Here is a 102,162-nt window from a genome sequence, read left to right as displayed (position 1 = left end):
ACATAAATGGTGGAACACAAAACGTTCTCTGGTCTAAAGATCAGCTGGCATGGTTTACAAGTTTACATGAGTATTCAAGTGACATTTAAGCTTAATATATGATAATGAATAGATATCTTCATCTGGAATATTTTTATGACGGAATATTTTACCGTTTCCACAACCTTGGGTATTCTGCTATAAGGTATAGTCTGTTTCATAAAACTTCAGAATAACTAATCTTAATAAGGGCGCCCCCACTGTCAATTACCCGCGCCCTGTGCCCTTATTAGGTAAAATACGGTATTTCAAACTTTCAAACTGTTATTTTCCGGGTTGATCCAAATTCCAATATGGCCACCATGGCCAACATTGCAACTATACCTGCTACAGAGAATGCATACTACAATAGTATAAGGGTGTTTAATTTTGAGTCAGATGACCGTTAAGGCCCTTGGGCCTCTTGTTCTAAGTGTATCTAGGTAAACAATGCAATTGATGAAATGAAAATTATTCAAAATAACAATTTTAACAGATTTATTTCAACAGTTGGAAAATTAAAAACTTTCATTAGAGATATTGTCATTTAAAATGGATTCATTATCCTACTGATATTTCTGCTATGGGTTTGGCAAATTAAAGTTTTACAATAATTATTTTTCCTTCAATATTTGCAGTGCACACCATTCAGAATTTGTTTTAGGATATCGTTAAACATTAGCTAGATCACTGAAATTCCTTGATTCTGCGGAAAAGGTTTCTAAAGGTCTGTTGCAGTCAATAAAGGAAGTTTTAAAAAAACCTTTTGTCCTTAATTTATAATGATTATTTGAATTACAATATTTTTCTGAGAATGGAACATTTGAAGTTCTCCATTGGATCTTAGGTTTTGTATGTATGGACTAATTAAGGGCTCTTACAACAGTGACGTACACACATCTACCCAATAGGAGGTTTCTCATACAGGACTAACTCAGAGAGGCCATTTTAGTAAAATTAGTACTTAACCACAATAGAATAAATGTATATACCTAATAAGGTACATTTTCTCCAGAACCCACAATGCATTGATTTCTTTATTCCTGGATTCCTCCCGGTTGATGTATATTTTACTGGAAGAGTCTGGATTATAAGTTGGATAGATATAGAGTACATGAAATATGTTTTGTCTTCTTACATTGTGGAGCATTAAGACAATTTATTGTTGTAGGGTTGTTGTAAACCTTCAATTTGCTCCTCATATTGTAGTGGGCAGATTATAGATCTAACGAACCTGTCTCGCACAATTATATGGCCTGACTAATAAAGCTGAATGTCGACTTGTAAGCTGTAAGTGTGCCAACTTGATATAAGCTGAAAGTGTGAAGACTTGATGTTGGCTGAAAGTATATCTCCATTTAATTTGTTGTAATCTGAAAGTATGACGACTTGAAAATATGCAGACTTGTTGTAAGCTGAAAGTATATGATCACTTGTTGTAACCGGGAAGTGTGTTGACTTGTAAATTAAAATCTGCAGAGTTGTAATCATATAGACTTTTGGTAAGCTGAACATGGGAGGACTTGTATACTGAATGTGTGTAGCTTGCAAGATGTTGTATGTGGATAATTCATACAAACTGATTTGAACCACAGTTGTACAAGCAGATCAATATGTAGATTTTTATTTAGAGTGACTTCTGCATTTTATTGATTTAGGTAGGATTGCTTCAGTAACTATATTGTACACCAAGTGCTAAACGGTCAGATCATTAAATTACTGGGTTCTCTTTTAAAATGTGTATGTGTTATCTCAGCACAAGTGATTGATTATACCACATACAATTGTACAAGTATGTTAAATACAAAGTTCAACACTATAACAGGTTATATAGAGGATGTTATACCATTAAGATATATTTATTTCCCAGTTTGATACCATCATCTTATAAGTAATGGTTAATTTAATGTACAAGACAAACTCTTGCATTTTTTTTTTTTTTTTTACATAACAAGTGTTATACCCGGTAATTTTACATATTATGTAGTAAATCATGTCACGAATATTGCTCCCATTCTGGTTTTATTGAATTGATCTGAATCTCATGTTCTAGAACCATTTTGTAAATTAAATCTAATTCATGTAATCTGTTTTGTGGTAGAATAAGTATAATTTAATAAGAATGATATTAATTGTTTTGAACATGCACCAATAGCCTTTTCCTGTAGTTTACTGTTCCTTCGTCACATCAGTGTTTAAAATTTTACATTATTGATCGATATGCTAAATCTTAAAACCTGTTGCCTTCCCAAGTATTAATTGTGAGACATATACTACATTTTCTAGAAGTGGTCAAATAATACTCAGACCTCAGTAGTTCTTTGCCTTTTGTATTTGTTACTCGATTCTCTTCCATTGTGAATCTCAATCACCAATGAGTAGAATTATATTAACATATGTATTTACTTGGACCAAGCTGTGTTCATGCTATTATAAATTGAGGTGTTGTGAAAACTTTTGTGCAATATGTGATATTTTCAACAATTTACATGTAGATACATGTACTAGACTAGAAAGAAAATTGTTTTACATTTTATTAATTTAACATGTGTTGCTTATGTCAGCAATATGCAGTTTTAAAGTGTTATTTTGAAACATATTTAGTTTTAGTATACATTTCATTGTAATGCAATATTATGTATATTGAATTCAAATTGTCAAATAAACTACACTTATGCATTTTAGTTTTGTATTTGATTGTTTGATATCAAATATTATGTATACCGGATGAAAAAGACAATAGATTGTCTTTTGTGGGGCATTTGATATCAATATGTGATGCTCTGCCCCATCCTAAGGTCAAGCAGTACATTTTTAAATCTTAGCAAAAGAGTATCATTAACACTTGACAGCGATGTTAACTTGAAGAAAAGTCATTATTTTATATAGTATATATATTAGGACAACTTCTTATACACTTCATGCAATATTTGGCAGTTGGAGGTATATTTCATATTAGACTTAATTACCCCCCAAAAAAGCTGATGTCAGTGATAGAAACCTTTTGGTTTGCTAAAATAAAGTGATTTACAGATCAAAATGAAAAACCAAATAAAAATGTGATGAAAGTTTTTTATTCTAAAAACAGTTTTAATGTAGAGATGTAACAATATCAATCCATCTCAACTCTAGTATTTACCTATACATCAAAGATCTCAACTATAGTTTTTACTGTATATCAAAGATCTCCTCTCTAGTATTTACTGGTATATCGAGAATCTCAACTCTAGTATTTACTGGTATATCAAGATTCTCAACTCTAGTATTTACTGGTTCATCAAAGATCTCAACTCTAGTATTCACTTGTACATAAAAGATCTCAACTCTAGTATTTACTGGTACATAAAAGATATCAACTCTAGTTTTTACTGGTATATCGAGAATCTCAACTCAGTATTTACTGGTACAACAAACATCTCAACTCTAGTATTTATTGGTTCATCAAGAATCTCAACTCTAGTGTTTACTGGTACAACAAAGTTCCAACACTATCGCAATTATTTACTGGTACATCAGAGATCTCAACTCTAGTATTTACTAGTATATCAAACATCTCAACTGTAGTATTTACTGTATATCAAAGATCTCAACTCTAGTATTTACTGGTGAATCAAAGATCTCAACTCTAGTATTTACTGTACATCAAAGAACTCAACTCAAGATTTTACTGGTTCATCAAAGATCTCAACTCTAGTATTTACTGGTGCATCAAAGATCTCAACTGTGGTATTTACTGGTATATTAAAGTTCTGATAGTACTGCAATTATTGACTGGTACATAAAAGATCTGACAGCAGTATTTGCTGGTACATCAAAGATCTGGCATAAGTATTTGCTGGTACAACAAAGTTCCAACACTACCGCAATTATTTACTGGTACATCAAAGATCTCAACTCTAGTATTTAACGGTATATCAAAGATCTTCTCCTGTTCTCACTCTGATATTACTGGTGTATCTAAGATATTTAGCCATGCAGATAAATTAGTCACCTATGTCAGTACCCTTCCAAAATTCTGTGATAGAACCATACTGAGTATGACATTCAACACAACAGATGTCACATACCACACACAATATATCAATTCATACTATCTACAATGTCGCACATCATGCGGTCCAGTTGGTCACACGGCTCCACCTCCATGTTGTACTCGCCCAGAGAGTGACCTGCCTGGAGCAGTTCGGTCTTCACCAGAGACTTGGAATCAAAGCTGTAATCATCAGACAGGTGAGCAATGCTGGTTTGAATCAGTTCCTTTACTTTGTCCAAATGCTTTTTGAAACGTTCCCCGATTTCTTGACGCTGATTTTTTTGATGCTCCATCATTACTCGTAGGGTTTCTCTAGCTTGATGGGGACGATATTCATTAATGAGATGATGCATATGAATGAACAGGAGATTCAAATCTTCTAACTTTTCTGTTCTTTTTGGAGAGTTTGGAGCCTTTATTAATATATCAATGAGATCGAGAAAGTTCACCACAATCGAATGATTGAGCTTTTTGAGTTCTCGTTTATGGTCATAGTTTTGTGGATGTAGTCGTCGGAATCCTAAGGACTCCAGTGGTCTGATGATGGCATCCTCTGATGTGTATTGGGCACCAAACATGCTGTAAGAATCCTGTGGACAACCAAAACATAACTTTAATACTGATGATACTTTAATGCCAATAAGAATTCAGAGCAGTTGCCTTGGGTTTCACAATATGCGTAATTATTATTGACCACTATGCACAAACATAATCAGACCAATAGAAGTTTTAGATTGATTATTTGATAGGTCTTGGCCAATTAGAAGCTAACATTCATTTTAGATTACAGGATAGTACAGATATTCCTTTTTTATCTGAGGGCTGGAGATTCACAGAAACTGGTACAGGTATGTCTCGTCCATAGAAACAAAAGTTGGTAGGGCCATGTACTTCTCTGATGTATGACTGAAAGTGGGAATTTCCTTTCTGAGTCATGGGTTATTTTTACCTGGATAACTGGATCCGGAGCTGGTAGGAGTTTACCTGTAGAGTTGGAGGTTAGTAAAAATGGAGACATGCATATATGTAGGTACAATTAATGTATTGGACTTTCTTCGATATATATAGCTAGGTGTTGGTAAGAGTTAACATTTATAGCTAGAGGTAGATAGGTTACCAGGTATGTTTTACCTGAATAGCAGCTGGAAGTGGATAGGTACTGTAATTTACTTGTAGAGCTTGAGTGAAATTAGCATTTTAAAACATATGGAAAGCAGGAGGTACCTGTATTTTTGTGCAGAGCTGGAGGTGGATACAGGTATTTACCTGTAGATCAGCTGGAGGTGGGTATGTATGTATTAACCTGTAGATCCAGAGCTGAAGGTGGGTAGGTGGGTATGTATTTTACCTGTAGAGCTAAAGGTGGTTGGCTAGGTGGGTATGTATTTACCTGTAGAGCTAAAGGTGGGTAGGTGGGTATGTATTTACCTGTAGAGCTAAAAGTGGGTAGGTTGGTATGTATTTACCTGTAGAGCTAAAGGTGGGTAGGTGGGTATGTATTTACCTGTAGAGCTAAAGGTGGGTATACGTAGGTGGGTATGTATTTACCTGTAGAGCTGAAGGTGGGTACATAGGTAAGTTTCACCTAGATACCTAGAGGTGAACAGTACTTATATAATTTACCTGTAGAGCTGGAGGCGGGGGTGGTGCCAGGCCTCGACGTATATTTTCATCGGTGTATTGTTTGTAGTAGTTGGGAGGATTTGGGAAGGCACTAGTACTGACGCCCTGGTTACCAGTATCCCCCATGGTGATGACTCGTCTCTGTAACTGAAGCACAAAAAAATTAATATATATTATTGTACATCTTATTCAATGCATTAAAGGGGCATTCCTTCGTTCAAATGCTAGATGTATGTTGTACAGTATTTATAAGATTTATGAATGAAATTTAAAGTACAGTGTAGCTTGCACATGCACTCATATTTATGATTAGTGGTTTGGTTTATTTTGTTTAACGTCCTATTAACAGCTAAGGTAATTTAAGGACGGCCTCCCGTGCGTGCGACATGCATGCGTGAGGTGAGTGCGTATGAGTGTTTTGGGAGGCTGTGGTATGTTCGTGTTAAGTCTCATTGCGATAGGCCAGAACTTTTGCCGATTTATAGTGCTACATCACTGAAGCATACTGCCGAAGACACCCAGCAGGACACCCTAACCGGTCACATTATACTGACAACGGGCCAACCAGTCGTGCCACTTCCTAATATGGTGAGCGCTAAGCAGGAGCAGCAACTACCATTTTTTAAGTCTCTGGTATGTCTCTGCCAAGGGACAGAACCCAAAGCCTTCCTCACAGGGGCGAACGCTCAACCAAAGGCCAAAAGTGAGGCATTCATCCAGGGAGACCTTAGGAAGAAGAAAGTTACTAAGAAAGAAGAGAAAAGATAAGATCCCAAATTTAGTCGCATATTACGATCATGCAATGGGGGCAGCAGGTACAATTCTTACGCCCTACCTGCAGGGCAGATTTAGGATTAACTGCAGTGATGGAATAAATATATTTGTACAGAAAATCTCAGCTTCTCTATGTTTTGTTGATAGATATAAAACTTCATCAAGTTAATTCATTATACCCTATATATATGGGTTTATATTTGATTTTATTTAATTTCTGTCAAATCTACTCAATCTAACAAGAGGCCCATGGGCCTTAACAGTCATCCGACTCTAAAGGCCCTTGTACATGTATGTACTATTGTGTAATAGGAAGTAGTAATAAACAAGAGATCCCAGAGGGATCTTAGAGCCCACCATTGAATGATCTTTATAGGTTCCATGTCAGATTGATCTTCTCTCTATTTTTCCCTTCCTCTTACTAATCTGTGTACATTGAGAAACATCCCTCCAGTACTTTTCAAACAAGGGGAACCTATATGAAATTTGAGATTTAGCGATAATGGCTGTCTGTCGGCCATGTTGCTTTCCGATTGGTTCCAAGATGCAATATGCATAACAAGGGACCAAGGGGAACCTACATATGAAATTTGAGATTTATCCCTTCAGTACCTTCTGAGAAATAGCGATAACAAAGTTCAATTGTCAAAATCCAAGATGGCTGTCTGTTGGCCATGTTGTTTTCCGACTGGTGCAAAAATGAAATATGCATAATAAGGGACCAAGGGGAACCTACATATTAAATTTCAGAAAGATCCCTTCAGTACCTTCTGAGAAATAGCAATAACAAACTTCAATGGTCAAAATACAAGATGGCTGCCTGTCTGCCATGTTGCTTTCTGATCAATCCCAAAATGCAATATATATGCACAACTTGGGATCAAGTGGAACATAAAAATGAAATTTGAGAAAGACTCCATCAGTACTTTCTGTCAGAGAAATAGCGATAACAAACTTCAAATGTCAAAATCCAAGATGGCTGCCAGTCTGCCATGTTGTTTTCCCAATAGTTCAAAAATGCAATATGCATAATAAGGGACCAAGGGGAACCTACATATGAAATTTCAGAAAGATCCCTTCAGTACCTTCTGAGAAATAGTGATAACAAACTTCAATTGTCAAAATCCAAGATGGCTGCCTGTCGGCCATGTTGTTTTCCGACTGGTCCCAAAATGCAATATGCGTGACTCAGTCTGCGACGTTAGCCACTAGTCCTATGCCCATGATTAGTACTTTTTGGTTCGAACTAGTGGAAAATCCTTGAATCTCAATATATTTGTTGTAATAAACACTGCATTTTGCTTGTCCGGACTAGCTAGTGCTTGAAAATGTTAATGTCACAGACTGATAACTAGGGACCAAGGGGAACCTACATATAAGATCCCTTCAGTACTTTCTGAGAAATAGCAATAACAATCTTCAATTGTTAAAATCCAAGATGGCTGCCTGTCGGCCATTTTGTTTTCCGACTGGTACCAAAATGCAATATGCATAACTAGGGACCAAGGGGAACATACACATAAAATTTAAGAAAGATCCCTCCAGTACTTTCTGAGAAATAGCGATAACAAGAATTGTTTACGGCCAGACGGAAGGACGGACCACGGACGCAAGGCGATTTGAAGAGCCCACCATAACCTGATCACATAGGCAAAATCACATGACAGATTACTAGCGTGTGATGCGAGTAACTGTACACAGTCGCGAAGGAGATGACTGTACACTTACAAAACCCATTAACATTCCAGAATATATAGTTTTACTAGACCTTTCAAAAGAGGCTATCATTGCGACTGTCGAATATCTACACAATTTTGTTTTTTCCTGATTAAACCGGTTTTATAAGCCAAGGTGTGGCATGTATATGTAAAAGTTTAAGGAGTAGTAGTGTGCAGCCCGCCGGGATCGAACCCGCGACCCTCGGCTTACTGGTCCGCCGCTCTATCGACTGAGCTAAAGGGAAATTCCCCCTAGCGGGAAGCTAGAAGACGACCATACAACTATGTACAGTATTTACAATTAAAACCCGGCCTGCTACACTACTCCCTCCTTCAAACGTGTTCGCCCCCGAACACACCAACCCAGGTTCTCTCTCCAAGGAAGCCTCTTGCTTTCACTTGGAGTGGTCTGCGGCACCACTGTTAAAGTTCAAAGAGTAGTAGTATAGTGTGCAGCCCGCCGGGATCGAACCCTCAACCCTCGGCTTACTGGTCCGCCGCTCTACCGACTGAGCTAAAGGGAAATTCCCCCTAGCCGGAAGCTAGAAGGCGACCATACAACTATGTACAGTGTTAACAATTAAAACCCGGCCTGCTACATATATATAATGGTGCTCGTGTAGTCTAGTCGATTCATGATTGGAGACTAATTGCAACAGAATTTCTTTTTGATTTTTCCTGTAGATTTGCATACACTGTATTTATGTGGTAGAAAAAATTCCCCGAAAATCTAAATTGGGGGAAATGGTTTTATTCACTAAAAAAGAATTGAGGAAATAAGAGAAATTGCTTAATTGACTAAATTTGAAGCCCAATATAATACTCTTGAGTGACATTGGACAAGAGATTTTGTATGCAACACAAATAATCAAAGATAGGTTTTAAAGATAGGTTTTAATTTGCTATGTTGATGTGAAACACGTGTTAACCCTGGAATGTTAATTGGTTTTGCATGTGTATTGTCATCTACTTCAATGCATGTTGCGACAATTACCGAACATACGAGAGTAACCCGTCATGTGATTTTTACTATGTCAGGTTAACGTTACTCGCATCACATAAATGCGATTCTACCACGTTTGCTATGCAACGCCAGTTTTGATTGGTTGAAAACCATGTATTATTTTCCAATAATACACGCTCGTGAGTCACGGCTGTTACAATGTTATGTATCTAATATTCACTGCTTCATAATACGGTTACTGCAGCCGAGTGGGCTAATGGGTTAGTCTCTCCGTAACTTTTTATCACGACGCAAGTTCAAATCCTAAGTATGCTGCTTTTATATTTTTTTTCAATTTATTTGTCAAAATCAATGCCATATGATACATGTTCTTGATTATAGTACTGTGGTGCCTGTAAAGAAATGTATATTTTATCTACAAAATAATGCAATACTCAAGAAATGAATTACAAGGTTTTCCCGGGGTTTCTTTGCCGTTTTTCTATTAGAAAGAGGTAGATCTCAGAACTAAACAGTACATGGTAGAATAGAAATAATCAACTTTGACTCGTGTATTGTTGCAGGATATAAAACTCGGACTCAGATATTTTGCAATTTTAATTACAAAATATCCTCGTCCTCGTTGTATATCCTGCAACAATACACGAATCATCGTTAATTATTTCTTAAGTAATTTGACGGCTGTTATCAGCCATCGTATTAACTTACTTAGGTTTGTCGGTTTGTCGAAGACATTTTGCTTATAGGTCTACAAGATATCGGTAGATCTAGACAAACCTTTTGTTTTCAAAACATCATATCATGCCAATCGTTCTACCGGAAGTTGAACCATCAAGGTTACATGCATATTACAAATCATTCGCTTTGACTGAATGGTTAAGCAAACTTTTAAATGAAATTATTCACCAAATTTTATTCAGATTAACAAATCTTTCATATTATAATATTTGTTGCAATGTGAACAATTATGACAAAATTAACTGTACTTATCGCCAAAGACGGTAAAATCTAATTTCGTTTGTTTTTGTTATTCTGAAAATTCGATTTCGTTGTGTTTCTTTGGCATGGGGAAATAACTCTGTATGTTTCACAAGGCAAGTAGGAAGTTACTTCAAGACCATGGTAAAGTTTTTTGACTTCTTTTATTCTGCATATTTTTTTTATTAAGGATGCATAGCTTTGTAGATCTATACCCTTCATCGTGATTTCAAAATCGTTTTTTTTTTTGTATTTTACTTCCAAGCAATGTTTACAAGACTAGAATCTAATGTCAAAAGGTAACTTTGCACCAGAGTTTAACTTCCTGGTAAAGTCAATATTCAAAAGTAATGTAATAATTGATTTTGTGCTGAGAATATAGATATTGTCACATTGTATCCAAGTTAAAGACATTTAGCTTTCAATCATTTGAATTATCTGATTACACGAATATGACAAGAAGTAATGATTTTAATTGAATCAAACATTAATTTACCTCTGGTTCTGGTAAAAATAATGTCAAAGAATAACATTTATTTCACAATATCATTTATGAAAATAACCTGTTCGTATTTATATATTGTTTGCTATAATATTTCTTACGAAGAAGTCCTATTCAGAGTACAAGTGAACCTAATATTTACTAGCTCAGGTAACTTGTGGACACCATACTTTTGACATAATCTGAGAGATAGATTTAGTTGATGTACCCAACGCCTGACATCAAGTACTAGTTATAATGCAGGTGTCTGATGGCAAGAAAAAACTACTAATGTAATATAATACTAGCTCATGATCAGAATATTAGGAATTTTCATTTTTCATTACTGCTTTGTATTACACGAACGACATGTTCACAAATAGATTCAATTCTTTGACCATTAATTATCACATGTCATGAATACAAACAAAATTTAAAAAGTAATGTTATTCTGGGAAACATATTTAAATAATTTAAAACATATGTTCACATTTAGAATTTATTGGTATACTTTTGGTGCATGTATATTGTTTATATCTATGGCATTTATGTACCTCACTTCTATATGCAACATGTAGTTGATCATGAGGAATCCTAGATTTTGTAATTATTCAGGGCCAATTAAGACATATCTTCTTTGTATCTGCTGTACACATCTCCATGTCGTTGATAATTTTTTAAGCAACCCTAGAAATCATCCCAATAGATTATTATAGAATTAATTATAAGCTCCATTGGTATAGTTTTTGAGACATATTTCATCTCTTTTGTCTTGACATCTTTAAAATCTCTCTAGAATGGGTTGTCACTTTTAACATTAATATTTTCACCATAGTGTTGAAGGTGTAGCAACACATATCTCCATTTTCCATATATGTCTGTTAACTCTAGAAACCATCCCTATGAAGTTGATCATTATGGGATATCTCCACATGGGTGGTACGATACAACCGTGCACATTATTCCTTGAAATTTTGTAGCGTAACATTAGAATCTATTAACACCAGACTAAATTTCTATAGTAACAATGATTTATTAACCACAGACATTCTGTCCATGATATAAGGTTGTTAACACATCACACTGTAAATAATATAGCTTATTATGCTGTTATCCTAAAGATTTAGGGAGATTTCTACAATTAATACAACCCTATTGTTTTTAGGATGACATTAAAATGTACTGGTATTTTCAACCATACAATATGTATCGTTTGATGTCAACATTTAGTATAAATATTCAATATTTAATTTGATGATGCAGCTTCCAGCTGTTACTCACATGATAATATAACCTAGGCAGAGATGCAGCTCGGAGCACATGTACATGATGTGATTGTTATGCTGTTGAAGATTTTGATTGAAAACAATATTCATACTATAAGGTCATTTTGGCACTAAGTTGATAATCATCATGGCAAGGCTTTGTACTGTGGCACCTTAATGGGTGCCTCTCTCTTCATCTGTTACCCTTATTGCATTGATATTTACAATAAATATAATCTAATGAGCAATTAATTGGCAGCCATCATCCATCTATCAACATTTAACTTCTTCTAGAAAACTATAAATAACCAAAAAACTGATATTTGGCCAGTAGGTGCGTAGGGAAGAGTACATTAATGTATCCTTATATAAATGACCTTGACATATTTTGAAGGTCACCTAGGGTCAAATATGTTAAAAACTTCAAGAATCATCTTCTCTAGTTCATGAAGGCCCACAATCCTGATAATTTGCCAGTAAGTACCTAGCTAAGGCAGAGTGATATAAGGTTTCCTTATATTTAAATGATCTTGACCTATTTTCAAGGTCACATGTGCCAACTTCAAAAAGACTGAAAGGTATCTTAGGCCAGTGAAAACCGGCTATAGAATGCTTTAAAATTTCTCATGCTAATGACCTTGACATATTTTCAAAGTCATATGGATCAAATATGTCAAAAACTTAAAGAATCTTTTTCTCAAGTTCCAAACAACCCAGATGCCTAATATGTTGCCAGCAGGTACCTAGGGCAGAGTGCTATAAAGTTTTCTCATATAAATGACCTTGACCTATTTTCAAGGTCACATGAGTCTAATATGTTAAAACACTAAAGAATTTTCCTCCCAAGTTTCAGATGGCCCAGAAAGCTGATATTTTAATTTGCCTGCAAGTACTTATAATTACATAACATAATGGTATAGAGTTTCCTCATATAAATGATCTTGACCTATTTTCAAGGACACATGGGCCAAGTAGTTCAAATTCAATTTGCAAATCTTATTCCCAAATTCTAACAGACCTAAGGTATGCGTCTTAATACCTGTATTATCTTTGAAGATATATCCAACATTGGCCTAAATACTTGTGTGATGATCACAAATAATTTGATCTTTATATTTATGTTTATGAAATTTTTTTTTTAATGCATTCAATAACACATCCACACTTAAGATAAGATCTTCTTTAGATAACACAAAAACTGGACCTTTGTATACATATGGATGACAGGGATATACTTGAACCTGTTGTTTATGTGTATATGCAGTGTTCGAGATAAAGATATTAATGCGATACACGTCCTGTACTTATCAAATCATTATCCTTGACTTATCCTGTTAGTGCTGCAGGGTAGATTGGATTTAAGGAAGTAAAACCGGGTCCCTTGTTTAGTGTATGGTGCTGATATAGGATTTATACACTACCTGACTATGGTTATATATGATTAAAACAATCCAAGATAATGACAGGCTTAATAAAAATATCTATTTTTAAATTTCTTCAGCCCTGGGGGATGGGCATTTAGAGATATATATAAAGGTGTGCTAGAGTGATCAGGGCTTTCACATGACACATGAGAGTGTTTCTGACTCTCAATAAATAGTTTGACTGACATGTTTACAAAGGCAAGTCTGCTGTAATCATCTGACATTTCAGATTTTTGATTCAACTTCTGATTTTCCTATTGTTATATCATGCATGTAGCTCAAGGATCAGCAGAAAGCCATGACAATCATATTGTTAGGGTTGCTGGTAACACATCAGAGATAATTGTGCCACGTACAGTACCTTACTTATAATCATGGTGTCTTTTTGTTAATTAACATAAAAGTGCCATTCAACACTTTTTGTCTGAAATATTTTTGTGATTTCTTTATATTCTAATGCTGATGGTATTTTCTAAATGCATATACTGGTAATTTATTCATATCAGGTAAAATTGTATTGTTATTTTTTTCCCACTATCACTATATGCTGTAATTTCATTGCTTTACCACTCAATTAATCAAGTTAGAATTTCAAAAAGACATGCAAGGTGGTATGAAATATGTGTTTCATTTGAGTTAAATCATTATGAAATAGTGCATGTATATATATATTCCTGTATTTTTCAGAACCTTAAAAGTTTACAGAAGATGGAAGACCGGTACTCTGTGAAGATATTCAACCAATGCAGTGCATGGTACCATAGTCTCAACAGCCTGGAATAGAATCACTTCACAAAAATAGACTTAAGGAGTAGTCTCCCCTCGTAAAGCAGACTAGAGGAGTAGTCTCCCCTCATAAAGCAGACTAGAGGAGTAGTCTCCCCTCACGAAAACAGACACGGATAAGTCTCTCTTCACCAAGTATAGACTGGAGGAGTAGTCTCCCTTCAGAAGAAAACAGATTTGAGGAGTGGTCTCTCATCACAAAACTGAAGGGGTATTGTCCCCTCATCAAACAGACTGTAGGAGAAGCCTTCCCTCATAAAACAGATTAGACTTGCCATATCTCCTCATCAAACAGACTGGAGGAGTAGTTTCCCCTCTTAAAACAGTCTGGAGGAGTAGTCTCCCCTCATAAAACAGACTGGAGGAGTAGTCTTCCTTCGTAAAAAACAGACTGAGGAATATACATAGTTTCCCCTCAAAGAAACAAGCTGCGACATAGGTCCCCTCACAGGAACTAGCCAGAGACGCCTCACTTGATTTAATCAAACAAGAGTATTACCCCTTGATTTCGAATATTTTTTATATTTTCGTGGAGTGTCAATTGAATAAATTATAATCATGGCAAAGGCAGGCTATAAGAAGGACTACATGATGAAAAGGTCACAGAACAAGAGCACCTTCATGACTAAGGAGAACTATAAGGCTCGATGGTTCATCCTGGATAATGAATTTATAAAATACCATGAGGGCACACTGGAGGTAGGTGTATCTACAAAGATGTAATACTGCCATGGCTACATGTATAGTAGTGTCTGTCATTTACATTATTTACGCAATAGGGGAAATGGATTTGTTCCATTTTGTTTTTGTTTTGTTTTTGTTTCTCAAATAATACAGGTGGGAGGTATATAGTGTCAAACTTTCCTATTTCACGGTTACCAAGACCTAGTTTTCTGTCCCCAGAGTAGCTAGATATCCTAGTCTCCTTACACAAGTATTAAATGGGATTTGCTGGTGATAAAGTTGTTGTATTTTTCTTTCAGAAAATGGGTAAAGTGAAAGGTTCCATTGAACTACGATTAGTCAAGGCTGTGGAGAATGTTGACAATCAGGTCTTAGATCACAAAGATAATGTCTTCCAGGTAAGCTTAAAATGTGGACAGGGCAAATCGAAACAAGATGTGGCTGGGAAAGGGAGAGACAGGGTTGGGATGAGATGATTCAGGTTAAAGTAAGGGCAGTGTAAGGTGTAGCAGGGTGGGGAATGGTACTGAGCTTGTGAGTGTGAGGATGGGGAGATTTGAGTAATTTAGGTGAGATTTAGTAGGTTAAGTTGGGATAGAGCTTGGTGAGATGGGATGGTGTGTATGTTGTGGTGCAGCTGGTGTAAACGTGGTGCACAGTGTGTTAGAGTCATTTAGGGCAATTAGCAATCTGGGGAGGATGTTTTCATGCATGAATGGATTTACACCAATTGTACCTAGAAGGGGTTTACCCATAGTTCATATGAATTAGATGTACCGTTTTAAGTGGTTTGACAAAAAATGTCTTTTTGAAGAAGTTTGGTATTTTAGTCCAAAACGTTTTGTTCCTACACACATACTTTGCACATCAGTTTTATTAAATCAACTACAGAATGAATACACTTTGCTTCATTGTACACAGATCCAGTACTCAGAGGGAAACGAGTTCTACACACTTTATGTTGTGGCCATGTCAGAGGAAAAGAGGAAAGAATGGGTGGAGGAAATCAGAGAGGGTAAGGACACACACTGATAGATCAACATGTTTCCTAAAAGATTTTTAGGTCACTGGAAGGGTCAGGATGACCTATAGTCACTGTGCTTTGTCTGTTGTTGTCCGCTGTGCACCGTTTGTAAACCTTTCAAACTTCTCAATTCCATTGGGATTCAGCTCTAGCTTACCTGAACTAATACTGAGGTTGTCATGACTAAATGTTGTAATTTTTCGGGTCGTTTTAAATCCAAGATGGCTGCTATGACAGTCATCTTGAAAAACAAATTTTAAACTTCAAAAAGCCATTCAGCTGAAAATTGGTAGGAACATTAAGGTAGCAGTATACAGTAAAAATGTCCAATTCTGAAAAATATGGCACATGTTTTAGATATGTGAACATTGCCAGTTAACCCTACATATTACCTCTAATAATGTATAGATATTTGTAATCTTTACAACATTTGCAATTTTAATACTGCTCTGAAGGATAAGTAAACTTGTTTTTTTCTGTGATTATTAGAGCTGTGAATACCATGATAACAGCTTAAAAATAGCTCAAAAATTGCAAAACATTATGATATTTGACCCAAAATGACACAATTTTCTACACAATTTTTTTTCTGAAACCTATTTAAAATTAAATTTCTCTATCCCAAAGACAGAATTAATATTGTTTCGAGATATGTTGTAGTTTTCCTGCTATCTTACCTTTTCTGTGGGCTTCCATTTTTTGCTGTAGGCAAAACTAAATTTCCTGTGTAAACACACTTTCGGAAAATCCTTTTTTCAAGGAGGTAAATCTTTGACTGATTGTCAAAATGGTGTTCAAAAGTAATAATTCATGTGAAATGTTTTGCTACTTTATGTGTTCAATTTTCTTCAGCAAATTAAGTAACTGGAACGCAAGTTTTCGCCACATTTTGTCTATTCCTACAGATGACATGTCAGTGCAAAGAGCACCCGAGACTAAACACACATACAAATAATAACTTACCATTTTTATTTGAAGATAAAGTAAAAGACTTTATTCTTGTTGATAAATAACTTTTGTTCAGAACAGAAAGCTAGTTAAAGACATTGTTAATCAATTATTAGGTCAAAGAAAACGATGTTAATCAATTATTAGGTCAAAGAAAACGATGTCTGATATGATCTGGGAAATCACCTGTGTCTATAAATAGAACACAAAAGAGTTCCATTTGAACATAAATGGTGGAACACACGTTCTCTGGTCTAAAGATCAACTGGCATGGTTAACAAGTTTACAGGAATATTCAAGTGATGTTTAAGCTTAATATATGATAATGAATAGATATCTTCATCTGGAATATTTCTATGACTGAATATTTTACCGTTTTCACAGCCTTGGGTATTCTGCTATAAGGTATATTCTGTTTCATAAAACTTCAGGATAACAAATTTTAATAAGGGCGCCCCCACTGTCAATTATCCGCGCCCTGCGCCCTTATTAGGTCAAATACTGTATTTTAAGCTTCTTCTTAAGTTCTATTACTTGGTTTCAGCATTAACTTACGTGAAATTATCCTGATGTGGTCCTGACGAAGTGCTGTTATTTTTTTATACCCCAGCAACGAAGTTAGGGGGGTATCAGGTTGTCTGTCCGTCCGTCCGTCTGTAGACACATTTTGTCCGGACAACTCCTCCTAAACCGATGGGCCAATTCCGATGAAACTTCACGCAAATATTAATGATCATGTGTAGATGTGCATGCTACTTTCTTTTCCTCAACATTATTGTTGCAATGGTAACTGGTCACTATAAACAGGTTTTCCGATAAGAACCATAACTTTAAGTTCGTCCGGACAACTCCTCCTAAACTGAAGGGCCAATTCTAATGAAACTTCACACAAATATTAATGACCATGTGTAGATGTGCATGCCACTTTCTTTTTCTCAAAATTATGGTTGCTATGGTAACTGGTCACTATAAACAGGTTTTCCGATAAGAACCATAACTTTTGAGTTTGTCCAGACAACTCCTCCTAAATTTATGGGTCGATTCCAATGAAACTTCACACAAATGTTTAAATTCCGAAAATTTGGTTGCCATGATAACTGGTCACTAGTAACATGTTTTTCTTGTCCGAATAACTTCTCCTAAACCTGTGGACCGATTTTCACTAAACTCCACATGAATGTTTGGGAACATGTATAGATGTGCATACAGCTGTTTATATTCCAAAATTCAGTTGCCATGGTAACTGGTCCTAATCAGGTTTTCCTTGTTTACATTAAAAATTTTGTTATCGCTATGAGGGATTGCGGGGGTATTAGTCAGCCATCCTGGCGACAGTTCTAGTCTGGTCTGTCCAAAATCAAAGATGGCTGCAATGGCCAACAATACAACCATACTTGCTACAGAGTATGTGGATGGGTGGATGTACAATGGCAGGAAATACATGTTGTGTCATAAATAGTTAATTTATTCTCAGCAAAATATTCTACTCAAAGTTCAGGATAAAACAGACTGGTTTTGTTAGAAACCTGGATTTAACAAAAACACCAAAGGTATTTCAAAAGAAGACTGTTTTTGGTAGTGTTTATATTCTGACTTGAAAATTCCTACCTGATGCCTACTTCAGTAACTGTATTTTTTTTACAATAAGTAAATGTTTTCAATGAATTAGAAATTTGTGGAAAAGCAAGTACGTGTATATAGATTGATTACAATTACAATTGATTAATACATTCACTTACATTTGAAACTCTGGAACTGTTTTGCTTGTAATTAGATTCCATCTTGCAATAGATCAGTCGGGGGAGCATCAGAATATTTGAGGGGAGTGTTCAATCTTACCATGAGTGGTTTATGTTTCTCATGAGAGCTGATGTGGATGACATGCTTAGTACCTCTTGTATGTTATTCAGTGAGGTAGCCATCCTCTAATATGTGGAGACTTGGCCTCAAGATGACTGGCTGTTTGTGTTGAAACTCAGAGAACAAACAAATCTTGTAATTTAGAGTACTTTTTTTTTTTTTTTTTTTTTTTACTAATGTTGAAAAATCTAGCATACATAGATGTAATCAGTGATAACTCTCATTTAATTTATTCATGAGATCACTATTTTCATTTCTTTATAAAGCTGCAACAAAAAAAGGAGCGGATTTCTTCCCAAAATACCACAATGGTGTGTGGACGAAGAGTAAAGGAAAATACAGCTGCTGTGATCAGATAGACAGGAACGCCCCGGGCTGTATGGTCACAACGAACGAAAAACGTATTTAACTCCACATCACAATATTATATAAAGTTAAATTGATGAAATAATTTGGTAACTTTATAAAGTGTTCAAATATACATTGTATATATTTTTAATGAAGTATCCTTTCATCCTTACTGAGTCTGGTCTTGGTGTCTGTGAAATCACACTCAACCAAAATATATTCAGACATAGGAAAGGATGTACAAAATTCTGTTAACCAGCATACAATTCAATTAGTAAAGTGAAATTCTTCCTTTTTTATTTGTCAATTTAAGACAAAATAAATGTATATATAAATAGCAAAATAGCAAACAATGTATACATTATGTTATTTAGAAAAAGATATTTAATATTCATCATATATGTATAAAAACAATTTTTACTAATTTAAAAGTTACTTCCTTAATAAAAAGGTGTTACAAAAAGCTGATTTTGATAAATGTTACAGAGGTTACTAAGAATCACAAGCCCAATATACCGCTGCCAGCTGTACCCGGCTCAACTGCTTCACCAGGTCAAGAGGCGAAAGAGAAAAAAATCTTTGTAGCTATTTTTAACTTCACTCCAGCAGAGGATGGTGACTTGGAATTGATGGTGGTGAGTGTTATGCTCGTTTTCTGAAATTTTTGTGATTATGGATGTAGTAAACAATTATATAACAATTTATTTCTCTGTATTATACATGTATATAAATTAGATGAAAATTATCTCCCTTGAATCATTTCTCATTGTCTCCTGACACTTTGGCATTTGAGACTAATGTGTCATTTTTAGTAGCTGTATCATAAATAGTCATATATAAACCTGTCTATAAAAACACTTAAAGAGGAACTGCCGTCATCAATTACTGTAAAAACTTGCCATTAAGACCACCTATGTATGAAGACTTTTGTCTTGTGGTATCATATTTAAAAATGATTAAAACTTATAAGTATAATTTAAAAGTAAATAATTTCTGTATAGATTATTTGAGCCTTTCATGAAGTTGTATACTTATTGACAGGGTGAAGAATATGAGGTGGTTGATGATTCTAAAGAACACTGGTGGCTCTCTCGGAATAAAAGAGGGTAAGCTTACAATTGTGTACAGTCTGGTAATTAGTGAGGGAAACTATCCCAGAGTCTTGTATCTAGAGAGGGAAAGTTCCCTCAGGGTCATGTAACGAGTGAGAGATATCTTTCCTCAGGGTCATATACAAGTGAGGGTAAGCTCCCTTCTACCATGTTACTGGTGAGGGCAGGCTTCACTGAGGGCCATGTTACCAGTGATCAGGGCAAGTTTCCCTCAAGGTCATGTAACTAGTGAGGGTAAGCTACCTTCTACCATGTTACTGGTGAGAGCAGGCTTCACTGAGGGCCATGTAACTAATGAGGGTAATTATAAGCTCCCTTCCACCATGTTACTGGTGAGGGCATGCTTCCCTCAGGGTCATGTAACTATTGAGGGCAAACTTCACTCAGGGCTATATAACTAGTGAGGGAAAGCTTCCTTTCCTCGAGGTAATATATTTAAGCATTGATGTCAATTTTTAGCTCACCTGCCTGAAGGGCAAGTGAGCTTATGCCGTGGTGCGGCGTCCGTCCGGCTGTCTGGTTTTTAGTTTCATCGTGGTATGAAAAAAATTTTGTTTGCAAACTGTATGACTTCACGTAGCGGATTCTGACAGGAAGTTTGCAAACAAAATTTTTTTCATACCCCTATGAAACTAAAAAATAATTGACATCACCGCTTATGATTAATTTTTGAAACTAACTTTATAATTTAAAACTTGTTTTATGTACAATTTACTGGCTTTGTATGGGATTCTTTTTCTCAACTCAATACGCAACATCAAATGTCGTATTGTGACGTCACATTTTTCGCGCCATTCTCGGAATTTTTTTCATAGTGGTATGAAAAGAAAATCCCAACCAATCAGAAAGCCGCATTCTGCGTACAAACAATGGAAAATTAATTATATAACTAATGAAGAAAAGCTTCCTCTTCATCATATGTTATAGGCTTAGGGTCTCGTTAGAGGGTACTTGGGTTCACCATTACATGAAGCAAACTTATTTTCATATTTAATATTATTATGATTATAATTTGCTACTAATATAATGCATTTGAATGCTTTGTGGAGTTTAATACCATAGTATACATTTTATATTAATTTAATGGGAATATGATACTTCAACACAAAGTCAATTATTGTACTTATGTTTGCCTTCTTCATCTCTTTTCAGCCAAAGTGGTTATATTCCATCTAACTATGTCAAAAGAAAATTTGATTTAGAGATTTTCGAGTAAGTATACTTCTATACTCATCAATTATAAAAAAATACTCAGTCTTGATTTAAATGATATATTTCTTTATAGAAATACAGTACATTGTATATGGGTAATTAGTTACACATCAATAAGCAGTTCTGTTTCCTTCAGTCTTCTCTTGTCTTCTACACCAATTATCTGTTAATGATCAGAGGCCCAAGATTATAGCTCAGTGGGTAAGTCATTAATCAATAGACTGCAAATAAAGATCTTAAGTGTGTTGTTATCCCTGCATTGGACTGTGTTTCTCAGGAAGCTCATATCACAGACCATCCTGTGTTATGGTGGTTCTGTCCTTGGTAAGAGACTTTACACCATTCGCTCATGATAGCATGCCATGGGCCTTGTGTATGTTATTCAGCAAGGTAGCCACCAGCTACAACAGGAAGACACTGAATAAAAATGGCAGTGACTGTTTAACAGGAAATAATACTAGCAAATATTAAACAAACGATCAAGGATCAAAAACAATTATCCACAGTAATTGTTATGTGCATTGTAATTTATTTAGGTAATATTTTAAATTAGCAGTTGTGACTGATACCTTGTGTCCTCTGTCTGTTGTTATGGTTACTGGTTAGAAATCAAATCTTCTGTCAGAACCACATTATTTAGTTGTTTTCAAAAATAACACATCTTTGTTTCAGTTGGTATTATAAGAATTACTCGAGAGAAAGGAGCGAGTCTGTATTAAAGGAAGAAGCACGTGAGGGATGTTTCCTTGTACGGGAATCCAGCACACCAGGGATGTTTACTCTGTCTCTATATACACTAGAACAGTAAGTGTTTATTGGAATCCAGCCCCCAGGGATGTTTACTCTGTCTCTATATACACTAGAACAGTAAGTGTTTATTGGAATCCAGCCCCCAGGGATGTTTACTCTGTCTCTATATATATACACTAGAACAGTAAGTGTTTATTAGAATCCAGCCCCCAGGGATGTTTACTCTGTCTCTATATACACTAGAACAGTAAGTGTTTATTGGAATCCAGCCCCCAGGGATGTTTACTCTGTCTCTATATACACTAGAATAGTAAGTGTTTATTGGAATCCAGCCCCCAGGGATGTTTACTCTGTCTCTATATACACTAGAACAGTAAGTGTTTATTGGAATCCAGCCCCAAGCATGTTTACTCTGTCTCTATATACACTAGAACAGTAAGTGTTTATTGGAATCCAGCCCCCAGGCATGTTTACTCTGTCTCTATATACACTAGAACAGTAAGTGTTTATTGGAATCCAGCCCCCAGGGATGTTTACTCTGTCTCTATATATATACACTAGAACAGTAAGTGTTTATTGGAATCCAGCCCCCAGGGATGTTTACTCTGTCTCTATATACACTAGAACAGTAAGTGTTTATTGGAATCCAGCCCCCAGGGATGTTTACTCTGTCTCTATATACACTAGAACAGTAATTGTTTATTGGAATCCAGCCCCACAAGGATGATTTATGTGTACTGTGTTGGAGTACATGATGTATTTCACGACCAAATCTGTTTTATTTTCAGTGAAGGAATGGTGAGGCATTATCACATCAAAAAAAATGATGCTGGGAAAAATTTTATATCAGAAAAGTATTCATTTGCATCAATATCAGAGCTTATCCACTACCACAAACACAATGCGGCCGGTAGGTATTCATATAAGTAAAAGTAATAAACCATGTTATATAAGAGAAATAACAACAAAAGATATTTGGGGATATGACATTCAAATGTTTCAAAGTTAAGATATATAGGTAATCAGAACAATTAACCAGGTAATACTCCTCGTTACCTAAATTTAGTATCTTATCTTTCTTATTGATTCCCCACAACGGTGGACAGTGATACAGATAAATATGGTGAACTGATGGGAAAACTGAAAAAAATATTATTGGATATAATATTTCACTTTTTTATTTGGTCTGAACCAGCTTATGATTAAAAAAACCACATTGAAATGAAGAAAATACTGTATTGCTATACAACAAAATGTTGACAGGTATTGCTAGACTTGTAATGTTTATTTGTAGGTCTGGCTACCAGATTAAAATGTCCACCTAACCGTGATGGGCGGTCAGTTCCAGCTACTGCTGGAATGGGCCATAGTAAGTATACTCTACAGACATACCACTGACTATATGTTATGTAGCAGAAGATAGAACTACAGACATACCACTAACTATATGTTATGTAAACTACAGACATACCACTAACTATATGTTATGTAAACTACAGACATACCACTAACTATATGTTATGTAAACTACAGACATACCACTAACTATATGTTATGTAAACTACAGACATACCACTAACTATATGTTATGTAAACTACAGACATACCACTAACTATATGTTATGTAAACTACAGACATACCACTAACTATATGTTATGTAGCAGAAGATGAAACTATACAGACATACCACTTACTATATGTTATGTAAACTACAGACATACCACTGACTATATGTTATGTAAACTACAGACATACCACTGACTATATGTCATGTAAACTACAGACATACCACTTACTATATGTTATGTAAACTACAGACATACCACTGACTATATGTTATGTAAACTACAGACATACCACTGACTATATGTCATGTAAACTACAGACATACCACTTACTATATGTTATGTAAACTACAGACATACCACTTACTATATGTTATGTACATGTAGCGGAAGATAAAACTACAGACATACCACTAACTATATGTTATGTAGCAGAAGATGAAACTATACAGACATACCACTGACTATATGTTATGTAAACTACAGACATACCACTGACTATATGTTATGTACCAGAAGATGAAACTATACAGACATACCACTGTCTATATGTTATGTAAACTACAGACATACCACTGACTATATGTTATGTAAACTACAGACATACCACTGACTATATGTTATGTACCAGAAGATAAAATTACAGACATACCACTTACTATATGTTATGTAAACTACAGACATACCACTGACTATATGATATGTAAACTACGGACATACCACTGACTATATGTTATGTAAGATAAAACTACAGACATACCACTAACTATATGTTATGTAGCAGAAGATGAAACCCCCAGAAATAACAAGATCTCCTCATTTAATTTTGAGTCTTGGACCTTATAAACTCCTCTCATGGTATAAAGGGGCCGCGGTGGCCGAGTGATGTAGGTGTCATTATCACTAGCCCTCCACCTCTTGGTTGTGAGTTTGAAACCCATTTGGGACAGTTGCCTGGTACTGACAATAGGCCGGTAGGTTTTTTCCGCGGACTCCGGCTTTCCTCCACCTCCAAACCCTTTCTCGATCCTAGATGACCCTGGCTGTTAATATGATATTAAACAAAATGACCAAACATGGTATACATTGCTTATATAACATGTTTATATCCCTGGATCTTCTTGTTTCTGCGACTTTTCATCCCCTAAAATCACACAAATATACCTATGTTTTGACAGAATGTGATTTTGTTTGCACTTAAAAGTCATGTAATGGTTAGTAGTATGTTTCACAATATAAACTGTTTTTACTTTCAGGTAAATTTGAAATTGACGCTCGTGATGTAGTAATATTAGAGGAGCTGGGATCTGGCTGTTTTGGGGTATGTATTTTAGTAAATGTGGACAGTTTGATTGATATCAGTTAAAGTCTACTTGATTCATTCTCAGCAGGTTTGTAGCTCAGCATAAGGCTTGGCGATTGCAGGATTGGATGAAACTTACACTGGTAGGTTACCTGGGTATTTATGTGGCCTATATCAATTCACCATTCAAGTGTCTCCAGACCAGGCATTACAGCATAAGCCAATTACTGTGACTGACGTAAGTTTTATACAATCACAATGAGACCACCTAGCTGGTTGTCTAATGGTTGACTGGGGCAAATCTGCTAAGAATGAATTGATCATTATCTTCGATATCCCCGCAGTTACAGATCTCACACAACTAATTATTTTACTATTGTTATTACTAATGACACCATCCCCACAATAGCTCTCTTAAAGGTCAAATGATGTGATATCAGATTAAAGTTTCTACTACCTGAGAAATGGTGCTATTGCATAGGTTTAATGGCATATAAGAGCACACCAGTACTCAAAATGGTGTAACGTTTAACCCAGATATTAAAGTACAGTGGACAATGGAACCCTAACCTGGGAAATTAATGCCTTTTTACACCTGTAATACTGTGCTATTTTATTTCCAGTAGCAAGACTGTACTTTTGTCTTCATTTAGAAATCTTTTTGTTTTCATTCCAAAAAAATCAATACATATATAAAACACAAATATGCATGAAGACGGAAAAGTATCGTTTACGTATTGTAACATTTAGTCTACAGAGGTTTAAAATAGTAAATTGTCTCACTGTTGTCAAGTAAACATTTCTAATCTGTAAGATATAGTATATGATATAATTGCTTACAGAGATAATTTCTTTGAGATTGTATAGAGTCTATTGTTATCATAAATCATCTTTATTGTAACTTAAATTACCTTTTCAACATTGAGCAACATTGAACAACACATAGTTTCTTGAAGTGAAAACAATTCCCAAGTTCAGATATTTAAAAGACCTTACTCTTTGTTCTCTTATATAAAAAGCCAAACAGCAACTGATTGACTGAACTAGTTATGTGACTCTTACAAAGCTAAATACTAACAGACTTTTCTATTGGTTTACACATAACAATTTAACATTTCAGATTATTTTGCAGACATATACAGTTTGTTTGTTTGTTTGCTTTTTCATCGCCCTGTGAACAATCAGGGTCATTTTGAGGCGGGGTCTCCTTGTAGTAGTTGGTGACTACCTCACTGAATAACATACAGGAGATTCATCACATGTCATCAAGAGTAATTAGGGTAATTTGTATTGTCCTAGGACACAGTTTATAAACAACATATACAGTAACTGTTATGAACTGTTAACATAAGCATTGTGATAACTTTGAGAACCTAATGTGTTTGTGTTTTTTCACAGGCCGTCCACAAAGGAAAGTTACGTGGAATAACAGTTGCTGTAAAACTACTGAAAGAAGGAACAATGTCGGAAGACAGCTTCATAGACGAGGCAAAGACTATGACGTAAGTTACGGACCAACATCTCCCAGGTCTATTGTATATTTGGAAGAGATTAAAGCCTTTAATTTGTGTTGACAGCTGACCAATATTAAAAAAATGTAGTAACTAAATATAAACATTATATTACAGCATTGAAAGGTACTTAATATAATTTTTGATGGGAAATAGCGTGGAACGGATATGGAAATTTCTATGAGCTGGGAGTTGTCTTTTTCATTGACATTTTTTGATCTGTTTGATTGATATTTTACTGATAAAAATTTACTGTCTGAATGTATAACATTTACTTTTATAAGGATAACATCAATTTATATTTTTTATATTACTGAGACATAACACAAGGAAAAATGAGTGTACTCTTCAAAAAAAATGTAAACCTTCAAAAGCAACGTTACAAACAGCACTGTCATCTTTTACAGAATGGGCGATTACATAAATTATAAGTCAATGAAAATGCTTGTTAAGCAAGATTAAATTATACATGTATATTGATAACATTTACTCCTGGAAGATAATTATATTTAATAATATCTTCTGAGATTGATTTTATCTTATACTTAAGGATTCCTCTTTGATATATGTTGACCTTGACATTGTTTTCTGTTGTTTTTTTTCAGACAATTAAATCACCCCAACTTAGTACAATTATATGGTATTGTAATTAAATCAAAGCCACTCCTTATTATCACAGAATTGATGAGTTCAGGTGAGTTCAGCATCATGTTTGATTTTTAATTCTAAATTAGTTTATATGATATGAATATTTAATCAAAGATAAGGTTTTTTGCAAAAACTGAATACCAGTATTATTTACTTCTCTTGTAAATTTCTTAAATGTCTTATGTTATTACAAAATTAAATCTAAAATATAGTTAATTAAAATGAAAGTGAATTAGAATTGGAACAAAATTTTTGCTTCATGATAATGTTTTGTTTTCCTATGATTTTGGTTTTAGATATAACAAAGTGAACCCATATCGATCAAGACATTAAATATTGGCCCAGAAAACTGAAAAATCTTAATAGAAATGTATGAGAATGGATTTCCATAAAAATATTTATATGAAGTTGTCTGGAAAAGTGTACACTTTGTATCTCCAACCATTATATCAAGGGAATAGATATTCAGATTAGGTTTTACTAATAGGTGTGTGTGTGTACGTGTGTGTGGAAAACTTTCTTAACACAAACAGGCTTGAAACAAATTTCAAGTCCTGATTTTGGCTCAATCTTATAACTATGTTATGGATTTTGGATATACTGTTACTGTAACGGAATAAATTCTCTGGTCTAGAATTCATAATCATCAAGTTTTACTGCATCTATGGTATAATCCCTTTTCTCCATGGGAAGTCGTTCACAGCACACACACTGGGTACACTTGACCTGGCATCTATTTCAGCCAACTTATGTACAATATTCCTGACATTAAATTCTGTATTCTTCTACATTTTAGGCTCCTTGCTCACCTACCTTCGGCGACATAAGCCTCGTCTGCTAACTAAGACGGCAGCCCTATTAGACATGTGTATTCAGGTGTGCAATGGAATGTCTTACCTGGAAAATCGACACTTTATTCACCGAGATCTCGCTGCACGTAACTGTCTTGTGGGCGACAATACAGTTGTTAAGGTTGCAGACTTTGGTTTAGCAAGGTAAAAAATGTCAGCATTTAATCTTGGAATACCATTCAACTCACTATAGTAATTTTGACACATGTATTTATTTAAAACATTTGATCTGAAATGGCAAAGAAGTTTGCAACATTGTACAGCTGCACTTGTCAAGTTTCCATAATTTTTGAATGTCTCAAATGTTGCTGAAAGAATGTGATCAAACCTTGTCAATATTAAAAACAACATGGTCACAGGCATACATCTGATAAGTCCAAATTATTCTGACATTTCATTGACTTTTTTGGCATTGGTTATCCGATACCAGACAGATATAAAAATAGTTGATAAAACATCAGAATGATTGCGACCTGATTTGTGACTCTAGGACACTATATAAATCCGATTGGACCTTGGTGTCTAACATATCTAGGTAGGTTTTGTGTTTATTACCAGGTATGTGATAGATGATGAATACCAGAGCTCACAGGGCACAAAGTTTCCAGTCAAATGGGCGTCGCCTGAGGTTCTCAGCTACACACGCTTCAGTAGCAAATCAGATGTGTGGTCAATGGGTGAGTTGTCCTTAATGCTATGTTTCTATGTAAGGCTATTGGTTATTGTAATGAACAGTGTTAGTGATGTCTGGTATTTTATAGACCACAAGGCTTGAGTGTTTGAAATTATCAGGGTTTTTTTCAGAGAAAATATATTTTCCTTTTGCAAAACATCCACTCCGCATATCAGTGTTACACTGTATTAAGTAGTCCTTCATGTCTTGTTCTATATTTGCAGGAATTCTGATGTGGGAGGTCTTTACGGGAGGAGTGATGCCATACGACAAAATGAAAAATGTTGATGTTGTAGACTTTGTTTGTAATTATGGCAAACGCCTAGAAAAACCAGCTGCATGTCCAGAGAAAATTTATAAAGTCATGATGCAGTGTTGGCATAAGGTGAGTATTCTCCTTGATTCATTGATACATGAATAATATTCAGATGAATACCAGGTATTGTGATCCTAGATTCATTGATACATGAATGACATTCAATGACACATTTCTGGTACACTATATACATCCTCTTCGTAGGAATCAGACATTTGTAAACACATGCCATATCAGCTATGCCCATGCTTCCTTCACTTCTTCCTACTGTAGATTAATATGTGTTTTTTTTGCTTTGTACATAATTCAGTGTTGATTTATTATACATTGTATATAGAATCTAGGTAATTGTACAGAATCAAGGTAAATATACAGAATCCAGGTAAATTTACAGAATTGAGATAAACTTTCCAGTGATGTGTTGATTAACTATGTTCAGACTCCTGATAAATGTCCCATCATTCTGTTGATTTACCATATACAGAGTCCAGATAAACGTCCCGATTTTGAGGAACTAAAGAAGATCTTTATTGACTTGGACAGTCAGGGTATTTAAATAGCATTTTATACATATAGCTTTCAATCCTCTAGTTCTGTAGTCTGCACACATTTGACCTGTTTGTATTACTGAACTACATACAATTTACCTGTTGATGTAGGTGTATATGTGACTACCCTACATACCTGTATAATTATAAATAAATGTTGATTTGTAATTGTATATGACTACCCTACATACCTGTATAATTATAATGTTTATTTGTAATTGTATATGACTACCCTACATACCTGTATAATTATAATGTTGATTTGTAATTGTATACATGTATATATATGACTACCCTACATACCTGTATAATTATAATGTTGATTTGATTTTATGAATCTCATAGGGTTAAGATACTTGGTGTATTTGCCATCATCATACTTGCCAACTTTCCCGATTTAGTCAGGAATTTCCCGATTCCAGACTCCCTGCCCCGTCTCCCGATCGTATAGATAAAACATAGTGTATTCTCCCGATTTTGGAGAATATGTCTTGATAACCCCGTATGGAGCCCCTATTCATCTTGTTAGATTCACTTAGGCCTATGACAGGTAACGCTTGCTGGCTGGTGAAAGACATATGTGTGGGGCATTGGTCAGTTAACTGACCTGCTCACAGACCGTAACGAAATTCTGACACTTCACTGACCGCAAGGGTGACAATACCCCGATAAATAAACAATTAATTAAAACCAATTAAGCTGAGGACGCGTGGTGATGGTTTTGTAGCAGATCAGTCATGGTTGATTAAACGCTTGTAAATGGCTTCGTATACTGCCTTTGATGTCAAGCGCATAAACAACCTCTACTTGACAGTATATATCGGACAGAAAAAATGAAAACAACACTGGCAATGTTATCAACGGAGTATCAAATTTGACAGATTACTTATTGAAATGTTAACTACATTTAAAGGGACATCACGGTAAACCAATTTTTATTTTGTATTTTTTCATATTATTGGGTATATCTTTAAAAAAAATATCCTTATGAACAATAACCATTCGAATTTGATGATATATGTATATAAAAAACATCAATTATTGATTATAAAAAGGTTATCACAATTCGTTGATCAATAGTCTGAATATGCAAATTTTGTGACATATACGATAACACGCATGCGCTCAACACACTAAAACACCTGAAAACAAAAATGGCTTCCAATGTGAATCGACTGCGATTGAAAACGATAAAAGCTTCCACAATGAAGAGAATAATTGGAAAATGGGTCAAACACAATCCTAGAATTAAACTGGGGAAGCAGTACAATACAGTTCAAACATGAAAACAGCAGTAATACAGACGCTGCTCGTATTCTGCTTGATTTCTGGATAGTAGGTCATGACAATCTCGGTAATATTTACACAAACTCGGTAATATTTATACAGTCTGTACCAGTACATCGCTACTGTCACTATACTATATGTACGGTGTTTACACTTATTTACACATAAATATATGTGCCGGAATATATACAGAACGTGTTATTTAACATTTAAACCACTGTATAATATCGTTGTCCAACTAATCCAATTCGCCTTGTAAACTATCGTGTGTTTGTGTTGCCTCGATTTCAAAACAGTTACGTGATGATTTAAAAATAATTTCCGTGCTAAATTTAGAGGGGGATTCCCAACTAAATCAAGTGGTCAAGCTGGACATGAGGATCGACTGTGAACATTGGGACAGCACAGAAACATAACTGGAAAGAAACAAAACACGTACATTCATTGAAAATTACAACGTTTTTACCGTGATGTCCCTTTAAACATTGGCTGATCTTAGATAATTAGCACAAGGAAATAAATTCACAATAACGACCATATAGACCGAAGGCCTGATTGCCGGTAGGTAACATCGTTTCAATCACCGTATCATCAGCATACTTAGTGTCAATAAGCAGAGACTTATTTTGGCAGAAACTTTCCCAATTCACATTTTGAAAGCCAAAACATGTCCACAAATACTCACTTTCTTAAACTAAATACTGTCATGTTAAAACTTTGAATTTAAGTATTAGTCACCACAGGTCTACAAAGCACGCAGTTGTAAGCCTATAGTGATTACAACTGCTAGTACAACCCTTTTTAAACGAACATTAATGTTCGGTTATTGCCATCAAGAACTGGACTGAGAAATATGACCATATTTGGTAGCCACATTCACCAATACGCCATCTACTGTCTGTTTCAATGAAATATGGCTGCCCCCATTGCCTTACGCTTCAAATAATTTACTTGCAAAAACATCTTCGTTTTATGTAGTAGTTTTACCGAAAATGTTGAAATGTATTCAGTAGATGTTTTCAAGATGCATACGATTTGAGAAATGCATAACGCTAGCGAAATGTGAAGACTAAATTAACCTGAACTTTACGAATAACTCCAGGTCAATATATTTATGTAAACAAATATTGCGCAGGCGCATTCGTCTCCGGATGTTTAGAAAGTTTTGCTCTTCCGTGTTCATTCCAAAACGGCTGACATTATAGCATCGGTCTGCAAATATGTCCGCGATTTACTTAAATGTGTATTATATATATTCTAGAATGTTACATCATTATCAACTAGATGAATATTTCTATAAATTAGAGAAAGAAATATATCAATAATGGCATACGAGACGATACATTGTATCATACTATAGGTTACTGTACTGCGTACAGTACATGTTTGCGAGAAAGGTAGATACTAGGTGGCATTTGTGGTCGGGGTGACTGGTCATAGCGTTAACATTGTCATCGATTTCCATATTCCATTTTCCTTTGACGAAAACGACCAATAAATCAAATGCAAATGATAATATCTTGTTTGCCATGTGCACGGGATTGGTTGTTGTAGGCAATACTTGGAACGTATTTACTGTTGTAAGGGAGGTAACTGCAAGATTACGGAAATCAAACGTTAAACCAATTTGATTGGTCGATTCTTCCATGCCTTTGGCAGGGGGTTTACAATCGAAGTGACAGATAACTACGGCAATATATTAAGATGATATCAACAATAACACTTTTAGATACGTCGGGTCGGCAGTTGTCATGTTTAAAATGAACAATCATATAGCTTGTTTTTATTTCGGCAAAGTCGAGAATATTTACTGAAACGGACCACAGGTGAAGCAGACTTGGAAATACCGAAACGAAGAAAAATGGGGCTCAATTATAATCACAGGCGTCTGAAGTTCTGACAGTAAACTGAGATATAATACCATAGAAAAAATAAGAGTAGATACTCTTATTTTTTCTATGGTATTATATCTCAGTTTACTGTCAGAACTCCAGACGCCTGTGATTATAATATAAATTGGCATTATTTTCAGAGAATTGACCCACATATATGTTTTTCAATGCCTAATTGTATCATATGTAAAATATTAGAGGTTTACGAATTTTAAATTAATTTTTCATTTGCGAATCGCGGCCCGATTGTCGTTAGAGTTGAATTACCGAAATGGCCGATAGTGGACCCGAATCAATATTTTTACGAGAGAATGGACCCAATATAGGATCTATTAATCTTTGGTGTGTGTATATCTAGAGACCATATGCATTTTTTTCCTTTACCTGGAAGTATTTTGAAAGAATTTGCAAATACCGAATTCACGATCAAATTTTCGATTGTGACGAACTACTGAGACGGTGTTAAGTTCATGTTAAGTCAATCTGATTGAAATCAGCTGTTACATATGTACACATGGCTACGTTTACTATGCAATACGCCTACGTATTTTTTTTTCAAAGACGGAAAACGGAAATCCGGATTATCTAAAAACAAATGCAAAAAGACTTGTGATATTCACTTAATTTAACATTCAGCCATTAATTGTTATTTGTAGTTTTATAACTTCTGAAATAGTGTGATCGATTCTCTATATAATATTGCTGTGGAACTTGTGTTATTTTTCAAACAAATTCATTTTGATAATTTTTTAATTTAGAACGTTCATCAAGTCATGTTCAAGACTTGAAATTCTCACTACACCATACTTCAAACACAGTAATCAATGAATTGATAAATTGAAAATTGAAGTCAAGCAAATGAGTTAATATTTACCTAAATAATTTTTCAATATACAACACATGTTCAGATGACTATTTGTGCCATGCTGTTACAAGATTTCAGTTATAATTCTAAAATTGAATTAGTATGTAAATATATGTTATACTGTCAATATCCACAAAGCGAGTGTAGTCTACTGTACTCGGTCATGCCGTAGATAGCGGTACATATACGTACTGCTTACATCTCGTGCTTACTTGTGTGAACTATAAATCAATAACAAAAATGGTTCATATATTTCTATATATGACTTCACAAATTATGCGGTGTCTGAAGATCTGAATGAAGTGAATAAACGATGTATTAAATTATTTTTATGAAATATTCAAGTCATAGATCATTCTTTTTTTAAAAGTACTGATTTCAGGTCCATTTTGGTAATTCAACTATAACGGCAATTAAAATACTTCTCGTTTTTTTGTTAAAGCTGGAAAACGGAAATCCGGATTATCTAAAAACAAATGCAAAAAGACTTGTGATATTCACTTAATTTGATATTCAGCCGTTAATTATTATTTGTAGTTTTATAACTTTTGATATATTGTGATGGATTCTCTATATAATATTGCTGTGGAACTTGTGTTATTTTTCAAACAAATTCATTTTAATAAGTTGTTAATTTAAAATTTTCATCAAGTCATGATCAGGACTTGAAATTCTCACTATACCATACTTCAAACACGGAGTAATCAATGAATTGATAAACTGAAAATTTACCTTAAATAATTTTTCAATATACAACACATGTTCAGATGACTATTTGTGCCATGCTGTTACAAGATTTCAGTTACAATTCTAAAATTGAATTAGTATGTAAATATATGTTATCCTGTCAATATCCACAAAGCGAGTGTAGTTTACTGTACTCAAAGTCATGCCAGTAGATAGCGGTACATATACTTACTGCTTACATCTAGTGCTTACTTGTGTGAATAAATCAATAACAAAATGGTTCATATATTTCTATATATGACTTCACAAATTATGTGGTGTCTGAAGATCTGAATGAAGTGAATAAACGATGTATTACATTATTTTTATGAAATATTCAAGTCATAGATCATTCTCTTAAAAAATATTGATTTCAAGTCCATTTTGGTAATTTTACTATGACGGCAATCAGGCCTAGAATGGCGAATAAGCCCCTAATATTTTACATATGATTAATTTTGACATTGGAGAACATAAAATTGTGTCCATTCTCTAAGCACTTGTAGAATGTACAGAATAGAGCTTCATAAATATATTCTCAAAATTACTAATTACCCCGGTAAATATAACATTTTACATAAACCTCCCATGACTGATGGTGGACTTAAACTAGCAAATCTCCTGTGTCATTCCAATTTTGATATGTGTAAATATATACACGTACTGTATATATATATATATATATATAGTTATAGATATGGAATGCTTCACAATTTGCATACAGTTATGGAATCTTATAACACCCCCAAAAATGTTCTCACCACATAAAGGTGTGATCTGTGCAATTACATTGCTGAATTGTGTGGTTCAGTATGATTGGATGATCAACATTGGAAAAGGACAATAAATAGGGAATGTGTCGTCCCATCGAATGGACTGTAATCTTTGTGATCAGGTTTGAAGTTGGAAATGAATCTTGAAGTTTTCTTTTCCTTTTTTCTGAATTATTCAATGAAGATGGTCTTTATCTGGTTGTTATTCTTTATCACATTGTTTACCATCCTGTAATTATACCAGAAGTTTATCTTCTCATATACAGATTTATTAACATCAAATGATTCCTGAACAAAAGGAGTAAAGTTTTTTGTTTTGAAGTACCATCAATGCTTGAGTACAGTTTCAATAGGATACATTCCTAATTCGGGCCTTGATTAGCAGCTCTGGTTTTGGTTTTCAGTAATTCTTTATGTGTGTTTCATCATATTAAGTTGAAATACAACTATGTATGCCAAACTAACGATGGAACAAGCCTAAATTTAGTTCATATTAGAAGTTGGCATCAATAAGGTCACAGAGTCCTGGCTGTATTATAACTGATGATGCCTTCCCGAAAGAAAGAAGACATATTTTATTTTCATCGATCCAAGATAGATCAACAAACTTCCAATTTCAATTAGGACCTTACAGAAACATGCATGTGTACAATCAAATCAGAACAGCTGCAAACATTTCAAATTATTTGCAATTAATTCCTAAACCGATATCAGTAAATTTATCAACTTAAAACTAAGAAGATTACTGATTTTGCATTAAACAATAATGTTCGTTTACAGTACTTTCAGTACTTTGATTATTTTTATTTTTGTATTATTGCCTTTGTTGTTGATCATACTTTAATTTGTCTGTTGCTACACTCGAGATCTGCAAGTTGATCGTCTGTAGGAGAAAACTTTTCACTTTTTGTCAAAAAAAAATGTACTCCTCCAAAACTCTAGAAGGAATTTCAATCAAATTTGGGCGGGGCAGACCCAAAACAGGAAATTAACCTTTTTCTAATCATATTGACATTGTATAAACAGTAAATTGTCAAGCAATATAGGTATGTAAAAGTAATTCATTATCATAATACAGTAAATAATATGTATGGTCGACCATTTTAAGTCTGTTACTTAAGAAATAATTAACGATGATTCGTGTATTATTGCAGGATATACAACGAGGACGAGGATATTTTGCAATTAAATTAATAACGAAGGCCGCAGGCCTGAGTTATTAATTAAAATTGCAAAATATCTGAGTCCGAGTTGTATATCCTGCAACAATACACGAGTCAAAGTTGATTATTTCTATTCTACCATGTACTGTTTAGTTCTGAGATCGACCTCTTTCTCATAGAAAAACAGCAAAGAAACCCCGGGAAAACCTTGTAATTTATTTCTTGAGTATTGCATTATTTGTTGATGAAATATACAGGCTATACAGTACTACTATCAAGAGCATCTATCATATGGCATTGATTTTGAAAATAAAAAAAAAGGATAAAAAAAAAAGAAAAAAAAGTGGAGGCCTCCGTAGGATTCGAACTCGCGTCGTGATAAAATATACTGAAAGACTAACCCATTAGCCCACTCGACTAAAGTAACCTTTCATGAAAAGGGTGAATATTAGATATTTAAAATTGTAACAGCCGTGACTCACGAGCGTGTATTATTGGCACGAGCGTGGGTTATTGGAAAATAATACATGGTTTTTAACCAATCAAAACTGGCGTTACATAGCAAACATGGTAGAATAGACTATAATGCATTGTCACCAGTTGTATGTTTTGTAGACATTTGTATGCTGTCGTTGCCATGCTTGTGTGTTCTGCAGTTATCAGATTTCAGTTCATTATCTTTTTTTAAATGTACCATATACTGTACTGATATCCTCCTCTTTTGGTTGGGATGTTACAGGTTTCTAAATACTAAGTAATTGTCATCAATAGGAACAAAATTATAATCATCATGGTTGAAATTGATAATAATAAAAGCCATTAATGACTTAAGTATACCACTTACTGTACCTGAAACACTTAACCAGACATCTAACTCCTGTTTTTTTCTGATGCTTTTTAGGAAACTGATCTCCGGCCAAACTTTGTAGACCTGCTCAAAATGCTTAGTGGACTTCTAGAGAGTGGAAATTATCCCTTCATTGCTCCAAATTAATGTGACAAAGTAACCAAAGACAAGCCAGCTTTAATGTGATGGTATATCTGTGATTTATATATATAGTCAGCACTGCTCCAAATATAGTCCGCACTACTTCATGAATGCAGCAAGATATCCATCATACATCATTGACATTATCTGATGAAGGCAGATACCCATAATGCTACTGCCGTGACATTCTCTGATGAAGAAAGAAACCCATAATGCTATACTGCAGTGACATTCTCTGATGAAGAAAGAAACCCATAATGCTACTGCAGTGACATTCTCTGATGAAGACAAATACCCATAATGCTACTGCAGTGACATTCTCTGATGAAGACAGATACCCATAATGCTACTGCAGTGACATTCTCTGATGAAGACAAATACCCATAATGCTATACTGCAGTGACATTCTCTGATGAAGACAAATACCCATAATGCTACTGCCGTGACATTTTCTGATGGAGGCAGATACCCATAATGCTACTGCAGTGACATTCTCAGATGAAGACAGATACCCATAATGCTATACTGCAGTGACATTCTCTGATGAAGACAAATACCCATAATGCTACTGAAGTGACATTCTCTGATGAAGACAAATACCCATAATGCTACTGCAGTGACATTCTCAGATGAAGACAGATACCCATAATGCTATACTGCAGTGACATTCTCTGATGAAGACAAATACCCATAATGCTACTGCAGTGACATTCTCTGATGAAGACAAATACCCATAATGCTACTGCAGTGACATTCTCTGATTAAGACAAATACCCATAATGCTACTGCAGTGACATTCTCTGATGAAGACAAATACCCATAATGCTATACTGCAGTGACATTCTCTGATGAAGACAAATACCCATAATGCTATACTGCAGTGACATTCTCTGATGAAGAAAAATACCCATAATGCTACTGCAGTGACATTCTCTGATGAAGGCAGATACCCATAATGCTATACTGCAGTGACATTCTCTGATGAAGGCAAATACCCATAATGCTATACTGCAGTGACATTCTCTGATGAAGACAAATACCCATAATGCTATACTGCAGTGACATTCTCTGATGGAGGCAGATACCCTAAATGCATAATTTCATTTTACTGTGATGACATTTTGTGGCCTTCCTCTACTTCAAAGAAGGACAGTTATGTGTGGAGCAAATGTTTAGATTGGACAATATATTTTGCATTCTAATGATAATATTCAGTCAGGATTTCCACATCTGCCTCAGTGAAATATTTGTAACCATATAAACCATCAGACAATTATGTGTCTGAGAGATTGTGTCATTATTATACACAGTCACATTCCAGTGGTACTAGAACTAATCTGACTCACTAAGAGTCTTGATCAACAGCTTTGTCATATAAATTGTATTATTTTATTTATGTATAACTTAATATTCATAGCAATACAATATCCATTGTGTATATATCACTAACAGATTTTAATGACTAATACCTACTCTGACTAGATGTTTACCTGTAGAAGTCTGAACAATATACAATGGACTTAGGAAGGAAATGGCAGGAAATGACAATGCCACGGACGACTTCCCGATACTTTGAATCATATTATCAATAAGCTATGAGTTTCCTAAATAGATTTTGAAAAGTAATGATAGTGCTGTTTTGTCCATGTATCAGAATAAATGAAAATGTTATCAATGATGATCCCATACTTTAAAAGTAATTAATAATTATAAAAGTATTATGATTTCCCATGATTTCCCTTGCTTTAAAAGTATCAAAATCAAAATAATATGATGTTCCCATACTTCAAAAGTAATCAAAATACTATAATGATTTTCCCATACTTTGAAAGAACTGATTAATAGAATCTTTTTCTTCCCCTTCAATGACATCACTTTATAAATAGAAACCAATCAGCATAACCCTTTCAGAGTAAGAACTCTTCATGATCAGTTTACAGGGGAACATATCAAAAGTACATGTAACACTATGGCTGCTCCCATGAAGATCGAGGTGAATATTCTGTAATAAACATATAGTGGACAAGAAGTCCTACAGTCATTAGTGTTTTAGAAGAGATAGAGGATATCTAACAGTGTCTTCAGTAATACCAAATATATTTCACGAGTGGGGCTAATATTTTGATATTTTTCACGAGTGCGCAGCACGAGTGAAAAATATCAAAATATTAGCCACACGAGTTAGATATTCTGTTTATTACATTTTTTATCAACGAAAACCCTACCCCGTTTGCTAACTAGGCCTACAGCGATAATTTGTAAACAAAAAAAGTAGTTTCCCCTGTCCAGGTGCTGACATATATGTCGGGCTTTCTGATTGGTCAATTATTTTGGTATTTTCTAATCACTAATTTGATTGGTCAAATCAGCAAAAGTGATATTTTTCACTAGTGAAAAATATGATATTTTATCACTTTTATAGAATGAATAATTTTGATATTTCACTGGTAAAAATGTAATGATATAACCTACTACTGCATTGGGAACATTCCAGATGTGCGTATCATGTAATTAAGCTGAACTGAGTATCAAAATTAAACATTGACTTGGCGGTGTTCACATAGACTAAAATGCCTGATAATAGGCTTTTCCACCACCTAAATATCTCAGTCAGTCAAAAGGGCACTGAAATTCTGAGTGCAATCAACTGTGGTTATCTGATGATGGGGTTGAACAGGTCAAATAGGGACAAATATGTGCATGATGGGAGAAAAATCTGGAAATGATGGGAGAAAATGCCATCTCATACAATGTACATGCAATTTATTCTATCATCGCCTGGGCTGGTGGACATGAGCCTATGCTGTGCTGCGGCATCTTGTCACCATTCGTCGTCAACTTTTCATTCAAACAACTTCGTCTCAATAACCAAGAGGCCCAGAGATCTGTCATTGGACTTGTTGTTGCCAGTATATAAATAAATGTTTCTAGATGATGTCTACCATAATAATGCTCACTTTTAATGATATGGTCACACCTTGTGAGCTTCGATCCTAAACCAAGCACATTTTCTTACTTAATACAGATATTTCTTGGCTGTATTAATATTGTGAACATTGTTTTTTTTAACATACACACATTCCTGATTTTTTTTTCTGTTCCTTTGCCATGTTGAGACCTAACACTTTGTCATTAGATAGATATCACTTCATTTTGGGCTGTGATCATTAAAAGTTACTGATGCTATAGAAAATGTTGAATCACCAAAATTATATACCTTTGATTTTAAAAAAGAAAATATGCTATGATTGTTGATCATTAGTTATTTATTTATACCTAGACATTATTATTGTTACAAGGCCAGAGTAATGATGTAGATATTTTTTCCCTAACCAGTAAAAAAAACATTTTTGTATTAGTACTTCAGATAGGGTAATAATTTATGCTGAGGCTCCAGTGAGCGTCGGAGAATAGTATCAAGTGACATTGTAGTTTGGTTTGTAAATTGTCTATATACCATTAATCATTTTATATTTTTCTGTGCTCAATATCACAGCATTTTTTTAAAAATTTGTAGCGTTTTGTATATTGTGCTGATGTATATTTTGTATGCATAAAACAGTAGGCGTAATGATTGTCTATTTGAAAATACTTACAGACACATGTAACTTGTACAGGATTTAATGTGTTATACAATCACTTTGATAAGAAGTATACATTCCAATAGTGCTGTTTTTATACAATTTTATAAAGAGCTGCTGATTTGTCTTCCTGCCTAGAGATATAGTATATATCCAGCTGCCTTTATGAAATAATAGTAACATTCACTTTATCAATGGATTGTTTTTGTCAATTTTGTAAATCACCTTTCAACAATAATTTGTCCAATTGCTGACTCAATCAAAAAGATAGCTTAAGAAATATATTTATATTTCTAATAGTTAAAACCAGACAGTCAAGGAATGGATCAAAGCGTTTATGCCAAAGGAATGTCATGTCTCAGAATCTTTAGTGCCATTTTAGTTGATGGTTGGTATAGTGACTTTCAATAAATCCATACTTATATCATTTACAATGTATACAATCACAATTCTACTACCTGGCCTGCCATGTCATACAATTACTGTATATCTGATACATATGGTATACATCATCTATTATTACATGTGTTACAATCTTCTATTTCTATTATCAGAACGTAGGTCAACAATCTTCTGCAACAGATATTTCTATTATTAGAATGTAGGTCAACAATCTTCAGCAAGTTATTTCTGTTATTAGAATGTAGGTCAACAATCTTCTGCAACAGTTATTTCTATTATTAGAATGTAGGTCAACAATCTTCAGCAAGTTATTTCTGTTATTAGAATATAGGTCAACAATCTTCTGCAACAGTTATTTCAATTTTTAGAATGTGGGTCAGCAATCTTATTATTAGAATGTGGGTCAACAATCTTCTGCAGGTTATTTCTATTATGAGAATGTAGGTCAACAATCTTCAGCAAGTTATTTCTGTTATTAGAATGTAGGTCAATAATCTTCTGCAAGTTATTTCTATTATTAGAATGTAGGCCAACAATCTTCTGCATGCTATTTCTATTATTAGAATGTAGGTCAACAATCTTCTCAAAGTTATTTCTATTATTAGAATATTGAAGGTTAACACTCTTCTACAACAGTTATTTCTATTATTAGAATGTAGGTCACATGGTTATTTATCCGTCACTGATTTTGCATTAATATTGTCAATGAATAGAAATTCCTAAAACAGTTTCCTAGTTATAGTATTATTTTTGAGATTGTTTTTACTGGAAGAGTTTTCCGAAAATCATATCTAAAATGTTGACTTAATAGGATAGCCAACTTCATCATCATATGATCTCTAATCTGAAATCTGAGATAGATCAGTTGGTAAGAGCATCTGCCTACATCATCTCGGATGAAGATTTGAGGTGTGTGGTACGATGCTCCCTGCCCAAAGTGGTTGTACCGTGTTCTCGGAAAGCTGAGAATTAGACTGATCTGTGCTGTTGTGGTTGTGTCCTCCGACATTAAACACATAAAGCCTTATCTGTAATTAGTTCCTATTGTTCTCTTTTGTTCCCTTCCTCAATGTTTAAAAAGGATATGTTATTCAGTGAGGTAGCCGCCATCTACTACAAGGAAACCTCACTATTAGAGAATAACCATGGCTGTTCATGAGGTGCTTAACCCAACAAGCAATACAACTAATTGATTCCATATATAGTCCAGTGAATACATTACATATCAACAGTTTAGCTGGAGGACACATGTAAAATCAAATGATGCATGCTATAATTATGTATCAGGTATATAGTAAATATCACCTGTCATGCTTCTCATTCAAGCAATCAATAATTTCCATATGTATAATATGCATTGTCAAAAAACTGCAGTGATGAAAGATCTTGTCATTACCATATCTCAAAATCAAGAATGTTTCAATTTGTCACCTATAGTTAAAACCTCTCTCAATCGATTTTATTATATTAACAATCGTACAGTCTGTTAATCTAAACAATATTAAGTTCCTTAAACTGATTTTTTTATTTTGTTCAGAAGTAATGGAATTTCTGGAGATTACTGCATTAATCACAATTTGAGCAGGCCATTATATAGCCAGTGTAGATATTTAGCCAGTGTGATCACCTTGAACATTTTCCAGCATCTAATGATATTTGGAGTTCTGCTTTATATAGCAAATTAAGTACCTAAGGAATGTTTTTTCTTCTAGATGCCTTTCTGGTATGTAAACAAATGTATACCTGGTAATCATCTGTTCAGTTTTCTACAAATAGATTGTCGTCTATGAATGATGAATCTGGCGTAAATTATACACTTGTAAAAGATCTATTTGTGTGTCTGCAAGATATCTTGAAAATGAAATGGATTGAGTGTACATGCTATGACCACATATATACTATATATAGCACACTTGGTGATTACCGTAATTTACTATATGAGCTTCCATGTCCAACATGACCGACATCCCAGCTAACACGTCCACATTGCACTTCATAGTGCTGCTTATTTTTATACAATTTAAAATGTATTTCTTATAAAAGTGTATGTTGTGCTGTCATTTGTAGAGTTGTACCATAATATACATGTATATAGTGTAATATATACGTATAAACGGTGTTATATACATGTACATGTATACCGTGTATGTTTTACATCCCGATTCACCTGCAATAATACTTTTAGTTATAGGTTCATTACATCATTGTAAAAAATATTATGATCCATGTGATGCCAAAATGCACAGTTACTTGATAGGTGCTTCCACATTTGTGAACAAAATGATGAAGACAAATTTTTTTGTTTATCTTAAGTCAAAATGGCCAGGAACAAATGAGTTATGTTTAGAAAATGTAAATTTTTTTTTTATTATTATTATTTTGTAAATTGTACTGGAAGGTGAGAATTTATGGAAAGAGGCAAGCAGAAACAAAGATCAAACTGATAGTGTTATATATTATTATATTACAACTTAATTATTTGATATGACACGATTGATTTAGATTTGTTTTTTATTAATGATGCAAACACTTTTGTAATGATTGTGAAATCGTTTTATAAATGACAATTTTCCGAGGTTTTCAGAGATTTTATCTGCTGATTTTTGGGAGGTCAGGTTTTATTTACTGAACATGATGTTCTGGTATTTTCATTATGAGAATATGTGAGTTAAAAACAGTGTCCAAGAGGAGGTAAAAACCTTCAAAATGTGTTATACTAGAGATGTGTAATGAGTGCATGCAGGTGTTACATTATTGTATCACACAGACCTAACTTGTAGGTATAACATGTGATCGGTCATCTGTCCTCATTACTTGTAGGTATAACATGTGATCGGTCATCTGTCCTCATTAACTTGTAGGTATAACATGTGATCGGTCATCTGTCCTCATTAACTTGTAGGTATAACATGTGAACGGTCATCTGTCCTCATTAACTTGTAGGTATAACATGTGATCGGTCATCTGTCCTCATTAACTTGTAGGTGTAACATGTGATCGGTCATCTGTCCTCAGTAACTTGTAGGTATAACATGTGATCGGTCATCTGTCCTCAGTAACCTGTAGGTAAAACATGTGATCGGTCATCTGTCCTCAGTAACTTGTAGGTACATACATGTATAACATGTGATCGGTCATCTGTCCTGTAGGTATAACATGTGATCGGTCATCTGTTCTCAGTAACTTGTAGGTATAACATGTGATCGGTCATCTGTCCTCATTAACTTGTAGGTATAACATGTGATCGGTCATCTGTCCTCATTACTTGTAGGTATAACATGTGATCGGTCATCTGTCCTGTAGGTATAACTTGTGATCGGTCATCTGTCCTCAGTAACTTGTAGGTATAACATGTGATCGGTCATCTGTCCTCATTAATACTTGTAGGTATAACATGTGATCGGTCATCTGTCCTCAGTAACCTGTAGGTATAACATGTGATCGGTCATCTGTCCTCAGTAACTTGTAGGTACATACATGTATAACATGTGATCGGTCATCTGTCCTCAGTAACTTGTAGGTATAACATGTGATCGGTCATCTGTCCTCAATAACTTGTAGGTATAACATGTGATCGGTCATCTGTCCTCATTAACTTGTAGGTATAACATGTGATCGGTCATCTGTCCTCATTAACTTGTAGGTATAACATGTGATCGGTCATCTGTCCTCATTACTTGTAGGTATAACATGTGATCGGTCATCTGTCCTCAGTAACCTGTAGGTATAACATGTGATCGGTCATCTGTCCTCATTAACTTGTAGGTATAACATGTGATCGGTCATCTGTCCTGTAGGTATAACATGTGATCGGTCATCTGTTCTGTAGGTATAACATGTGATCGGTCATCTGTCCTGTAGGTATAACATGTGATCGGTCATCTGTCCTCAGTAACTTGTAGGTATAACATGTGATCGGTCATCTGTCCTGTAGGTATAACATGTGATCGGTCATCTGTCCTCAGTAACTTGTAGGTATAACATGTGATCGGTCATCTGTCCTCAGTAACTTGTAGGTATAACATGTGATCGGCCATCTGTCTTAAGTAACTTGTAGTGTCTTGTGTACTTAGACTTTCCATTTTCCATTCCTGTATTAGATCTATTTTTGATGAATTATAACGTTATACCCTTAGTGTAGTAACTTACTGTCCATTCCTAAGTTTGTCAGTTCTGTTGATGTGAGATAGGATACAAGATTTTATTTACAGAACAATGTTCATATGAATGGTGTTTTATGAATGTGTGTGATTTTATCTGCTTCACAAACTCTTATTTCATAATTAAAGCTTAAATTTGTAAGAATGCATGGTCAATAATAGAAAATGCTGAATTGTCCTTATATACTGTATATACATAAAAAACATGTATATAGATAGATATATTTATGAGGCGATATATACTTACATGACACTGATTTCTATATATATGTATTACTAACATGAAGAGATTTTACAGCTGTGTGCATCACCTTGTATGGTCCTAGTGCTCTGTAGTAAGCACAGCCTGTACATGTCAGTGATTTGATATGGTGTATCCATAGTAACAAGGCCTTGTAGGATACATATTTTAGACCCATATAAATTGTTTCTGTTTACCTATGTTAAGTTTCTAATTAAACCATGATAAAACAATATGTAAATTCAATACAGTAAAATAATTATTATACAAAATATTGGCTTGTCGTAATTTGTTGTCGATTATTTTCAGCATAACTTGTCAGAATTTGTTTACCAGGAACTAAGTATATTGGAATGCATGCATGGTCAACATAACAAGAGTACAGCAGGTGGAACAATATATATCTGTTGAATGCCATATATTGTTTTATGATATCTTGCATTAAAATGAGATCATTAAACAGTTGCTGTAGTTGGCTTCAGTTTGAGAAAAGCAATATTAGGGTCTCCAACTCATTCAACATATCATGATTATACAGCCAACCAAGTATAAAAGACATTGATAGAAAACTGTAGAAAATGCTAGAAGTAGATCTCTGGACAAGATTCAAGTACTAGAAATAAATAATGGGCAATAACTTCTCCAAAAATAGTTGAATCAAACTTTTTTTTTTTTTGGGGGGGGGGGGGGGGGGGGGGGGGGGCGGAGGAATATAACGTGATACCATTGCTATAATACATTCAAAGCTGTTTGAAAAAATATAGATCTCCGGACAAAAATTAAAAACTGAAATGAACAAAGGTCAATAACCTTTGCAAAAATAATTGAGTTAAAACTCTTTTAATGCAAGCACAACTTCATATCATGATTAGTAATCCTACCAAGTTTCAAAGAAATTGGTAAAAAAAATGTAAGAGTAGATCTCTGGACTAAAAAATAAAACACAGAAATAAAGTTGAACAAGCATGCTGGGTATTGGTGAAGTAATGCATGTCCCCTACTGGGCCCCTCTTAGTTAGAATAGTTAGTGATCAACCTTGACCTTGACCCAAAAACCCTGAAACTCAAACTTGATTTGAAGCTACTCATACTGAAGTTACACACTTTGAAGCATCGATGAGATAAGTGTGAAAAAATGAGTGACAGACGGACAGACAGGGAGGAAACCTATAGTCCGGCTTCACTGGTAGGGGACTAATAACTTTTGTGAAAATATCTGAATCAATATTTCTTCAGGGAAGCACAACATATCATGAATACATTAGCTTATCAAGTTTCAAAGTGGTAAAAAAAGTAAGCAATCTCCGGACAAAAAAACCATGTACGGAAATAAACAAAGGAGAATAACTTCTGCAAAAATAGTCCAATCAAAATTCTTTTTAAGGAAACGCAACTTCATATTACAATTAAAATGTATACAAAGTTTTAAAGAGATCAGTAAAAATAATGGAGATCTCCAGTCAAACCAAAGTTTACACCGTCCAGACAGATGACACCATACCATAATACTCCAGTCATACATAACAGGCATGTAAACATGAGTACAGTACATATTCCACGGAAATAAAGGTTCTTCAGTGGGACCAAGTGTAGACAGAAATAAATTCATACTTTTAGTGACATTGACCAACCTGTATAAAGCTTGAGTATTGATTGGCCTGCAGGAACTTCAGGTTAAAATAATATTTCAATTTGGAACCAATTTTCTATTTATAGTAATTAAGGGTAACCTTGACCTTTGACCTTCCGCCCTGTAATGTTGTTTGTTTGCTGGGTTTATTGCCCTGTGAACAGCCAAGGTCATTTTGAGGCGGGGTCTCCTTGTAGTAGTTGGTGACTACCTAACTGAACAACATAGGTGAGGCTCCTCCCATGCAATCCAGAGCGACTAGCGGTAAGTGTTTTGCTAGAGGACTGTCAAAATCACAACAGCACAGACCGGCCCATTTCCAAGCTGATCTGGAGAAACACAAACCGTCATTGGTGGGGAGCATCGAACCACGCACTTTGGATCTTCAACCGAGGTTAGTACTTGGCTGGCACTCTAAACAACTGAGCTATCGAGGCCCCCAAAAGCACAAAGCAAGATATTACAGCAAGGAAGTTTCAAGTATCATTGGCCTATGGAAACTATATTATAAATCATAAAGTTCAACCTGCCAGACCAATTTGTTTTTATAATACAAGAGGCCAGTCACATGCCATCCACAGCAATTACAGTAACATGTCTTACCCAACTATTACAGCACAGACGGTCCATTTCTAAGCTTCCTTGGATCTTCAACTGAGGTTACATAGGCCAACACTAACCGACTGAGCTATCCCGGCCACCTTCACTAAGGAAGCACTAAATGGTGCCAAGTATCATTAGCCTACAGTCAGATCCTAAGCCAGGTTTAATTCTTTCATAGAAACTTTTGGGTTGACGACCTTTAAAGCAACTGACATGTAAAACCATTAAAATCTCTATCCCAACACCAGGTGATGTGTTTCAGCAATAAAATCTGGAGAACACTGCAACTTCAAACACTGAAAGAAAAACTTTGTCAGAAATATAGTGTCAATTAATAGAAAAATATAGTGCAACACACGATTCTAACTTTTTCATCTTTATTAGTTTGTATCAGTACTAAAAGCATACATTATAAATATTTCTTAAAAATCACATAATAATATTGGACATAAATGTAGAAAAGTGCTCCATGCATGTACTCTAAAATATATAACAAATGTACATCCATAGTGTGTGGACGGAAATATCTGGTAAGTAGATCTATCACAGCAATAATATAAAATATAGGTAAACTACACCAATAAGTTATTCTGTTGTATTCGTTAAAAAAATCTGAAGTAAGTATGGAGTAAATAAGTTGTATTACAATCTATAATAAGGTCAGTTGTGGCCTCGAACAGACTCAACAGGTAACAATACTCATTACACTTATACAAGTAGTTTGTTATTTTACCGACGACAAAAAGCCTATGTTTGGAGTTCTATATAGATGATCTCCTGCCTGGATTCCATATTGTTACATACATTCATTGTAAGTAAAAAATATATTGATCCATGAAGTAACAGTAATGAGTAAAATTAACTTTTATGACACAGTAAATGCCTTAGAAAAATTTTTCAAGATGGCCCAGCAGTTTTCACCAAATAAAGCTTCACACATTAGTTAGGATAAGAAACTACCCTGGTACAAGTACTGTAAGTTTACAATGTGACAATTTTATTTTATTTAAGAATAAATCACTGCAACCAGTACAAATCATCCGTACACCAGGATAGATATTCATCTAATATATATACGCTCAAAATATATTAAGTTTAGTTTCATCCCTGTCATCAATAGCACCAAAAAGCCAGAGTTTCTGTCACCTTACTTCAAAGGTAGTTGAGGTACATAGGAGATATTACATATTTCCAGTCAATATCATATACAATGTATATTTCATGAGTATGACAGATAAAGAAAGCTCACATGTACGAGTGACGCAATGGAAAAATCTGTTGTATCATGAACTATAGAGTTAGCATTAATCTATAATCCTTTCTGAAGCTGTGTCCATCTGACCCTGACTGATATATAGTTACTTTTTTTTTTTTTTTTAAATAACAACCCCTGTTTAAATTCATAGCATCCTTTTCAGAACATTTCATTCATTCTTGTAAAACATTTCACTTCATGTGAAAATTACTTTTGGCTTTAAGGCTCTTCCAGATAATATAAGCCAGAACAATTTGCTTTGACATCAAATTCCAAAGGCCATGAATACACTAAAGTAATGTCAGCTTATCAAAAGTTTAGGCCCAGTAATTAGAAGCAAGGAAAACTATCTCAGAGCTATTAAGGCTTAAGACGGATAAAATCTGTAGAATCTTGCAGTTAATTGATACATGAGACACCAAGAATACAGAACTACCGAAATGGAACAAAATGTTCACAAGTTAATGTCCCAGGGTACTACTGATAACTAATGTTGCTGCTGTATTGCAGGAAATATCTGTTTTAAAGGTACTTTAAACCAAAGTCAGACTTTTATGGCAGACGTTTAAGTTGATCTGGAGAGATGGGACAAGCTGTTACAATCCTTGCTTGTACCTCTATAATCCTAGGTTGTTCACTTCTATAACCCCAGCAGGACCCTTTATATCCCTTATAATCCTAGTTGTTAGTATATAACCCACGCTGGAACCTCGATAACCTAAGCTGGTACCTCACTGAGTCTATAACCCTGGCTGGTAACCTCTATAACCCAAGCTGGTACCTCTATAACCCTGGATGGTAGCTCTATAACCCTGGATGGTACCTCTATGACCCTGGAGATTACCTCTATACACGTAACCCTGGATGGTACCTCTATAACCCTGGATGGTACCTCTATAACCCTGGATGGTACCTCTATAACCCTGGATGGTACCTCTATAACCCTGGATGGTAACCTCTATAACCCTAGCTAGGTGGTACCTCTATAGCCCTGGATGGTAACCTCTATAGCCCTGGATGGTACCTCCATGACCCTAGCTGGTACCTCTATAACCCTAGATGGTACATCTATAACCCTGGATGGTACCTCTATAACCCAAGCTGGTACCTCCATGACCCTGGATGGTACCTCTATAACCCTGTATGGTACCTCTATAACCCTGGATGGTACCTCTATAACCCTGGAAAGTACCTCTATAACCCTGGATGTTAACCTCTATAACCCTACCTAGCTGGTACCTCTATAACCCTGGATGGTACCTCTATAACCCTGTATGGTACCTCTATAACCCTGGATGGTACCTCTATAACCCTGGATGGTACCTCTATAACCCTGGATGGTACCTCTATAACCCTGGATGGTACCTCTATAACCCTGTATGGTACCTCTATAACCCTGGATGGTACCTCTATAACCCTGGATGGTAACCTCTATAACCCAAGCTGGTACCTCTATAACCCTGGATGGTACCTCTATAACCCTGGATGGTACCTCTATAACCCTGTATGGTACCTCTATAACCCTGGATGGTACCTCTATAACCCTGGATGGTAACCTCTATAACCCAAGCTGGTACCTCTATAACCCTGGATGGTACATCTATAACCCTTGATGGTACCTCTATAACCCAAGCTGGTACCTCTATAACCCTAGATGGTACCTCTATAACCCAAGCTGGTACCTCTATAACCCAAGCTGGTACATCTATAACCCAAGCTGGTACCTCTATAACCCAAGCTGGTACATCTATAACCCAAGCTGGTACCTCTATAACCCTAGATGGTACCTCTATAACCCTAGATGGTACCTCTATAACCCAAGCTGGTACCTCTATAACCCAAGCTGGTACCTCTATAGCCCTGGCTGGTACCTTTATGACCCTTGCTGGTACCTCTATAAACCAAGCTGGTACCTCTATAACCCTAGCTTGTACCTCTATAACCCAAGCTTGTACCTCTATAACCCTAGCTTGTACCTCTATAACCCTAGCTGGTATCTCTATAACCCTAAATGGTACCTCTATAACCCAAGCTGGTACCTCTATAACCCTAGCTTGTACCTCTATAACCCTAAATGGTACCTCTATAACCCTAAATGGTACCTCTATAACCCAAGCTGGTACCTCTATAACCCAAGCTGGTACCTCTATAACCCTAGCTTGTACCTCTATAACCCTAAATGGTACCTCTATAACCCTAAATGGTACCTCTATAACCCAAGCTGGTACCTCTATAACCCTAAATGGTACCTCTATAACCCAAGCTGGTACCTCTATAACCCAAGCTGGTACCTCTATAACCCTAGCTTGTACCTCTATAACCCTAAATGGTACCTCTATAACCCTAAATGGTACCTCTATAACCCTAGCTGGTACCTCTATAACCCTAGCTGGTATCTCTATAACCCTGGATGGTACCTCTATAACCCTAAATGGTACCTCTATAACCCAAGCTGGTACCTCTATAACCCTAGCTGTTACCTCTATAACCCTAGCTTGTACCTCTATAACCCTAGCTTGTACCTCTATAACCCAAGCTGGTACCTCTATAACCCTAAATGGTACCTCTATAACCCAAGCTGGTACCTCTATAACCCTAGCTGGTACCTCTATAACCCTAGCTGGTACCTCTATAACCTTAAATGGTACCTCTATAACCCTAAATGGTACCTCTATAACCCTAGCTTGTACCTCTATAACCCTAGCTGGTATCTCTATAACCTTGGATGGTACCTCTATAACCTTGGATGGTACCTCAACTGTACAACATGAAATGTTTCTGTGTACTTAATTGTTTTTTGGTTTGGAGTTTTCAAATTATTTTGTGGATACAATATTTTTTAGTAATTAAGCCAATGCAACAAATATATAACAATACATACAACAATATTTGCTGTATTTATATTTGTGGTTCCATTAGTATCATCAAAAACAATGACAGTTTATACACAACAAACGTTTTATGCTATACGGTATATACCTGGTAATTATAACCCTGTAATCCTCATTATGACTGATTGTTTTCAGTATGTGTAGTTCAGTGACAGGCTGACAGCAATGACTGTTTTAAAACAGCGTTAGACATCCTTAAAGAGTATGAACATTATGCTCTGTAAAAATAGCATCAATATCATTTCGGCACATTATTGCAAATTGTAACATTACAAAGTAAGAAATAAATTGATAACAAATATGTATATACAGGCGAGCTCAGTCTCGTTCCAATGCTCGAGTTGTCTCTCTAGTCAACAATGCTGGAACATATATTTTCCAAAGGGTAATTTGACCTATCTGTCCTTGTTATGGCAGCCCTGGCTAGTTTGGAAATGTATAGGTATTTCAGATTATTAACCTAATGAAATGGATACATCATTCTAATTTGACCACCATACAAATACAGACTGAAACAATAATATAAATTGTTTGATATTATGTTTAAAAGATCATCAGGAACTAGAAAAAATGACATTACAGACATTAAAGGATGAAAAATATTTTGAACTAAAAAAGAAAAGACATATAGCCTTATAAGACACATGTATATTCTGGTTACTGACTTGATACATACCGCCACCTACAGAACAACTACAGATCAGAAAGAGGAAAACTATATTTTACATACATGTTCTTCCAGACTTCATAATTCTCTTTTGCTGTATATAAATGCTCACCTGCTTCTAAAGCAACTTTGAAGTTGATTTTTGAATGGTAAAGGCCGAATATCAGGGCTCTGCATGAGCCTCTTGGTTATTGGAAATAAGTTTTTAGCATATTTGACCTCTGTGACTTTGAATGGGGGTCAAGGTCATTCAATTGAACAAACTCATTAGCCCTTTACCCCAGTATGCTACATGCTTGATGTCGGGTTGCTGGGCTTCTAGGTTACTGAGAGGCTGTTTAAAGGAAAAGTTGATGCTGGACGGATGAATAATAGATGCTGCACCACATCATAAGCTCACGTGCCCTTCGGGCAGGTGAGCTAAAAATAGAATACAATAATGATAAAAAATAAAGGTAATGAATAAAGAAAAGACCTTAATTAATACACATAAAGTTAGAGTTTCCATGATATGTCATTTCCGATTTTCAGTTTGTTCCCATAATAAATCACAATTTGAGCAAATGATGCTTTCAAAATACAGGAATGTAAAATGAGTTTGGCTAAAAAAAGTAAAAAAAATCAATACACATATATGGAACAGGGTTTCTGGAAGAATTATAATTATGTAATATGATTAAAAGTTTCACAGTAATGGACTAGAGCTATGCAATATGAAGGTCATGGCACTATTCTAATATCTATCTTACATTTAATTTATCTATAAACTATTTACACTTAATACATTAAATATACAGGTAACATCATCTCATAGTCATCATCCCCTTGTGATAAAAGTTAGTCCCTAGTTTTATTAATAAAAGTAAGAATATAAACTGATTGACTTCTGAAAATTATTTTAAATCATTCTTTATTTGAAATGCACACTCCATTAGTGCAAAACATACAAAAAATGCAATTATTTTGAAAAACAAAATTTTGGTTTGAAGGATTATTTTTCTCAAAATTTAGGACATTTATAGTATAAAGTACAGGTATACAATAACATCAAACCCTTCTACTTATACTCCATTGAATCTGTATTGGTTGATAGTATACCAGGGACTTCCATGAGTTTGACTTAAAACACTGCATTCAGAACTACAAAAATCTATATCTATGTTGGATATAATACTCAATCTAAGGGAACATGTCATTAAATACAATATCATCATCATATATATATATATAAATATATATTAGCATATGTCTCTCAATGGATGACTTTCAATACAGCACTATAAAATATTACTCATTGACTATAAATTATAAAGCTCATTATTTATAACTAACAAATAACATACATGTACATATAAATAGGTTTACTAACTCTTGGCTCCCATACCTGATAAGGTAACACATACAAACAACTTGGGAATATTTTTAAACAGAACAACTATTGTTTACTATGTCATGGTTTTTGTAAATTTAAGATTTAAAATTCATCTTTATTTGCAGGAGGATACATGTACATCTCAGCGACACAGTTATAACTTGACAGAAATTGAGACAGTAAAGCTGCCTCAATAAAACAGGTACAGCATTCAGCTGCAAATCTCTGCTATCAACTGTAACAGTGCTGTAGTTTCTAGCTTAAATATGCTTAAAGCCAATTGTTTGAAGTCAATCAATAAAAGTCAGTGGTTTGAAGTCAGTAGTAACTGCTGATTCACCTATATAATACTCATGTGATATTAGCTTTGATGGAAACATTGAGGACTTCTGCCATTTGTAGTTTTTAAGATATATATGTATATCTATGCAACACGAGTCATCATCGGAGATCCATTTAAATGTGAGGATACTAAAGAGATCTGCCATTTGTACAAAGTAGTCTAAGCGAAAGAGTCATCGTGATATCTGTATCGCTGTTCCGATGTTCGGACATACTCCCCGAGGTCCTCTCCCACGGGACCCTTTACACGAAATGACAGCTGGCTGCAAAAACAATGTAATGGCGGTATTAGGTAATGGTTTCTCTAATCAGCAACTGGGGAAGAATGGTTTTAATATTTTTAGATATTTCATTACTGTTTTCCTGTTTTTGTTACATGTTTATTATCTACTTTCACTATATCTTTAATCTGACTTCAATTTTATACCAATATTTTTCTATATTCCATAACACAATACACAAAACAGTGCACATTTTAATATAGTTTAATTAACATTGTCAAACTATTAAAAATGTGTGGTTTAATATTTCAACCTTAACAATTAATAATGAAATGTAGAGTGAGGATAATAATCAAATAGCTACTTAAAAAGATTAGGCACTTGTTTTACTCCAGGGCAGAAATAGGTCGCGACAGAAGCTTGGAGAAAATGTTTTTGGTGGATCGAATTAAACAGATCAAACTTATGCAAGAATTTACCTACAGAACAAACTGTCGTCAATAAATGGTACATTGATCTACATAATGACATTAAAATATTTACCCCAAAACATCCATCTCCTTTTTAGGAGGGTGAGTAAACAATCAATACTCACAAACAATATTATTAACACATTTAACTACCTTTAATTAACAAGTAAAACATTCATAACAAAATCTTCCAAATTAATGAGAAAAAAACCCACGAAAAATACAGAGCAAACTATTAAATAATGTAAATGTAAAATGTAAATAAACACAATAATTAGATAAGCAAAAATCTTGTTCAGCATTCAACACACCACTCTTATCTATGACAATGTTGACGTATACTAGTTAAAGATAACGAAAACATGATTCTTTATTTGTTATAAATGTTGAATACACAATTTTTGTCTGTAATGGTGTTGAATACATGACTCTTGTCTGTAATGATGTTGAATACATGACTTTTGACTGTAATGATATGGTGTGTTGAAATACATGACTCTTGTTTGTAATAGTGTTGAATATATGTCTCTTCTCTGCAATGATGTTGAATACACGACTTTTGACTGTAATGGTGTTAAATACATGACTCTTGTCTGTAATAGTGTTGAATATATGTCTCTTGTCTGCAATGATGTTGAATACATGACTTTTGACTGTAGTGATGTTGATTTTATGACTTTTGTCTGTAATTATATTGAATATTGACTTTTGTCTGTAATGATGTTGAATGTATGGCTCTTGTCTGGTGTTGATCGTATATAAACAAGTATCTAGAATATACATTAAGTGTTGTATTGTATGTAAATTTATTAAGTGTATTGAAAGGAAAAAAATGAAATCAAGGATGAAAAGGTTAGTCAAAGAACACAGCAGAGACCTACATTTGCACATTGAGTCTTTCTAACACCGATCAGTTAAAGCTGAGGTACACAAAGATCATGCTTGACCCCAGTCTGAGGTAGACTGAGAGTCAGTGTCACACTACATCTTATCAGATGTAGATAAAATCAGATATTGGACTCAATTTGTATACAAAGCTTAAGTTTATCAAAGTGTGAAATAGAAGTGTTGTGAAGAGTTTGCTCAGAGTAAATTGCGCTTTATGTAGAAAATCTGTAAAGTTCACATGGTAATTCAAACAGGTTAAAAGAAATTGAATTAACAGAAAACAAAAGAAAAACAAACAAAAATTATGAAAAGCTTAGGACCACATATCTTACAGATAGTCTATGTAAAGGAGCTAATGGTGTATTGCTCCCTTTGCTCTCATCATTGAAATTATTTCATCAGGGGAAAGTTCGCTGAAATAAACCGTGCAAAGTAATAAGTGCATTATGTACTCAAGTCACCATAAAAACAGTGTAAATATCATCTACAACAAGTCACCATAGTAATAGTGTTAATAAAATCATCTACTTCAAGTCACCATAGCAACAGTGTTCTTATCATCTACACAAGTCACCATAGCAACAGTGTTCTTATCATCTACACAAGTCACCATAGCAACAGTGTTCTTATCATCTACACAAGTCATCATAGCAACAGTGTTCTTATCATCTACTACAAGTCACCATAGCAACAGTGTTCTTATCATCTACACAAGTCACCATAGCAACAGTGTTCTTATCATCTACACAAGTCATCATAGCAACAGTGTTCTTATCATCTACACAAGTCATCATAGCAACAGTGTTCTTATCATCTACACAAGTCACCATAGCAGCTGTGTACTTATCATCTCTGTATACAAGTCACCATAGTAACGGTGTAAATATAAAGATATACTACAAGTCACCATAGCAACAGTGTAAATACAAACATCTACTACAAGTCACCATAGCAACAGTGTAAATATAAACATCTACTACAAGTCACCATAGCAACAGTGTAAATATAAACATCTACTAAAAGTCACCATAGCAACAATATAGTTATTGACAACACCAACAGTCCCCAAAGCTACAATGTTTATCTATAAACCTAGTTACCAGGGTACATGTATATGCTTATATAGATAACAAAAGATCTCAGGAGAATATTAGGACCTGTCATAAATTTATCTCCATTGGTTCTATGCTAGCTTCATCCTTTCTAGTATTTCTTCTTAATTATCTGTTTTGCAGTTGTTGGTTGTGATTTACTTGTGCTAATGACCACAACCTCTAAACATCAAAATCCAAGAACACAGCCTTTTGGTCAATGTGTTCTTTTAATCAGTCTATAAATTCAAACAAGCACAACTATGCACCAAAAGGAACCTATACATGAGTATGAGATTTGAGAAAAATCTATCTGGTATTTTCTGAGAAATAGTGTCATACAACTACAATCGTCAAAATGCATGATGGCCACCTATTTGCCACTTTTGTGATCAGTCTCAGAACTAAACATGAGCGGCTAGAAACCTAGAGATTATCTAAATATGAAACTTGAGGAATGCTTTCTTAGAATTAGAGATATTATAGCTTAGCTGTCAAAATCCAAGATGGTCATCTATTGCAATTTTAGTGATCAAGGGCAACCTAAACATATATTTAAGAAAGTTCTATTAAGAACTTCTCAAAATCTTGGATATTAAAAATTGGTGAAGGACAGAACACAGACCCAAGACAAAGAGTTAAGAACAGTTCTCCATTTGATGATTTCATTATATGAGATTAGAGGTGATATGAACAGCTCTCCATTTGATGATTTCGTTATATGAGATTAGAGGTGATATGAACAGCTCTCCATTTGATGATTTCGTTATATAAGATTAGAGGTGATGATGGTGTTATATGAGATTAGAAGGAATTTGAACAGCTCTCCATTTGATGATTGCGTTACAAAATGTATATAAATTATCAGGTGCAATAAATGATATTTTAAAGGGTATTTTCCCTTTTTAGATATGTATATATCTATCCGAAGCACTATGAAGTGTTGTTGCTAGGATACCAACCCTGGAAGTTTTTGATTGGCTGGTGTAGTGTCATGGTGGGGAGGAGTTAGTGGTGCCACACGTCTCCTTGATCTCACACCCTGGTCTTCAAGTTCATAATCATCACAGTCAATAATCAACTGGTCCTCACCTGGTGGAAATGTACAAAAGTTCATGTTTACAATCATTGTCTGCATATATGTGGAGGGAATGTACTGTCTATATATAATTTATATAAAATCTCCGAAAAAATAAACATGTCAATAAAAACTCACTGTAATTTTTTCTTCTTTTGTCCTTTTTCTTCTTCTTCTTTTTCATCTTTCTTACATATGTGTCATCACCATCCTCATCTGTGATGTGGTCTGTAGTGTATCTATTTCTCACCTCACTCATTGGAGGGGTCAAGGGGTCAGGACCCCCTCGGAATGGTTCTGGGTGTTCCACTGGGGTCTGACCATTACGACTAGGTAATGGTACAGGCTTTTCAGGTTCAGGTTTGCTCTTTTCTTTTTTTGGCTCCTCCTCTCTGAAAACAGAGGGAATTTTCTTTTATTATACAATATTTGGATTTAATTATAAACACCATCAATTATCTCTATCAATATTTCAATTTTCATTATTTATGATTGATAAACTGATAAGCCACCTGTTGATAATCTAACTTGTAGAATTTCCTTATTCTAGATATTACTTATTTTTTATACATGTATTGTAATAGTTAGATTACAGTAAATTAAACCCTGTGTCCATTTTACCCTCTTAAAATTAATGTAACAGCTACAATGTAGCTACACCAAGCATGGTACCATGCAGTAGTAAACAAGTGTGATAGTAAACAATATCTATTGTTTATAAATGTAAAATTATTATGATTACCTGTATAAAGGCTCTGTATGTCCACCGTCCCCATCACCTCCGCGGCTTTGACGTCTTCTATACTCTTCCTCACTGAAAATCAACATCCATGAGTATTTAATCTCGAGAAAAGGTAAATACACTTTCTTGATGTTTAAGTCTAAGATTTATTTTGTCACAAAATTAAGGAATTATACCTTTTAACACAACCAGCCTTAACACACAGATGGTACACTGTCGTACAAATAATCCCAAACATACATACTACCAGTAATAAATTACCTATGGGATTACACCTAGTAAGACATGAATGGTCGTTATAGGTGGAGCACAGAATTTTATCTGAACACATTTTTCACAGAACTTAATGATAGACACATAATCATTTTCCCCAATTTCTCCTTCTTCAGTACGATGCAATGATTATTCATTTTTGGTCCTACTGGTTCCAACAACTGTCAATTTGTATTGAACAGTACTGGTATTTTTCATTGTCTTTTGTACAATCCATGCATTAGCAGCACTTTATTTATCACATAAAAATATAAATCTACCAAATTTTCTACTTTGCTAAACAATTATGTGCAAAAGTACATGTCTTCATAACATTAAAAAAAAAAAAAAATCCTTAAATACAGTTTATCATATGTAGACCTCTGATCTATTTCCAGAGTGCTCTGATAAAATTCTACTTGTTATGTTTTCTTTTAGCTATCATAAGTTTACCAATTAAATAATTTCAGTTCAACAAGCAATCATTAGTAGATTAAGACCACACAAGCTACTTCCTTTTACGATGCAAATAGAGTTATCCCCCTTGTTTGGATTAGATTGGAGAGGCCATTGTTAGAAAATTTGAGCAAAGCTAAACAAATCCCCACACTCCTTCTCATTTTATTAAATCCCTTTTTCTTCTGCACATCGGTGTGTCTGCCTATTATTTATTTGCAGGCACACCCTTCAACTCGTTCTGGCAATGCATGACCACAAATTTTCGGAGATGGACTGATTTTCTCTTCCACAGCAAATTGATGTTTCATTTTTCAGAACTTTTAATTTAAATCTTACATCAATTAACATCATCTGATAGTATCAGCTAATGAGTTTTGAAGAATATCCTGTTCCCAGATTCTTTAAAACATTTTAGGTGACACATATGGTGGAGTAAACTTGGCGGCGGGCATAATCTGCCAAATCATTCAATATTGTCCTTGTTATTTGTTCAGAGTCTTCTTTTTGATAAACAAACTAGTACTTATATAATATGCCTTGTATGTAGGTATGAATAACTACTAAATCAGTAAGTCATCAGTTCAAGATTAGGATTCACAAGACTAACCACTGGCAATAGTTAAAATATAACAAACCTTGACAGACATTAGGAATTGCTATTACTTTGTCTGAACTGTTCATGAAGATGTTGTTAACTGCTTTTTAAGAAAAATCACATCTATTACAGACAAAAAAAAATATATGATGGTTTATTAATTGATAAATTTACACTCCATTAGCACACTGTATACCTGAGCACCTCCACGCCGATTTGTTCTGAGGACTCCGCACTGTTGTATACAGACATTTAAACATGACTGTTTTTTAATCTATGATACATCAGTCATATAATCAAACTTTAAATGCTACCTCTATCACAATCTAATCAAAATCAGATGTTCACTATCCACTCCGTAAACTTCGTATGTTCATACGGAGTGGATAGTGAACATCTGATTTTAATTAGATTGCATCTATCAAGTACATGTCTATATATATAAATGCCATTTTTGGTGCCATTATAATAAATTCCAGTATCTGTAATTGAAGTCTATATCAAGGGCTACTTTCTTGGTTTCAAGACTCACATGGCTCACTGTTTCTGGAATATTAGAATTAAAATTAAATTTCGCTACATGATTTTGGTCTCTATGACATGACTGATTCTAAGGCCATTTTCGTTTTTGCAGTCCAAATGGTTAGACCACTTGGACCGTTGTTGTTTATGAAATAAAGACAGACCTGGTGATTTTATATACTTTCAGACGAGCCGTGACAAAGACTTCCAAGGCCTGTATTAACATTTGCAGGTCTGTAAAGATATGTTTGAAATATTACATTTAAAAACTGACGAACCGGCTTGTCCGCACAAACGAACAGGCCCTCAGTTTCAAATTAGGGGGAGATAATCTGGTATTAGAATTTAGCTGGGAATTCTTTACAAAAACATAGGGGCTGGTCAAAGTGGTTGCAAGTCTATTTGGCTCCTGGAACATAACACAATCTATAGTACATGTAATTGAACCTATACATAAGGTCACCTGCCCATAACAGCCATTTTTCTCTGATCCCTTAAGTGGTCTTTATAGACAGGTTTGAATATACACCACTTATTTAGCTGAATGACCCGATTTTTATTCATAATAAAAATGTATTACAGTAAATGTCAAACAAATACAATCTTACTAATATTGTTTCACTTGATAAATCTAAGTCTGATAAACATCAATGCTCACATGGCTACAACCCATTTATACCAGAATTTTAATGATGCTACTGTCCATCCTTGATTTGATAATTTCTACAAACCTCTTAATGATGTTCTGAAGTAAAGTTTCTTTCAGTGTTTCTCGTTCCTTATCTTTATCATCCTCCAATATCTCAGCAAGCTTGTGTGTCCTCTGGAAAATATCACCACACAATTATAATTTTTTACAACCTAAAATGTCATCAGTTTTAAAAACTGTCTGGACAAATTTAGAGTAATGTCACAACATACACACTAATACAATGTTTATCTTTGTTTAAATATTATATATTAATATTAATAAATCAGAAATATAACAAATAGTGTACTAATTAATCAGAAATAACAAATATAAAATTGATAGGATTCCACACTTTTGCTATTTACTGGTCCTCTTTCCAATTATCTCCCTTGATTTCAGACTATCTGGTACAAATAATCTGTCCTTGATATTAGAACTTTTATAGTTAATCAGACCATGTAATCCATCCTTGTTATCTTATAAAATTTAGGATTTCTCCACATATTTGCATGACTTAAATAAAAACTGCCACATGGTTAAGTTATGAAAAAAAAATTCCCTCAGGTCACATGGGAAAGCTGATAAAACATTAAATCAACTTTATCAGTGTCAAACACTGGCTTCAGTGGTTTAATTGTAAATAATCAAAAGGATAAAAATATGAAAAAATATTTGAGAATTTAGAGCTGATTTTTTTACATCAATGTTAAAGTATTTCATGATAATTAATATATAATTAATAAACACATATATGAAAATCCCAATTATAATGCATAATAAGTTTGTAAATATTGACTGAGATACTCTCAACAGTGTGTTGTTGACATATTTGATGATCTGACCTATAACTGTTAACCTGATATAAACCTGATAAATTTGTATCTAAATGTTACATCACCTAAAGTAGTGATTAGTGTATATTGCTATCAAACATTTCCAAACAAAACAATCAGGTTACATGGTACACTACAAAACAATCGTATCACTGGATTACTATCGACAGCATTATTAGGATTGCTTAGAACAACAGGAATGGTCCACTAACTTGAACGTAATTCCTACCAAAATATATATAACCCAACACTTTCAATTAACAAATAATACTACATTGTACCACTTCTTATAATACATAATCTATAATATCAATCAAAGATCATGTTCTTATAAATCATTACTTTTGTTGTGAGTATGTTTATAACCTCAATCAACAAATCTATATATATCCTTTTTTTAAATAGGATGAACAATTTGCTACTCCTTAATTGTCATTTGATAGGTTACAATAATAAAATGATAATAAAATAAATAAAAAGGACATCACTAAGTTTTAGTTAATTAATCTAAAACATTTCAATGCCTGTTAGGAAAAAAAATTAAAAAGGAAAACTTAGTATAACATTTTTTTTACATTAAATGATGTTTCAAGTAATGAAATTTTTACGAAATAAAAAACAAAAAAACAAAACAAAATTTTAAAAAAGGGCCCGTTGGAGGGCCACAACATACGCCCGACGCAATATTTGACACTTGGAAGGGGGTAGTTTCACAGGTTCTAATGCTCCAGCTCATCAAGATGTATATTTGTGTCAAGTATTGAGAGCCTGGGTCGAGTAGTACTGGAGTTATGGTCTGGACAAGTAAAATCATTAAGGGGTAATAACTCCGCAAATACGGGGGTAAGGGGCATGATTTTGGTATGCGACACTCCAGCTCATCAATATGTATATTTGTGTCAAGTATGGAGAGCCTGGGTCGAGTAGTACTGGAGTTATGGTCCGGACGATTAAAATCATTAAAGGGGAATAACCCCACAAATACGGGGGTAAGGGGCATGATTTTGGTATGCGACACTCCGGCTCATCAAGATGTATATTTGTGTCAAGTATGGAGAGCCTGGGTCGAGTAGTATTGGAATTATGGTCCGGACAAGTAAAATCATCAAAGGGGAATAACTCCACAAATACGGGGGTAAGGGGCATGATTTTGGTATGCGACACTCCGGCTCATCAAGATGTATGTTTGTGTCAAGTATGGAGAGCCTGGGTCAAGTAGTACTGGAGTTATGGTCCGGACAAGTAAAATCATCAAAGAGGAGTAACTCCACAAATACGGGGGTAAGGGGCATGATTTTGGTATGCGACACTCCAGCTCATTAATATGTATATTTGTGTCAAGTATGGAGAGCCTGGGTCGAGTAGTATTGGAGTTATGGTCCGGACAAGTAAAATCATCAAAGGGGAATAACTCCACAAATACAGGGGTAAGGGGCATGATTTTGGTTTGCGACACTTCGGCTCATCAAGATGTATGTTTGTGTCAAGTATGGAGAGCCTGGGTCGAGTAGTACTGGAGTTATGGTCCGGACAACATATGTGCCCGCCCGCCCACCCGCCCACTCACCCACCCGCCCACCCGCCCGCCAACATGATAACATAATACGTCCCGTCTTTCGTCGGGCGTATAAAAAGTTAGTGGAGATATGACAATGATACAGTACATTCTCCAGTATCTGGGTCAGCGTGTTTGTTTTCTGTATAAACCAACATCACACTTTTAATGAAGCATAATACAGGACATGATAAAAAGTATTGGGTTATCTGCCCTTGTAACAAAATAATTCGTATTTCTGGTTGCTATAATATATGTTTATTTTCGGTTGCTTTTAGAAAAACATTAATTTCTGGTTGGCTTCCTTAGAATTGTAAATTTTGTATCATATTATGTTTATATATTTCTGGTTGTCTGCCCTTTTTAAAGGTAATTATTTATACATTTCTTGAGTGAGGGAAAAAAACACACAGAAAGTATCTAATTAGAGTACACCTTCCACCTTGAGAATCATGCCTTGTAAAAATCCATTGTACAAAATGTATCTGGTATCTAATGAGGGAATAAGCATCAAGGTATCATAATCTAGCTACATGTAATGGCTGTAACACACTTGAACAGGGTATACAGTGTCAAGTCATTGAGACCAAGGACAAGATTTATGAAAATCCTTGGTACTAAATTAATTTGAAGGTAAAATATGAATGAAAATATTTTTAGTGAAATTTTTTTTTTTAAATGACAGATGTCGGATGTCTTTTTTTTCTGACATATTATTGAATGTAAAAACACAACATTTGTTTTGGGGTATCCTCAATTTAAAAAAATTAACTGAATACATTCTCATTAGGAAGGTAAATAATTGTAGATAACTAATTTTGTCCATACTTTTAACAAAGCATAGCATCATTCAATCTTTCTAACTTTGAGAGGAAATACAGACATAAGTCAGGAAACATTGGTAATATACAGAAAAAGCTAGGATATAGATAAGACATCAGAAGAAGAGTATATATATATATATATATATATAATAAAATAAAAAGCCAAACACAGATCTGCTGTCTCCCTAGTACTTTCGTGGCTACATTCTGCCGCTCTTCAGGGGATTAAATACTAATATATATATATAAATTATAATGTAAAAAATCAATTCCTTTAAAAGAAAAAAAATAATCAAGACTTTTGCATGCTCTTTCTGCCTTCACAAGCTTTTTCAGGTGGAATGATTATCCCCATATCTTTCTGCATACATACTAATAATAATAATTATTTCGACTGAAGAAGCCTGTGAACTTCAAGGCAGAAGGGCTTTGCAGAAGTCTTGAAATTTTGTTGTTTATATATGTATATATATATATACACAATGTGATAACAGTTACAAAGAAAATGTGACAAAATATATGTATACATTTACACACAGACTGCTAAGATAGGTCCCTACCAATCCTGAATCCAATGTTTCACCATCTCAAACTTTGTTACAAAGGGAGATAATCAAATGCTAACTTCATACATATACACACCAATGCTGACAGATTATTTGTACACCATCATCATCCCCAAATTATGGTAACAGAACAGAATTTATAGCTGATAGTTAATCAGAAGGAATAGATAGTTTAGGCCCCAGAGTGTGGGTCAGTAAGATAGTTTGTAACTATAAATAGGTCCCCTTTGTTATATATTAGGTAATAGTGACCTTTACCTTGAATTTAAGACCAAGGTCTTATTCACATTTTTATCTGAACACCAGCAAAATTTAAAAAAAAACTTTCAGACTTCTGCATTATGAGATAATATATCTGGAAACTTAAGTATGGACAGATGGACAGACAGATGGATAGAAAGATGGACACTTGGTCATGATCATCACTTTAGATATAGGGCTTTAATTTTTGTAAATGCTGAAAAACCTTGTAGCAATCACATGAAAAGCCAGACAATCTTACCCAGTGTTGATGCTGTGATTTACAAAGAAAAACAAAATCACTAACTAGGCACAAATTTACAATAGACAACACAAAACAATTAAGACAATGATAATTAAATTCTAACAGTAAATACAACATCTATACACAATGTAATACCAGAGACTATGAAGGTGATCAGTAAACGCCAGCCAAATGGAGAGAAAAATTGTGAGGATATCAAATTTTCTGATTTTAAGATTAAATCTACATGCTTAAATAATGTGAATGTATGATTTGTACTATTTTTAAGTAAATTATCCTGTTTTTGAAAATGATCAGGTAAATTGTTGGAAAAGTTTTTTCAGAATATGTTATTTGAAAAGTTATATCATCAGAAAAGTAATAATTATGGGAAAATAGTATTTGGAAAATAATTGATAAGGTTCTGAAGATAGTTGTAGGGATAATTATTCATAATGTCATGGGAAATGAATGCAGAAAGTCACAGGGCAAATTATTCCAGAATGTCCTTAGAAAATGAAAGTTACAGGAGAAATTATTCAGAACACAATGCATGGAACTTCTGGAGAGCTGTCAATATTACTAGGAAAAGTAATGGGGAAGTAACCAGGAAGTCATATCTCAAAAAGTTTTGTTCGTAAAAATCTGTACAAAATTTGAAACTTTTTCTCTCCTTTTGTTTGGTTCTGTACTTGTTGTGGTATTACATTTTCTCTAGGTATATAGACTTTATATATCAAGTATGTGTATAAAAGGAGCAAGTGAAAACAACAATGCAAACCAAGTACATGTATATGAAATAGCTAGTATTTACACATGCAATAACAAAGAAAACTAGCAAACAAAATGTAAATAAGATATTGTAGGAGCATACACTTAGCTACTTTTAAAGAAACAAGTATTTTACAGACTGATTAACAGTTTAAGAGCCATGATGATTTAAAATATTATTTTCATTTTTTTCTTTCTAGGCATATACTGATTTACAAAAAACTTTCCTTTGACTATATTTGTAGTAATTTTGAGGTACACTAACTGGCTCTATATATGGTGTTAAATGTTCAAAATTTGAAATACACTGAATGGCTCTGTATATGTAGTAAATATTTAAAAATTTTGAAATATCTTTTGACTCTATATAGGTACATATAATATAATTTTTGCTAAAATCCTTATGTTGATTCACAAAATATGTATGAAAATCAAGATTAAGGAGGGAAAAAATGTCTTTTCTTTGATTGTATTTAAAAGATATCTGTTAACAAAACAACTTTTTAGAACTTAACTGTAAACAAAACTACAATAAGTTCTTTGGTGATCAAGGAAGTAGCTATGGTACCACGTGCAGATATCTTAGGACAAATTAAAATGATCAAGCTGTACTCAGTTACACATACATATACATTTTATAAATATATAGTTTACATCTATTTACTATGAACAAGCATACACAGCCAGCTCTATACACATAGCTTACTGTACAATACCTATAGTTAGGAGAAAATCTGAGGAATTGTTACTAACCTTTCTCATCATCAGAGCCACATCGTCTGGAATATCAGGAATGAAGTAGGCCAACAAAAACTTGAGAGCAAAAACTATGTGCTGAAAGAGATCAGAAGTAAACACTAGGATTACATACAGGCTATTATACTGCTGTAACAAGACAAGGTACAGTATACAGGAAAACCTCAGTTTAACTCACGCCAGTTTTCTTGACATTTTGTCGCAATTAAGGTCGGGAGAAAGAAAGTTTTATGTAAAAGTTGACATGTTCAACAAGACTGTACTATTTTATCACGTGGGTGCACCAACTCATGATCAACTGCGCTAATGTGTTACCTGTGTGCTAATGTGTTATCTGTGTGCTAATGTGCTAAACTCTGATTGCTCAAAAATGAGCATATTAACAGTAGTCATAAGCTGAAAGTGGTTCACAAATAAACCCTTCCACAACTTTAAAAGCTGGGGGGTGGGGGGGGGGGGCTTATTTGAGGATAAATATACATAATACTAAAATTTTACACAGGGGAAGGGGAGATATTTCAGGATGAATATGGTGCTCAAGTTTTACACTTGGGGAAGGGGCTTATTTGAGGATAGATATGGTATCACACTATTATAATAAGGGAGGGGGGCTTATTTTAGGATGTGTTTGAGGATAAATATGGTACTAAACTTTCACACTTGCAGAGGGGGGCTTATTGGAGGATAGATATGGTACTAAACTTTTACACTTCAGGAGGGGGTTATTTGTGGATAAATACAGGCTTATTTGAGGATAAATATGGTACATTTGTACTAAACTTTCACTCTTGGAGAGGGGGCTAATTCAAGGATAGATATGGTACTAAAACTTTACACAGGTTGAAGGGGTTTATTTGAGGATAAAATCGTAATAAACATTTACACTAGGGGAGGGGGCTTCTTTGCTTATTTAAGGATAGCTAAGTACTATAAAAAAGATACAAAAAAAATCAAAGGGCAACATGGGAACATTATTTACTTGATAATGCGATGTTGTACATCTGGGCAGTCAATGTTTATGTTTCAGGGGTTAATGATAATATACTCTTTAGCATACACACATATGTATATATATTACCATATTCCAACTAATAAGTGCACCTGCCTCTACAAGCCAACCCACAATAACATTTAGGAAAAGAGGATGGGTGTGCTAAATAAAAAGATATAAATCTGTTTAATACAACATTCAGTCTTTTAACCAAAGACTCAGATTGTTTTCACTACGCAAAGAAAGATAGAGGTAAATGATAAAAAAAGGTATTTTTCCGACCCGAATTTCATATGGACACTTTTCCCTGTATATTATGAACAGTACGTACCTCAAATCCAATGGCGATCCAGAGTTGGGTGACAATATCGTACTGCTGGCCCCAACTCGAGGTGAAGGCGATGATGAAGCCATTAGATACTACACCACACACATTTACAACTTGGAGAATGGTAAACCAGGTTCCTACAACACAATTCCCAAACTATTAGAAGAATGAGGTGATGATTTACATTGTTTTTAAAAGAGTGACCATGAAAGACAAATTTCAATTCGCATCAATTTTTCTCTCACAAACCGTAATAAGGGTATAGCAGTTATAAGTAATCAGACATTATCCAAAATACATCATTCTTTGCTACTTTTATTGCAACACACAACAAAAATGTTTGCATTATTCCAGAAAATAACTATCATATATTGTACTTTACATGAGTTATGACAAAAATGTCATAAAATCTAATAATCTTCAGGCCATTTTATCACACATTACGAATAAAAATATCAAATGACTCGAAACAAAATCACAGGTAAGTCTCTCCATTGTAACCTTATAATGTTATCCTTTTGATCACACTTTTTAAAACTGTATTGTAGATAATTCTTTTTAACAAGAAAAATTGGAGCTTTTAAAAAAAGTTGTAAGGACATGTATACCTATATCTTGTGCGACAGTGGCAGTCGGTCGACGGTACCACCACAACATCCGCTTCGCGTCCACACGGATATCTATCAGTAGGGTCAGGAGAGCAATGAGGGGAGCCAGGGGTAGGGAGGCAGCAAACAACTGTAGGTACATGTTATATAATCATTTAGAATTAATGTGGCTATATAACTAGATGTTTGAGAGGGACACAGCAAACATCTGCATGTATATATAATACATTCCCCAAGGTTTGTAATCTCTGTGGCATTTCTTTTTTTAATCCATGTAAGTATAATTAAGAGTACATTTCATAAAACTTCTTTATGTTCGTCTAACAATCTTCCCATGGTGGTGATTGATTATACTGGGAATCATGCATAAATCCTTACATTCATTTTACAATGGTTCCATAGCTGTTTTATGAAATCTGACATAAATAAGTTTTAATCTTTACTTGTATTTCTGAAGTATTGCACAACACAAGATTTCCTATATAAATATTTTTTACCATAAGAAATCCATATTGGATTATTTTCTCTGTGTACTCTCCTACAGTGAAATCACCAAGGGTTGGTTTCATGTACTCTTTATCCATAAAGGATAATGTCTCTGGGTAATGAAGGGCACGTAGTTGAATTTCTAGGTCATCCGACAACTCTGGCTTCTCGCCCTGCATACATGACGGACGTTTTCTCCATAACCTGACCAGAAGTCTACAGTAACAAAGTCAGCATGTGTCACATATACATCTATACACAACAATTTTATTTTTATTAATTCTTATTTTATCTATTAATAAGTCATAATTTTGTTGTTATTAATATATACAATATTTATGGAATCACTAGATTTTAACAAATCCAACAAAATTTACAGAGAACTGCCCTTAGAAATTCTTGATATAAGATGTGATATTCTTATATTACTGTATCATATAGTGGTAAATTGTATGCTCAGTATCTATCATCAGGGGAAGTAACTGGGATAGTTTCCCTCAAACAGCCTAGCTAACTCACGGCTTGACGACGTCGCTGAACACCTTGGGCAGGGGTTTGAGGAGCATGTTGGTTAGGATCTGGAACGATAGCTGAGACATACACGTCCCCTCACAACTGTCACGGTACTCTGATCCAAGACCCAGGATACCAGTGTAGTCAAACCTCTACAACATAAAATACTGTTAAAGATCATCACAGTATACTGATCCGATATCTAGGATACCAGTGTAGTCAAACCGCTACAACACAAAATACTGTTAAAGATCATCACAGTATACTGATCCAAGACCCAGGATACCAGTGTAGTCAAACCGCTACAACACAAAATACTGTTAAAGATCATCACAGTATACTGATCCGATATCTAGGATACCAGTGTAGTCAAAACACAAAATACTGTTAAAGATCATCACAGTATACTGATCTGATATCTAGGATACCAGTGTAGTCAAACCGCTACAACACAAAATACTGTTAAAGATCATCACAGTATACTGATCCGATATCTAGGATACCAGTGCAGTCAAACCGCTACAACACAAATATTGTCATCAAGAATATTGCCATCAAGATTGCCATATATTGTCATAAAGGTATTGCCATCAGGGTATGGCAATCAAAGGCATTGCTATCAATATATTGTCATCAAGGTAATGTTTAGGGATTGATATCTCGGTATTGCCATCAAGATAATGTATCAGCATCATGATACTGTTACAAAGATATATCTAGTAATTGTCATCAGATACATTGTATTGTCATCAAGATACATTGTATTGTCATCAAGATACATCGTATTGTCATCAAGATACATTGTATTGTCATCAGATACATTGTATTGTCATCAGATACATTGTATTGTCATAAAGATACATTGTATTGTCATCAGATACATTGTATTGTCATCAGATACATTGTATTGTCATCAGATACATTGTATTGTCATCAGATACATTGTATTGTCATCAGATACATCGCTGCACTCACCCCTCTAAAGAAGGCAATGTAAAAACTGGATGCGTAGTTGTTTGCAAATTGAAATGCAAAGAGTTTGATGATCAAGGCATCATCATACATAGTCTGGGTCCTATGATTTTCTGAAAATACAGATTATAGCACAATGTTCAATACCTAAAGCAAAAATTCTGCTGAGAACCAATTCAAAATGGGCCACAGTCATATTATGAAGTATAGCACCATTTAAAAAATGCATAGAGAGCAATCTCTTGTGATATGTGATATCAGACTATCTTTATGCTTCTTTTTGAACAATTATACATTTAATTCATATGAGAAAATAGAATTGTATCTGGGGTGTAAAAATTCTAGAAGACACTAAAATTCCACGTGCCAAATCCTAAAAAGCTTCTAGACCAACAGTGCACTCTAACAGGTTACAATTATTGTAAGATGGGATGCTGTGACCTACTTTTAACAGGCAATGTAGAACACTTATCTACTATCAACAATGAAAATTATGGTAGAGTTTATTTACAGAGTGATTGAGTGTAACTTACCCCAGTCTGTCAGCTTGACTGCCAGGTAATCATATATCTGTGGAAGGAAATCAAGTGATGTCTAACTCACAATATAATTAACAAGTATTAGGAACAATCTAGTTCCCACCTATATAAAGCTATGGTATCAAGCTAAAGGGCTGTTACTCTGTAATTAACTACAGGACAAGATGCTACCAATCCAAAAAGAAATCATTTAAAGAGTTTGGGGAATTCAGCTGACGTTTATTACAAATGAGATATGCTCAAAATGATTGACTATAGTAGACAGACTTTAATTGGAGAGATACATTTAGTCATACTGAGTAGACTGTAACTAACAAGGCTGAGTGACCCTAAAGATTTAAAATGAGGTCTATAATAAACATTTGTTGAGAATATCACACTGTCCTGATGTCAGACTGACCTTGCCAAGGATGAGGATGGAGACAGTATTAAGTACAGAAGACACGACAGTGGTTGCTAGGAGACAGGAGGTGGAATCCATATTCGGGCAGTAGTCGACGCTGGTGATGACACGGTAGATGATAATGGAGACGACACTAGTGAGAACGATCAGGATCATGAACAGGAGCGTGGAGAAAGAGATGAGGTATCGTATGTTCTGCTTCTTAGACGGAAAATACATCTCCTTGGTTTTCGTCACAGGGTCCTGAAGAAAAACCAATGAAACATAAAATTAGTTAATGAGCTGTGTAATACAGAGTTTTCCTAGTGTACTAATACTTCAAATTTCCCACTGTTACTTTTGTATCTCCTTTAGTACTGGTCTTTTCATACCTCCTTGAGAACTAGTGTTTTCTTACCTCCTTGAGAACTAGTGTTTTCTTACCTCCATAAATTAGTACTAGTGTTTTCTTACCTCCTTGAGAACTAGTGTTTTCATACCTCCTTGAGAACTAGTGTTTTCATACCTCCTTGAGAACTAGTGTTTTCTTACCTCCTTTAGTACTAGTAATTTCTTACCTCCATTAGTACTAGTGTTTTCTTACCTCCTTGAGAACTTGTGTTTTCACACCTCCTTTATTACCAGTGTTTTCGTACATCCTTTAGTACTAGTGTTTTCTTACCTCCTTGAATGTCGAGCTGAAGAACTCTGGCCTGTCAGGTTCATTAGCCTCAAATTCCTGTACATCCCAGAGGTAGGCACAGCGGGCTGACTTCTGCTTCCAGAGCTCCAGGAACAGGGTACCTAAACAATAATGCTGGCTATGGTACCGATAGACTTTATAAATGACAGAACTTAATTTGCAGGCAAAAATATCATATTGCATTAAGTAAAGTTATGTTTGTCTGCAAATACCTGTTAGTATGTAATAAAGACTATAAATATCATAACATTAGGCAGTTCAACACTTACAAGTTCTGTACGTGTTAGATTCAATTTAAAGTAAAAACATGTTTTCTGTTCATACCAACATGCAGCATAATCCCAGTGGTTGGCCATAACCATTACATCATAACCATTACATCATAACCATTACATGATGGCTGTCATTTATATGCAGTGTGTCAATCACAACTCTTTCTAGATGGTTTTATTTTTGCGTTGTGTTAAATTTAAATAATACAGTTTATGCTGAAATGTTCACCCTTGATCACCAAATTTTGTTACAACCATCTATTTTGAATATTGTATTGAATTGCAAATATATATGCAAACTTATAATCTGCATTTCAACTTACCCCAAACACATATGATCAAGGCAAAAAAGGGTGTGACTTCATTGTCAAAGGAACTCTTGATGATGTTCAAGGCCATTGCAGCAAGGGAGGAAACTCTGTATAAAGTAAAGTATAATATAATCACACATATCCAGCATGGGAGATAACTCTTGTGAATTGTAATGTATGTTATCAGTACCACTTGAACAAACCAAAATGGGAGTTAACTCTGTATAATTTAAAGTATGGTCTCATTAATACATGTACAATCCAACAAGGGAGATAACTCAATGTAATTTTAATCAAGCAAGGGAGATAACGATGTATATAATAAAAAAAGTATAATATAAATATCACTTATACAATCCAGCAAGGGAAATAACTCTGTATAATATAAAGTATTATATTAATACTGCTTATACAATCGAGCAAAGGAAATAACTCTGTATAATTTAAAGTATAGTAGAAATACCACTTATATAATCCAGCAAGGGAGATAACTCTGTATCATGTAGTGCATGGAATCATTACACTTACAATCCAGCCTGGAAGACAACTCTTTACTTAACATTGTAAATATTACCTCCTAAATCAAATAATTGAGGCTACTCTGTACAATATATGATATAATTACCACCAAAGCAATCCATTTCAGGTGGAAACTTTTTATATTGTACATTATAAATCATACCATCAAGGTAGGCTATTCTGTATAATTAATGTAGGATACATGTGCAGAACTGAGCTAAGCACCGAGGTAACCTTACAACAGAATAAGGCATGAAGAGAACCAGAATCCAAAATCATATTAAGGTTGACAGAGAATAGTAATGTCCTGTCATTAGTATTACACTTACTCCTCAGGAGCTGCTGTAGTGTTTGGAGCCAGAGTTGTCATCGTGGTACCGTATTTTGGTGAGGTTGTACTCTTGCCTGTGATACTGTGTAAGATAAATCAATGTATTAAACCAATATATTTAACATGATCTGTCTTTATCACCTGTCTCTGTTACAGTCATGTTTAAAATATTATAGTGATCTGGCTCAGTTTCATTGATATTCCTTAACTCAGGCCAATTCCTTATCTTAAAGTTCCTTAACTAAGATTTTACCCTTACTGCTGTTGAACCCTATCTTGGGATGAGGACAGTATAACAATATTGTACACAGTATCAATGGTACATTTTCAAATACAAGTAAACCGTGGCTTCAGAGAGTAAAACATTTCCTCATTGGACAGTTCGCTTAAAGTAGTTGGGGCTTCAAGTTAGGTCTTTCAAGGATACAATGACTGTTGTGCATGTGTGTCTGACTGTGTATGGGGGTTCCACACGTAGGAAGAATTTGAATTTGGGGTATTTACATGAATTACAATATCCGTGTGATTGAATGCAAAATAAAACAATTGCTTATACTAATCGATGATTGGTTACTATAAGGCTTCTTTCAGGTTATAAAAAAACCTATTATTTTTTGCTGCTCATTTGAAACAAGTTAGACCAAGATGACGAATAATCCTGACCACAGACTCGCTTTGGCAAGTTCATTTGAGTACGCAAGCATGCATCTCCCAAAGCAATTACGTATTTTCATGAGAGGTTGATACTTGTACGGTGATGTCCATCGTTGATCTAAGCCTTCTCTAGGATCATCGTCAATGTTAAAGTTTTTAACCAGTTCTTCTTTATGTTTTTTTAAACAACACCTAGCAGACCCCTACAATGCCAGATGTGATAATAGGAAATTTAATTATTAACTGAAATTACATAAATACATAACGACCCTGGCCGCGCGGTAAACCACAACTTCAATCAAACGATGACACCAATACCGATAAAGATCGTAGATTTAGTTGCAACTGCACTAGTACTATGGGCGTGATCATGGCAGTACACAAACACCTCAGGGATAGCGTAGTTCTACCTGCAATCTGAACTCGATGAGCTGAATGACAAACAGGATATGCTGTTGATATTGCTGTTCCACTGGATATTCCAAATCTCTATTTCTGCCTGTGATTTTGATCAAAAGTGGATATGTGACTGTGTGAATATAAAATCATGTGCCGAATATATGTTTCATTTTCCGATCTTGTCAACATTCCAATTCAAACTCTGCCTACCTCAAGTACAGCCAATCTTCGTCACCGTAACACGAGTGGGTCGTAGATTACTATTTGTATCAGTGCATCCAATACAATGAACACTCGTCAAGGTAATGAAGTACTTTTGTCGTCAACAGATAGGGTTCAAAGGCAGTAAATACTGTAATGCTTTATTGGAAAGTTTAAATTCAGGAATTTTCTTAAGATAAGGAATGTTGATGAAACTGCGGCTATATCTTTTAATAATCTTTACATAACGTCTGAAATTGGTAAATAGGTCCTTAATATACCTGGAAAATTATTACTATATTGATACTCTATATTTCTTTATTCCACTTTGAAAGTAATAGAACTTAGTCTTAATGATCTTAATGATAAAGTTGTTGGATATTACATATCTTCTGTTTTAACTACTAGTAGGTATCTTCGGTATCATAATAATGATTCTATAAATAAGGGAGATATAAAATGCCTGACTTGTTAATGGTATTCTTAGGAGTTAAGGGTTCAAAAAAGCATGCAATGCTAAGATGCATCAATGAAATGAAACAGTAATTGCACTGATAACAAATTGCTCTTGAGATAAAGAAGGATATGACATTGTAATAACTTTATAAAGCATCATCATAGATTAAGAGATTGCCACTCACCTGAGATAGAGTCCATACAAGAATATGGCGAACCCCAGTAACATAGGCACCCACAGAGAAGTGATGAGCAGGCCACACCAGGCGAAGTAGAAGGCAATCTTCTCCCCAAAGTAATTACGTATTTTCATAAGAGGTTGATACTTGTACAGTGACGTCCACCGTTGATCTAAGCCTTCTCTAGGATCATCTTCAATGTTAAAGTTTTTAATCAGTTCTTCTTTATGCTCCTTTTTCATCCTGTTTTCAGCTTCCTCATATTTGGTAGAGCATTTGGACACATCATGGAGGATGAGCGAGTCTGTGTACACCTCCTTCATCCTAAGGTAAGGTAATGCTGAAACAATGAACCAGGTATGTTAATGAAGAAGTCAGATTTGAACAGTCCACCAGACAGGCTAATGATGTAAATAGTCAACCAGGTATGTTAATGTAGTAGTCAGGTAACAATGTGAACAGTCCACCAGGTGTGGTAACCCTCAGTGCTGTAAGCAACCTGCAAGTAGGGTAACACTGTAAACAGACAGCGAGGGTAGGGTAACTCTGTAAACAGACAAACAGGGTAGGGTAACACTGTAAACAGACAGCCAGGGTAGGGTAACACTGTAAACAGACATTCAGGGTAGGGTAACACAGTAAACAGACAGCCAGGGTAGGGTAACACTGTAAACAGACAGCCAGGGTAGGGTAACACTGTAAACAGACGACCATGGTAGGGTAACACTGTAAACAGACAGTCAGGGTAGGGTAACACTGTAAACAGACAGCCAGGGTAGGGTAACACTGTAAACAGACAGCCAGGGTAGGGTAACACTGTAAACAGACGGCCAGGGTAGGGTAACACTGCATGTAAACAGACAGTCAGGGTAGGGTAACTCTGTAAACAGACAGCCAGGGTAGGGTAACACTGTAAACAGACGGCCAGGGTAGGGTAACACTGTAAACAGACGGCCAGGGTAGGGTAACACTGTAAACAGACGACCATGGTAGGGTAACACTGTAAACAGACATCCAGTGTAGGGTAACACTGTAAACAGACAGCCAGGGTAGGGTAACACAGTAAACAGACGGCCAGGGTAGGGTAACACAGTAAACAGACAGACAGGATAGGGTAACACTGTAAACAGACGGCCAGGGTAGGGTAACACTGTAAACAGACGGCCAGGGTAGGGTAACACTGCATGTAAACAGACAGTCAGGGTAGGGTAACTCTGTAAACAGACAGCCAGGGTAGGGTAACACTGTAAACAGACGGCCAGGGCAGGGTAACACTGTAAACAGACAGCCAGGGTAGGGTAACACTGTTAACAGACAGGTAGGGTAGGGTAACACTGTAAACAGACGGCCAGGGCAGGGTAACACTGTAAACAGACAGCCAGGGTAGGGTAACACTGTAAACAGACGGCCAGGGCAGGGTAACACTGTAAACAGACAGCCAGGGTAGGGTAACACTGTTAACAGACAGGTAGGGTAGGGTAACTCTGTAAACAGGCAGGACCGAGTCAGATGCAGCAAGCTAAGGCTATCAGGTAAGCAAGAAAGGGTAAATTATCAATTTACCTATTTTCTGTAGCCTCTTTTCTTCTTCATCATCTTCATCTTCATCTTCATCATCATCATCTAGACATACACAGAACTGTCTTGTGGCTGAAATATTAAAGAAAAATAATTTTTAAAATCATCTCAAATGTAATGTTTCATCAATCTTCACTTGTACCAATGTATAGTAATCCCATTCCTTTATGTCTAATTTATGTACAAGGAATTCTCATCCCTTCTTTTGACTCCAATATCCTTTCTAATGGCTAAAGAGAATAGACTATTTTGCACTGAGTGCAAGGTCATTAAGTCACTCAAAATTGTTATAGTCTTTCCATGTATCCTCCTCACTATACTCACATCCTTTATAGTCTGTCCACTCATCCTCACTATACTCACATCCTTTATAGTCTGTCCAACCATCCTCACTATACTCACATCCTTTATAGTCTGTCCACTCATCCTCATTATACTCACATCCTTTGTAGTCTGTCCACACATCCTCACTATACTCACATCCTTTGTAGTCTGTCCAACCATCCTCACTATACTCACATCCTTTATAGTCTGTCCAACCATCCTCATTATACTCACATCCTTTATAGTATGTCCACCCATCCTCACTATACTCACATCCTTTATAGTCTGTCCACTCATCCTCACTATACTCACATCCTTTACAATCTTTCCACCATTCTCACTATACTCACATCCTTTATAGTCTGTCCACCCATCCTCACTATACTCACATCCTTTATAGTCTGTCCACCCATCCTCACTATACTCACATCCTTTATAGTCTGTCCACCCATCCTCACTATACTCGCATCCTTTATAGTCTGTTCACTCATCCTCACTATACTCACATCCTTTATAGTCTGTCCACCCATCCTCACTATACTCACATCCTTTATAGTCTGTCCACCCATCCTCACTATACTCACATCCTTTATAGTCTGTCCACCCATCCTCACTATACTCGCATCCTTTATAGTCTGTTCACTCATCCTCACTATACTCACATCCTTTATAGTCTTTTGACTCATCCTCACTATACTCACATCCTTTATAGTCTGTCCACTCATCCTCACTATACTCACATCCTTTATAGTCTGTCCACTCATCCTCACTATACTCACATCCTTTATAGTCTGTCCACTCATCCTCACTATACTCACATCGTTTATAGTCTGTCCACTCATCCTCACTATACTCACATCCTTTATAGTCTGTCCACTCATCCTCACTATACTCACATCCTTTATAATCTCTCCACTCATCCTCACTATACTCACATCCTTTATAGTCTGTCGACTCATCCTCACTATACTCACGTCCTTTATAGTCTTTTAATTGAAAATCCATGGCTTCCAAATCCTGTCGAATATCTAAGTTGATCAAAATATGCTTTACCTGAAACAAAATAGCATAACTTTTTTGTTCAATTTAAATTTAACCTTAGTCATATCAAGGATAATACTTCTATCATTTCTACATACAAATCCATATATTATAGTGATTCTGAATATATTTATGTTAAAATCAGTTATAGAATACTACTTTGGAATGGTCACAGTATGAACTTCTTACCAGGAGGGACCTAATTGAAGGTCTGAAGAATGTGTGCGGATCCTCATGACCCTTGTAGATATGATAGCGGTCCATGATGAAGGGTGTACTTTCAAAGTCCTCTGCAGAACAGAAAAAGGGTAATGCATCAAAAACAGCACAAACAACGGAAATTTTGTAAGGACAACATGAACAACTAGTATAGAGTGTGTCAAGGTCAAAGGACAGCTTAGCATAAACAACGTACAGTGTGTCAAAAGTCACATTAGGTTGTATACATTTTGTCAAGGTCAACATAAAAATGTACTGTAGTAAGGTCAATAAAAACAAAGTGGCAAGATCAACATAAACAATGTACACTGTACAATGTCAAGGTCAACATGTACAATATTTGTATCAGGTCAACATAAACAATGTACAATGTCAAGGTCAATATGTACAATATTTGTATCAGGTCAACATAAACAATGTACAATGTCAAGGTCAACATGTACAATATTTGTATCAGGTTAACATAAACAATGTACAATGTCAAGGTCAACATGTACAATATTTGTATCAGGTCAACATAAACAATGTACAATGTCAAGGTCAACATGTACAATATTTGTATCAGGTCAACATAAACAATGTACAATGTCAAGGTCAACATGTACAATATTTGCATCAGGTCAACATAAACAATGTACAATGTCAAGGTCAACATGTACAATATTTGTATCAGGTCAACATAAACAATGTACAATGTCAAGGTCAACATGTACAATATTTGTATCAGGTTAACATAAACAATGTACAATGTCAAGGTCAACATGTACAATATTTGTATCAGGTCAACATAAATCATGTACAGTGTCAAGGTCAACATGTACAATATTTGTATCAGGTCAACATCAATCATGTGCAGTGTCAAGGTCACCATGAACAACGTGTGTGCAGTAGCAGCTAGGTCAACATAAATCATGTGCATGCAGTGTCAAGGTCAATATAAAATGTGTGCAGTGTCAAGGCCAACAAAAACAATGTACAGTTTCAAGGTATCTCTTACAATGTGTAGTGTTGGCAAACACAACGTAAAATAAAAACAATTGCAATACCACACCTATATCTTCTGGATCAGGATCGAAAAAGTTTTTCTCTTTTTTTCGTAGCCATCCTCGAAATGACCCACAGAACTGGTCTTTGTGAGGGTTGTCAATTTCTGATTTGGTTTCTTTCTTCTGTTTCCAGCTCTGTTTGTTAGTTGTTGATGTAGGTGGAGGGGCCTCTCCAGTATATTCCTGGAATGGTCAGGAAATACAAATAAATATCATCATAGATTTTATCTGTTGAAAAGCAAGGTCATATTAGAAAATCAAATGTGTATAGATAAACAAATATTGTGGATTCCTAACATGGACAAGGTTTCTTTACAACAGGGCTAGTAACTAAACATGACATTGAAACTATAATATCATCAAAAACATATCATGGAAAAATATTTTATATAAAATCAAAACATGTGTAAATGTTAAGTATATAAATTCCACAATCTTAAGCAATCAGATTCCTCGTTTACAGCTATAGTAGATCTAACATACCCTGATAAACATTGCCTCATCTTTATTATAAAATCCTTCCAGATCAGAATTGTCAATAAGTAACATTATCAACAAAAATTAAAAGCTCCATGCATAAAATTGTACAGAGTAAGACTTGGGGACTAGACACAGGGAATGTGTAAACAATACCTGTACATGTACATGGACTGTGAGTGGGAAACTTGTACCAAATTAAGTCTTAGCAACTACAGGATTATGTAAAGAAATATCGAGATCCAAACATTCTTATAGGACAAAGATTTGTGTGGGAAATGTAAAGTATCCAGACATTCTTATGAGACAAAGATTTGTGTAGGAAATGGAAAGTATCCTTGGCATCCTCATAACTTAATTTGATATTTTTCAGACCAAACTAGAAAACAAGGTAACAGTTGTCACCAAAAACACCAATATATTAATATACTTATGTAATGGTTTTAATCAACACAAATGACACAAACATTATCAACATAGAACATGCATAACTTGTACATTATATGAGAACCATCAATTTTGTTATTATAATTACATGCATGAAATATGCAGATGAGAATGGGTATTCTGAAACAAAAGCAGCTTTATCCCACAGCAGGACACTGTTATAATACAGCATGCATGTATACATACATATAGTGTTCTTATATCACAGCAGGACACATGCAGGACACATGCAGGACACAATTGCCATTGCAGCATGCAGTGTTCTAAGCCATATTGTATTGTGTATTCCACATGCACTGTGCTCTTATAACCACAGCAGGACATCAAAGCAGTAAGTGTGCAGCATGCAATGTGTTAGCTAATATTGCTACCTGTCGTGCAGACAGTTGTTTAACCTTTTCTCTCTTATGTGCATTTCTCAGCATCTCTGCTGTACTTTTCTGAAAGAAAGTTTTTAAACCAACCCTAAAATTACTGAATCTACAGCACAGACTAGAACTGAAAGCCAAAGGCTAACTTAATATCCAGTGGCCCTACTCTCAATTTCTGTAAAGAATTAAATCATTAAAAGAGTGTACCTCCAAGAAAAACCAAAAAGTCACAAGCAAAGACCTTCTTATCACACTGATCACAGGTACCAAGAATCATAAGAATTGGTTAAGAGGCATTAAAGGAGTATTTAACTCTGGGCAAATATCATGCTATGATGATATATCAGGGGTAACCTAATGAAGCACTGTATGTTTTCAGGGCTAATATTTCATAGCAGTAGTTCAGGGGTATTATATTCCATCGCAACCATGCTTTATTATCATTCTGCAGTAAAAACTTCCTTACATTATATATGTATGTATTTGCTAATTTCTATGTATAAATATTTGCTGGGCTTTTTTTCATGCTATATGTAATGAAGCTACCCTCTGTGATGTCTATAGGTTTAAAACTGTTTTCCTCTACTACGAAAACAGTATTGACTACACTGTGTGTCTACAGACAAAATCAATCAATTATGTAAATACAAACATGAGGACCGTACAGACAATAAAGAGCGCATACATTATAGATTTTGTCACATTTGTAACAACAACTTTGATTTGTCTATTGAATGAATTGAGTACCAAACTGTGTAAAGTATCAATCAAATGTCTAACTGATGTTGTTAGCACACCAAGGAAAGCATCTAAGTGCAGCTATAGTGCTATACTGTAAAAACAATCAAAATTTATTTTACAACAATTGTGAATTGTGAAGTAAAACCAATTATATTTATCACCCTTGATGGGCCTGATGGAATCATTCGAGGGGTTTTACTGTGGGAGGAAACCGGAGTACCCAGAGAAAATCCACATGGTGAGGCAGTAATGGTCCATAATGATTCTGGAAGTCTGATCAAGAAATTGAACCCCAAACGCCTCTAAGGTGAATGCAAGCATATTTCCATTGTGCCACCATTTTACTCCTATACTGTGCCCCCCCCCCCCCCCCCCCCCCTACAACCCACCATTCCACAACTTACAACCCCTCCCCCCTCACCAAACCCCACCCAACAACCAACCATCTTACCCCTTTCCTGGGAAATCCATTCAACTCATTCCAGACTCCAATCAAATACGGTACTACTTGTTATAGAATGAGGAATAATAAAGACTTTTTTCTCTGTATCTAATCTGTATCAAAACATTTTGAAATTTGTTCCTCATTAATATGCACAATACACTACAAAGGATTACAGTAAATGTTGTATACATCTAGTAGGTTGGAGTTCGACTCTATATAATATATGTACAGTTAAACTTGTCTATAAAAAATTCCAAGCGACCAAAGGAAATATATAGTTTGTTATACCCATAATTTGTTATAGGATATAAAATAGATAAGGTTGAGCCATTATCACTTCCTAATAAGTATAAATTTATATAAAGGTTGTTCACCGTTAACAACAGTTGTGCTATACTTACAGAATCCAACCTCATTTCCAAGTTGACAGTCTCTGCCTCTTTACAAAGTCTCTCAAATGAACAATGTAGCATTGTATATACATTTTTCCCATGCTGCTTTTCCTTGATTTTGAATTGTTCCTGTTTTAATTTTTTTTCAAAACATTCTCGTAAAGTGTTCCTCCGGAGACGCTCTCTTGTCTCCTCAGCATCCTCCTCTTCGTTGTCCAACTTCCTCTTATGGACCAGCACCATATCAATCCGTTTTTCAGATCTTTTCTTGTTTGGATTTTCATTTACTTTTTTGAGAGTTTGTTTGAACCTGATAGAAGCTTCCAGAAGTGTTCCTAGTCTACTTTTCTGGGTGCCGACCCCCTTCTTGCGAGGTTTAGTGACATGAGACATGTTTGCTAGCAGTGGTTTCTATCTAGGAGGACTAATTACAATGACTTTCTCCAAATGTTATCAAACATCTCCTAGGTTAACATCCATGTCCAGAAACAGCTACTGATCACACCTGTAATAAGAATAGGCAAATGTAAATAATAATTTACTTTTGGACAATTATTATCTTAAACTAAAATGAGCTCATGGTCAAATGTATGTTAACAGTGATGTTAATCTTTTAACATCGTCTAAAGTTTTAACAAAGGGAAGAGGCAGATACATTATTTCCCTGGCAATTTGTCTCTCTGAAAATATCTCTCCTGTATACTCTCCCTCAGACACTCTCAGACACTATCTCCCTGACACTGTCTCCCTGACACTATCTCCCTGACACTATCTCCCTAACACTATCTCCCCGATACTCTCTCCCCTAGCACTGTCTCTCTGACTATATCTCACTGATACTGTCTCCTTGTCAATGTTTTGCTGACACTATATACACCGTTTCCCTGGCACAATCTCCCTGACACTGTCTCCCTGACACTGTCTCCCTGACATTTTTTCCCTGACACTATCTTTTTCACAACATCTCCCCGAGACTGTCTCCCTGATACTACATGTTCCTAGCAATGTCTCTCTGACTATATCTCCTGACACTGTCCTGCACTCTCCTGACAATGTTTCCTGACACTATCCCTGACACGTTCCCTGGCACATCTCCCTGACACTGTCTCCCTGACACAATCTCCCTGACACTATCTCCCTGACACTGTCTCCCTGACACAATCTCCCTGACACTGTCTCCCTGACACTGTCTCCTGACACTATCTCCCTGACACTGTCTCCCTGACACAATCTCCCTGACACTGTCTCCCTAAACTATCTTGCTGACATTTTTTCCCTGACACTGTCTCCCTGACACTGTCTCCCTAAACTATCTTACTGACATTTTTTCCCTGACACTGTCTACCCGACACTGTCTCCCTGACACTATCTCCCAAACATTAGAACTACCTGGCCACCAACATTTAGCCTAGGCCAGTTCTGCTACCTGATATACAATTGTACACTCACTCTTTCAACAAAGTCCTCAACCCCAAAGACAAACATGGGACCACAATAGATGAACCACCTTCTGTGGGTGTTTTATAGTTGGGGGTCAAATGTAATAGTAGAGAGAAATTCAAAATGCCCAGACGGGACTTGAATCTGAACTTAAGTTCTGACAGACACTCTTTATACATGTATAGCCATTTCAGCTACCAGGCTGCTGGCATTCAACCCAGTCCAGCTCTAATAAACTTAATCAAAGGACTCTGAATAGTTGCAGCTATTTGAACATCAAAACAATGGACAACATTTTAAAGATTGGACAGCATTGATATTGGCTCCTAGGTATTTGATCTGTGACCAATGGACATTTGACATTTAATTAGAAATAATAAAATTCTTTGATTACATAATTCAACTGAACAGTTTCCCAGAAAGAGATGTTGTTTTGTGTTTTATGAAAGCAGCATGTATAGTGATGGATCAGATATTCATGATAATGCGTCTGGCTCCATGATCAGGGCATCAATATTTGATACAACCATTATCCGATACTGTGCATCATAAATCTAATTACTTTAAATTGTGTTCTGCCCTAAAATATTTCACTGCTTTACTGTTAGTAATATATATTATCGTAAAATTTAAAATAGCTTACATAACAGTAAACCTTATTAAAGCAGTATGAAATAGACCGTGAATCCAACCACTGGTAGTCTTACTGGTCAGTTGGTCTCGGTACGGCCTAATTATAATTACAGGTGTTACCTGGAATAACAGTAACCGTTATCGTCACCTGTAACTCCCGTATATAGTGGTATTGGTTGTCTGATATTTACGAACTTGTAACTTACATGAAATAAATATCAACTGAGAAGTAAGAGGGGCAGACTTACCACAAGCTGGTTGTAAACAAGTGTCGTATTATGAAGCATGCGACAAGCTGTTGACATGTTGCCATGTTGTAAGGGGAAATAACTCCGGAACGTCACCGACTTTGGGTGACAGTTGACATGTCTGAACGTGTACGGCAGTCTGATTCCATCTTCAAAACAATCGATCTGTGACATTACTGTGTTCATTATAAATACACCGGCATGCAGGCTTACTTTTAATATTACACAGATGTTTTAAGGAAAATTGTGTTGTGTTTTAAAAATCTAATTTATTTGAATGGAGCATTTGGAGGGAATGCGGGCTACATACATGTTTCACACTTGATGATCGTTTGCTAGGGCGGATCGAAATTTTTCTCATCTGGGTAAATAATTACACACATATTGCATGTTCAATAAATACCTCCAAAGCATCGTCACCTCGTCCAGTGCGAAAACTGACTACATCATCATGATGAAATATAGGCCTAAGTTAAATGTGGTCAGATGCACTGACCAGCGACGAATTACCCAAATCTACCCAAATCTACTATGTAAATCTAACAAAATCATACTTGAAGCTTATAATTTGGGAAAGTGAACTTGTAAAATCAATATTTTAGTGCACCATTGTCGCGTAAAGCACCATGAATCGATCTAATGTACACATACACTCTAACTTCAGTAGCGGTTATATCCCCTTATGCATATAATGTCAAGGAACAACAAAGTACGTAGAATATTGATTGTATAAAAATAGTATGAAATAATTCTTTGACAAAAGTCTTCTTTAATTCTAAGCAAAGCCTATACATGTATGTAAATATAAACGTCTGTATATCATGTTAAAATCCAGTTGTTACATACCCATATAATTTTTTACATACATTCATAACATTACTATGTATTTATTCTGTACATTTCAATAATTTCGAATATTTTTATGAACAATACAGTCGTATCCAATGCAGACATCTCGTAAGCATCTTGGTGTATACTTGTCCTCTAGTTTTGACTGGGCTGACCACATTGACTACATTTTAAAGAAAACTTCCATACGTTTAGGTACACTGAGGAAACTGAAATATGTTCTTAATAGAAACTCTCTTCAGACTCTATATATATCTTTCATAAGACCAATATTAGAATATGCCGATATTGTTTGGGATGCACTACCACAATATCGTATAGGCAAAATAGAGCAAGTTCAAATTGAAGCTGGCAGGATAGTGACAGGTGCTACGAAAATTGTTAACACAGAACTGTTATATAAAGACTTATGCTGGGAAAAATTATCAGACAGAAGAAAAAAGCAAAAAATTGTCCAATTTTACAAAATGTTTCACAATAAAACACCAAACTATCTATGTTCCCTTGTACCTTCCTTACACTCAGATCTTCATGATTATAGAACCAGACAAGCTGATCAGCTCTTATCAGTTCAGACAAAAACAAATTATTATAAATCATCTTTCTTGCCGTCAGCTGTAAGATTATGGAACTCTGGAAATATGAACTGTTATTTTGTATATTTGTATGTAATGTCTATGAATTGAATAAAATACTGTTTAAACTAATTTCGAATATCGTTAAAATTATGTCGAACAACAATATACGTATATTTAGTAATTTATCTCATAATCTGTGCCACATATATAAAACCACATATATCAAAACTCTACACACTCTAAAATGTACACATACAATACTGTCATTGACTGATACAGTAGACAAATTTCAGTTCTCACTTTAGCCCGAACGCAAAGTGCACCTGACGAGGTGACGAGTCTGAAATTGACTACTGTAACGTGGTGTATTTACCACTAAAATAAAAAAAAAATGCAAAATCTAATAATAATTAAAATGTGTATCCAATGTCAGTGTCAAGTCAATATACTGGACTAGCCCATGAAGAAAATGGTCTGGTTTCAACAGTTTTTCTGTGTCCTGGTTTTTGACGATTTCACGCGTTTGCGTTGACATGGCTTTATGCCGCAAGATTGTTTTGGCCTCGGGACACTGAAACTCAACATTTGAGGCCATAACAAAGCTGCTGATTTGGGAACGTTTCTTGTTTGCCAAAAATCTATGGAAATGAATTGACTTTTCTTCAGATGTTTTTCTTGCCAAATATGTGGGGCGACTTGAAAAGATTTTGTTTAATGAGTTAGTCTAAAATGGCCAGTACCGTGCAGAGCACGCCTGAGATCCAGCATTTGCATCTCTGAAACCAGTGCCATTTTCGAGCTCGGGCAGTTTCTGTACTTTCCAGTCAACAACCTGTTTCAGTCTGTTATTTATGGATTCTGCATTGTTGTTAGTCCCAAAGATGGGAGATTGTTTTGTTTTGAATAGACTCTATAACATATTATTTTCAGGAGATATTTGATGTCGTGAGACAATACACATGCATCAAATCATAAACAATTATATGCGCGTGTCAATTAGTATACTCGAAATCACAGACCCTCGTGATGCTGTGACAGGAAGACGAGCGTGGACCGAAATTTTCACACCTGCTGATTGTTTAGCGGTATACCCGATCGCAGTCAGGTACACGCGTTATTGTCTGAACGGAGTTGTGTAGATATAAGTATGCATCCATGTTTGAAAAGAAGACATGAATTACAAAACAACCGCATTTCCATTTGTTTTCAACTTTAGCAGAAACTTACATTTGCCGCTCAACTAAAATCATAATCTATTTTTACACGAAAATTGATATTCAAACATACATATATATACTTGCTGTTTGTGCAAGAGGTTTACATCACTATCTCTTACTGAAAAAATAAACTTTTGTTATTTATGTTTATTTGTTATAATTTTATTGATTACATTTAAAATAAAGATTAATCATTATGTCGATATAAATGCATTAGCATTGAAGACGACCGTCATTTCAACATATGAAAGGACAAAATAGTAAGAAAAACTAGGTTAAACAATGACAAAGATTCCATTTCAAACTTCATTAGTGATTTCAATTCCTCGAAATCTACTAAAAATAGAAAAGGGATATTATGCTTTAATGTACTGGGTCTTTCTTAATAGTACCTAGATATATATCTGTCCAGATAAATGATATTTGTTGGTCGCTACATTTAAATAAATAATGGAACTCGTCTCCTATTTCGTTCTGGTTGCAACATATTACATGTGTACATATTCTGTTTCCTCTTGTGATGTTGTTTAATCTTACAAGTTCAGAATATACATTTGGTGTTGGCAAAAGGGATTGGACAACAGGCTCAGCCTATATTAGTCTTTTCCTATAGATTTCCAGTTTAATGAACATAGGAGTATTACAAAATTAGTATGTAGTAGGAAAATATTAGAAGTTGATAATTGATCGATATACATGTACATGTATATAAACAAAGAAAACACATTCAAACTCACTCTCATACTACTATGTACTCATGATGTATTTTTAATTGATAGAACTTTTATATAAATATTTGTTAATAAATGAGTATATAGACATAATAATATTACATTACTTATAATTTTGAAAGCGTTAACTTTATTTTAGAGAAGAACTAATAAGATTCTATATATATCAGCTGGCAAGTCAACGGTACCATATAAATATAACGTGAAGATTGACATATCCTAGAAGGTTATAAACTGTTATGATGTGATGTCGAATATTCAAATAAAGTGGACATTGGAAGAAGAAATGAATTTCGTTTTTAATATTAACACCATATGTACAAGAACCATCATCAACCAAATGATCCATACATTTATCATAATTTAAATCACTAGCTTTGTTTCGTAATTGACAATTTTAAACCTGTTATAATCCTTAAAGCTTCTAGTTGAACAGATTCAGTAAATCAGATTCGTTTTTTTTGTACAGTTATCCCAGACTTTATCTGAGTATTCTAATATTGGTTTAATGTATGCTATATATATCGTTTTGAGAGTATATTTAGTCTTGATGTCTATGTCTATGAAATCCCTCCTCCCATATCCTTCACTTTCTTTTCTGCTTTCTAAAAATACTGTGATAGAATTATTATATGCTGATGATCATTATACCATTGCTAAGTTTGTATACTGTATGTATAATTGTATTATGGAGAGGACATTGATAAGTTATATGTATAATTGTATTATGGAGAGGACATTGATAAGTTTTATGTATAATTGTATTATGGATAGGACATTGATAAGTTATATGTATAATTGTATTACGGAGAGGACATTGATAAGTTATATGTATAATTGTATTGTGGATAGGACATTGATAAGTTGTGAATTTCAACTAGCGTCCAATCCTTTTGTGTATTGTTAGCAATACAATTGTTTTAAATTCAATATTTATCTATTGTTTTAAATTCGATATTTATCTATTCTCAATTGTTCTTTTCTCTTTTTTATCAGAAACGAATACTATTTAATATAATAAACTTTACAAAATCAAAAATATGCAATTGTACGTTCTAGAATTACGGAATAATGAAAAAAATCTTTAAAAACTGATGAGAAACGTGGGCGGGACACCTACAAAATGTCTTGGGCTACGCAGACGCATCGCGATTGGTGTAATTACTGTTCAAGCCACGCCCATCTAATTAGAGGGCGGAGCTTCGTAAGATCATAGACCAGTATATATCAGAAGACACTATTTACCGCTGTATCCATTGCAAGTAAGTTAATAATTCAACATGACATCACTTCTTTCCGGCAGCAGCTACATCCATTTAATTTCCTTTAGAAAAATTATAAACTTTTTCCAAAAATGAACTATAATATCGCAATTACATCCAAATAACTACATTGTATAGGTTCAATAGTATTAAGTAAAATTCTATAGGTTCAATAGTATTAAGTAAAGTTCTATAGGTTCAATAGTGTTTAGTAAAGTTCTATAGATTCAATAGTATTTAGTAAAGTTCTATAGATCCATTTACACTACATTAAATACAGCAACAAATATTGCTAGGTATTCTTATATTCTTACAGACCAGTGTCTATGCTAAATATTTTATATGCCTATTTTATGTTTATGCCTATTTCAATGTAATAAGGCAGTTGGCAATGAAATATGTTTAAAGTCAATCCATTTGAAAAGAAAATTAAACAAAAACACGAATATCACGACCCGTACCAACATGTTAGCAGCCTTATAAGGTAGGTAACCCCTACTTAATTTTGAATTGTAAACCAATCGACAAAGACCGTACATAATAATCATTATAAAATGTTAAAAACATCTTTTTGATACGTTATTGATGTAATATATATTATTTTGTGTGGAATATATGGGTAGATTTGGGTAGATTTGGGTAATTCGTCGTGCCGTGTGGGGGCTGACCACATGCGGTAATCCTGTTTACAGGTTTGCAAACCTATATGTGCATTATAATATATCCTCACCTCTGACAGCTATTCCCGCCATAGAGATAAAGTATGTATTATATATACATTTTAATGTACGTAACAAAAGGAAGAGACGACAGTTTTGGGTACATCCCAGGATCGAGAGGAAAGAACAGTTAGAACACGCGGTGTCCATCACACTTTGATAAGGGAATTGTACATGAAGATAGTGAAAGTTACAGAAATTTTTTGAAGAATGAATAATGGAAAAAAATAAAGAGCTGCTTCATAAGGTGCCAGGACATATATATACACGTGTTGGGGTGTTTCTGCTGCTGAGATTACTAGTGACTTATGACCAGGGACATACTTATGGATGTGTACGTCCCTGCCTATGACCTTTCTGCTGATTGGTCAGTTACGTACGTATACACCCGTACGTCGGCTTTTCCATATGAAATAGAACATGTTCTATTTGGTCTGCTTTGCAGATATTCTGCCACTGCAGAAACAGGCCTTATCGACGCTCACCCTCGACATAACTGTGTGGCAGGATATAGCGTTCCTTCTGAGAGTGGAATCCAACATAAGAAAAAGGACCATACAGCCTGAGGTCAATATGCACAGAGTCTATATATGTCTCTGATATAAATAAACATTTTAATACAAAAACGAAGTGGGATACGGAGGCCGTAACTCCCGTGCCAAAATATGACAACTTTAATTTGGTAATATATTTGTAGTTTACCATGGTAATGGGTTTGTAGTTTATCATGGTAATGGGTTTGTAGTTTACCATGGTAATCAGTTTGTAGTTTACCATGGTAATGGGTTTGTACAAATGTAGTTTACCATGGTAATAGGTTTGTAGTTTACCATGGTAATAAGTTTGTAGTTTTCCATGGTAATAGGTTTGTAGTTTACTATTGTAATTGGTTTGTAGTTTACCATGGTAATTGGTTTGTAGTTTACCATGGTAATAAGTTTGTAGTTTACCACGGTAATGGGTTTGTAGTTTACCATGGAATGGGTTTGTAGTTTACCATGGTAATGGGTTTGTAGTTTACCATGGTAATAGGTTTGTAGTTTACCATGGTAATAAGTTTGTAGTTTACCATGGTAATACGTTTGTAGTTTACCATGGTAATAGGTTTGTAGTTTACCATGTTAAGGGGTTTGTAATTTACCAAAGTAATAAGTTTGTAGTTTACCATGGTAATGGGTTTGTAATTTACCAAAGTAATAAGTTTGTAGTTTACCATGGTAATGGGTTTGTAGTTTACAATGGTAATAAGTATGTAGTTTACCATGGTAATGGGTTTGTAGTTTACCATGGTAATGGGTTTGTAGTTTACCATATGGTAATGAGTTTGTAGTTTACCATGGTAATGGGTTTGTAGTTTACCATGGTAATGGGTTTGTAGTTTACCATGGTAATAGGTTTGTAGTTTACCATGGTAATAAGTTTGTAGTTTACCACGGTAATGGGTTTGTAGTTTACCATGGAATGGGTTTGTAGTTTACCATGGTAATGGGTTTGTAGTTTACCATGGTAATAGGTTTGTAGTTTACCATGGTAATAAGTTTGTAGTTTACCATGGTAATAAGTTTGTAGTTTACAATGGTAATAAGTTTGTAGTTTACCATGGTAATAGGTTTGTAGTTTACAATGGTAATAGGTTTGTAGTTTACAATGGTAATAGGTTTGTAGTTTACCATGGTAAGGGGTTTGTAATTTACCAAAGTAATAAGTTTGTAGTTTACCATGGTAATAAGTTTGTAGTTTACCATGGTAATAAGTTTGTAGTTTACCATGGTAATGGGTTTGTAGTTTACCATGGTAATAGGTTTGTAGTTTACCATGGTAATGGGTTTGTAGTTTACCATGGTAATAAGTTTGTAGTTTACAATGGTAATAGGTTCGTAGTTTACAATGGTAATAGGTTTGTAGTTTACCGTGGTAATGGGTTTGTAGTTTACCATGGTAATGGGTTTGTAGTTTACCATGGTAATAGGTTTGTAGTTTACCATCGTAATGGGTTTGTAGTTTACCATGGTAATAAGTTTGTAGTTTACAATGGTAATAGGTTTGTAGTTTACCATGATAATAAGTTTGTAGTTTACCATGGTAATAGGTTTATAGTTTACCACGGTAATGGGTTTGTAGATTACCATGGTAATGGGTTTGTAGTTTACCATGGTAATGGGTTTGTAGTTTACCATGGTAATAGGTTTGTAGTTTACCATGGTAATAGGTTTGTAGTTTACCATGGTAATGGGTTTGTAGTTTACCATGGTAATAGGTTTGTAGTTTACCATGGTAATGGGTTTGTAGTTTACCATGGTAATAGGTTTGTAGTTTACCATGGTAATGGGTTTGTAGTTTACCATGGTAATGGGTTTGTAGTTTACCATGGTAATGGGTTTGTAGTTTACCATGGTAATAGGTTTGTAGTTTACCATATGGTAATGGGTTTGTAGTTTACCATGGTAATAGGTTTGTAGTTTACCATGGTAATAGGTTTGTAGTTTACCATGGTAATAGGTTTGTAGTTTACCATATGGTAATAGGTTTGTAGTTTACCATATGGTAATAGGTTTGTAGTTTACCATGGTAATGGGTTTGTAGTTTACCATATGGTAATGGGTTTGTAGTTTACCATGGTAATAGGTTTGTAGTTTACCATGGTAATGGGTTTGTAGTTTACCATGGTAATAGGTTTGTAGTTTACCATATGGTAATAGGTTTGTAGTTTACCATGGTAATAGGTTTGTAGTTTACCATATGGTAATAGGTTTGTAGTTTACCATGGTAATGGGTTTGTAGTTTACCATGGTAATAGGTTTGTAGTTTACAATGGTAATAGGTTTGTAGTTTACCATGGTAATGGGTTTGTAGTTTACCATGGTAATGGGTTTGTAGTTTACCATGGTAATAGGTTTGTAGTTTACCATGGTAATGGGTTTGTAGTTTACCATGGTAATAGGTTTGTAGTTTACCATGGTAATAGGTTTGTAGTTTACCATCGTAATAGGTTTGTAGTTTACAATGGTAATAGGTTTGTAGTTTACCATGATAATAAGTTTGTAGTTTACCATGGTAATAGGTTTATAGTTTACCACGGTAATGGGTTTGTAGATTACCATGGTAATGGGTTTGTAGTTTACCATGGTAATGGGTTTGTAGTTTACCATGGTAATAGGTTTGTAGTTTACCATGGTAATAGGTTTGTAGTTTACCATGGTAATGGGTTTGTAGTTTACCATGGTAATAGGTTTGTAGTTTACCATCGTAATGGGTTTGTAGTTTACCATGGTAATAGGTTTGTAGTTTACCATGGTAATAGGTTTGTAGTTTACCATGATAATAAGTTTGTAGTTACCATGGTAATAGGTTTATAGTTTACCACGGTAATGGGTTTGTAGATTACCATGGTAATGGGTTTGTAGTTTACCATGGTAATGGGTTTGTAGTTTACCATGGTAATAGGTTTGTAGTTTACCATGGTAATAGGTTTGTAGTTTACCATGGTAATGGGTTTGTAGTTTACCATGGTAATAGGTTTGTAGTTTACCATGGTAATGGGTTTGTAGTTTACCATGGTAATAGGTTTGTAGTTTACCACGGTAATGGGTTTGTAGATTACCATGGTAATGGGTTTGTAGTTTACCATGGTAATGGGTTTGTAGTTTACCATGGTAATAGGTTTGTAGTTTACCATATGGTAATGGGTGTGTAGTTTACCATGGTAATAGGTTTGTAGTTTACCATGGTAATAGGTTTGTAGTTTACCATGGTAATAGGTTTGTAGTTTACCATATGGTAATAGGTTTGTAGTTTACCATATGGTAATAGGTTTGTAGTTTACCATGGTAATGGGTTTGTAGTTTACCATATGGTAATGGGTTTGTAGTTTACCATGGTAATAGGTTTGTAGTTTACCATGGTAATGGGTTTGTAGTTTACCATGGTAATAGGTTTGTAGTTTACCATATGGTAATAGGTTTGTAGTTTACCATGGTAATAGGTTTGTAGTTTACCATATGGTAATAGGTTTGTAGTTTACCATGGTAATGGGTTTGTAGTTTACCATGGTAATAGGTTTGTAGTTTACCATGGTAATGGGTTTGTAGTTTACCATGGTAATGGGTTTGTAGTTTTCCATGGTAATGGGTTTGTAGTTTACCATATGGTAATAGGTTTGTAGTTTACCATATGGTAATAGGTTTGTAGTTTACCATATGGTAATAGGTTTGTAGTTTACCACGGTAATGGGTTTGTAGTTTACCATGGTTGTGACCGGACGCTCTACGTTGTTGTTGGTGTCTGCCCATCAAGGGAATTATTATTCGTGTCATCTTTCAAGTTCCAGCTTTTTTTGGTATTCTCTTAATATTGGACAAGCATGACAATCTACTCCTGATGTTATCCCTTCTGTCTCTTGCCTCTGTTTCTCCTGCTACTGCCTCCCCTTTCTCTCAGACTCTCTTCTAGTTTTACTAAAATTAAGGGTTACTTGAACAAGAGGCCCGGGGCCTTAACGGTCATCTGAAATTAAAACCTTATATAATTGTAGTATGTATTCTCTGTAGCTAGTATATAGTGGCACCGTTTGCCATGGTGGCCATCTTTGATTTCTGACCGACCCAATAAATAACAACACTTGGTAAGGACCATCTCAGGATCATTTCTGGTAAGTTACAGCTGAATCCCATTGGGGGAATTTGAGAAGAAGTTTAAAATAGGCATTGTTCAGGAAAACCATGATTGCGCAATCATGTTACAAATGGCCGCCATGGCTGCCAAGTCAATGATTTTACGAGGCGGAAAAATATTAACACTTTGTTGGCCCTCCTTCCTTAAAATCCTCACCAATTTCCAACTCAATGGCACCAGTGGAACTGGAGAAGAAGTTTAAAATGTTTTTTCAAGATGGTTGCCATGGTGGCCATCTTGGATTTCAGACCCACCCAAAAAATAACAACACTTAGTCGGGATCATATCAGGATCATTTCAGGCAAGTTTCAGCTCAATAGCACTGGTGGAACTTGAGAAGAAGTTTAAAATATGTTTTTCAAGATGGCGGCTATGGCGGCCATCTTGGATTTCAGACCAACCCCCCCCCAAAAAAACACTTGGTCAGGATCATATCAGGATCATTTCAGGCAAGTTTCAGCTTAATAGCACTGGTGGAACTAGAGAAGAAGTTTAAAATGTGTTTTTCAAGATGGCGGCCACGGCGGCCATCTTGGATTTCGGACTGACCCGAAAAATATTAACACTTGGTCGGCATCATATCAGGATCATTTCAGGCCAATTTCAGCCCAATAGCACTGGTGGAACTTGAGAAGAAGTTTAAAATGTGTTTTTTCAAGATGGCGGCTATGGCGGCCATCTTGGATTTTGGATTGACCCGAAAAATAACAACACTTGGTCAGGACCATCTCAGGATCATTTCTGGCAAGTTTCAGCTCAATAACACTGGTGGAACATGAGAAGAAGTTTAAAATGTGTTTTCAAAATGGCGGCTATGGCGGCCATCTTGGATTTCGGACCGACCCGAAAAATAACAACACTTGGTCAGGGTCATCTCAGGATCATTTCAGGCAAGTTTCAGCTCAATCCCACTGGTGGAACATGAGAAGAAGTTTGAATTGTGAAAAGTTGACGCACGGCGCACGGCGCACGACGCACGGCGCACGACGACGGACGAAGAGCATGATGACTATAGGTCATCCTGACCCTTCGGGTCAGATGACCTAAAAATTTAAATCATCTGACTGATGTTTCTATTAGTCAACTACATGATATGGGTGGGCTTATCTTCCTGAGATGGACAGCTATTAGGTGGTCCATTGTCCACTACTCTGTCCAGTTTCCCCATCTTCGCTAGCCAAGGCTTCTGATTACGTTACACTCCATGAACGCTCGTGGAGTGTAACGTAATCAGAAGCCTTGGCTAGCGAAGATGAGTTTCCCTGGCTAACCCATACCTTCAATTATACTTAATGATGCCAATCTCCCTTCCTTCTTCTTTCATCCAGCTTCCTGCCTTTCTTTTACACAAACATTATCTCACAATAGCAGCCTGTTAACATTCTGTCTTCCATTCTATCTCTTTTATCTGACATCAATCCATTATTCCTTTCTTTAAATATCCCCGAGTATAAAACATACTGTCCTCACATTTTCCTATTCCATACTGTCATACATATACAGTTACCATGGAAATGTTTGTCGGTTTTCATGACGGTTTTCATGACGTTCTAGATCTGGTGTTTTGATATTGTTACAAGTTTAATCTGTTTTGTAAAATCTAAATCCAACCTCTGATCACCAGTGTCATAGTTTTGTATATCTAACAATTCCACCACTGGTACCAGTGTTACGTTTGTATATCTAACAATTCCACCACTGGTACCACAGTGTTACGTTTATATATCTCACAGTTTGTATGTCTAACAATTCCACCACTGGTACCAGTGTTACGTTTGTATATCTCACAGTTTGTATATCTAACAATTCCACCACTGGTACCAGTGTAACGTTTCTATATCTCACAGTTTGTATATCTAACAATTCCACCACTGATACCAGTGTTACGTTTGTATATCTAACAATTCCACCACTGGTACCAGTGTTACGTTTGTATATCTCACAGTTTGTATATATAACACCTCCACCACTGGTACCAGTGTGACGTTTGTATATCTAACAATTCCACCACTGGTACCAGTGTTACGTTTGTATATCTCACAGTTTGTATATCTAACACCTCCACCACTGGTACCAGTGTTACGTTTCTATATCTCAAAATTGTATTTAACCGCTGCCACCAGTTAAAAATTAATGGAACAACAAGTTATGTAAGGTTATACTTAAACTTTATTTACAACATAATAACTGATGTAAATCCATCAAGTAATATCAAACCACTCAACACCAGTCTCCAATCTTTCTCTGTTACTACCTGTACATCTACTCAGTTGTTCGCTCTAGCTACTAAAACTACAAACTACACTATTCACACTGTCTACTACTCTAAAATTACCATATCTACCCAATCTCTGGAATATCTTCTCGACTCTCAGATCTCCTCGAATCTGCTTACTTCTTTGAAACCCTAAAACCTCCAGACCTCCTCTTTTCCGACTGCTGACCGTTCTCTCCAAACTCCCCCAGTATACATGTGCCCCCCCCCCCCCCCCCCCCCCCCCCGAACTACAACTCTGTCCAGGAGCCAAGGCTAATAAAATGGAGAACAAATTATATACAGAATAAACAGTAAAATGACCGCTAATACATGACACTATCTCCCACCTGTTTATGCTAACTCCAGAGAGCATGATATCTCATTCTTGTACACCGTACACATTCACCAAGTAATTAAAGTCATAAAGAATTTTTTAACTATTGGCAATGTTCTTATTATCATCCAATTTCAATATATATCTTTATTTACATTTAGCACAGTTCCATATATTTCCCAGGAAAATCACATACATATGTATAACACAAAGTCTGTTAATTCCACGGAATATCACTCCGTAAAACACAGTGCTTTTCTGTTCTGTTAATTCCACCCACAGGAATTTCCGTCGATAAGACACAGTTTTTATTAATTAATTGTAGTTTGAGCAACGTATTCGTAAAATGATACGATGGATATGCAATCGTTTTCCCGTCTACATGGCTCAATCCGTCTGTTCGTCTGCATGGCTCAACCGTCTGTTCTTGGTCCTGCTTCCAGGTCATCCTCCAGGCAAGCATGCCAAGTAGTTGGATCCTTTCTCTGTTCTCTTCATTACGATTGTAGGTATGTGATGTTTATTAATAGTCCTGTGCCATATATTTCCCCTCCTTTTCACGTTATGAAAACAACTTCGACTATGAAATTGACATTATTATAGCCAATCTTCTATACTTATTAGTCAACAGAACACTTATCGAGACTATGGAATATAAATTTTATACTAAATTCCTTTTAACAGCACAACTCACATAACATAAATCCATGTGATATGAAAATGACATTATTATGGCCAGTTTCAAACCGAGTGTTTCCATAACAGTATCCAACACAGTTACCTGTACATAAACAGTAAAATTCGGGGAATAGTTACTTTACATCCAAACTATTCACCAACTGTTTTTCTTCTAACACACGTACATTGTACTAGTAAATTGACTTTTTTATGGTCAATTTAAAACTTACAGTTCTCAGTAAAAGTACACAAATCCTAGGAATAATCACTTTGAATCCAAAATATTCACGAACTATTTTACTTCCAATACGCGTACTAATAAACTGACATTATTATGGTCAGTTTTACACTCTTATGAATGTTTTTTCCTCGGAACTCATAATTTCTTTTGGGTACATTCATACTTGGCGGAGAGTTTTTCTAACTCTGTTGTCATATACTGCATAATTCCCCACAGACTTGATTACAGGGACGGTGCCCCATGTGGAGAATCGTTTATCATCTCTATGGCTGTTAACACTACATATATCCTTTTGTAAGACATTGGAGATGTTTATATTGAACCCTACCAATACCAATGCCTTGTGACTCTTCCGCCCAGGAGTCTCGTATTAATCCTGGCAAAGTTTGTTGGAATTCTTTCATTTCCTTTGTCTCGTTCAATTTCCCCCAGTCTACAGCTGACAGTAAGTTGCTCTGACGCCTTAAGACGCACCCTTGTTGGTGTATTAGTGGCAACTCAGTTACTGTCCAGGGATTGTCGTGTTCCCCATCTGTGACACTTATCGGAGAATAACCTCTGAGAGCCTCTCTTATTGCCTCATCAACTGTCGCTCCTCTTTCATCCTGTAGGGGAGTTCCAGGACAATTGAATCCAATTACGGTGATGCTATTCACGCTATAGCTAACTTTATATCAACCAAAACTTATTTACATCTGCTATTCTCGAAGTCAGAACTAATTTCACAAAATATATGGTTGACTTTGCAAGTTAGATACCGACACTAAAATTAAGCTGTTTACTTTCCCAATGCTGTGTCTGACACGAGGAACACCGACATAAAATGGTTGACACTGACACGCCAACCCTGTCTCCAAAAGATGTTGGATTGACCATGAAATCAGCTAACCATCAGTCCACAATATACGAGTCTATTTTGGCACGGCCAATTAATCCAAGCCAAACCGGACTACGTAGGGGCCTTCTGTTTCTAAGGCCTTTTTGTTGACAATCACTGTTAATCTGTTTCTGTACCTGTTATCGTGGTAAGAGGTTTGTAGTTTTATAGGTTACCAGGACGGTTTGGTGGTTTGTAGTTTTATAGGTTACCAGGACGGTTTGGTGTATTAATACTACATACATCCACCGTTACCATGGTTAAGTTTGTAATTGTGTGCCTAGTTGGCGGTCTTTTGTTTTAATACTACATGTACATACAGAAAACGGTACCATGGTACTCGATTTGTAGTTTACGTGATAGGTTCATAGTTGTTCTAATACTCCATACATACACTGTAACCATGGTAATAGGTTTGTAGTTTACCATGGTAATAGGTTTGTAGTTACCATGGTAATATGTTTGTAGTTACCATGGTGATAGGGTAGTCGGTTACCATGATGCTCTCGTGTATTAATACTCTATACATACACTGTAACCATGGTAATAGGTTTGTAGTTTACCATGGTAATAGGTTTGTAGTTTCCATGGTAATAGGTTTGTAGTTTACCATGGTAATAGGTTTGTAGTTACCATGGTAATAGGTTTGTAGTTACCATGGTAATAGGTTTGTAGTTACCATGGTGATAGGGTCGTCGGTTACCATGATGCTCTCGTGTATTAATACTCCATACATACACCGTTACCATGGTAATAGGTTTGAAGCTACCATGGTAATAGGTTTGTAGTTACCATGGTAATAGGTTTGTAGTTTTTTGAGTTACCTAATTTTCTAGTGTTAAATATTTTATACATACACTGTTACCATGGTAATAGGTTTGTATGTTATGTGGGATACCCGGTGTAGGTGATCAATACACTGTTGATTTTTTAAAAATAGAGTTTGTGATATTTTTACATAACAGCTATCATGTAATGCAAGGTTGCTATCAATATTTGCTACAGATGATGAATTTTACCTTGTTTGTATGGCACAGTGTATAATTTACAGTCTCTATGTTGGCAGATGATTTAGATGTGTTTTTAGCTCTCTGGACGGAGTCCAGGAGAGCTTACGCAGTCATTCTCATGTTTTTGCCGGAAGTAGAATTATTAAAATTTTGTGGACAGAGGATATCAGAAACAGTGGGACTGTCAGAATGGATTTCAAGACACATGATTGGGGTCGACACGAACTAGATTTGACAAGAAATTTGAGTTGTTAAATGTTTTCATTTTCGAGTAATCGTCAATTTACGGTGTCATTTTGGACATATTCGGTGTCACAGGGACATGCCGAACGTTATTCTGAGGAGTTATGAGGCAAAGTTCCTATATCAACCCACTGTAATGTGTATATAGTAATGTGCTGCAAAACACGTATCCCTGTGCCGCTGCAAAAAAAAATGCTGCTATGCGTGTTACTTTATACACATTATGTCGTCTGCTACAGTGTACAGAGTGTCTCGCGAGGTATACGTATACGTCCCTGGCAAACACACTGATATGAAACATTACTATGTGAACGGATTTTGACAATATTTCGTCATGTTATGAAGAAATGTCCATAGTTTCTTCTCATAATATTTATTTATTTTTCCGTTGAGTATTTATGGAGCAATACAGAATTGTCTACACTGATAATTTCCATGTGACGCCATTTCTCTATATGACGTTACTAAAATAACGTCAAAATGGCGTTCAAAAAATTAGGTATTGTAAAAAAAATATATGATTTCTCTAGTCATATACATCGGAAAACAGTGAAAATATTATGAGATGAAACAAGAAACAATTCTCTATAAGAGTACAAAATTTCATTTAAAACGATCAATACACAAAGTCAGGAAAATTCATTGAAAAAGTTAAAAATACAAAGAATATATAGCAAAATTAAAAATTTAAAAAAAAAAGACTAAAATTGGCACGTTACTGTATCAACGTCCAGAGAGCTACGAGGCCCTTGGCCTCTTGTTTTTTAATGTCATAGCAACCAGACTTTTTTTGGAGGCTTGATGGTAGATGCTGGGAAGTTTGAGAATTACTAAATCTTAAATTCACACCTGTCTGAAGAACAATTAGTGGTTATGACCATTGCTTGTTGTTTGTCTGTTGTCTATTTATTCATTCAAACAACTAAGAGGCCCAGAGAACCTATGTTTGGCCAGAAGCATGTTGGTGTGAAAGGTTATCAGGTTTGTTTAAATAAATGCCCCTGACCTACTTCTAAGTTCAGAGGGGTTAAATGTGCAAACTTATCTACACAACTTCTCATTAACCAGGAGGCCCCAAGACCTTAAACTGGGTCTGTCATGAATTACTTTTAACCTACTTTCAAGGTTACTGGGGCTAAATGTATTGAAAGATTTAAACAAATTCTTTTCATTAAATTCCAAGAGGTCCCTTGAC

The 102,162-nt window shown here is 35.1% G+C and overlaps 3 protein-coding genes and 1 long non-coding RNA gene across 38 annotated transcripts; 2 read left to right on the top strand and 2 right to left on the bottom strand.

The window, feature by feature from the left end:
- Nucleotides 1–3,070: 3,070 nt before the first annotated feature.
- On the bottom strand, nt 3,071–9,976 carry LOC117329180 (mediator of RNA polymerase II transcription subunit 7-like). 2 transcript variants are annotated; one of them, XM_033886979.1, is made up of 3 exons: nt 9,908–9,976; nt 5,675–5,821; nt 3,071–4,641 (listed from the first exon to the last, which is right to left on the bottom strand). In XM_033886979.1, exons 2-3 carry the CDS (start codon nt 5,798–5,800, stop codon nt 4,099–4,101), a joined length of 669 nt encoding a protein of 222 aa, XP_033742870.1. In that variant the 5' UTR covers nt 5,801–5,821; nt 9,908–9,976; the 3' UTR covers nt 3,071–4,098. The 2 variants fall into 2 exon arrangements, with proteins under 2 accessions (XP_033742870.1, XP_033742869.1); XM_033886978.1 differs by having other exon boundaries at nt 9,839–9,966.
- Nucleotides 9,977–10,217: 241 nt separating this feature from the next.
- On the top strand, nt 10,218–39,265 carry LOC117329179 (tyrosine-protein kinase TXK-like). Its single transcript, XM_033886977.1, has 18 exons — nt 10,218–10,252; nt 13,966–14,763; nt 15,048–15,146; nt 15,670–15,763; nt 18,847–18,981; nt 19,415–19,563; nt 19,970–20,034; nt 21,193–21,252; nt 21,925–22,056; nt 22,791–22,912; nt 23,297–23,371; nt 24,825–24,889; nt 26,270–26,373; nt 26,988–27,076; nt 27,827–28,025; nt 28,440–28,558; nt 28,779–28,939; nt 37,026–39,265. The coding sequence occupies exons 2-18, from the start codon at nt 14,623–14,625 to the stop codon at nt 37,116–37,118; spliced, it is 1,902 nt and encodes a 633-aa protein (XP_033742868.1). The 5' UTR covers nt 10,218–10,252; nt 13,966–14,622; the 3' UTR covers nt 37,119–39,265.
- A 215-nt stretch (nt 39,266–39,480) lies between these two features.
- On the top strand, nt 39,481–45,768 carry LOC117329178. 6 transcript variants are annotated; one of them, XR_004533128.1, is made up of 3 exons: nt 39,481–44,212; nt 44,245–44,439; nt 44,483–45,768. It is a non-coding gene; the product is annotated as an uncharacterized LOC117329178 (long non-coding RNA). The 6 variants fall into 6 exon arrangements; XR_004533127.1 differs by having other exon boundaries at nt 39,481–44,244; nt 44,286–44,439; XR_004533126.1 differs by having other exon boundaries at nt 39,481–44,439; nt 44,483–44,564; nt 44,616–45,768.
- A 2,321-nt stretch (nt 45,769–48,089) lies between these two features.
- LOC117329175 (anoctamin-4-like) lies at nt 48,090–85,372 on the bottom strand. Of its 29 annotated transcripts, none has more exons than XM_033886960.1 (29): nt 85,301–85,372; nt 82,989–83,484; nt 81,402–81,470; nt 80,112–80,289; nt 79,031–79,131; nt 78,775–78,853; nt 77,462–77,548; nt 75,905–76,238; nt 74,008–74,091; nt 73,172–73,266; nt 72,556–72,677; nt 71,892–72,137; nt 71,486–71,522; nt 70,956–71,065; nt 69,987–70,132; nt 69,479–69,683; nt 68,982–69,111; nt 68,377–68,510; nt 67,052–67,132; nt 65,546–65,557; nt 61,306–61,397; nt 58,747–58,818; nt 58,143–58,396; nt 57,889–58,018; nt 51,663–54,519; nt 51,423–51,620; nt 50,072–51,296; nt 49,856–49,918; nt 48,090–49,807 (listed from the first exon to the last, which is right to left on the bottom strand). In XM_033886960.1, exons 2-25 carry the CDS (start codon nt 83,370–83,372, stop codon nt 54,417–54,419), a joined length of 3,285 nt encoding a protein of 1,094 aa, XP_033742851.1. In that variant the 5' UTR covers nt 83,373–83,484; nt 85,301–85,372; the 3' UTR covers nt 48,090–49,807; nt 49,856–49,918; nt 50,072–51,296; nt 51,423–51,620; nt 51,663–54,416. The 29 variants fall into 29 exon arrangements, with proteins under 29 accessions (XP_033742851.1, XP_033742852.1, XP_033742855.1 ...); XM_033886961.1 differs by having other exon boundaries at nt 50,135–51,296; XM_033886964.1 differs by having other exon boundaries at nt 48,090–49,786; nt 50,135–51,296.
- Nucleotides 85,373–102,162: the final 16,790 nt, after the last annotated feature.

The sequence above is a fragment of the Pecten maximus genome, chromosome 6 (assembly GCF_902652985.1).
Source record: "Pecten maximus chromosome 6, xPecMax1.1, whole genome shotgun sequence".
NCBI classification, from domain to species: Eukaryota; Metazoa; Mollusca; class Bivalvia; order Pectinida; family Pectinidae; genus Pecten; species Pecten maximus.
Note: the sequence above shows the minus strand (reverse complement) of the source record. Positions and strands in the feature narration are given on the sequence as shown.

What these genes read in the sequence shown, in the direction of transcription:
- LOC117329175 (XM_033886945.1), bottom strand. Translation starts at nt 83,372, where the DNA reads ATGTCTCATGTCACTAAACCTCGCAAGAAGGGGGTCGGCACCCAGAAA. An exon ending in AGTCAAGCTGACAGACTGGG is followed by an intron (nt 71,066 to 71,485) that starts GTAAGTTACACT and finishes CTGTATTTTCAG; the next exon opens with AAAATCATAGGACCCAGACT. An exon ending in CTTCAGAACATCATTAAGAG is followed by an intron (nt 58,819 to 61,305) that starts GTTTGTAGAAAT and finishes GTTGATTTTCAG; the next exon opens with TGAGGAAGAGTATAGAAGAC.
- LOC117329180 (XM_033886979.1), bottom strand. Translation starts at nt 5,800, where the DNA reads ATGGGGGATACTGGTAACCAGGGCGTCAGTACTAGTGCCTTCCCAAAT. An exon ending in CCCCGCCTCCAGCTCTACAG is followed by an intron (nt 4,642 to 5,674) that starts GTAAATTATATA and finishes GGTTGTCCACAG; the next exon opens with GATTCTTACAGCATGTTTGG.
- LOC117329179 (XM_033886977.1), top strand. Translation starts at nt 14,623, where the DNA reads ATGGCAAAGGCAGGCTATAAGAAGGACTACATGATGAAAAGGTCACAG. An exon ending in TTTGATTTAGAGATTTTCGA is followed by an intron (nt 21,253 to 21,924) that starts GTAAGTATACTT and finishes TCTTTGTTTCAG; the next exon opens with TTGGTATTATAAGAATTACT. An exon ending in TGGGATCTGGCTGTTTTGGG is followed by an intron (nt 24,890 to 26,269) that starts GTATGTATTTTA and finishes GTTTTTTCACAG; the next exon opens with GCCGTCCACAAAGGAAAGTT.